Raw genomic sequence first — 144,179 nt, 5'->3', positions numbered from 1 at the left:
TTCTCTTTAACCCTTTGTTCCTCATAAGTGTCTTCTGATCCTCCCAATATTGCTTAAATCTGATGTAACCACCACTTGCTTTCTGATATACGCACCTTCTGATGTAGCCAACTCTTTCTTACAGATAGCATCACAAACTGATATAAATACTCACAACCTCCTGCAAACCATATTGCCAGACTGTGCTGCCTGGGTGTTTATAAGGCTAACATTCCCCTCCTGAGTTGGACATCTGGGCAGGGTCTGTACCTATATTCTCTGATTAACATATGGCTGTGATTGGTTATTCTATCTGTGTGCTCCTGGGTGTGTATTTGGGCTTACAGGACCAAATCCATAACTTACTTGGCTGCCATTTCTGAAGCCAATAATCTGTCTATGTTCCTACCCTGTTTTGTTTGTCGTGTACTGAGAGCCCCTGCTTTCCCGGTGTTATACATCAAACTTCTGCATAGAAAAATCAGGAGGGGGCGTAAGAGAGATAATGTTGTGGCCTTCAAGCCCTCACCAAAGTAAGTATCTTAGACAGTAGAGGTTCCCGATCTCTAGTTGTCTCTTGCAAGGATATGGAAGCCTGGGCTAGAGGGGTGGGAAGCCCGAAGAAGGCAACCTAGGGATGGCCATTACTGTGTCCAACTATTCTGTCATGATTTACATCATACCCTGTATGCCAGAGCCTAACCTCCACCCCAAAGGTGGTCTAAATGTCCACCTGTGACAGTGCTGTACTCGTAGCAAGGCTCTGGAGAAAGTTGGGTCTCTGTGCTTTAGTGAGGGTAAGAGAAACGATTAGCCCTGAACACCTGACAGGCGTATTATTGAATAGCAATGTTGGTGTGGTTCTACCTTCCGGGCAAATCTATTTATCAATGTTTATTACCCTTGTGTGTATGATAAAAATTAGATGCCGTCATCAATATCATCCCTACAGCTTTGTCACTAAACCTTCACGTGTTTGCACTTGCAATTTAGGGGCCGATTCATGGAACAAACGTGCGCCGAAAATCTTCGCGCAAGCATGCGCAAGCGGAAAAAAACAGGTGCATGCGCACGCGTGCGATTCATGGAAGTCCCTGCGCGTGTTCACCGCGGGATGTGCGCCAAACCCATGCATGGCGCACAAGTCACTGCAACATCGCGAAAGGCGTGCGCGACGCGCACAGTGAAAGCGCACAACCTCAGCGCACACACCAGAAAGTGGGCGGGACATGGGGCGTAACGCGCGGAATGGGGAACAACACGGGAAAATAAGCGCGTAACTGGGGATGTACTGCAGGGAAGCAGACGGAACGCCCACACGCACTCGAACCACACGTATTCATGGAATCGAATAGGGCAAAGCCACGCACAGGCAAAGACACGCACAAGCTGAAACACGGCCGCCACACGAAGGCAGGCGGTAGAGTCCCAGCGCATCAAAAAAGTGGCGCGCGGGAAGTCAAATACGCGATTGAGCGGGGTACGTGGATTTCAGGGGTGCGCGAGAAATTCTACACGCGATTGGCCTGGATACGTGTATTACAGGGGTGCGCGAGAAAATCTACACGCGATTGGTCTGGGTACGTGGATTTCAGGGGTGCGTGAGAAATGCTACACGCGAATGGGCTGGGTACGTGGATTTCAGGGGTGCGCGAGAAATCCTACACGTGATTGGGCCTGTGCGAGTGGGGCAGTGTATTACGTGGGTGTGCGGGAAGTTGAAGAGGTGAATTGCCAGTGTGGGTCCTCCCAGGTCTCCCCTCTACCCCCTCCACGACCTCTGCAGGCAGCCCACACCACAGGGGACTAGCCTGCACCCCTGGTCATGTCCCGCAGGCAGCCCATCCACCATGGGCATGCCCCCCAGCCAAGCCACATGTCCCCCTGCACCCCCACCCCCCAGCACTGTGGGGCACCTGCCAGCAGGCCCCCAACCATGTCCCACTCATGTCCCCCTGCACCCCCACCCCCCAGCAGGCCCCCACTCATGTCCCCCTGCACCCCCACCCCCCAGCAGGCCCCCACTCATGTCCCCCTGCACCCCCACCCCCCAGCACTGTGGGGCACCTGCCAGCAGGCCCCCAACCATGTCCCACTCATGTCCCCCTGCACCCCACCCCCCAGCAGGCCCCCAATCATGTCCCCCTGCACCCCCACCCCCCAGCAGGCCCCCACTCATGTCCCCTTGCACCCCACCCCCCAGCACTGTGGGGCACCTGCCAGCAGGCCCCCAACCATGTCCCCTTGCACCCCCACCCCCCAGCAGGCCCCCACTCATGTCCCCCTGCCCCCAGGTCCTGACGAAACGCAATCATGGCAGTAATGGGCAGCATACCCAGCACAAACACCCAGCCAAGGATTGCATCCACCCACATAGTAGATGCAATTACATGATACAACCCCAATGGCAAGTATGTAAATGAACACATGTCCGTCACACACACATACACAATGGGTGCAAGTGAATGTCAAAACCCATATCATGACATGCATGAAACCAATGAGAAAATACCACAAATGTAAGTAATAAATATATGTATTAAAGATGAAAATGAAGTAAAGAAAAAAAACACACAACAATGGGGATGACAAAACTAATGGTCCATGTCCGAGAACTAATAGAAAAAATCAAAAAACAAAGGAATCCAAAAACTAATGTAGTCCAAAGCAAAATAATGGGGGGGGAAAATAAGGAAAAACCATTGCCTCATGGTGAACGGAAATATAAATCCAACAAATGTTTTCCAAACATCAAACTATGTACAAGAAGATCCCAGGGTCCATGAGCCCAACACCATAAATAAAACCTACTACTACTAACTAATGAAAAAAATATATACAGAAAAGTGGCCATTGTCCGAGCAGTCCAAAAAAAACTTAAAAAATAAAGGAAACCTAACACTAACTAACTAAAGAACTATATACAATGGCAGCGGGCAAGTCCTGCGGCTCACTCTGTGATGTTGCCGGCCAGGGCATCATCGAACTCCATGTCGATGTCCCGGAGGCGGGACTCTGTCCTGGCCCCGAGGTCTCGCAGGGACAACCCCGTGTCCACCTCAAACTCCCTGCGAGCTTCCTCGAGGCACTCAGCCCGCCTCAACGCCCGACGCATGGAGAACTCCGCCCTGACCATGGTGAGCCGCTCCTCTTCCGCCCGCTGCCGCTCCGCACCTATCCGCTGGACCAACTGCTCCCACACGGAAGACACTGCCATCCCAGGGTTCACCTGCCCTCCGGCCGATGCCTGCCCCTCTGATCTTGATGGCCCAGAGCCATGATGCCTCCCACGTCGAGCCTGCTGCTGCCTCCGACGCCACTGCCTCTGCCAGCACGACGGCATCCAGGCTGATGGAATCCACCGATGCCGTCGTGCACGTGCCCTGCCAGATGATGCCGGCACATCCTCCATCTGCAGGGGGACAGTTGCTGGTGTGTCCACCCCTGCTGGACCTTCGACTCCCGACTGTGGCAGGGATGGGGTCCCCACCGAGCTGGCTGCGTTGGTCGGGGCAGGTCCACAGGGGGCCCTGGTGGCATCTGGGCCGGAAGACGGCATGGAGCACGACTGGCGCATAGCCCCCACAGAGGAGGAGAGGGTTGCCAGAAGGCCACACACATGTAGGAAACCCCCGACCATGGCGGCTCCCAAATGGTTCACGTACGCACGGTGCTCTTCTTGATGATGTGCATGCTCCTCCGGGAAGCATGCACCTCATCACGAATGCCAGCCGTGCGCAACGCGACACCAATCAGGACCCTCTCCACACGGCCAGGGGTCCCCTCGTCCGCAGGTAGAGGAGTGTCAGATGACATGGACATCTCCCCTACCTGCGGACGGGCCTGGGATGGGGCATCCCTGCTGGTGCATGGTGGTGCAGTCACAGTGTCAGGGACAGTGACATGCACAGGCACCTCCACGGCGACCTGTGCTGCCTCCTGCCCCTGGCCCTGGACTGCACCACTTGCACCAGCGGGGATGCCCCCACCAGGCCCCATGTGTGGCTCAGTAGCGGCCTCCTCCCCCTCTGTGGAAACCACCAACCTGGATGTCTACACGCCGTCTTCCGCCGGTGCAAGCCCCTGTGGGGGCTCACCCACCCCTTCCGCTGCAGCCGTGGCGGCATCCCCGCCGCTCTGCTCCACAGCGCCTTCTCCGCCCTCTTCTTCACTTGCCACTGTGTAGAGGGAGACATAGAACACAAGCATCAGGGTACTGTACAATGGTCCCCTAGACAGGAAGCAACAGCAGATGGGTGGCACTGTCATACATCACTCCCATCATGTCCCCCCACAACACATGGGTCAGTGCAGGCAAAACACATACAGTAACAGGCATGGGGCAGGCCATGGACATTGGCATACATGACCAAGGGACTCATGATTCATACAATGTTGGTTTCAAACTCACATGCATCATGGGTCTTTCCATCACATGCACACACCTCACCGTAGTTCCATCCATCTGGCCTCGTGCACCACAGACGCAGTGGATACAAGGATGACTAGGCTGCATCAGTGAATCTGAACATTGTCACAGACATGTGTCATGCATCCATGGCGGTGACAAGTCACAGACACGCAGGTCAGACACACACACATGGACACCATACGTGTACATGGGACCAGCACCCATCCCTCACCCCCACCCATGTCCAGGAACAGAGACTGCTATGCTTCCATGTGTCCATTCCGCACAGAGCCCCCCATGTTGCAATAGAACACATCACTGTACTCACATGCCTGACCATGATGTCCCTGCACACACACATACGTACATGGCCTATGTCACACATACAGGCAGGTATCAGACAACCAGCACACTGCAACATGCCCTGTCTCACACAGCAATGCTTGGCCACTTACCGGCCAACTCCAGATGGGTCTGCCTCCGAAGGATCTGGCCGTGGAGCGCTGGGTCTACGCGTTCCAGGACCCTCATCTGGATGTCACTCAGGCGTGCCCGGCCCCCCTCCGCGAGGCGCCGGGCCTTATTGAGGGTCCTGGACCTCAAGTCCTCCCAGCGCTTCTTGATGTGCTTGATGTCGCGGGTTGCCACCCCCTCCGCGTTGATGGCAACCACTACATCGTCCCAGATCCTCTCCCGTCCTTCCTTGTTGGCGCGTGGTCTTCCAAAGAGGGCATCATAATGCCCCAGGACATGCTCCACCAGGACACCAACTTCCTTCTCACTGAAGCTGGTGGCCCTCTGCCTCTCTGGCTGGGGGTCACCACTGGTCTCAGATGGTGCTTGCCCCGACATAGCGACCCCCGAGGCAGGCGTGGGTGGGCAACTGGGTCCTGGGGCTGGGCTGTGGAGCGATGGTATCCCAGTCGGGAGTCTACTGTTCCAGCAGGGGTGGACACAGCAACTGGACCCCTGCAGATGGCTGATGTGCAGGCACCAAATGGCAGGGCACGGTGGCAGCAGGCAGGCAGGCAGGCAGGCAGCAGCAGATGGCACGTGGGAGGCTGCTCGGGGCACTGGGGGGGCAGTGATTCGGCCTTCTGGGCAGGAGCGTGGTCTTCCGTGTGTATTCGCGTGGCCAGCTTGATACGGAGTGATTTGGCACGTGAAAAATCTGCACGTCAGCGTGTAATTCGAGGAAAGGCCCTTAGCGCGTAAGCGCGTCTGCACGCATACGCATTTTCATTGGACCAAAGGCCCTCAGCGCGTGAGCGCGTCTGTGACGTGACGTGCGAGGGTGTATCCCTCATTGCACGTGATGACAGAACACACGTGGATTTCAACCAATCGCGTGTGAAAGTTCACGGCACCCCGGAACACACGTACCCAGGCCAATCGCGTGTAGAATTACTCGCGCACCCCTGTAATACACGTACCCAGCCCAATCGCATGTAGAATTTCTCGCGCACCCCTGTAATACACGTACCCAGCCCAATTGCGTGTAGAATTTCTCGCGCACCCCTGAAATACACGTACCCTGCTGAAATCGCGTGTGGAACTTCACGCGCACCCCTGAAATACACGCGCCCAGGCTATTCGCGTGTGGAACTTCACGCGAACCCCTGAAATACACGTAGCACGCTCCCCCAGGCCCGATCGCGTGAAGAAGTTCACGCGAACCCCTGAAATACACGTTGCCCGCTCCCCTAGGCCCGATCGCGTGAAAAAGTTCACGCGAACCCCTGAAATACACGTAGCACGCTCCCCCAGGCCCGATCGCGTGAAAAAGTTCACGCGAACCCCTGAAATACACGCAGCCCGCTCCCCCAGGCCCGATCGCGTGAGTGACTTCACGTGAACCCCTGGAATACACGTAGCCCGCTTGCCGTGCTGGTACAGGGTTAGCGCAGCCCTTTGCGCTGGATTGGGGATTTTGATGGCTTTTCCCTGCGCGGAAGGCGTTCTTGGGGGCGTAACTGGCGCTGCTGCAAGGTCGCTGCGCCACTATGCGCCACGGCTGGTTTTGGTGGCTGGAATCCATGAATACGCTGTGCGCGGAAATGGGTTTTGGCGCACGCGGCTGGCGCAGGGATTCGCACGCGCACACTGTGCGCCAGCGGCGTGCGCCACTTGTGCGCCGAATTCTATGAATTGGCCCCTTAGTGTCCTTTATACTCCTAATTCAAAACACATTAATAATGCTCTCACTCTCTTTTTCTTTTAGTATTTATGCATATTTATTCTCGTGTTGAGATCATGTATGAACATTAAAAATACAAATGTCAAATAATATACAGTTCCTAATAGTACCAATAAAGTGGATAATAGCACTGATAAAGTTAACCAGCATCCTACTGTAATATTCACTTCTAGAATGCTGAATCTATCTCCTACCAATCATCAATGTCTATGCAGCCAAGGTGGCCCAATAAAACTTAAAATGATACTTGCATGTGTTACGCTGTGGATTGGCGAGCCAGGGTACACGTGAGGGTATACAGACCAAACTCCGGATAAAATATTAAGAGGAAAGGTTTAAAAAATCTGTCACAATGTCCATGGCTTCTACGCGCAGTCAGCTAAGAGCAACCTAAAAGTGATCTACAGCCATGCATCAAAAAACATTACAGGTAAACATTTTAACTTCCCCTGCAAAGGTTTCATCTCACCCCTCCTATGTGCTTTGATGGATCCACTTATCCTGGCCAAAGAAATAAGAGGGACAGCACAGGTTATGTATGGACACTGTGTTCAAACTCAGTCCCACTCTACATTATGTCTGTCACCAGCAGAGGGAAGATTGAAAGGCCAGCCTAACAAAAACCATCATGGTGTCTCTTAATGGTCCTCCCATAGAAAAGAAAAATGTATGTTGCAAAAAGGGTAACAATGGCTTGTCTCAGCGACCAAATTATTAGAGTCAAAACATTTGAATTTAGAAAGATTGGCAAAGAGCCAAGTGTTAGCACCATAAGCAGTTTACTGTCTCCGGTGAAGGCATCTGAAACCTGTTTGTAATTTACCTCTGCCTCCAAATTATTGAAGCAAGCATTAACAATTATTAGTACCCGGCGAGGGTCAACCAGAATGCAAAAAGCATTCCGATTGGCCCTCGCCAGGGAATTACTAGGCAGGGAATTCCTTCCACGCATGCACGTGCCTTTTGTTCCCGGCGGGTGGCGTGGCGGCCCCTTAGGAGGCTCAAAACGGGGCAATCCCCGCTCCGAGCCTCCCCATGGCTGGAGGCTGCCTTCGTCCCCTGCCAGGGACTCGGGTACGTTTTTTTTTCTACCCCCACCACCCCTCCAAGCTATCCCCTCCCCACCCTCCCAACCCCACTTGCCGTCTTTTTTCTTATTTTCTCGGGCACGAACCCGCTGGGAAACTTCTGTTCCTAGCATGTCCGCTCCTGATGGCCGTCAAGGAAAGGAAAAACAGACTATGTTTTCCCTTTCCCGGCAGCTATTTTATTTGACTTTTTTATTTCTGTTCCCACACGGGACAGCGTTTTGGAACAGAAAAAATACAATTAGTACCCTGGTCTAACGGGGTACTAGTGGCTATAAGCCCCTCGACAGCGGGACAATATCGCCCACGGTAATGCCCCGGGGCCTCTTTAAGGCCCTCGCTACACTCGTATTGGCCCGCTGTTTCTGTGCTTATTGCCACAGAATTGTGAAGAATTGTCAAAGTACCAATTTTTAGATCCAAAGACTAGAATTACATTCATTTCCTAGTCATCAATGTTTCTATGAACTTCCTTACCCAGGTAGGTCAAGTTCTTGTGGGACAGCAGTGTCCTTCAGGCCCTGCTTCTCTGTGGTTCAGTGTTGCAGCCTTCAGTGAAATTTTAGGGACTCCACCCAAATGTCTGAAACAGCTAGTTTATAAAAGCTATGTCACACCCCTGTTTCCCTGTTAGCAAATCCAATTCTAACAGATAATGATGTCCTTCATGTAATAAATAGAAGCACTAGAACTGCAGATCTTGCTTGTTTGTTTACATATGAAATTAAGCCAATTCTATTGCTATCAGTCACTTATATATGAAATGGCATGTTTGAACAAGATGGACCTTTTGCCAAATTGTGGAAGATGACAAAGTTATTCATAGTTATCAGGCTGCCCTAAGTAACCGTACACATTTGGTTGGGATTGTTTATATTACCTTGAATGTTTGCCTTTCTTGTCTACATAAAATTCTTGGGCTGAAGACCTCTAAAAAAAAAAAAAAAAACAATGATGATATGCAGTCTATTTGCCATGCTTGTTTTGTAGTGGGCAATACATCTTTTCAAAATAATTAATTTGTTTAACAAATGTATGTTTTTTAAATGCTGCGTGCAGTGCTGCTATATTTTAATAACAAATGCCAATAATGTAACATTGCGCTCATTAAACCAAAGCAGAAAGATCATTTGTTTTGAAAAAGAAATTGGAAATGGGGCAAGGTTAAATGATAGGCTTGTTAATTGGTGTAACCTTCACTGTCAGCATTTGAGCTTAGCTCTAGTTGTTGTTGTTGCTAGTGCCCAATGCGAAAGCACTTTTTAAGAGGGTATACACCCCACACCAGATTAACCATAAATATTTATTTGAGGAGGAAGATTGGAAGCATTTTGAATTAGAGAAGTGCCCGCTCACCTTGTTCTTTGGTGTACTTTTTCCGTACATCACATTGGAGTGGAGGCACGCACAAGATGTCGTCTGAAAACATTGAACATTTAACAGATCGGAGATCCACCACACTCGGTTTATGAGCCGATGAGGCTAACTCCATTTTAGGTTTGAGGACAATCAACCAGGAACAGAGATCTCCAGCAAAAGATGAAGCCATTAGAGTACGTAATCAGGAAAGAGGTCAATCGGAAATTGCATGCTGTAACTCTAGGTAGATATTACTGGGCTCAAAGGATCCTTAGGGGTTTATAGATTCCCCTCAGACCCACCCTCTGTAAAGAAAACAAAGATTTTGTAAACAAACGGGAACAGATTCTCAACAAATTTCCCTTGATCTCATCTTGTTGACCATACAAGAACTGTCTATCAACATCAATCATCTTGAGAAAGAGATAGAGGATTTGACGGATGAAATCACCAATTTGACTAGCACAGAAACATTTGCAGTAATTCTAGCTGGCATCCACAACACACTAAAGGCATACAATTCTGAATTAGATTTAAAAAAAAAAAAGAAAGTTCAAGAGGGACACCTTCGACACCTGGTCCGACAAATATCAGTTTCAACCTACAGAAAACGAGGGATCACCTCTTCAGAACTGAGTGCGTCTGAGTCTGAATCAACAACAGACAAACATGCAGTTAATCCAACTGTACAGGAAGCAAGCACTTCAGGAAGCAACACCTTCTTAACAGCGACACAAACAACTGCACAATCACAAGCTTTTTTTATATCACGGCTCAAGAGGAAGAAGACGAGGAAGGGGAGGAGGAAGAAGTCGAGGAATGCAAACCAGGTTTCAGACACAACAAACGTAGTCATAAATCCATCTAACAGGCAGTTAACCACAACCTCAGAAACTACAAAAGGGGCTCAAATACGTTCCGGCATACAGCACAAACTTATTTAACATCAAAGTAGATTTCTTCAAATTCACACAGAATTTGAAATTGAAAACCTTTTTTGCTGAGTTACCGCCCAAAGAAGATTTTTCAGACATGGAAGACGATCAGGGGGAGGAGATCTACACTAAATTTAAACCTAAAAGCACTTCTGTACCCCCCACAGCTGCCCCCTCTATTCAGATTTCCCAGAATATGGTAATGGTGGATTACAAACAATTAAACTTTGGGAATCCCAGGTATTGAAATCTACACACAGACTTCAGCATTATGGGCCCAGCTGACAAAGGTGGGGCACTAGTTATACTCAACACTGTAGACTTTGACAAGTGCAAAATACTACTACAAGAGTTGAGCGTGTATTCACCAGTAGAGTTCGATCCCAAACCAGACATCAGCAAAGGCATTGACAATATTCTACAGACAGATGGGGAGATGTAATGGATTTCCTGCAAAAACAAAAGCATTTCTAACCACATCTAATCCAGTGGTTCTAGTTTTCTATCTACTCCCGAAAATGCATAAAAGACTCATTAACCTCCCATGGAGACCAATATTGGCGGCTGCGGTGGGTGGTTGATTGAACCACAGGGAACTTACATCGACTATTTTCTGCTACCGTTGATACAGTGTGCCCCTACGTATGTGAAGGAAACCATTCACTTTCTGCAGATTCTAGAAACAGTAACTCTCACAGAGAATGATATATTATTCATAGTTGATGTCAGTAGACATTACACTAGCATTCCAAACGATCTAGGACAGGAGGCTGTAGAATGGATATTGCTACTGGCTGAAGCCATAGGGGCTTCCGAGAAGTTCATAATGGTTCTGAAGACTTTATTTCACATAATTCATACTTCAAGTACAAACAACAACATTACCTACAAACATCGGGCGCCTCTATGGGGGCTGCCATGGCCCCTGCATTTGCTAACTGCTTATGCATCGGTTCAAAACAGCACAAATTTTACATAATCCTGTTTGGCATGAATACGGGCAGTCTACCCCATGTGTCTTGAGGTGTGCAGGCCCTGATAGGAGATATCCTTGTGTGTGGTCCTTGAGTGTGGACCCCCGGCAGGCAAGCCTGTTGTGGACTGCCTGTGCTGGGCCCTGACCCCATATCCAGCGGCAATTTGGAGGCTGCATACTGTAAGAGGATTCAATTCAGCACTACAGCCAAGTCAACGCCTAGTCTAGAATACTGAATGAAAACCCTTATTGATATATCTTTATGTCCAGTTCATGCGTTCTGGATGACTACCCCTATATAACACCCCTCTCTCAGAATCCCCCTGACCCGACTGAGCCAAGAAGTAGTTCTGTTTTGCAAGTTAAAAGGTTTATTTGAGAAGTAAAGCAATATATATCTATATCACGCTTTATAATAAATTAATAATTAAATATCACACTTAATCTGATATGCTAAAGATTAACAACGGAGAATCTGACACTAGCACACTTCTTTATAATCACTAAGGAGTTGACATGAAATGGATAAGATAGCACACTAGTAAATAGGGACAGAAGAATAATGTGGAAGAGAATGTTTTATAGGGTTCAAGGAAATGCAAGGTTGAATGAATGAAATGCAGTATAGAAAATACTCAATATGATTTCAACAAAACAATGTAATCACTTTTCTCTGGCAATTCACCCCCCCCCCTTTTATGCAATGCAAGGAAATGGAAGGAAGCACACAGTTCTCAGAAATGCAATTCAAATGTAATTCAGTTCACCCAGCAACTTAGACTACAGAAGTTGAAAACACAGGCAAAATGCTTTTAAATGTGCTGGAAATGAAGAAAGAAATATGCTAAAATGCTTTTAATTCCCTTTAGAGGTTCAGGGTGAGTGAAATCAAGTTAATATTAGCTCAGGCTCACTCTAGCAGTGATGCAGGGATAGTTTTTATGAGGCAAACGATTTTTTTTCAGAGGAAAGCAAAAGCAGCTAACTTTTTGCAAGTGGAGAAATTTTCAAATCGCGGCAAAATTCGCGGATGCGTCTGGCGCGATTACAGAGGAACTACAAGGACTATCACTATCGTTTTGGGGTCCTAGGAAAGCCTAGGATCTCAGCTTCCAGATGAAAGTTACTGCAAGTCTCTAGCACAAACGGTCACAGAGATATGAGCGATTAAATAAAGGTCGTTTTTCAGATTTGAAATTTTAAAGTTCAAAAAGACAAGTGCAGCTTGCAACTAGAAAATGACAGGTAACAGCTATGCAAATGACAGGTGACAGTTAGGAGACAGTTCTACTTAGATTAAGCTAGATTGAATTATATTATTTTAACTAGGAGATTGGTTCTGCACAGTTTTCTAGGTACTCACACTATATTCTTGAGTGAAATGGGCCTCGCCATGGATCTGGTCAGGTTTTAGACGGGACTCTGGTCTCTGCACTTCACAGTGATCTGGGTCTGCTCTCTCTCTGGATTCTGAAGATTGAGGGATTTAAAGTCTGGATCTTTCTGCACAGCTTTCTCTGGAGATTGATGGAGGTAAAGTATGGATTTTCCCGGCAGAGCTTCCAGCTGCAAATGGATTTGAAGGGTCCCTATCTGTCCTGTCTCTCTGCTTTTATGTGTTTTGAAAATGGGTGTGTGTGAGCATCACTGACCCTACCTCTCTCTCAGCTTCTAATTGGTCAAACTTCCATTTCTCACTTGATTGGGGAGCTAAGTTGTGTCAGAGTGATGTCATTTTACAGCCTGCAGAAAGTCCACTCCTCCTGTCAACTTGCACACAAATCTAGATTTGAACCAAATACATATTTGCAGAGGTACATATTGTTTTAAAATTACACGCACCCCTCACATATCACAGGAGGTATCCGCTGTTCAAACTCTGCTCTTCCTGGGAGCTTGCATTCAGAAATGGCAATATTTTGCACTTTTAACTGATTTTGCAATTTCTGACATTAACCCAAATTTACACACATGTGCGCAAGGAGTATGGACATTAGTTGATGAAGTGTCAGATTTTTCACATGCACACATTTTGAGTAATATCCTCTTTTCCGCTAAAACCCCCCTGAACATGCCACCGGTTCTAAAAACCTCTTAAAATGTGGGCAGAAAAATCACAAGAATTATGGTGTCATTTATACAATTTTCACATGTCCGCTCTATGAGTTATTCATCTTTTTCTAAAACCATATTCTGGCTATAGAGGTGTGTCTTTTCATGTCACATGGTACAGAAACCAGTCTTTCCAGTTTCTGGCAAGCTCAGAGACCCTGCCCCTCCCAGCTTCTGCCAAGAGGAAGCTCCATTTACGACTCCCGCCAATAAAACATTTGCCTGAGTCAGGACAGGGCTTTGTTCAATTTCCTGCAGAGCCCAGGTAATTCAATCAGGGAAGTGTCATATCCCTTTTGGTGTGAGCAGCAAAAGGGCAGCTAGGCCTGGGAACACAGCTGTGACTCAAGTTTCACTCCTGATGGGGGTAGTTGCCAGGCAGAATTCAGTTCCTTAAGCCAGGTTTCAGATAAAATGTCACTTTTTGTTTCCCAGTTTAAGTCAAGACAATTTTTACATATGCAGCTAGAATGCAGATTCTAAGTTCAAAACTATGACATTTAAACAATTGCAACCTATGTGACACTCAGAAATAGGTCACTCATTTCTTTTAAACATTTAGATTTTTTTTAGTGTCTTTCAGTCCACATTTACTTAAACTGCTGAAATCCCCAGCTCAGCCAGTCTTGTTATACACCTTCAAGTCACTTCAGAATATAAATTTACATTGGATCCACCTCTCAGTAAGTCTTTCTTTGGCTTGCCTTGGGTTCATTTATTCAGTTTTCTACAAAAAGTAAAATCTGGTGGTTTTAAAACGCCGGCTTTTGGATAGTGGTGAGTACTGGTACTGCACCCCTTTTTGGGATTTTAAGAAAATGAATTCCCAACAGTTATGGGTTTGCTTTTGGCAATCAGCATTGCCATTCCCAATGGTTTCAGACTACTGTGTGGGTAGTCCACTGGTGGTTTTAGGCAGTGTCCTTCTGTGCCCATAACATCAGCAAAAATAAGTGGCAGCCTATTCTTCATGCATTTCCCTGTGCATTTTCTGGGAAGCTCTGGCCATCATGATGTTTTCATGTCAGTACTGCACAGTTTTGAGGTAGTGCTCGGATGCATGGGTAAATACATCCCACAATACATGAGCCCCATTACAGGCTTGGAGTACGACCTCCCTGTCAAGAATGCCGCTACCATTGATTGTCATGCTGGTAGCCCACACCAGCAGAGGCCTTCCTCCCATGATGTTCGTGACCTCTGACCTCCAGGCTACTGACTCCTATTGGACACAGCCCGTTTCATTAGCCACACGGGATGCGAGATGGCAGGCAAAGCGGGGGGTCGACACTCAAGGACCACACACAAGAATATCCACTGTACACCTAGGCCTGCACACCTTAAGACACCTGTTGTGGACTGCCTGTGCTGGGCCCTGACCCCATATGCAGCGGCAATTCGGAGGCTGCATATATGATCCCCATTACAGGTTCAGAGCACAACTCCCTCTTAAGATGGCCACTACCATTGATTGCCATGCTGGTAGCCCACACCAGCAGAGGGCTTCCTCCCATGATGTTCATGACCTCCCTGCAGCATCTCCAGATGCCGACTCGTATTGGACACAGCCTGCTTCATTAGCCACACCGGATGCGAGCTGGCAGGCGAAGCCGGGGGTCCACACTCAAGGACTACACACAAGCATATCCCTTGTCTGGGCCTGTCCGGGACTAAAGGGACCACCCACTTGCTTAACTTCAAGGTCGTGCACCCCTTAATGCTGCCCTACAACATAACCCTCTTCCTGCCACCTCACATCCCGCACCAATCGGCAACTGAACCCTCTGTATTGCTTCCTCCTGCCGTCCCAACTATAGCAACCAGTCACCTCCTCCCCGGGACTGTGATCGATGACTGCTGCGTTCAAAGTATGCCTTCCACCGTGCAATCGCCCTCTTACTTTGCCCTTGCTACGGCAAATATGATCTCAGATCCCAAAACTCACAGCCCCTCCCTATGCCCACTTGGTCTGCAATCACACCTAACAAATGCCTCTTGGCCCACTCCAACATTGTGCCCAGCTACACCAAATGGTGCATTCCAACCCCACACCCAGCTGTTTTCTCCCCTGAGCTCCTAGACTCGAGCTCAACTGCCACTGTGATGGCTCCCACCAGACTCCAGTATCCAGGATCCCGCACCATCCTGCCCTCAGAACACAATGCGTAGCCTCCCCATGGCCCGCCCAGTGTCCGTGCTTTGGCTCCCATGAGACTCCAGCATCTAGGATCCCGCACAATCCTGCCTCCACACAGAGCACCAGCTGACCAAAAACACTATGCTTAGCCTCCCCATGGCCTGCCTCAGTGCCCCTGCCTCGGCGCCCATGAGACTCTAGCATCTAGGAGCCCGCACCATCCTGTTTCCTACAGAGCCTACCATGTCTATAATTACTTGTAATGGACACCACTGCACAAACACTGGGCACAGCACAGCCAAAAGAAATTCTCACACGCCTAACCAAGTCACTTACTCTCTGAACCTACCTGATCTCCATCCATACATTATCAACACCAGTGCACCCTAATGCCTGACCAACAAGTCGCCTACCACATTTACCACCACACCACACTGCACCCATCGGTCCTTCAAGGACTCCCACCTGCTAGCCTCTCCTCTCATCTGCGCTCTAGTCAATGCAAGATCAATGCAAGCCCATCCATTGGATATCCATGACCTCACAGTAGCTAACAACCTAGACTCGTTAGCCATCTGGAAATCCTGGCTGCAAGTCACATCAGGCGCTATCCTATCTATTGCTATCCCGCCCCAATACACCATCCTACATTGTGACAGACCCAATGCTAAAGGCGGTGGAGTCACCATTAGGGCAAAATCCTCACTCACTATCAGAAAACTCAATGCCACCCAGATTGACAATTGTGACCTACTCTCCATTAAATCACCTTTATCCCACATGGACACCATCACCCTGCACCTGATCTACCACCCACCCGAGCCTCTCCTATTCTTTGAGGAGAACATCCTACATGTACCTAGCACCAACATGAAGCTCTCCTCAAAAAGGGTTATCCTAGGAGATTTCATCCTAGGGTTCAATGACCTAGGAGACACCAACGCTAGTTCTGTAGCCAGTGCCATCCAAGCCCTTGGCTTCAAACATTGGGCCTCATTACACGGTAGGTGTTAAGGGTTTACCAGTACCGGTAAGGGCACCGGTACCGGTAAACCCTTACCGCCTTACTACGAGTTCCCTTTGCGGGACCCGACCTTAACGGCTGGTTTTACCAGCCGTTAAAGTAGGGTGCCGCAAAGGGACCTTGGTGCTAATTACGGTACTGCAATTTGCGGTACCGTAATTGGCTCCATCCGCATTCCCATTATGCCCTATGGGGGCAAAAATGGGAATGGGGAAGTGCCTTGGTGAATGGGGAATTACCGCCCCCGCTCACCTTGGAGTAGGGCGGTAATTCCGCCATCCACCAAGGCGGACACAGTAAAATACCGGCGGCAACCGTGGCGCTAATAGCGCCACGGTTACCGCCTACCGTGTAATGAGGCCCATTGTGTCACAGCACCCAACCAGGTAAAAGGTCGAACCCTGAATTGGTTAGCCGATCTCAACTGTCAAGTGACCATCCTATTCAATACTCCATGCCCATGGACGGATCACCATATTCTATCTTTCACAATCCCCCACAAAAGCATGCTATTCCACAAAGCCCTACCGTTGCCACCTACCACAGCACGGAGCTCTCATAGCCTCTTGAAAGACCGTATCTTGCCGCTTCTGAACATTCTCCAACCACAGCATCTCCCTCCTCCCGACCCTGAAGCGCTTGCCAATTTCTACTCCAAAGCTATGTCACATGCAGTAGACACCATTGCTCATCTCGCTCCCCGGAAAAAAAATCTACCATGCACCGTAACTCCTGGTTCACTTCAGACCTCATAGCTCTTCGCACCAAAAAACAGGAAACTGAGACCAAATGGAGAAAGTCTCACTCAAACACTCACAAATCCTCCTTCATATTGGCTGCAAAAACCTATAAGTTAGCAATCCTTCAAGCTAAAGCCACCACATACAACAACAGAATTACCATGGCCAACTCCGATATGCGAGAACTTTTCACAATCTTCATAGAACTTGAGTCACCGTGCCCCCCTACCCTTGACTTCCTTAAAGACAAGTTGTGGTGCACCAGGTCCAAAACGCCCTCCTTGATAGAATTGCTATGCTCCACATGAAAATCCAACTGAAGCAAGCCACCACCAGCTCCAATAGCATCCCACTGCACCAAACCACCACTCCTAGAGCAGTGCGTGCCGTGACTCCCCTCCCTTCAGTTTCACCAAATCTTTCGAGGTCAGTGCCTAACTAAAAAGCATGAAACCTTCCAGATGTAAAGGTGGTGAATGTCCCACCACAATTGTTGCTGCGAGACTGCGAGGATGCCCTAAACGCATTTATCATGACTTTCATTAACTGCTCCTTCTCATCCTGCCACGTCCCCACTACATTCAAAGAAGCCTGGATTCTTCCACTATTAAAATCCAGAAATACCTGGAGTCTAACCACAGCCTGGGCTGTTGGCAATCAGGATTTTGCCCAGGGCATGGCACTGAATCAACTCTGCTTGATCTGAAAAAACAGCTAGATGAGATCAAGGGCACAGAAAAATCTGCCCTCCTGCTCCTTTTCAATCTCTCTGCTGTGTTTGAACATGTAGACCACAAGATCTTGGTAGAACACCTCACCTCTGCCACTAACTTCTCGCCCGAGGCCTCCACATAGATTGCCTTCTTCCCAAAAAACAGATCAATGAAAGTCTTTTCAGACAATGCAGATGCCCCTCCACTCCCCCTGCACCTATCTCCTGCTGCGTCCCACAGCGTCATGTTTCTCTTCATCACTTTATAAAATCTTCACAAACCTCTATTCGACTGTCAGGAATCACCTTCCAGGAGACGAGTGGTCCGGGATGAATATCGGTTTCTAAACCATCAATCAACCCCACACCTCTAGTACACCGGAAGGGATCCTAACAGATTGGAATACAAGTGAATTATAAGACCTCCTAGTCCAATTTTGGTAACGTGGATGGAACAGCAGGCTTATCTGTGCAAGGTCGTGGATTGTTGGTGAGTTGCAACACAGCGAAAATACAATTATTACCCAATGATAAAAGAGACTTTCCAGTCAAGGTTGTATACAAATATCTACTTTATTAATTCTACAACAGACCGTTCTAGCACACTACAATTACAACCCACACTGTAAAGGAACACAGAGGACCGACAGTTTCACAATGGAAAGGGGTGCACTCTGGATACTGACAGGAGGGTAGTTGGTACAGCAATCAGTCGTACTGTTCAAGGTAATTTGGTTTCAACACCAAAGGGGAAAAGGTTTGTAACTGTCTCTAGGGGCATTCAAAGAAGGACCAGGGGTCAGAACCACAATGTACCTGGTGCTAAGGAAGTTCTTGGTGCTCAGCAGGATTGAGCCGGTTCCGGGGGGCTTTGCAGCCCGTGAGACAGAGTTAGTGATGGGAGACAGCTGTGGGTACCAGGCAGCAGGCAGTTCAGGAAGCGAGGCTGGATAGACATCTGCAGGCTGTCCCCGTGGCAGCTTGGGGCCAAGAATCATTGTCTTTGTGCTGGTTGGCGGATCTGAATGCTGTTCGAGGCATCTTGGATGGCTCTGGCTACTGTGGCGTGACAACAGTCAGCGGTGCAGCTGGTTGCGGTTCGAGGACTCGACTGTCTCTAAATTGTCCTTAAAAAGATGGACGCTGGATGACGCTTGTGTGGTATTCCTCCTGGCTTCTTCGCAGGGCTGATGTCCTTTCAAGGTGGACAGCCCAAAGCTCAGGAGGGGGTTAGCTGGCAACGGCTTTGTCCTTTGTCCAGATACTCTCTGGCACTTCCCACCTAGGAAGCTTGCTGTCAGAAACTAGCAGGGCATGCTGTGTGCTGGCTGGGTACTGGTTCTGGACCTGCTGTGTGGGTCTTCTGAGTCCGGTATCTCCCCCTCTGTTCCCTGGGAGATTTATAAAGGAGGGAATTTGCTTCCCTCTTGGGACTCCTGGCCTTCCTTCACTGGTGGAAGATGTTAGGCAGACCTTCAGCTCGGGTCCAAATGAGTCCTTTATTCTTACTCCTTGCAAAGTCTTCAGATGATTTGATCAGTGAGGGGTTCAGCCCTCTTTTAAAGCCAAATAGGGCACAGGGATTGGTGTAGTCCAAGCCTAACTTAAGTGAGTCAATCCTGGGTCTCTACCAACAATCTTTAGTGATACTTCAGGTCAGAACCAGGGTGCTTGGCAACAGACAGTGGAAGGATGTCAACATATACTTCTAAGTCCCACCTTCCTGTCTGCTGTACATCAAAGTGTCTCCCTAATTAACTGAGCCCTATGCTGTACTTGATCACAACATGAGCCTCCTTTGAAGTAGGGGTTTTCAGGCCGACTTTCATCTCCTACAATTCACATACTTCTCTGCTCTTAAACGGAGTAGTTCAAGACAGGACATTCACTGCCCCTGGTACTAACACCCATGGAGGGGTGTTAATACCAAGTTGACACATTGCATTACAAAAAGGTGTTGGCGCCTGGTCTCCATTGTCACTTCCTGCAACCAGGCCTTCCCTGAGGCCTGATAATTAACATTCTTCAGTATTCACCGCCACGAGCAAGGTTTGGCAATGGAGATGCAAATCCATGGGAGAATCTGACACTAGCACACTTCTTTATAATCACTAAGGAGTTGACATGAAATGGATAAGATAGCACACTGGTAAATAGGGACAGAAGAATAATGTGGAAGAGAATGTCTTGAAATTCTAATCAGGCTGCCCATGGACAAAGGCTTTTGATGTACCCACGTCTGTCAGGTGTCAGCTACACATGACAGAGGAGGGTGGCACTGGTAAACTGTGTCCTTCCAGAGTACATGACTATTTTTCTGCTGTGCGGTGATCGTGGAAAATGTGTGTGGGAATGGCCCCATCATTCATTCTTTTAAATAAACAAAAATAGCCAGGTGAGTGCACTCTTACTGTGCGGATGGTCCAATTCCTCACTTCAACCTCCTTGACTCAATCGGAATATCCTACACCAACTATGCCAATGATACACAGATCACCCTCTCGTTATCCGGTAACTACCTTCAAGACTCTGCCAAGGTAAAATCTGTTTACCTTTCCGTCTAAGCTTCGATGGCCCCCAACTCTCTCTGCCTGAACGACTCGATGGCATCCCCTCTGTCCTAAAAAATCTGAATCACCAATACTCACATTTCTCTGTAGATGACATAACCATCCATGTCTCCCAATTAGCGAAGACATTGGATGTCCACCTAGATGCAACCTTATCAGTTACAAGACAAGTCAACGCCATCTCGTCCTCGGCTGTGTGTACCATTAAACTCATCAATGCCTGTGTATCTTTCCTATTCGTTGCCAGTCACCTCACCTTCAGCCGGGCCATCATAGGCTCAAGATTAGCCAACTGCAAAGTTTTATTCACTGGAACTACCACACGCAACATTCACAACTAGAAGTAACCCAGAACAATGCCCTCTGCTCAGCACTGAACATCCCCAAGCACAATCACATCTCATTGGCTAGGAGAAAGACACAATGGCTCCCTATACAACAATGAATTACCTTCAAGGCAATGTCAATCACCGATAAATGCCTCTCAAACACTGCCCCCATAACTCGCTCAAAGATTTACCAGCGCACACTCTTCAAAACCAACAAGGTCTGCCTACTCCAATCGTCTCGTCCAACACAAATTCAGATTCACCGAAGCAGAGGGGGCCAGTTTCCCAATCACTGCAGCAAACCTTGGAATAAGCTCTTCCTGTGCTGAGAGTGCAACAAACATATTGGAAATTCCGGACACATCTTAAATGCTGCTCTTTAAGTAGTATTTGAAGTCTTTGTGTGCACTTACTATGCTGAACTCATATACGTCATTGTCATGCGACCTTGAATGTAACTAGTGCCTTGATAACCCGGGGTTTAGTGCGCAACATGAATGAAAAAATAAATATAGACAATGGGCCTCATTACACGGTAGGCGGTAACCATGGTGCTATTAGCGCCATGGTTGCCGCCGGTATTTTACAGTGTCCGCCTTGGTGAATGGCAGAATTACCGCCCTACTCCAAGGTGAGCGGGGGCGGTAATTCCCCATTCACCAAGGCACTTCCCCATTCCCATTTTGCCCCCATAGGGCTCAATGGGAATGGGGAAGGCGCTAATTAAAACCAGCCGTTAAGGTCGGGTCCCGCAAAGGGACCTCGTAGTAAGGCGGTAAGGGTTTACCGGTACCGGTGCCCTTACCGGTACCGGTAAACCCTTACCGCCTACTGTGTAATGAGGCCCAATATCTTTGCCATATGGCACGGCACACTTGAAACTCTATAGGACCTTCTCACATTTATCAATGCCATTGTTTCAAGTATTCAATTCAGTGCAGACATAGGTACCCCACTTGTCAATTTTTGGGAAAATTCAAGTTATGGTTACCAATTATACAATCTCTACCACACTCTAACCAAGGAAGCTGACTGGAACAATTTTCTACACCGCATGGGTTTCCATCCACCCAACACATTGAAAAAGGTACCTTATGATCAATTGCTGAGAGTTAAAAGGATTGTGAGCGATCCAGAGCAGTGCAGAGTAGAATTCGACAAGCTCGTCAAGAAGTTCAGAGACAGAGGGTAATCCATACAGGATCTTGAGGCAGCTTCAAAACTAGGCCACTGTTGTTACAAACTAAGCCAAAATTGACCTCTCCACCACTAGTATTTGTATCTAAATGTTTGCTACAAAGTAAAAAAAATGGAAAGAGCTCAAAATCAAGAAGTATAATTAAGCATTGGCACATTTTGACGAACAATAAGAGAACTAAAGAGATGTTTCCAGAGCCTCCAGTATTTGCATATCAGAGAAGTGAAAATCTGAGGCATATGTTAGTTTGCACTGGAGATCAGAAAGCAGTCAGATCGCCGATTCGAAGGAAGGGTACATACCTGTGTTTGAGCTGTGGTAATGGTAACAGTGTCACTTAAGGTCCATATGTGTTTCACCCACAAGCTGGGCAAAGGATCATGTTAAAAGACTTTGCAATGTGCTTAACTGAGAATGTTGTATACTGTATCCGATGCCCTTGTGGAATCTACTACATGGGAGAAACTGCAAGAAAAGTAAGGCTCTGGTGGAATGAGCACAAATCATGCATACGCAACGGGAACAGAAACTCATCAGCAGCAAGACATTTCGGCGATCATGGACATTTGACTGCCCAGATGAAATTCCATATAATGGACGTCCTCAATACGAAGGAATTCCGAGGTGACATCGAACAAAGAGGAGCACAGAGGGAGGCGTGTTGGGTGCACAGACTAGGCTCTTCGGTGCCCAATGAGATGAATGAAGAACTGAACCTGCATTGTTTTCTATGAATGAATCTCAGTAAGACTCGATATGATATGATATGATATGGCATTTATAACACGCCTATGCACAAGTGTTTCAAGGCACGACGGGGCATGGGAGGGGCAACAGAGGGAAGACAGACAATGAAATTACTAGGCCCAGTGTCATTCAGATCGCCAAGTGCATAGGAAGGTTGGAAGGGGAAAAGAGCAAGGGGGAAGAGGGAGGGTACAGTTCAGTACATGGGATAAAAGAATAAATAGAGAAATACAAATATGGCCAACCGGGGCAGGTGCAAGGTAAGTGCAGACATAAGTGCTGGTATGGGGGCTGTAGGGATACAGAAACAGTCACCAAGTGTGGTGGTTGCCAGGGAGCCAGTGCAGGTGGGCAACTTGCAGGGCCTGCCCCGAGATCAGAAGGGTGGCCCGGTAACCAGTGCAATCTGAGTTTCAACCAGGAATTCAGCAGGGGGGAGGAGGGGGAGAAAGCAGAAGCAAAGAGGAAGGTTTTAAGGTGCTTCTGGAACCGGAGATGGGTCTCCTCAAGTTTCAGGGAGGCTGGTCCAGAGGGAGGTCCCACCGAAGAGAGAGATCTACCACCAACTCGTTGCTTAGAGAAGCGCCTGATCCTGAGGGAGTTGGAGGTGGATAAGCGAAGAGCTCGAGGAGGAAGATATTTAGAAAGAGACAGTTGAAGCTATTGAGACCTCTGGCCCAAGAAGGTCTTGTGGACAATGCAGAGGTTTTTGAACGTAATCCTTGCAGCCACTGGGAACCAGTGCAGAGATTTCAGTCCTGGAGAGATACGATCCCTGGGCTTGAGGCCAAGGACAAGTCTCGCAGTCCTGTTCTGGATGAGTTGCAGAGGGCGGAGAGTAGAAGCAGGCAGATTTACAAAGATGCTGTTGCAATAGTCCAACCCAGAGAAAACCAGTGCTCTGGAGACATGAGCTTCTGGGGAAAGGAGAGGAAAGGAAGAATACATCTGAGGAGGTGCAGCTGGTAGTGTGACTTCTTAAAGACATCAGAGATGTGTGCAGAGAGGGAGAGTGTGGAATCGAAGATGACCCCAAGGTTTTTAGCCTTGCAGGTGGGGGCAGGAGGAGGGCCAAGAGAGGCCAGCCAGAGAGTGGCAGGAAAGGAGGGAGCGGGTGTGCCGATGAGGAGAATCTCAGTCTTACTGGCATTAAGGCAGACATCATTGGCGGTGCACCACTCCTGGATAGCAGACAGACAGTCAGAGATGAGTGAAGGAGAAGAGGTGGCAGAGGGTAGCCTGAAAATGAGCGTCATCCGCATAGCACTGGAAGTTTGGGCATAGAGCAGTAATGCGGTGGGCAAGGAGTGCCAGGTATTGGTTGAACAGCCAGTGAGAGACGTTAGACCCGTGGGGAACACCACAGGTAGAGATAAAGATAGAGGAGAGGAAGGACCCAAGTTGGACCTGGGAGGGTCGATCAGAGAGTATGGAGGTCAGCCACGCCAGGGCCTGACCAGTGATACCCAGGTTATCACGGAGATGGTTGAGCAGGATGGCATGGTTGACTGTGTCAAAGACAGAAGAGAGATCAAGCAAGATGAGGACACAGGGGGTGTTGGAATCAAGGTTGGAGAGTAGGTCTTCACGGATGTTCAGGAGAGCAGTTTCCATGCTTCTGGCAGCTCTGAAGCCAGACTGATGATCATGAAGACAACAAACAGATTTAGTGTGGAGTTTGAGCTGAGAGATGGCCAGCTTTTCGAGGAGTTTGTCCAGGAAAGGAGTGGTGGAGATTGGGCGATAGTTAGCTGGGCAGGATGGGTCAGCAGAGGGTTTCTTAAGAAGAGGGTGCACAAGTGAGTGCTTAAGGGGGAAGGGAAGACCCCTGTGGCGAAGGAGTGGATGCAGAAGTACACCAGAGGAGGGGCCAAGGTGTCAATATGGTCTGTAGAGGAGACCCCAGATGTGGCCTGCACCCATGCCCCTCGCTTCGAGGTGCCAGTAAAGTACTCGCCAAGGTATGTGACGTACGAGGAGCAGCTGAACCAACAAAGGGCTGCAATGGGCCTCTGCCCTGTGTACATTGGAAGATCAATACCTGTTGAAATGCCCATAACCAGGCAACCCTGGGCAGCACGGATACGGAACGAGGAGGAATGCCTAGGCACTGTCCATGAAAAGACTCCAAAAGCCATAATGGAAGGCCAGTGGAGATGGAACAAGGACCAGAGCAGCGCCAAGAACGAACTGAAGGAGTACTGAAAGCATGCATGCCAGTACTGACAACTGCGAGGATAATTGTAAAGGACAAATGGGAGAGACTCTGTGAAAAACGTATGAGAATGGTGCCATGAGACAAGATGGAAGCAACCGCCTTATTGAACGTGTGTAAATAAGCTTGAAACGCAAGATGCTAAGTAATCGATTCTGCTTGCAATGCTTAGTAGAAGATAGAGCGGCAAGCGCCGACTGTATACATCTACCTCAATACAGCACAATGTACACATGCGACTCCATTTTGTATAAACAGAAGTACTCCCAGGCGGCCAAGGCCTGACTGGCCAAGTTTCATATCCAGGCCCAAGCTGAGGAAAGGAGCGGGATCGAAAAATAACAAAGGATGGCTCATGTCGGGGAAATCGAGGTCAACCAGAGAAGGGGAGGTGAGCATGAGCTCACGAGGCTCCAACTTCAGAGCATGCCAGCCCGCCCGTGAAGGTCAAGATAAGAGAGGCCCATGCAGGTGGCTAAGCGCATACAGAATTAAATGCACAAAAGGTTGGAAACTGAAGCAGATTCACAGTGGACCAACACGTGGCCAGACAAGCGCGAAGATGCACCACCGCCTGATGTCATCCAGAACCAGAGGGTGCCATAACTTTTCCTGATAAGAGATTACAGATCCGAGGCCATACCCAGCCAACTAATTGACACATAGCCCTAAACCACTTATTGATGGAAGGGAGGCACCTGGGTGTCTATTCTGCATGCTGCTAATTAAAATGGAGATTTGTGTTTAGGGGTGTAACTTGCCCAATCACAAGGGACCATGTAATCTAGGGTCCTATAGACATTGTAACCAATGAGACGTCGTACTTGTAGTGACGTCAATCACATGTGGTGTAGAGGGAAGGGCGTAGACACCCACCCGATAAGAGTTATCCAATCCACTTGCATTATTTCCATATACAGTTATAGCACCTATACTTAAGATACCTTTCCCAACCAATTGTATTGCACAATGATTTTTTGTAGAATTAGACGTCAATGATGATGGATTTTGCCTATAAAAGAGGGTGTTGGACTAATGTTCGAGGAAGTCGGTGTGAGGCAGGTGTTTGTGATGCTGCTGATTTCCATAAGCTGATGTATGTATCATTAAATGGATTTCCCTTTGCCAATTTACTGAGTCCTGATTATTGATCCTTGCCGGAGTATGTGAATACTGCACTCTGTCCTCGCATGGTACAGCTATCTAGTATTACTAGTTTTTGAGGGTGAGTGCTGACCAATGGGCCCGTCAGTAATTACCTCTCCTCGTAAACACTTGGTAGCAGAGGATGGTTTTGGCCATCGATTAGTGATAATCGATTGATATAGTTATAACACCTTTTAGACCGAAGGGCCTTCGGTTACATCACGAGTCCTTTCGCCATTCCGGCTGAGTAAACTGAGAAGCTCCACATGGACAATGATAATGTAATTATTCCCAAAAATCTGCAGTGGGTCTGAAGGAACCCGCTTTTACAAGCATAACCCTTCTCATTCCCACAGACAGCAGATCGGATGAAAACCATAAGAACTGGAAGAGGAAGGGGCGGTGATCCTGAAGTTCCAGAGAGAAAAAGAGTCGATTGGTGAGTGAAACAATGAAACTCGTTATCCTGGCAAAGGTCTTATAGGCCTTAGAGTAAGAAGGGAACGGTAACGGTGGGTGGCAGAGAAAAAATAATACAGCTAGAAGCAGAAAAGACTGTATATATATATAGGGGGTAAAAGACCTGGTCACCTGAAGGAACTGGGGTAAGGAATACCGGGGGGGCACCCGAGACTAAAAACTGTAAGGAATACCGGGGGGCACCCGAGACTAAAAACTGTAAAGAATACCGGGGGGGCACCCGAGAGAAAAACGGTAAGGGATACCGGGTGGGCACCCGAGACAAAAACTGTAAGGGATACTGGGAAAAACTGTAAAATTCGTCTTGTTCCTGCTCTTTAAAGAGTGGTCAGAAGGAACTTGAACCCAGAGCCCACAGAGAGGGGGACGCTAGGCTACGATGACGTTTAAAGACGTCATAAAGGGGTAGTTCAAATCCCATTTCGGGGTATTAATTAGAAGGCAGGTATATGTATGACCAGCTGGTGTCTGTCTAGTCTGTCAAGCATCTGTCATATATGTCCTGTGTATGCTGAATGTGGAATAATTGTGTTATCAAATTATTGGCAATGCATTATTGCTTTACGCGATTCTGTAAATGAGAGGGAATCGCCACTGAATTGATGCGTTTGGAATAGAATTGTTGGTATAAAATTGCAGAAATATTGGATTGGAGCTTGTGTATGTGGTGCTCGCTCATAATAGTGTAAAGTTGAAACACTGTGTGATCATTGTTGGTGACAAAATTAAGAATGGAAGAAGTTACCCCACTTGCACACTTGTGCAAGCAATTGCCAAAACATGCAGCAAAGCTGAAGAAATATAGCCAGGAGTGGGTTAAGGGCACCGCAAATAAAATGTTTATGCCGTGGCAACCAGAATGGGTCATTGCCTAAGGCTGTCTTACAGCACATGACCACGTTCCTACATGCCACATATAGTGGGAAAAGCTTGAGAAACGCCTTGTTGTTCTCGAGCTATGGAACATTTTTGAACAGGTAAAGGAAGAAGAACCTCCCGCAGACTGGATATTAAATGTATGTACGGAGGGGGGTGAGACGCCTACCGCGCCACCTGCCCCGCCGGAACCAGTTGTTGAGGGAAGTAAGTCGGAAGGCCTTTACCCACTACGAGAACTTAAGGCAGCCACAGGTTATAGCAACCCAGCATACAAGTCACCTGCGTGTAGCAGTGACAAGACGAAAGAGAAGGAACAGGAAATTGACTCGGCCTCCGCGATCCCGGGGGACAAAGAGAGGTGAGATGAAGAAAGAAAGGGCCAGGCACAAACGAGTGCACCTCTCGATAGAGAGAGAGAGGGAAAGAAGCGGAAAGGAACCGATGAGGTAACATTTGCAAAGGACGAATGGATGGGAGGCCAGCAAATGATGCAGTACCAGGTACAAGCGGGACAATTATTGATGATGACTTCGACACCAGAAGCATTTGATAAAATATATGATGAAATGGGACTGGAACAAATCTCCCAAGAGGGAAGGGAAGATGAGCGCTTAGAGAGCACTCAGTTGTACGATACTGAGGATGTCACCCGAAGTAATGAGAGTAGGGGACGTTCCCTAGATAGGCTAGAAGTTGGGCAGAATGAAGATGATGCGAGAAGCTGTGCGAACTGGGGGTATTCAGAGTCAGACTCTGAAGGGGAAACGGAAGAAACAATGTATGACGAAGGGAGACAGTGTGAAAAGCAGCACCCTGGGAACCAAGAGGTACGATGGTCAGATGCTAGCGGGTCCACAAGTAGGACACTGAAGTCCGCTGGACAGTCCAGCTGACATAAAGAGACACCCCGCGGTCAGAGGGGGGCGTCAGCCCCTGCCTATGCGGACAGGCTAAGAGCATTACCAGCAGGCGGCAAGGCGGAAATGCCACCCTGGCAAAAGACCAGAAAGATAGAGAGGACTGCGCATTCCAATTCCGCTATTAGAGAAAGGGGGAGCAAGACCGCAGTAAATTCCTTGGCCGCACATGGACCGCGAGAATCTTAAAAATAAACTTCCCATGCTGACGTCGGGGGCTGAGAAGTGGATACATGAGTTAGAGAAAATGACAGGGGGTGTCACTCTAGCCATAGGGGACATTAAGGGATTCCTTATTGCTATACTTGGCGAAAGAGCAGATGATGTGTGGAAAAGGGCAGGCTTCCCTGGGGTGACCATAACTAATACCACTCATGATGGAGCGCCATTTAATAACTGTAGGGCAGCAGTGTGGAAAGCGCTGCGCATATTATATCCGGACACATCAGATATGGGAGCTATAATGACTCATAAAATGAAAGAGTCAGATGATCCGTTGCTTTATATCCAAAATTTTGCATGGGTACTCGAAAAGCATGAATCTTGGACGAAATCTATCCCTATATTCTACCATATATTGTGCCAAGGGTTACCAGAACCGGTGCAAAAACAGCTAAAAAAATTGGTAGGAGTAGAAGCTAAACCATGGGCCGAAATCCAGTTGACGATTGCACATTATTGTACATTGTTGCAAGAAAAGAATCGGAAGAAAGAAGTAACACGTAAGGGAGAGGAGGCGAAGCTAGTACAAAGGAAGCTCTCAGAATACACTCTCGAGGGAGCCATGCTAACAAGCCCAGCCGATTCGAGTGAGCAATGTGCCACTAACCCGCCGCAAAACAATCAGGGTAACGCTGGATATTATCCGAGAGGAAGGGGATTTGGAGGAAGAGGATGGCAGGGTAATCAGGGAGGCTTTAGAGGTAACCAAGGAGGTTTTCAAAATGTTCAAGGTGGTATCCAGAGCGCACCAATGGGCAGTCCAGCTATGTCAGATGGACAGATGGCCCGACCACCACCAGTGTGTTGGTAGTGTGGAGTGACAGGACATGTGGCACGCATGTGCAGAAGCCAAGGCATGTGGCAGAACAATCAAGGAATGGGGGCAGGCACGGTGAATCAACCTGCTACCCTACAACAGGGCAATGCCCAAAACTATACCATGCGGCAGCAGGCAGCTGGCTTGCAGCAAGGTGCACAGCAAGTGGTCCAACCACTGAACATGGGGAATGTACCACAGGGACAACCCCAGCACACATTGACGCAAGTGGCTCAGAGCACTAACACTAGTGGGGGAGACCCACGGGTATACAGTGGACCGAATCTATACATGAAATAGGACGGCTCACAGGGATCTCTCATGTGGTCTATCCTATCAGTGACACCAGACCCTAACAGGGAACCTAGGGTAAATGTCACCATAGAGGGGAAAGAATATTCCTTCTTAGTTGACACGGGTGCAACGCGCTCGTGCATACGAGAAGGCAAGTTCTCCTTGTCCGGCGAGGCAATAGACACCCAGAGTTTTACTGGAGCTCATAGCAGAGTTCCCTTTATTGATGCACTCCCAGTCTCAATGGGAGAGTGCAACATGAATGTTCCTTTATTGTATTTGCGTCAGTCCCCGGTGAATATCATGGGTCGGGATTTGATGACGAAGTTGAATATGACCATCTCGTTCACTGAGGATGGCATAGTGTGTCCCACCCCAGGAATGCATTATTCAAACGTATGCAAAATGATCAGAGCATACTCTGGACATGCAGCCATGAGAGCTGTACCATTGGAACCAGAAGTTTTCGCATATGGAGTACGAGTGCTCATTGCAGGATTGCCAGGCCTCGCAGACAAGACTATGAGAACCCCTGATGAGTTTCTATTCAGGCCAAGAATACCTATGCACGAAGAGGAGGGACAGGTGTTTCCCTTAATGATACAATCCGCCGCGGTGCGAGGAAAGGTAGTATTGGTTGAAGGATGTGATGACGAGGGTAGGCCTTGGTGTGCGATTGTCGCCATCGAAGAAGGGTATCGAGTGACTGATGTCACCGATGACGATCTGTTTGAAGAACACCCTGACCTAGAAGAGACATGGGTGCAAGGGAGTCTCATATTTTGGGTCAAAATGATCAGGCGAGAGGTACCACAGAGGATGATGTTAGCATTAATACGCCCAGAGTACTTTGATAACGACATGGCCCTAGTGCAGGCCAAAGTATGGACTACAGGGCCCTATGACGTAGGTCTCCTGAAGGGAGCCAGCGAAGTAAAAATTAAATTGAGACCAGGAGCAATTCTGCCACGGGCACGACAATATCTCATGTCCAGAGAGGTGGATGAAGGGATTGCAAAAACAATCTCCGCCATGATGGAGCAGGGCATTCTAGTGACATCGGAATCACCCTGCAACACGGTGATTTATCCTGTCAAGAAATCAAAGGGAGGGTCCAGGCGTTTAATCCAGGATTTACGAGCCCTAAACGACATAGTCGAAGCCAAGTTCCCTTTAGTCCCGAATCCATCCACAATTTTGTGCAACATACCCACTGAGGCAAAATGCTTCACGGTGATCGATTTGAAAAATGCATTCTTCTCGATTCCATTGCACCGTGACTCACAAGACCTGACGTCATTTACTTTCAGACAAATGCGCCTGAAAAGTACCAGGCTGCCACAGGGGTATTGCGAGTCTCCATCTATTTTCAACAGAGTCCTGCAAATGGACCTAAGCAATATTGCGGTGGACAGTGTTGTTTTGCAGTATGTAGATGACATTCTAATCTGTAGCATCACTGAAGAGCAATGCCGACATGACTCAGTCCAGCTATTAACTATATTGGCTGAGAAGGGATGCAAAGTGGACAAGGACAAGTTGCAGTACTGCCAATGGGAGGTGTTGTACATAGGGCAACTGATCTCACATGAGGGGAAAAAGGTAACCCCAGAAAGGGCCGAGGCTATCATGAACACAGACAAGCTGTGCACAATAAAACAAATGCAAAGCTTCTTAGGCCTGTGCAACCATGTCAGAGCATGGGTCTTCGACTACAGCTCATAAACCAAGCCCTTGTTGCAGGCCCTTAAAAAGGCCCAGGCGACGAGGGAAGAAATTGAATGGAATGAAGATATGGAGAAGGGGTTTACCGAACTCAAGGGGGCAATATGTAAGGCATCAGTTCTCAGGATTCCTAATTATGCTGAGGAATTCTATTTGTTTTCTCATACTGATGGCAACTTTATGACGGCAGTGCTCGCGCAGCGAACCTCATTGGGATATAAACCCCTAGCATATTACAGTGGGAGTTTGGACACGGTAATGAAGGGCCACTTCCCATGCGAACAAAACCTAGCTGCTGCCGCGCTTGCCATTGAGAAGGCGTCATGCATTGTGATGGGGTGCTCCATGACATTATATGTTGAGCACTCGCTATTTGCCATACTGGAAAAGCCAAAGGGCATGCTGACTTCTCAGAGAGCATCAGCCTACGAGGTGATTATCTCTAATCCATCGATCAAAATAGTGCGATGCAAAACTCGGAACCCTGCCATGTTTATATTTGAGCCAGTCACAGAGGGAGAACCTGTGCATGACTGTGCGAACTATGAGGAATTTTATGATGAAATCCCCAGGGTAAAGGAAAATGCCCTGGCAGGTGGGGAGATCGTCTTTATTGACCAGTCTTCTAGAATCGACCAAGAAGATGGACAAAGATATACAGGCGTGGCCGTGATCAAACACATAGCGAGTGGAGAGTTCCGAGTACTTGTCAGTGCACGAATACCATCCCATTATTCGGCACAGGCTGCAGAGCTAGTGGCGCTGATACTCGCCATTGAGAACCATGCTGACCAGGAAGTAACAGTATACAGCGACTCTGCCTATGTGACGTCAACAGTGCACACAGGATTAGCTCGCTGGAAAAGGAGGGGCTACCTCCGAGCAGACGGCACGCCAGTGCAACACGCAGCCTTATTGGACAGGCTGATAAAAGCACTACAGCTCCCAGTGGGCATAGCGGTCGTGAAATGCGCCGCTCATAACAAAGGGACAGATTTTGTGTCACATGGAAATCACGAAGCATACACGGAAGCCAAACGTAAGGCATCCAAAACTGAAACAATCATGGATGTGGAGGTGGCAGGTACCCATGAAAGAATGATGGTAACACGAGCCACACCAGAAGCTTATAGCAATATGGGGCAGTCACAGTTAATGGCGCTCCAGGTGGATACCCCTCAGGAGGAGAAAAATGTATGGAAGCGTCGAGGGAGTTCTTTAAACCCCTCAGACGGATTGCGGAGGAAAGACAGCACTGGTAAACCAGTAATGCCTGTCGCCCTTCTAAAAATAGCTCTAGAACAGCTCCATTACCCAATGCATATGACTAAGTAAAATTTTGCTGCAACACTTGCCGAAGACTGGTTTACACCGAATTTAACAGAGCATGTTGCATTCTTTATGGTAAACTGTATTATCTGCCAGCAATTCACTTCTGGGCACACATTGAAAGTAGTGAGAGGAGTCATCCCCAGACCGAATGGACCTTTCCAGCACCTACATATTGATTATGTCGATATGATCTAGGTGTGTAATGGGTACAGGTATTTACTTGTGGTGGTGTGTCCCTTATCCAGGTGGGTAGAAGCAGGTCCCTGTACACACCCCGAAGCTGCCTGTGCTGCTATATTCCTGGTGAGGGAGTGAGGGAGGTCTTCCCTTGATGGGGGGTGTGTGAGGTTATGAGATCACACAATGGGCCTCATTTCGTAAACACAATGTTCGAACAGATTAGCTTGTTGCTTGGTATAAAGCACAAGTTCTCGTCGGCGTATCACCCAGAGGGAAATGGGATATGTGAACGAATCAACGGCTTGCTTAAGGAAAGGATTGCCAAGTTGAAACTAACATTAAGAAAGGGATGGATGCACTGCCTACCACTGGCATTGTATGCGCTTCAGAACCAACCAGGCTCCGACCATCATCTTACGCCGCACAAAATAGTCACTGGGAGAAGGATGAGGACCCCTCTTACCGCTCCGAGACAGAGCTAGATGTGATGCCCAGTCAACTAGGGAGGTTCTGGGAGATGAGATGAAAGCGTACCTAGACTGTCTCATAGCCAGCACCTCTATCATTTCAGGCCAGCTGCAGCAACGGCGGAAAAGGGGACAGCACAGCGCAAACCACAACAGACAATGCTGATGCAGGCGCAGCTCTCAGCCTTGGTGCACCCCTTGTCTTCCCGGGGGACAGAGTTCTAGTGAAGAACTTTACGAGAAAGAAATGGGACGAACCAAGGTTTAACGGCCCCTTCATCGTAGAAGACTGCACCCTATCCGCTGTCAAGCTTGTGGGCCGAAGAGCCTGGATTTTCATGAACGACATCAAGCTATTCATAGGAAAGGGCAATCCTGCTGCACCCGGAGATGAAGAACCTACAGATAAGGAGGGAGAACCTCAGCGCGTGCAGACAAGATCTATGGCAAGGAAGAAGGACGCATGAGCAGACAAGTAACGAGAATGTTAGGAAAGTGAGACTCGTAAAACAAGACATTTCCTCGAGGCAAGTGAAACGTGTCAAAAGAACAATTACACAAACAAGTCAGTATAGCCAACAAAAGAACTATTGTGAAAATGTTGCCTGCGACTGAACCTTTTTCGTATACACTAAAAGAGACAATAGTAAGCAAGCAAACACTCTGTGCAGCCAAAGGTGCAGGGTAAAGGGAGAAAATCACGTACTCATATCAGCAAAAGCGTTAATCTCATGAACATTTAAAACCGCACAAAGCATTCATAAGCCTAGGACTCTGGTAAGAAACAGAACCGGACATTCCTGAGAACTGAAACTGTTATCCTGAAGGACCCAGCATAAAGACTTTGTTCACAATCACATGGTTCGAACCAGCAGGAGCCTTAAGTGGGATGTGCTCACCTATTTTCAACTAGTTGTGTTGTGCTATCCGTCACTTATAGGCAGAGAAGCCAGCGTTACTGAATTAATTGAAGACCCTGCAAACAAGAAGGTAATCTGGCAACTATTGACTGTCACCACAGAGGTCTTTGCAGAGTTGCCCGAGAACAGTGACTCAAAAACCAATGCTCCCGCCTCAAGTAATCATTGATGAGATCACATATACTTTGTTCTTCCGCATCATCGAAGAATGTCCAGGACTTATCGGGAGAACTACAGATACATTGACATTCATTAGAGATCCAAAAAACTATTACTTCCTCAACCAAGTGTGGTACAAGCTGAACCACGTGGTTGCAGCTCACGCAGCAGGAAAGTGCAAAACTTGTTTGCATCAAAAGAAGGGACTGTGATTAGGACCCAGCAAACGAGGCAAATGTCCCTATCACCTGAGGATACACGGCTGGCACACAACGTTTTATTTCGATTAGTCACAGACTATCCGGAAATGGTGGGGAGACCTGCAGATGTTGACGTCATCACCTTTTTTGGGAATCCGGCCAACGCCCCACACATGGGCGCACTCCTCCAAGGCATCATGCTCCAGGTGGAGCTGTCCAATTTCCAGCGAGAATTCCTGAGGAGATTTCAGTGAGACTAAATAAAAAAAAACAACTGAAAGCACACTGCGATAGAAGGTCTGTGACTCTAGAGCCAAAGAACCAGACAAATGTCATTAACACCGGAACACAGTCGGTATGCTTTTTGCGTTTTCTTTCATCTCATTGAAAACTTTTCAGAACTAGTGGGCAGACCCCGCAACATTGATGTGCCCACTTTTCTTAATGATCCAGCAAAGAATGCCCAACTAAACAGGCTCCTAAGAGCTATTGCATCACAATTAAGAAGCAATTATGGACATCCGCTGCTGAGGCGAGCCTTAGAAAGGAGAGATCCAAGATAAATCCCTTTAGAGTCCCCAGCCTGGGGCAGAGCAAGGAAACAGACACAGTTCTTCATGCTTCCAACGTAGAACGAATCGAAAGGAGATAACAACATCTGGAACTCCTTTTCCTATTTTTCTTATTTTTCCCTATTTTGTGCATTATCATTCCGCAGTGGAGTAAATGGGGAAGAGAGAGACTGTTCCTCAACTCGACCTCGAACGACCAAGTGAAAGGAACAGCGATATGAACTTCACTGCTGTGTTTACCGTTTTCAACCTTTTTCTTATTTTTTCCTACCTCCTCATATGTTCACTTTTATTTTTATTTTTGTTTTTATTTTTCAATGGTTTATCTATGCGTGATGTGTAACAAATCCATTTTTATGGTGTCACTGCGGACAAATTCCTGCATGTCCTCAGGGCCAAGACGAATTGGGAAGGTGCCCTGGGAATGTGTTGTAAACGGTAGTCTAACCTTTTTCCATAGTCTAGCAAAATAATCTTGTTTGTCACCAGTTCTGACCTACACATGATAGAGCATATCTACACTCTGAATTTGGTGAAAGGTTTATTAGAAAGAGGCCTCTTAGTAAGGATCTAACTGGTGAGAAAACTACCAATGGCAGAATGTGGAAAAAGGTGGCATCTAATGACAATGCTGATTGCCAAGGTGAGAGCAAAGGTGAAAAACGTTATCTGTGCAATGAATTTGGCAATAGCTTCTATCTGCCCGGTATACTTAACTGCCGCCAGACGACACATACAGGTGTAAAACCTCATGAGTGCACTGAATGTGGGAAAGGGTTTGCTCAGAAGGGATGTATTACTCTCCACCAGAGAATACATACAGGCGTGCAACCTTATAAGTGCACTGAATGTGGAAAGAGCTTCTATTGTAAGGGAAATCTTACTGTCCACCAGAGAACACATACAGGTGAGAAACCATATCACTGCACCAAATGTGGAAAAGGATTTTCCCAAAAGGGAGACCTTACATACCACCAGAAAACACATACAGGTGAGAAACCTTATCAGTGCACTGAATGTGGGAAAGGGTTTGCTAGAAAAGGCATGCCTACCTGCCACCAGAGAATACATACAGGTGAGAAACCTCATGTCTGCCCTGAATGTAGGAAACGGTTTTCTCAGAAGGGAAGGCTTACTCTCCACCAGAGAACACACACAGGTGAGAAACCTCACGTGTGCACTGAATGTGGGAAAGGATTTGCTGAGAAGGGACATCTTACACTCCACCTGAGAACACATACAGGTGAGAAGCCTCATGTGTGCACTGAATGTGGAAAAGGATTTACTCAGAAAGCTAGAAAGCCAGGCTAACTTACCCTGCCTATAATCATAATGAAAATCACCCGTTACCAACTTTCACACTCTGCCCTGAGCCTCCTTACCATCATGGCACATGCTTCCACGGCCTCATACCCAGCCAAGGATAGAAACATGAGACTGAGGGCAAGACTATCCTGTCTTCATGAACCATCCTCCTACCACAATCACAGGTTACATTGATCCAGCAAATAAACGTTCACAAAATCCCAAATCTACCACTCTACATCCCGCTCCCATAACTACCGACCAGCCACTGTCACAAAGAGATGCCTATACCAAAAATAAACAACCTCCCTTGACTCAACCAAACAGTACCTTATCAATAACTGGATCTCTGATTAATGCAAGATCCATGGTAGCCCATGCTACTGAGATCTCGGACACCCTAACTAATGAAAATTTAGACCTATTAGTCATAACCGAAACCTGGCTCCATGAGGCGGCCGGACCTGCCATCATGCTAGCTATACCTGACGGCTACCAACTACTAAGAGTGGATAGACCCAACTCTAAAGGTGGCGGCCTAGCTATCATTCACAAATCTACCTTACCTTTTAAATTAGCTACTACCCTGATACTCCCATCTTGTGAACTCCTTACTGCCAAAATGCACCTCTCTTGTAACCGGACTCTCACCTTGCATGTCATCTACAGACCACCTGGACCATTAGGAACCTTTGAAGATGACCTAACTAGTATCGTAACTAACAACACTAAAGACCACGCTCAAATACTACTACTTGGAGACTTTAACTTGGGCTTTAATGATGGTAACGACAAACATGCCCTATCTGTCGCCTCACTTCTGAATGACTACGCCCTAACTCAAAAAGTATCCTCCCCTACTCATACCAAAGGTAGAACCCTAGACTGGGTTGCTGATCGGAACTGTAACATTACCATTACTAATATAATACCTCAATTCTGGACTGACCACTACTTAATTGCATTCAACGCCTCACTAGACCTTATCCGACCTAAACCCATACTCATGGCCCCGCCACTCCCTACGAGAAGTTAAAAAGACATCACAGCAGAACTACTCCTACCCCATCTCCTCCCTACTCTCAATAACTTAGACAATATCACAGACCCCTCGTCGCTGGTGGAAGCCTACAACAGTACAATGATCAAGGCACTTGACTTGATTGCCCCCACTAAGCTACGCAAAAGTAAACAACTCTGTCACCTTAATAACTGGTTCACGCCACACCTGAAAGACCTTAGAATCCAAAAAAGAAAGTTGCAGTCTATCTGGCAACACTCACCCACTGAGGAGAACAAAACGAAATTAGCCACCATTACCAAACAGTATAAAAAGGAAATCATAAACACCAAAAGAAACACCTTTAATGACAGAATCTCCAAAGCCAAATCAGACACTAAGGAGCTATTCAACATCCTCCGCGAAATGGAATCACCCATAACCCCACCTGACAACATTCCTAAAAATAAGCCTTGGTGCACCAATATACAAAATGCCCTGGCGGGTAAAATTAGCCTGCTCCAAACTAAAATTGCTAACAAAAAAGCCTCCTTGCCTTCGCAAACAGAGTCTATACTGCAACCTCAGCTCCTCCTTAACCAAGCCAACACCCCTCACCCATTTAGCTTTAGAAAAGTATCCATACTAGAGACAGAAAAAATCATACTATCTCTAAAGCCCTCCAATTGCAAAGGAGACAACTGCCCGGCCCAAATCATAAAAGATGCAGCGCGAGACCTAGCACCCTTCATTTCAAAACTTATTAATGCATCCTTTAAGTCTAACCTAGTACCCAATAACCTCAAACAATCCTGGGTACTTCCCTTGCTAAAAAAACAAACTCTCGACCCTGCAATACCAACTAACTATAGACCCATCACCACTGTCCCATTCCTACTTAAAATCATTGACAGAGTAGCATACCTGCAAATTCAGGACTACCTAGAAACCAACAATTTACTAGGCTCACGGCAATCTGGCTTCCGCCCTCTTCATGGTACTGAAACAGCCCTGATTGACCTCAAGACCCAAATTGACGAGTTGAAGGACAATGGTAAATCAGCTATGCTACTCCTCCTTGAACTATCTGCGGCCTTCGACTTGGTAGATCATGCAGTTTTATGCAATTATCTAAGCTCGGCCGCACATTTCTCAAGTGATGCCATGACCTGGGTACAATCCTTCCTTGCAAACCGGACAATGAGAGTCTTCTCCCCCTTAGCAGCCGCTGATCCCATACAAGTTTCATGCGGTGTTCCTCAAGGATCATGTGTTTCTCCGACGATGTATAACATCTTTACTAAGCCCTTGTTTGACAAGTTGGACAGACTGGGTGTTGTCTACACTAACTATGCAGATGACACTCAGATTCTAATCCCCCTTTCGGGTAACTTCTTGGAAGACACGGCCTCAGTAAATAAGATATATCTCCTCATTCAGGCTTGGATGGCATCTCACGGCCTCTGCCTGAACGACGACAAGACTGAGCTACTGATCCTTGGCTCAGCATTGACCATCAAAAAACTTGACCCCAACTATGCCTCATTCAACATCGACAATAACGTCATTAAAGTGATGCCTGCCGTCAAAACCCTCGGGGTTTATCTTGACTCAGCGCTTACCTTCAAAAAACAAACAAATTCTCTAGCATCTTCCACTGCATATACTTGTAAATTAATCCGAGCATGCAGACCATTTGTAACTGAAACTAGCTGCATTACATTAGCCAATGCCCTCATCATATCCAAGCTAGATTACTGCAATGCCCTCTATGCAGGCTCTAACAAGTATATCCTTGACAAACTACAAACTCTCCAAAATAACGCTATCAGAGTAGCTTTAAATATTCCCAACAGAGTTCATATCTCTGCCATTAGGAAAAATATCCACTGGCTAAAATTCAAAGACAGGATCGCCCTCAAAATACTCTCCCTTACATCCAAATGTCTTAACAACATAGCCCCTCCCTACCTGACAAACAGAATCCACAAGAGAACTTCAAACCGTCCTACCAGATTGACCAACGCCTTCACCTTAGTGATGCCTAGATTCAAAAAGAGTACAGCTGGCGGCTCTAGTTTCCCAGTCATAGCTGCGCAAACCTGGAACAAACTCCCTCTGGATCTTAGAATGGACCAACCTTACTTCGGCTTCAGGCGGAAAGTCCTCACCTGGATTCGCGCCAATGACATTTAGTTTGACCTCCCACCTCCCACCATATAGATACTAGACATCTGTAATGATATCTGTATGACATATGACATCCGTAACCAGATGAATGACATCTGATCAACTAAACTGATCTGCATTTTTTTTTCTGCTCTTTGTATACTTACCTTTGCTCTAATTGTGTACTGTATAAATTGTATGCTTCCTGTAACTAAGTCCTCAAGTAACCTTGTACTGCTTTGCGCCCAGCTACCCTTGCGGGTTGTGTTCCGCGCTATAACAAATAAACAAACAAACAAACAAACAAAAGGATCTGTACTCTAGACATAACTAGGGACTTCCGACATCACTCGCAAGAGGGGGGACATTGAACTGCACCCGTCACTTTAGTGTTTGCTGAACTTTTTAAGTAACGAAATCAAGATAAGAAAAGAAATAAACTATTGACTATGGACCTGTTCGAGATGGGGGCCCAAAACAGTAATTTAGTTGTGCCACCAGTGGATGGGCGCCCCGCTTTCCTGGAAGGAGGTGCTGCAAACTGTCCTTCAAGGCAATTATATGTACATGTATAGTGATTATTGTAGTATTTTTGTCGTTATCAGAACTGCATTTTTTATTGGTGCACGAAGCATCTCAATGTCCATGCATCCACCAGGTAATGAGCGTCTGGGCCCCACAAAGGCACCCAGACCTTATATTGTCATCCCTGTTCCAAGAAAAATTGATGATAAAGCAAATGATTTACAGTTGAATTTAATTAGCAGTGATATGGATGCACCTGAAATTATGAATGACGAGAAAAGCTGGAGACAGGGTCAGCACGGAATGAATGATAACATAGCACTGTCCACGGCACGCACCCATACACTGAGTGGACATGAACAAGGGCAAGTGTTGATGGCTATGAACCCGCAGGCTAAACCAACTGAAAGAGAAAAATCACCTGTGGAACAAGCAGCTCCAGAAGGCAGGGAGCAACGCGAGAAACCAAACCGAAGTGAAATAGCAAAATCACTTGATAGAAAAAAGGAAGCAACAAAAGAACTCACTGAGAAAACACATACATAGAGCAAAGGAGCTACATGAGGAGCTGAGCAAGACAACTACCACAACTATGACAGCGAGCACACCAGCTCCAAAGTTAGAAGCAACTACCGAGCCTACGACACTGCCGCGTGTCAGAGAATGGTAAGCCAGATGTGGTGGGAGGAAATCTACAAAAGAATGCACAAGGGAAGGAAAAGAAACACAAAACCTCCCCCTGTTACTGCAGGGCAGGAAATGAAACCTGCCCCTCCAAGGATAATACCTGAGAAACTACCTGAACGAAGGAGCAGTACAGACGCATTCAGAGGCATAGTGATGGCCAACTACAGAAAAACGTTAAGAATCAAGAGAAGCCCACATGAAACAGACAATGAACTAAACGACTACTTGGACAGCACAGCCCATCTTGGAAACAACATATGGTACCAGCACATGAAGGAAGTTGGACAAAGGCAATCAGAAGGAGAATGTTTCATCTGTGCACTCCTGCCATACAGCATGGGAAAGTCCAAGATCTTTGTGGCTGTAGAAGTAGATGTCCCCACAGCACACTGTATGTTACATGTAGCTATGTGCAACACCAGAGGACAATTCATGGGAAGAGATGCCTCATTGATATGGGCCAACGAAAAGGACTACCCTGATGAAGATGGGTTTGTCCAGGACATCAAAACAAGAAACAGGGCGCACACCAAGAATCACGTTATTAGATATGAACACCCTGATGTCAAAGGGTCAGGAATAAGGTGGGAAATAAACTCAAGACTGAACATCCAAAGAACGGCAGAAGAAGCTCAAATATGGAGGAATCTGTGGATCAGTAGTTTCCCCTAACGGATGGGAGGAAGGAGTCGTAATCTGCCGAGCTTGGATGGTCCTTGGAGCCTGCAAGGAAGCAATAGAAAACTCACAGAGGTTATGTAAACCTCTATGGCTGAGGTTGGTGAAGCTGTTAACATGGGTCGAAGACAGGGTAGGGCCCCTGCAAATAGTACCATTGGAGAACCAGAAACTGTGCTTCAGAAGTAATGGTACAAGGAAAATAGGGGAGAATCAAAACTGTGGACGTATATATGAGGCACCAGGAATGGCACAAGGAACCGCAGTCCTGATGGACCTCTATTGGGCGTGTGGATCCAAGACTGCCAAAAAATTGGGGGGGCATATGTACATTGGTCAATGTCATTGTTCCCGCACTGGTGATTCCAAAAAACGATCTGAATCTGGACAGCTTCCCGAAAGCAGATGCTCATCTGAGAAGGAGGAGATCCGCAGAGCTGATATCCAGAATGAAGAGAGAAAACTACTTTTCTGCCAAATCAGAAGAAGCATTCTATGCGATTCCATACGAACACAGGCTGTTCAGCCTCACTTCAACAGTATTCACCACAATGCTCCTACCACACATCCAAATTGGAGTGAATGCTAAATGGTTGCAGATAACCCGATGGGAGTTACTGCAGACCATCAACACCACAATAAAAGGATTCAATGCGATCAAAGAAGCACTGAGAGCGGTTAGACAGATGACACTCCAGAACAGATATGTGCTCGACATGATCACAGCAATGGATGGAGGTGTTTGTGCAAAAATCGGAGAATTATGTTGCACATTTATACCATCGGATGATGAGGAAAATGGAACCCTCACAGAGGCCATAAGCATGTTGACAACTTTAAAAAACCAGATGACTGATGAAACGGATGAAGTGGATGATGACAGTTGGTTTGGGAACCTATTCTCATGGGTCCCGCAATGGATGGCTGATATATTCAAGTTTCTGGGAGCCTTGCTAGCAATGGTGCTGCTAAGATTCTGTGTTATCAAGATAATCATCACACAGTGCCAGCAAACTGTAAAGAAGGCCATTGGGATCAAAATTATGCTCGATGTCGAACCAGGCTGGAAGCCCAGAGACCTGACAGATGAGGAGATAAAGGACTTCGTGAAGGCCAGTGAATTTGCACCAGTGGAACAAAATTCACTTATCCCAAGAAACAAAGAAGGTATGAAGGCAAATGGATTTACTGCAGTCCAAATGGACAATGCCAATTGATGACCTGACCTAGAAAAAAGATGAGCATGTGAGAACAGCAGGAAGTTTGAAAGGAGTGTTAAAGATATGGACACCCAAATTGCATACATTCACGCTATCTTGTGTAAACCCAGGAGACGATGAGCAAGAAGCTGAGGAATCAAAGAAACTGAATATAAAGCAGGAAGCAGGAGTGGTCGATGAACCGACCAGAGGGGGGAGTGTAGAGGAGACCCCAGACGTGGCCTGCACCCCTGCCCCTCACTTCGAGGTGCCAGTAAAGTACTTGCCAAGGTATGTGACGTATGATGAGCAGCTGAAACAACAAAGGGCTGCAATGGGCCTCTGCCCTGTGTACATTAGAAGATCAATACCTGTTGAAATGCCCATAACCAGGCAACCCTGGGCAGCACGGTACCCAATCAGACAACCATACCAGCCGTTGATACGGAATGAGGAGGAATGCCTACACACGGTCCATGAAGAGACTCCAAAAGCCATAATGGAAGGCCAGTGGAGATGGAACAAGGACCAGAGCAGCTCCAAGAACGAACTGAAGGAGTACTGAAAGCATGCATGCCAGTACTGACAACTTTGAGGATAATTGTAAAGGACAAAGGGGAGAGACACTGTGAAAAACGTATGATAATGGTGCCATGAGACAAGATGGAAGCAACCGCCTTATTGAACGTGTGTAAATAAGCTTGAAACGCTAGATGCTAAGTAATTGATTCTGCTTGCAATGCTTAGTAGAAGTTAGAGCGGCAAGCGCCGACTGTATACATCTACCTCAATACAGAACAATGTACACATGTGACTCCATTTTGTATAAACAGAAGTACTCCCAGGCGGCCAAGACCTGACTGGCCAAGTTTCATATCCAGGCCCAAGCTGAGGAAAGGAGCGGGATCGAAACTTAACAAAGGATGGCTCATGCCGGGGAAATCGAGGTACCAGAGAAGGGGAGGTGAGCATGAGCTCACGAGGCTCCAACTTCAGAGCATGCCAGCCCACCCGTGAAGGTCAAGATAAGAGAGGCCCATGCAGGTGGCTAAGCGCATACAGAATTAAATGCACAAAAGTTTGGAAACTGAAGCAGATTCACGGTGGACCAACACGTGACCAGACAGGCGCGAAGATGTACCACCGCCTGATGTCATCCAGAACCAGAGGGTGCCATAACTTTTCCTGATAAGAGACTACAGATCCGAGGCCATACCCAGCCAACTAATTGACACATAGCCCTAAACCACTGATTGATAGAAGGGAGGCAGGGTGAATCCTTGGGACACTAGGCACCTGGGTGTCTATTCTGCATGCTGCTAATAAAAATGGAGATTTATGTTTAGGGGTGTAACTTGCCCAATCACAAGGGACCATGTAATCTAGTGTCCTATAGACATTGTAACCAATGAGACGTCGTACTTGTAGTGACGTCAATCAAGTGTGGTGTAGAGGGAAGGGCGTAGACGCCCACCCGATAAGAGTTATCCAATCCACTTGCATTATTTCCATATGCAATTTTTTGTAGAATTAGACGTCAATGATGACGGATTTTGCCCATAAAAGAGGCTGTTGGACTAATGTTCGAGGAAGTCGGGGTGAGGCAGGTGTTCGTGATGCTGCTGATTTCCATAAGCTGGTGTATGTATCACTAAACTGACTTCCCTTTGCCAATTTACTGAGTCCTGATTATTGATCCTTGCCGGAGTATGTGAATCCTGCACTCTGTCCTCGCATGGTGCAGCCATCTAGTATTACTAGTTTCGAGGGTGAGTGCTGACCAATGGGCCCGTCAGTAATTACCTCACCTCGTAAACAGGTCCTTGATGGTTTTGGAGGAACAGGGGTGGACCTGTTTTGACGAGGCTTTCATGCATCAGACTTGTCTAGAAACCTCATCTGGGGAGAACAGGGGAAAGGAAGAAAAGGAGGGAGGAGAGGTGGCCGAAGAAGGGCTGGAGGAAGAGTTGACAGTAGAGGGGGCAGGGTAAGAGGAAGAGAGGGAAGACAGTATGTCCTGAGTTTTAGAGATGAAATGAGAAGCCAGGGCCGTGCAGAAGGCCTGGGAGGGGACAGGAGAGGTAGAGACTGCGGCAGGATTGGCCAGTTCCTTGCAGATTTTAAAGAGTTCGGACGAATTGTTAGATGCTGCAGAGACGCGGACTTGGATGTGGGCTCTCTTCTTGGTGCGGACAGAGAGCCGATATTACCTTTGGAGCAGGCGGCAGGACAGTTTGTCAGAGGATGTACCAGAAGCACGCCAGTTTCTCTCAGCCACCCTGCACTTGCGTGTAAGGGTGGCATGGTCTGAGTCATACCAGGAGCTGCACTTTGCTTTGGGCTTCAAGCGGATCCGCATGACAGGGGCAAGGACATCAAGAGTATCAGAGATAGCAGAGTGGAGCATGGAGAGGGCTGTGTCAGCGTTTGAGTCAGCCAAAGGAGGATGGAGGGGGTGAGAAGGTGGCGGCGAAAACCTCAACTGGCACACGCTTCATGGGTCGGATAACCGAGAAGGTAGGTGGCAGTGCTGGAGTTGACTTGACCTGAGGGGCGGAGAGGGTGATCTGGGAGGAAAGGAGAAAGTGATCACACCAGAAGAGAGGGCATGATTTGTGAAAATTCATGAACGATAGGAGAAAAACACTGCTGTCTTAAGGATAGGCACAGTAGTAGAGTCTGTGTTCTACAATAAGAACTGATTAGTGACAGGAAGAGAGTTATAGCTGTCAAGTATGGAGGGCACCATGGGATGGTTCACAAGAAAGACGGAGAAGTGTTATAAACAGGAATGTCACCATTATGCCTTTCCCCTTTCTACCTCATTAATCTGCTCCACTGTTCATTCCTACATTCCAATCTTTTTTTTAATAGATGTGCTTAGTAAGCCTCCCAATGCATTGTTAATTTCCATAAGTGACAATGGTGTGTAGATTTTCGTTACAGTGCACACTTTTGTAATATCTCTTTTTGATATGGCTACGTTTTTCCAATGTCCAATCAAGGTTGCCTTAGTTGTGAGCACAAGATGAGGCTAGCAATATTGTACAGTATGTTGTATAGGAACTTTGTTATGCAATTCTATATTGAACAAACAGCAGCGTGAATTCTCAGTGACAACAATAGCAAGGGGCATTGTCCGGTTGTCTGGTTGTCGCTTGGTATGATTAACCACGAGTTTGCATCACACACAAGACGGACGAGGTCAGTTTGCTTCAGGATCAGAAGTGGCTTTATAACTAATTGCATGGGAATCGTATGGTTTCAATTCAGTAGCTGTAAAAATGATGTATAAGTTGTGAATCACTATATGCTACGGGGATGATACCCTACAGCAGAAGTATTCAAACTGTGGGGCGTGCCCCCCCCCCTAGTAGGGGGTGCGTGGCCGCATTCCTGGAGAGGGCACCAGACCCCAATCAAAACATAGCAAATATGATTTCTTTTTTTTAAAACATTTTTTTAGGGAGGAAAGACAAAGCATGAATGGGGAGCCCTGGGAAGGTGTGGCTGATACATAATAGGCAAGGGGGTGTCAACCCAGTGGCCACCTCACTCATTATGGAGGAGCCTGCCCAGTGAAACACTGAGCGCTCACTCAGCTGTTTTTTTCCAGCTGAGGTAGTGCTCTTGGGCTGGCTGAACTGTCAGAGGGAAACATTGTTTCCTTTTGACAGTTCAGTTCCCCAGCCGCACATGCTCAATGACCCATGTAAGGCTCTGGAGCTTTGGTTAGCCAGCCTCGCATAGCTCATTGGAAATGCTGGCTGGGGAACTGCATGTCTGTATGTGCGAGGGGGAGCTCCTGTGCCTCCTCACACATACATTCTGGGCAGGCTGGAGCAGGGAGTTTAAGCATCCACACTCAGGCCTCTGCACGCATGTTCAGGAACCAGGAAGCTTTTGCTTCCCAATTCCTGTTCATAATGCAGGAGCTGGAGCGCTAGGGAGGAAACTTGGGGACTGGGGCAGAAGGTAAGTTTATGTTCACTTATTTTTTATTTATTTATGTGTATGGATATGTTTATGCTAGTGTTATGGGTGAGTGTATGATGATGGGGTCTCGTGTAAATGATAGAGGGCTTGCTGTGTGAATGTGTGCGTGTTTGTGTTGGTCCGTGGAACAGATTTTGATAAATGTGTGAGGCGGGTGGTACACAAAAGGCATTTTTAAATTGTCTTTGATGCACAATCCCCCTACCCACCTGCCAAATTCAGCTATCCTTCTGAGGCACTATGACGCCCAGAGTGCAGGGATGATATCTTTTTACTGGACATCTATGAGAGATGCCCGGTAAAAAATACCTGTTTGACTTTTTACCCAGTGTTTTTGAAAAGTATGCTCCAAGATGCAACATTTTAATACATTATTTAAAAAAGATTCTAGGGGGTGAACTCCCCCGAAACTCCCTTTATTGACTTGGGGTCCCTCGCTACGCTCGGTTGCTGTGGCATAGCTGGGAGAAATAATTATGCCGCTCCACTTAAAACATTCACCAGCTGCTACTGGTTCTGGTACTGTGCTGGGAACAGGGTGGGGCAAGCCTAGAGACTCTGGTGGGAGCAGGAGGGGGGGGGCATGGCATAGTGGTGGGAGCAGGGTGGGGAGAGCCCAGGGACATTGGTTGGAGAAGGGTGGGGAGAACCCAGGGTCTGTGGTGGTGTGGGAAGAACCCAGGGACTGGGTTAGAAGTGGGATGAGGGAGCCCAGAGACTGTGATGAGAGCAGGTGGGGGGGGGGCACGGCATAGTGGTGGGAGCAGGGTGGGTAGAGCCCAGGGACATTGGTTGGAGAAGGGTGGGGAGAACCCAGGGTCTGTGGTGGGGTGGGAATAACCCAGGGACGGGGTTAGGAGTGGGATGAGGGAGCCCAGAGACTGTGATGGGAGCAGGTGGGGGAGCCCAGGCACTATACTGGGAGTAGGTTGCGGTGACGGCGCACAATAGTTCATAGCCATTTGGACTTACTTTCCTTTTGGCATTTTTGTTGGGGGTGGGGGGTCCAGCCTATTCACATTTTGTTCAGGGGGGCCCATGCCAAAAAGGTTTGAAGACCACTGCCCTAGAGGTTACAGTAGGTGTACTAATTACGGCAACCTTATGATCATGTGAGATCACGTTAACGTGGGTCACGCGCTGCTTGTCACATGACATGTAGATGTGAATGAGGATACAGATAATAACTCGTTCAGGATTGCTCAATAGATTGAAGGAGTGCGGCACCCATGCGTGTGGACTAGTTTGTTTTCAGGAAAATTGAGCAACAACTGAGTGAGCAAGTGGAGTCTGGATATAGTCACCAGTTATACTTAGCGACCCAGTGTTTTTACTTCTTTTAAACAGTTTAAAACTTTGGTACATGCATTGGGCGACCACGTTTTACCTGCAGTAGTCTCTGAGAGCGGTCTAATGCCAAGCTATTCTGTAACAGGTACGGGATTGAGTGGTAATTTCTGTATTGTCCACTGCCGTTCAGAAAGGTCTAATTTTGTGTATTCTTTCTAGTGTCGACCGCAGAAAGAAACCTGTGCAAGTAGTTCCTTATCAGAAGGTAATCATCGTGTTCACCCCAGTAGACATCCAGGTTAGCTTTTTCACCTTCGATTGGCTGATTTTTCAGTTGTGTCTAATATTTAGTGTGTTATCATCTTCGAGTGAGTTTAGTGATTTCTTCAGGAGAACCGTTGTAGGATCAGAATTATTGGGAAGATTTGTGGGTTTTCCATAGAGGTGCTGGCCTTGCTGATTTTTTCACGGTCTGATTAGCGCAGCGCGGAGCCCGGCGGGTCCCAGTGTCTGCATCCAGAGTCTTGGAACATCACACGATAGGGATAATGTTGAGTACTTAATTACCATGACAACTTGCTCACTGCTTTCCCTCTTGTCTTTCTTTCTTCCTTCTTTTTGTTGATTTTTTGTGTTGTACCTTTCCATGTACAACAACCAAGAATCGCGCATTCACACATGCTGCTTGATATGATTTGCACCACTTAACAACCGTGATCTATTCTATTACTTACTGTGTAATCATATCCACATGTTCACATACGTGATTTCATTATAACTATGAACAATGTGCACTCAAATTGCTGGTTTAAGGTGTCCTATTGATGTGTATGCACACCGGATTCCACCACATGCTGATGACTCTTTGCTACCCGTATGAACCACAAACTCATGTCATGTCACACCAACTAAATGTTTTATGCAGCATGCTCCCAATTCTCATGGATCACACTTGCCTGACGGCTGTTCTTGTCTTGCTGTTTGACTCTGGGCTGTGAGCAAAGTTGTTTGAATTTTGCTGGATTAACAGAACAACCTTCCCTGAGGAAGGACCCTATAGTCCAAATTCATTGGCACATTGCCATGGCCTCGAATACCACTTGATTAAATGACACACTTTGGTTCTCTAAACCATTAATGAATTACGTTTGATGTAATGATCTTTTTGTTCAACACAGACAAATAACTACGGAAACACTTTATGAATGTCTTCTAGCCTTTAATGCTAGATCAGGGTTGTCCAACTCCAGGCCTCGAAGGCCAGATCCATGTCTGTTTTTCAGGATACCCGTCATTAATATTCATGAGATAAATTTGCATACAATGATTCTAAATGTATGCACATTTGTCCTCATGAATATTAATGAGGGATATCCAGAAAACCCGGCAGGATTTTAGCCCTTTGGGACAGGAGTTGGACAGCCCTGGGCTAGATAAATGGAGTGCAAACCTCACCACCGGCTTGTGAGACTAGGTCCATTTGTTGTGCATTTGCTAATGCCCAGTGCGGTACCACTTTTAGAAAGGGTATTCACCCACCAAAGATTAACCGTAAATATTGATTTGAGGAGTAAGATTGGAAGCATTTTTAATTAGAGAAGTGCCCGCTCACCTAGTTCTTTGAGGCTTGTTAATTAAGCCATCTCTTATCTTGTGCTTTCAGCATTCAAAGAAATAAATACATTTTTGTAATGCACCATGCCTTTTCAGTTTGCAGTGAATAAGTTAAGCCTATGAAGCATTCTGAATTGTTCAGTGATGGTCTGTATAGGTCCAATTGTGCTTGAAAATAGCAGGCTGTCAAAGTGAATAGTTTTGAAAGTACCGTTTTGAAATGCAACCCTGTCCAATTCAAACAGTAAAGCTGCAGGCCTGTGTGGATTTGCTCTGAGAGACTGCCAGCGCCGCTTTGTAGTGGAGCAGTTGAATGCCTCTGCAGGAAGTCCCGCCCCCATCCTTCCTATATGTTGGAAGCTGGAAATCGCGACATGCACGACACCAGTGATGGTGCCTATTCCACGGAGAGTCTTCGAGAAAAGGTGTCCATTGAGAAGACCCTATATGATGTATCCCCGTAGAGATGACAATCTCTTAGAGGAGATCCCTGAAGGAATATGAAGATGAGAGAAAGAGAAGCTGGTGACGTCACAATAAACGAGCGTGACGCTCTGAGAAGTGTAGTCAAAGAAGAGAATGTATAGACCTTACAGAATCTGATGATGAAGTAAAGAATCGAGTAAACTTTCATATGAAGATTGAAGATTGCACATGTGAAGAGCACTGCAGAAAATGAAAGCCGTTTTATAACTGTACAGATGCAGCAACGCAAGTAGACTAAGTAATCTTAAAGGCTAGCTATGCGTAGTAAATAGACTGCAGGCTATGCTGCCATTCAATAGAAGCTGGACATCGGTGTCACATATTTAGTATGCTTAGACCCACGGAGAAAGAAGGATCGGAAGGTTGTGTCGCAGCATCATGAAGCTAAGAGCATGGAAAGAATCAGAAGAACTGTCTGGCCTGGTGTCCAAGGATGGAGCGGCAAAGAACCGTGAACGTGAGAAGCCAAATCAGCCCTTGTTACGGTGCAAAGAAAGAACACCACGAGTGCCAAGTTTATTATTCAAGGCAATTAAATGCTGCAAAAACATTCGAAATAGGGTCTTCAATCACGTGAGTCAAGGATGGAAATAGGACTTGGGCGTGCAGACCAGAAATGTGATAAGAGTGTGCCTATACTCTCTTATATTCCCAGGAGCAACGACACTGTGCAAGGCCGAGTTCAAAGACAATCTGAATGGCAGAAGGCATTAGCGATGAGAGATGTTGGGCTAACTGGGTGGGGAGACACAGTCAAAGTCCACCCACTGACACCTGGAGTACCAGCTTACGTGCTGCTAGTGAGCCGAATGTTCCAGAAGGGTACAAGTGTGCCAACCAATTGTAGAGGACCATATAATGAAGAGCCTTATAGTTTGAGAGCCAATGATATACTGTGTACTTAATAACTGTTGAAGATGACTTGCACTAGGGGTGGGCATACATTGTCCACCTGACTATAGAGACCCAATCACAACCCGTCCCTATATAGAAAGTATACTTAGATGTTCCCCTTGAGCCAATCATTACCCCATAGGTTTTTCTTGTTTGCCACATAGTACGATGTCACGTATGATACATTTTCATTATAAAAGTGTTTTTTATTAAATGCGTTGAGAGATAATGCTGTGCGATGTCCATTGGTGTACACTGTAACTACCTGTTTTAGACAATTGATAATAAAACAGTCGGGAGAGACTTTTTGTCAACTTCCAAAGTCGGTCTTATTGTTTGGTGTAAGAGTTACCCTGCATCCCATCCATGCATGACTTGTTACTGATTTAAGGACCCCCTGGGTTCAGCTTCATACAATCTGCACGGTTCACTAATTTTCTGTCTATGTTCCGCATATGCTTTAGAAGAGAAAGCAGTCAAAGCCAATAGTTGGAATGCACATTTGTGAAATGTATCCCTGTCGAAGTCATTAAGAAGTGTGCAGCTGCAGGCCTATGTGGCCTGGATTGGAGTTTAGAGCTGTTCAAATCCTAGGTATATAATGCACTTGTGGACAATTCCCACATTTGAACTACCACCCGCTTCAGTTACACATTGTGTAATAAAGATCAGGAAGTTGGCACATTTCCCCAATGATGGATAAGCTGTAATCATGTTGAGAGATGTGTTGTGGGTGATTTGACATTCACCAATTCATCTTTGAAAGGAGCTTGTTGGCCCATCTGCCGAAGTTGCAGTTTTGTAGCGGCTGGATCCAAATAGCACACCGCCACCTCCTTTTTGTCTGCTCAGTACTTGCTCCCTAGAAGGTTGTGATCTGGTGGTATCAAAGCATTAAGGGCCGTCATTAAGTTATCCGTAAATCATGTGTTCACATGCCTTGAGGTATTGATCTCAATGTCTTCTAAAATGGAGGGGTGGGGGTTGTTACCTGCATATTTTATGGCTGAAACACAATTGGGTGGCTACTGCGAGCTTGGCCTGTGTGTTTTTACAAATGTTCTGCTCTGGTATTTGGACCATTTAGGCATTTCCCTAAGCTTTGTGGCAAATTAGCTACCCTGATCGAATATTGATCCTGATTGCTTGGTAGAATCTGTTTGTTGGGTGGGAGTGTCTGCAGTGCTAGAAGTGTACCGAAAAAAGTAGTGGAACTGCGGTCTCGGCAGGGTTTAGGATAGGCGACAGCATAATGCAACATGGGACAAGGTGTTGCAGCCGGGACGTTGCAATAGTCCACGTGAGTAGTAACTAAGGCTCCTATTACACCTTCACACTTGCACAGGACACGAATGGACACACCCTCTATACAGAATGAAGAATATGGTCGTTAAAAGTAGAGGAATGTTATACAGAAAAAAAATAAAAGTAGTGGAAATACCGCTCCCGGCCGTTCCCGCTCACTTCGATCACTGTATGGCAGTGACACCCAGTGACTCCTAGATAGTTCCCATAGAAACCATTAGCATTAGGCTTCCCACTTGGTGTCCCTTTACAAGGTGTGCTGACAAAGCATTAATGAGAGTACACTTCAAATACAACAATTGTGTAACACCCGTTTAGTCACGAGTAACTAATACATACTAGTTTCTAATTATTGCACTCTGCATCGTACACATAATTACTGGTGCACTTCTGTTCAGAATGAAGAATTCTCCTCCGTTCAGCTTCTAAGCTTCGCCGTTTCCTCTCGGTAAGGCGTGAGGGCTCCTGGGTCATAGACTGACCTCCCAAACTCTGGTGATGTAGCCGCTTAGCGTCCTGAGATTGGGCAAGGCAAGTCTCAGGCCTTCTTCTGCCGTTGGCAGACTCTGTCATCACTTGAGCGGTAGGCGCCCTGGGGACAGTGTGCTCATCTAGACTCCCCTGATACTTCTCCGCTGCTCTGCTCATTCCCCCTCAAAACGTTCCTCCTCACAGCCCTGCAATCCTTGGGTCCCTCTACACCTCACGTCTTGGTGTCCAGCCTCTCCTTGCATATTACTCCCTTCGAGCTGGAGAATTTCCTTTATGGGTGCCCTCTCCTTTTCTTTTTTCACCTCCCCCTTAGCTACACTCCAAACCTGATTTTTTGCTACTCTCCCAGTACTCTACCTTTCCTCCTCCTTCTGCTCAAGTAACCTTTCACCAGCCTCCTGCAATCTTCCCTCTTTTCCAACCTCCTCTAGTCTTCCAGTCTCTTGTTTTGCTCCCTCTTGGCTCTATACTCTCTCCAGATCGTTCCAACCTCCTCCTTGTTCCCTTTCTACTTTCGCCCCAACTCTACACCAGCTGCTATGTTCCTCGCCCACCTGCTCTCCAATACTGCTTACACACCACTATTTATTTATTGAGTGCGGACCTGGCTCCGAGAAGCAACAGAGCGCTTTACAGAGTCATACACGAATGCAGATACATAACAGAGTGCTTTACAGAGGTAACAGAACAGATATACAGTGGGGATAGGCTACAGATGTGATAGCCCACTTCCTCTTCCCTCCTCTCCAACTCAATCTACCAACACCCTCAACCAGCATAAGATGCCCGTGAGACTGGCAATTGCCCAACCGCACCCAGATGTGTCTTCCTCTGGTCTGAGTGGGGGGATTGGCTGTCTGGAATCAAATGAGCGTCCGCACCTGTTTCTCATTTGGATTGGAGACTGTGCGCTGGCCCACTAGGTGAGCCTTGATAAGGTTTATCACACTAGTATTAGTCGTGCTACAGGCCAGCCCCGCAGCTCCTGTGAGTTTGCCCACAGCCCCGCAAGTATCCACAAGCATCCAGGTGCCAAGGTCGTGCACAGGTGGCAGGCCGCACAACTGCTGCTTGACGTTGCCTGAGGCAAACCAATGCCGAATGCCACTAATGTACAGTCTGTGGGAACACGTGTTGGTTGTCACCGAGCAACTGCTCCTCTGTCGCAGTCCTCGGCATGTGTTGGTGTATTGGCCTGGGCAGCATTTCTGATTTTGGTTTGGATCACGTGGGACACAGCAACCACAAGTACAGGTAACATTTTTCCAGCTCTATCATCACAAAAGTCACAATGATCATCCCTGTCATGGAACGGGAACACCTGGCCCTCATGACACTTTGAAGTAATGGTCTGATATGGTAATTGCTCTCTGTATGAGGGTCATAATATTTGGCGCTTAACCTATCTTCCTGATGGGCTTTGGGTGTTATCTCAGGGAATAGGCATGGTTATTACCCAAAAGCAAGCCTTTCTTCCCTTTGTCTTTACTATATTGGTTTGACTGACAGAACCCCACGAATCCTCAGTCGTCAATCTTAATTTGAATGAATTTATCCCATGCCAGGTTCTGCCTCGGCCTAACAGGGAATCCTCTCAGGGTTGCTCCTAAGTCTGTAGACGATCTGGGGCTACGCTAATGTTGGTACTGTCAGGACTGGGGGCTAGCTAGCCTTTTTGGTTGTAACCCCTGAGCTTCTATCCGGGGCTACAACCAAAAGACCTGTGGCTATAGACCCCTCAGCACCCCCCTAGCAATGCCACAGTACAGTGGGTAATTCTCCCAGGGATTGGACGAAAAGATCGAATCTCAAATACTAAATGCACGTTTAGTGTGCATTCGGCCTTGCAGATTAGATCGAAGCCCATAAAACCAAACCGGGAAGTGGGGATTGCGGGGGTGTCCCTGATCCCCCAGTTCGGTATTACAGGCTGCAAGAGTTGCGGGGGTGTCAAACGGGCAAAATCACAAAAGATCGAATTACAAAATATGGGCAAGGGGGCTCCGTGATTTTGTAATTCGATATTTGGGGATCCGTTCTTTTAACGTACATCCATTCTCTGAAGGTTGGTGATGGACGGGTAGACTTGGGGATACACCATCTCTACCCTCCAGGCTCTGCCCAGATGGTATGGTTCATCACAAATAGGTAGTGGCACCCATATCATATAGTCATTGCAGTCATATCACCCAGCCTAAAACCTGGGACTTTATCACACTAGCGTACAATCCAACATCACAGAATAGATGATCCTTATCACTGCAACGTACAATCCAACATCACAGAATAGATGATCCTTATCACAGCGACGTACAATCCAACATCACAGAATAGATTATCATTATCACAGCGGCGTACAATCCAACATCACAAAATAGATGATCGTTATCACAGCGACGTACAATCCAACATCACAGAATAGATGATCCTTATCACTGCAACGTACAATCCAACATCACAGAATAGATGATCCTTATCACAGCGACGTACAATCCAACATCACAGAATAGATTATCATTATCACAGCGGCGTACAATCCAACATCACAGAATAGATTATCATTATCACAGCGGCGTACAATCCAACATCACAGAATAGATTATCCTTATCACAGCGACGTACAATCCAACATCACAGAATAGATTATCATTATCACAGCGACGGACAATCCAACATCACAGAATAGATTATCATTATCACAGCGACGGACAATCCAACATCACAGAATAGATAATCATTGCATAATAATCTTCTCGACCCAGCCAAAGATATGTCTAAAGAGGCACTTATATGATTGGCACGGACAAGCAAATAAGCAGGTTCCTATCACAGTAGGGCAATGCCATTTTGGGGCACTGTCGGGCAAAGAACGAATCCATCAACAATACCCTTGGCCAACTGCGTTCCCTGGGCTGACCTGGCTGAGGATGCCCTAGTGAATGGAATGCACTGGGGAGAGAGGGCAGCTGCGAGAGAGATCCTGTGGAGTGGCAGTGGGCTGTGGAGTGATCGGGCCTTGCTGAGGACGATCAGGGCACACAAAGGGTTGCCCTATTAGCATGTGCATGAGCCCCTAACCGCACCGCTGCCCTCTCCCACAGCGATCTTCGTGTATGTGTTTGTGGAGATTCTGACACAATGAAGGGAAGGAGACAGCATCATTTAAAAGTGAGTTTGTTCCATTGAAGACCCCACTGCAAGCCGCTTCCCACTTCTCCCACCAGTTTGTCGCGTCCACTTACGCCAATAACTCCAGCCTTCAAAGAAGGCCTGTCACTTCAAGTTGTACGAGCGACACACGTGGCTGGGACTCGCGGCTCGCCGGCTTTCGGCTCACAGACCAACACCTCACAATCTATCCCACCTTCCCCTCTACACACCGAACTCTGATTACAGGGTGAGGGAAAGCAAAGAAATAAGGGTATGGAATGGGGAAGGAAACAGGGCTGTATTGTTCTCTGAATTGCTTTTATACAATGAGCCCTATATAGCTAATCCAAATATAAATCCTCAATGTAGTACCCCAAAATAACAAAATACTTTGCTGAAACCTATAACAACACAATATAACTGGCTATTGTGTCAGTCACAGTCTCGGAACCTGACTGGAGCCTTTCTGGGCCTATTAGATTTCTTCACGCACTCCTTAGCCAACCCCGCCATATATTCACACCTGGTACTGAGTGAATTGCCATCCCTCTCATTGTTATGTGCTCGATCTCCCTCCCCCTCATTGTGCACTAGGACGTTTTCACTGTTCCCCCCGAGAGCCTTGACTACTTTTCCTGTATTGGAAGATGCATCTGTGAACGCTCTGATCCCTTCATTAGAATGTGTTTGTGGAGTTTCTGGTTCCTTCTTCCCACAATCCACCTCTGTTCCTTCAAAAGGTGGGGATCTTTGTTGTCCACCCCTGATCATTGCACCGCACCCCCCTTTTCTTTTTCTCGAAAGTGACATTGTCAAGTCTAACTGCACCTAAGATCACCCTGTTGATTCTCCTGGGATCTGAAAACTTTGACTCCCGCTTGTTAATTCTTTGACCTTTTCTGACTTTGGCCCAAACTCCAATGTTCAACCTCTTTTGGCAAGCTTATCATCGTTGTTGCTTTTAGAACTCCCCTCTGCTTGATGAATGGGCTCTTTAATTTAGTGACTACTAATATCAATGGATTTGTCTTCCACTACACTATTAACCTACCCGGGGTTAAGGGGTGAGTTAATGTCTCTCCCACACATTATCCGCAGTGCGGAGATACCTGATATCTTATTGGGAGAAGACCTCATTTTCCATAACATCTTTTCCAAAGCTTGTCCATGTTGTTCCTCAATGCTTGTTCTATGGCATCAACTTTTACGCTGCTAAATCGATCCACTAGCCCATTGGTTTCTGAATGGTAGAATGATGTGAATTTCCACTTTATTCCCATATTTCTGGCATAATCGGTCATTTATCTGCCCTTAAAGTGAGGGCCATTGTCACTTATTACCTCTGAGGGATAACCTTCTCTGGCAACGATTTGCTCTACCAATTGTATGATGCCATTCTTCGTGGGATTTCTCAATAACTATAGCTCTGGCCATTTAGAAAAGAAAGATATGACAATAATATAAAATTGGGTGCATGAACCTATGGTGTGGTGGCATGGACCCAGATTGCTATCCCCAACATCACCATGCACCTTCGGGGGGCATACGGGGCACAATTCCTGCTTCTGTACTTTGAAACCCTTATCAGAGTTTTGCACGGCCACCATTCTCATAGCACCCTCTCTACAGTGTTGTCCATTCAGGACCACCGGTACCTCTCCTGTAATTTCCTCTTGGTGCCTGATCCCTGGATGGCCCTCGCAAGCCTTATGTATCAACACTGTGCTAAGCTTTGTGGGTGCAACCAGTTGGCGCCCTCGCCACAATATTTCATTCACCACAGACAACTGTTCATTGATCTCCCAGTATGGGCATGCTTCGTCTTCTACTTTTTTTTCTGGCCAACCCTTATACACTCACTGCATGAAGCTTGTGAGGCCTGGATCATTCTCTATTTTCTCCAGCCATACTTCCTTACTCACAGCCACTCCTGATTGTTGGGCCAGCAACGCTAATGTATTTGTTACAATGTCCTCCTCATCTTTTGTTTTGATAGTCTATTGTAGTGGCAGTCGTGCCAAAAAGGAAAATCCTACTCTATTACTTACTCCTGGAACAAATCCTACTCTTGCAGCCTCAGACTCTTACCCTTACAATCCCTTGGACTGTTAGGACCTCGACCAGTGGCTTATGTTCTGTGTGGATAGAGAAATCCTTGCCCCCTATATGTCCTAAAATATTCGACCCCCAAACACATGCAAGTAATTCCCTTTCTATTACTAAGTGTCTACTCTCAGTGTCCGATATAGACCTCGATGCAGGACCGATGATCTTTTCATTACCGTCAATAGTTTGTGACGAGACGGCTCAAACCCCTTTTAGACTAGCATCGACTGTGACAGTGGTGACTTTCTTTACATCGAACCCTACTAACTTAATGTCTCATAAATTTGCTGTAGTATTCTGCCATTCCGAGGGAAGCTTGAGCTTCATCTTCGTGTGTCAGGTTTAGAGTACTACTAATAGCCTTCACAGTGTCTCTCTGGGCTTGTATCCATCATCACTGAGAACATGTCCTAGGTATTTGACTTCAAATGCTCTGAATTTGCATTTACTAGCTTCTATGGCCAGCCCTTTGTCCCTTTATTTATTCACTACTGCGCACAGTCTAGCGTTGTGTTCCTTTCGTCCATTGTCAAAAATGTACATTATGTCTTGATATACCATGTTCCCGGAATCTCTTTGGGAGCATGACTTAATGTCCTTTGAAATACTGTAACAGCCGAGGCTAGTCTGAATGGCATTCTATGATATTGATAGAGGTCAAAAGAGGTGATATAAGCCATTTACAACTTACTCTCCTCCGTAAGTGCAATCTGATTGTATGTAGCGGAAAGATCTAACCGGTGAACGCCATTGAACATCTCTGCTATGATAAGCATGGGATACGTGTCCACAACAATGTTCCTATTGTGATCTCTTACGTCTCTGTACACTCTAATCTTTCTAAGCTTTACTGCAAACACAATGGGGCTTACTCATTCGGCAGACTCACTGGGTTTTATGGCTGCTCCTTTACTAGCCGATCTATTTCTTTCTTGCATTCTGATCTCACTGGTATGGAAATGGTCCTCACTTTGTGGCTTGTGATTCTGGCATTAGGTTTAAACACTTTTCCGTGGGTGAATCCCCTAACACCTCCAATCTTCTTATTGAACGCTTCTGGGAATGCTTGCTCTTTATTGATTTTCAATGTATAGCACTGTTTTCTCCTGGCTCGGGTTTAGGCAAATACCTGATGCTGCTTCTTCACTCCAATCTAAGACTTGCACTCCCTTCTTCGCAACATACACATTGTCAAACATCATTGTGCCCTTAAATTCAATAAGTGCTTGAAGCATCCCGATAATATTTATACTTGAACTCTCAAACCCACCAGGGTCATTAATGTTTGACTTCTATCTTTCATTTAGACCTCTCTTTTTAAGATCTCCGTCATTTCTTTGGAAAGTTTTGTAGTACAGTCTATAGCTTGCTCTGAGGGGAATATGGTGCATGTGTATGATACAGCTTCAACATTTCAGGTGAACCTTTTCATTAAAAACAATCACTATTTCTTCCGAGCTGCCCTCATCATGGCCACCCACCGTTTTCTTTTTATCAGCATTCAGCTTGGAAGTGGTCTCTCATCCCACAGTTGGATGCCCCCCCCTCCTTCTCTGCCTTTCCCCTTTTCTCTACAGACGAGGTTTTTAGACTAGTCCGATCTATGAAAGTCTCATTGAAACAGGTTCACCGATTTTCCTCCAAAACTATCAAGGACCACATCGACTCCTTGGCTCCTGCCCTGGCTGATTTCTACAATCACTCCTTTGCCACTGGACTCTTCCCAACCCCCCAGAAGCACTCTCTTGTGCACCCTCTTCTTAAGAAACCCTCTTCCGACCCCTCCTTCCCGACTAACTATCGCCCAATATCCGTCACTCCCTTCCTGGGCGAGCTCCTGGAGAAACTGGCCATCTCCCAGCTAAATCTTCACACCGAATCTGTTGGTTGTCTTCATGACCATCAGTCTGGCTTCGGAGCTGCCAAAAGCATGGAAACTGCTCTCCTGAACATCCGTGAAGACCTGCTCTCCAACCTTGACTCCAATACCCCTTGCGTCCTCATCTTACTTGATCTCTCTTCTACCTTTGACACTGTCAACCATGCCGTCCTGCTGAACCGTCTCCGTGATAACCTGGGTATCACTGGTCAGGCTCTGGCGTGGCTGACTTCTTTCCTCTCTGATCGACCCTCCCAGGTCCAGCTTGGGTCCTTCCTCTCCGATATCTTTTTCTCTACCTGTGGTGTCCCACAGGTATCTAACCTCTCTCCCTGACTTTTCAACCAGTACCTGGCGCTCCTTGCCCAACGCATTGCCGCTCTCTGCCCCAACTTTCAGTGTTATGCGGATGATACACAGTTCATTTTCAGGCTACCTTCGGCCTCCTCCTCCCCTTCCCTCATCTCTGACTGTCTTTCTGCTATCCAGGACTGGTGTGCCGCAAATTATCTCTGCCTTAATGCCAGTAAGACTAAGATTCTACTCATCGGCACACCCACTACCTCCTTCCCTGCAGCTCTCTGGCCGGCCTCTCTAGGCCCACTTCCTGCTCCCACCTGCAAGGCTAAAAACCTTGGGGTTATCTTCGAATCCACACTATCCTTCTCACCTCACATCTCTGACGTCACTAAGATGACACACTACCAGCTGCATTTCCTCAGAGGTATTCTTCCTTTCCTCTCCTTCCCCCAGAAGCTCACCGTCTCCAGAGCCCTGGTTCTCTCTAGGCTTGACTATTGTAACAGCCTCTATCTAAACCTACCTGCCTCTACTCTCCGCCCTCTGCAGCTTATCCAGGACTGCGAGACGTGTCCTTGGCCTCAATCCCAGAGATCGTATCTCTCCAAGACTAAAATCTCTGCACTGGCTCCCAGTGGCTGCGAGGATTAAGTTCCAAACCCTCTGCATTGTCCACAAGGCCTACTGGGGCCTGGGGCCAAAATACCTTCAACTCTCTCTTCTCAAATATCTTCCTTCTCAAGCTCTTCGCTCATCCGCCTCCAACTCCCTCACGGTCAGTCACTTTTCTAAGCAACGAGTTGGCGATAGATCTCTCTCTTCTCCCTCTGGAACAGCCTTCCTGCCTCCCTGAAACTTGAGAACCATCTCCGGTTCCGTAAGCACCTCAAGACCTTACTCTTTGCTTCTGCTTTCTCTCCCTCTCTCCCCTGCTGAATTTCTGGCCAAAACTGCACTGGTCAAACATCCTGGCCACCCTGTCTGATTTTGAGCGCAGTCACCGCCAGTTGTGCATCTGCACTGCCTCCCTGGCAACCCTTGCTCCTAGGGACTGTTTCTGTTCTCCCTACAGTCCCCCTATCAGCACTTATGTCTGCCCTTACTTTGCACTTGCCACCATCTGGCTGTTTTATTATCTTATTTATTCTACTACCCCCCTGTACTGCACTTCCCCTTTCCCTTCCCCCCTCGCACTCCTCCCCTCTCTCCTTTCCCAAGCACTTGCGCGATCTGAATGACACCAGGCCTAATAGGATCGTTGTCTGTTCGTCCCTTTGTTCCCCATCCCTTGCCTCTTCGCGTCTTGAAACACTTATGTGTAGGCACGTTGTAAATGCCATATCATATCATAACATCTTTCATTAATTGCAGGACAATAGTACATAGTCCTCCAAGTTCAATCGCTGAAGGCGGATTTTCTTTGTACTTCCGTTGCCCTTCTGGGTCCAAGGCATGTAATAGGAGTGATTTCTTGTCTGCTTCCATGCCATATTCCTCAACGGAATTCAGATGGTTTGGCCAATATTTTTTACATTTCAACCATCACTGGTTACCAAGGGGTGGCTGTGGAGGATGTAATGTAATTGGCATTATGCCGTGAAAATAACTGTAGTGGTATTCAATGTGCAGTAATTGCCTCTCCCGTGTTTTGTTTAAATGCTATTTATTTGCAGCTTCCCCATTGCAACTACACCTTCTAATTGCCTCTTTAAGTCCACCATGCAGTACATATTAGAATCATCAGGGGGTTCATACAATTATGTCTCCCCATTCATCGTTTGCCTCAGGGCATGAGGTACTTTCCTCAAATGGCATAACACGCTGTAAGGTCATTTACTCTAATGTTTCTTGTAGAGCAGAGGGCAGTAACCTTTGGCTCCACAGAGGTTTTGGACGCTAACTCCAATGGGCCCTAGTCAGCATACTCAGTGGTGAAGGCCTCTCTTTGTAGGGCTGCACGTGTTCCTCTGTTCTATATTTTATGAGGCTTTTTATTACCCCCCCCATCTGCGCCTCAACACCTTGCAGCCAGCTCTCACCTTCTCTCTGTGTGGTTAATGCTGTGGCTGATAGGTTCACACACCTTGCTCCACAAGGTCTGGGCGTAAGGGCGTGGCCAAGTCCTAAATCTCGAAATTGTGTGGAGACCTCAGACCCCCACACAATGGGCGGAAATAGCATCATTTAAAGGTGAGTTTTTTCAATTGAATACCATGCTGCAGGCATCTTCCAGTTCATCTCCCAGTTCGTCTCTCTGCTTCTGCTGCTCACTTCAAAGAATGCCCGTCACTGAAAGCAGAGGCGTTACCAGGACTGTCTAACAAGTGGGGCCTGAAGCTCATGTAGTTGGACCCACCTAAGTGGCATTAACACCTGTAAATGCCCACACAGCGATGCTCAGGCTCTACCCTGTCTACCACGAGGCTGAGGCTCGTGGCTCACAGGCTTGCGGTTCACAGATCCACAACTCGCAATGCAACAGTGTCCATTGGTGCTGCATACTGTCTCTTGCTCACCATTTCAGGTAGAGCAACATCAGGGTGTGCGGATTGCAGCTGAGCTATGGGAAAGTTACACAACTTCCCCAGTGTATCATGACACTTTACTGGGTCTCGATGGAGATCCTTGAGAATGGAGGCTGCCCGCTCTGTCGGCTTTGGAGCAATTGGACCGGTCTCAGAACGATCAGGCTACACAGAAGCTCGCCATGTTGAACAGTCCATGTTCGCCCCTTAACACACCTCCAAAGCTGCTGCGTTCTCTCAGGGCAACCTTTGAATGCATGGTCATTGGTGCGGCATCATTTTCATGTGCCTAATTGCTGGTATGGGGAGCATGGGCACTATAGCATGAAGCTAGGCAAAGGGCAAATGACAACGCTCAAAAAATGTACCGCCAGGCTTGGACCAGTCACAGGAAGATCCTGGTAAATGTGAGCTGGCTGCTGAGGGAGCATGTGTTGGATGGGCTCCGGACAGAGAGGATGCAGAGGGGCCGGTCCGGGCTGATAGCAATCAGCCCGCATAAAGGTCGCCATGTTGAAAAGTGGAAGATTTGCATGAGCCCCTGAGCCCACCTCCCGCGCCAGTGCATTCACCATAGGAGATCTTTGCCTAGATCAGGGGTGCACAACACTGAGTTTGCCAGAGGGCGAATGCACCTTACTTGCTGCATATAGTGGCCTGAAAAGTAAATGTCAGTGGGGCGGTAGGCGGGGAGGCAAGCAAGGACATAACAGGAGGCTTTTTCAACCCCCATTTTGTTCGAAACACATGGTAAAAGAATACCTTTTTGAGGGGTACCAGTCTTTATTTTGTATTTCAAACTTAAATATTGTACTACAAATTTTCCATTTCACCATTTGTTTATATCCTATGGACATATTGGCAATAGTGGACAAAGTAGGCAAACCGTTCAGGAGGCAAATACTGCGCTCAAACATTTCACACATTCAGTGAGAAACACTGCAGCGTTTCTCAGATGTCATTTCCTCGATCTCAGGCTCCAGCGAGGTTGTGCCTACTCTCAGGATGGTTCCATGGCATTTCATCGCAGGATATTTTTTCACATGGTTTTTTACCGCTAATTTTTCAACAAAAACCCATCGATATAATTTTTTGTTTTTTTGTTTGTTTTTTTAAAAATAATTTTTTGGGGGGCTCTCCCCTAAACCCCCAATCTATTTAATGATTTATATATGCCCAAACACCCACATCCCACATATATAATTTTCTAATCCCCCCTAAAAAATGTGTTGGTTTTGTTTCATTAAAAAATTCACAGTAAAAAAACCCTGTGAAAAAACATCCCACAATGAAAACACGTTGTACCCTCAGGGTTAGGATGGCATGCAGACATGGACACCATCTTTAATGCTTCCCGGGACAGATTGGTAAATTGAGCAGTGTGCAGAGACTGGTAAAAGGCTAATAAAGGCATCTCTCTGTGCTTATTTTTGAGGGCACTATGGCACTGACGTTCAATCATTTCCAATTGAGGTTCAGGTGGCACATTTTCAACATCAGCAGAGTTAAGTTCTCCAAAAGTTTAAAATGGGCATGCTCGGACTTAAATTGTGTGAAACGAGTCCCAAAAACAACTTGCAATTCAGTCAAGACCTTCACATGCCGATGCCATTCTACATACTTCTCATGGGGCAAAGCCTCTGCACATGCGGGGAAGTGTACCAACATCCCTTTCTCCATTTGGGCTGTCAGAAGTCTCAACTTTATTTCAAAAGCACAAACTGCCTCAAACAGATCAGAGATTAGATCCTGGCCTCCTTGCAGCTTTAAATTTAAGTCATTGAAATGGCCTGTCAGGTCAGTCAGAAAAGCAAAGTCAGCTACCCAGTCAATGGGCCTCATTCCGAGATTGGAGGTAGCCATGGCGCTATTTGCGCCATGGCTGCCTCCAATACCGGGTCCGGCAACGGTCAGGTTGAATGGGGACTTACTGGGTCATTCCGACCCTGGAGGACCCAGTAAGTCCTCATTCACCAAACCATTCCCCATTCCCATTTGAGCCCCCATAGGGCTCAATAGGAATGGGGAAAGCACTAATAACGGGCCCTCGAATAGCAGGCCCGTTATTAGCGCCCTGGTCCCTTAGCAGGACCCGGAAAGGACGTGTGGTCAGACCACACTTCCTTTATGGTTCCCGCTAAGGGACCTTGGAATTGGGCGGTAAGGGATTACCGGCACCGGTCTCCTTACCGGTGCCCGGTATCCCTTACCGCCCACCTCGAAATGAGGCCCAATGTCTTGCATGAAAGAAGTGTCCATTCCCTTTTCATCATGGAATGCTTTTATTTCCTGTCGTAAAGCAAATAATCGATTCAGAACATTGCCACGACTAAGCCAGCGAACATCAGTGTTATACAGGACATCACTATAATCGGCCTTTGTCTCTTTTAAAAACGCCTGACACAATCTGTGGTTCAAAGAGTGTGCACAGAATAAATTAACTGTTTTCACAATGAAGTCCATGGCTCCTGTGAATTGCAAATGTTTTGCACATAATGCCTCCTGGTGCATAATGCAATGATAACCTTTTTTAACGGACAGCCTTCTCAACCAAGTATCTTTTCAAGCAGCCTATAAAACCATTTTGCTCTCCAATCCTAGCTGGGTGCCGATCAGTATTCACGCCTTACAGATTATCCCATGGCAAATTTAAATCATCCATGACTTTTTGAAAAGGATTACAAATGTCAACACCAGTAGTTCTACCATGCAAAGAAACCAGGGAAGCCAGTTCCTGAAATACTTTATTTTTTTATTTTTATTTTTATTTTTATTTGAACATTTATAAGCGCACAAAGCCCAGAGGCATCTAGGTGCTATTTCTTAAGAGATTGGTTACAGATTTGTTACAGTTTTTCATATATGTTCACACGTATACATTACACATTCATACATAAAAAGTTGGTTACAAATGTACATATAGATTCACAGAGATGCATAACACGATCATGATTATATGCTAGCTTAGGGACAGCTGTTAATAGTAGATAACAAGGCTAGATGCTTGTTATGCATAGTGTTAGTCTTAGCTCCCTGGTGGACACCACTACTGCTGCTGAGTGCTAGGTGGCACAGGGTCTATTGTGAAAGGTCTATCTTAAAAAGTAAGGTTTTGAGGTTTTTTCTAAATGGCCAGAGGGATGTATCATTTCTTAGTTGTGTTCTCGCTGCTATTACCTGAAAGCTTGAGTTATTGACCCCCATGAATGAACATTAGGAGCTGGGCTATGTCACTTGCATCTGTGGCTCTCATCAAGGGCAGCTGAAAATAATGCACCTGCAATCCGCACAGCCTGAGGTTCCTCTACCTGAAATGGTGAGCAAGAGATGGTATGCAGCACCAATGAACACTGTAGGATTGCGAGTTGTGGATTTGTGAGCCGCAAACCTGTGAGCCACGAGCCTCAGTCTCATGGTAGACAGGATAGGGCCTGAGCAGGCATCCTAAGAGTCTGTGCAGAACAAATTCTGTGACTCAGCCTCTTCCGGCCTACTTCCCACTTAAGCAACCAACCACATGTGGGAATTGTGCACAGATAAATGGTTAGTGCCAATAAGACCGGAACTGGCCTTAGGCTGCTAGGACAGGGCATAAAGATCACTACCCCCTTGCCAGTGGGGCAGAACGGGAGCAGTGTCCCGCTCCCAAATTTCACGGTCTGGCTAGTAGAGCCACTGGGGGGGAGCTGGCCTGCCACTTCGCCCACCCGCCCGCATGAATGAATGAACAAATCAATAAGTGTACTTACCGGAGTGGTCGAGTGGACAAGCTGCAGGCTGGCAAGGTGGAGTGGTGGCGAGGTGGCTGTCGACATGGCTAGCGGAATCTCCTTCCGGCATCAAGCCTTCTTGGCCACTACAGCCGCATTGCTGGCCCTCTATTGGTGCAGCACCCGTGCACTATGTGACTTGTAAGAGCTATGTAGTGCGGGTACACTGAGCCAATGTGGATCAGTGCTTTCTCCGGCCCTGCAAGGGAAACAATTTCCTAATGGAGGGTGGCCATTGCTGCTTGCGGGCCGCCCTCCATTAGGAAAGTTTTTAACCCTCTCGGGTCAGATCACACTGCATGCCGGACTGCTCTTGGCCCACGAGCCGGATGTTGTGCAACCCTGCCCTAGATGATCGTCGATGCTGTATCCTTTCACTTCTGTATCATTGCAGGTATGGGGAGTGGAAGTTGTGTGGATTGTCATTGGGCCAGGGGTAAGCAAAACAGCTTCTGCAATACAACCCATGTCTCAGCCTGGTCAACAGGGAGATCTTTGCGAATCGGGGCTGCCCACATGAGAATTGTCTAATGGGTAGAGCACAGGCTGTGAGCTGCTGGGCCAGGCTTATGCCAATCATGCCACACAAATGGTTACCATGTTCATCAGGATCAGACCCTTTACCTCAACTCCCATGCCGCCTACCGTCTCAAAGGGTGGTGTTGGTACTGCATAATTCTTCTTGCTCATCTTTGCAGGTATGGGGAGCAATGGCCTTGTGGCACTGATTACCATCTCACGTGACTGCTGGTGTGTGGTTTGGGTGCCATGGTATAGATATTTAGGGTAGGTGATGTGAAAGGTCCTCGCAGGGGAAGAATGTTCAAGTACCTTTAGGCTTTCGATGTCACCGAGGTGATGTATTTGTGTCTGTGCTGCTTTTCTTAAGGACTGTCAGATGAGGGATAGGCTAAGTATAGGCCATCGCCAACTCCTACCTGTGGGGACCTACTTGTGAATGTCAGTAACATCAGTAATCCTGTAAGGGTGGGTTTGTGTAGCTGTAGTCCTGCCCCCTCATCTATCGTCTCCAGATTTGTTGAGGTGATGTACCTGTACCTATAGGCCTCGGGAGAATAGCTCAAGGGCAAGGTGCTCGCCTTGGAAGCAAGACGACACAGAGCAACACAGGTTCAATCCCCTGGTCCGTGCTTAGAAACCTCTGGGTATTAAGCGCATTATAAATAAACAAGTGCCGAGACAAAGTCACTTAAGGGAAGATAGGAAACTGGTACCTGGAGACCCTAGGGCCGAGGAAGACCACCCATACCAGATGCAAGCAACAGAAGTTGTATACAGGGGATAGATACTTTAACGTCTCCCCCCCATCCCTAGACTTGTGCGTTTCCCCCACATAGCCATCAGGCACCTTCTCTCTGGTCCGCGAGCATAAGATTTAGTATGTACTTATAGGACAGAGAAATGTCTGGCCTAAGAAATCTGGCTAAGCTTCTGCTCCTGAGATCTGAAAACTACATATTGCATCCAACAAAAAACACATACTGGTGATTGATAGGTGTGAAAACAGTTCATGGAACACAATGTGAGACATACTTCTTCTAGTAAAGAGGAAGGCTGTGGTCTGAACAGTACAACAGGGAAACACAGACAATGAATAGCAGCACCGGTACAACCCAGTGACACCATCATGGAGTTGAGCTGCCACGTAAATGAAACTGACTGACTCCAAGGTGGCAGAGCTCCCTTTTAAGGCCTTTCTGAGCAAAGCTGCGGCACAGTCCACATTCCAAGCAGGTTCACATGAGGAGTTGGTAGTCCAATCACAGGCCAGCCAATCAGAGGGCCCACTGAAGACTGTCACAAGCAGTGTCCCTGCTCGAAAGCCCAATTACAGGTCAGGGAGGAATATAATTAAGGTAGTGCCGGAGTTACGAGTTGGAAAGCGAGCACAGACAGAGGTAAAAGAGAAATATGGAGGAAAGAGGATGGAGTGAAGCGAGGGGGAGAGGCCAAGCAGGAGACGAGGAGGAACATCAAGACAGAGTGGGGCGAGGGGAGGATGAAAGATGGATACACAGAGAGAGAAAAGAGGGGAGAAGGAACACCAAAAGAGAAATATGAGCTACATTGGCTCTCAACTCAACATCGTATTAGGTTCAAGGTAGCCTGTATTATCTTTAAATGTGTAAATGGTATCCCCCCTCTCTATTTGAGAGAGCTAATTCAGCCATATCAACCTGTGAGACAATTGCGCTCTAGTGATGGTCACCTTTTGGCTGTCCCCCATTCATTATACAAATCATGGGGCGATAGAAGATTTTCTTTTTTTGGGCCAAAGTTGTGAACTCCCTACCACTAGAAATAAGGGCCCTGAGTTCACTTCTTCAGTTTTGTCGAGCATTAAAGACCTTTTTGTTCAGATAGAGCAGTCTTACACCTAAGGGGTCCTGTATGGACTTAGCTGTGTTCTCCATCAATCGCTGTTATCATCTGCGCTGCTATATGGTTTATTCTGTTCTGTGCGCGTTATAAATACCAAAAAATCAAAACATTTAAAAATTGAGACAGAGGAGGAAGAGCAAGAGAAAGAGGAGATGGAGGAGGAACATGGATAAAGGGAGAGAAAGGGAATGGAGGAAGAAGAGAGGGCGGGGAGTCTGATTTCTGACCGCCATTAGATGACCCAAGGTTCCCAGGGTGTTGACTCCCAGGGGCAGAGAATCCAGGAGGTCAAACAAGATGAATCCTGTGCCAGCCAAGAAAAACATGAAGAGACTGATTTGCTGATAGATCTATACAGCCCTAACTTATAAAGGGAGGGACATTCAGTCCCAAAGCAAGTGAACTCATTAGTATGCCCTCACTTGTTATTTGACTCCTAACCCTGCCGACTTTTTCTAGTAGTAACGCTTTTAATAGACTGTGCCACAGGGCTCCCTCCCAGGCAATACTGCCCCATCATAACCTCTTAAATGTCAAATAAAAGGTCCAAGAGGATACAGTATTGGTTTTGAGGTGTCTGTTGATCCCTCGGCCATCGCCTACAAGAATAATCAAAGGTGTGACCCTTCATTTATCCAACAGAAGGCATCTGGTTACCTGGCCACCCTCTGATCGCGAGCCCAGATCCTTCACCCACCAGTTGCAAACCGGCACTGCCTCCCTGGCAACGACCGCGCTTGGGGACTGTTTTCTGTATCCCTACAGTCCCCTACCAGCACTGCACTTACCCTTGCACTTGCCACCAGCTGGCCGCACTTTTATTTATTGTTTTTATTTGTCTATTTATCCCATGTACTGCACTGTCACCTCCCTCTTCCCCCTGCAATTTCCCCCTTCCCCTTCCCCTGCATGTGCGCGATCTGAATGACACCTGGCCTAGTAAGATCGTTGTCTCTGTCTTCCCTCTGTTCCCCCTCCCTGCCTCGTTGCGCCTTGAAACACTTGTGTATAGGCGCGTTATAAATGCCATATCATATCATATCTCATCTTCGTGACTTAGCCGGAGGCGTAGAAAGGGGAGCACCTGAGCGGACAAGGCCCACCCACATTCTGTAACTGCCCAGTCAGCAGCACTGAGTATTTGCAGATGTCAATGCCACTGCGGTGGGCCCCGCTACATTCGTTTCAATCCCACTTGTTAAACAATCCTGGCTACGCCTCTGGACATTGCTGCCAGCATGCCATTTATGTGGGCGGCAGCATGTGAAATAGGACCGACCGAGCTCCAAGTGTCAGCGAACCACTTTACAAGAGCAATTATTTTAACCGGAGCGCTCGGACATGATGTGCCGTACGCAGGATTGTAGGGTATGTGGCGTCCAGTTGAGGCTGCTTTACAAAAATCATTATGTGAGGGAAGGGGGCGAGGAGAGAACATTGTCATTGTGAAAGTACTAGACTGCTCTCTACGCGGCGTGGTGTTTTCTACTTTTTTAAATTGCTCACACAAATGAGACTTAATTGCTGACACAAATTTTATTTAATTGCTTGTGACCTCAGTTCACATCCACCACTAAATCCCTCGGCTTCATCATCGGCAGCAACCTGGTTAAAGCTCTGTCTCTTGGAAAATCCGCACCCACTCCCGACTACAGAACCGTCTTCCAGGTTCTGGTCCTCACCAGAACCTCTGTCCTGGCCCTACTGAAAGCTGTCTAGCACGCCACAGCCCACCACATCACACCAAACCATAGAGAAATACAGTGGTTACCTCTCCCAGCCTCCATTATGTACCAGGGAAGGCATCGTGCCATTCTACCCGGCATGAAAAGTGCATCAGCATCTCTCGACACCTCCCTTGCAGCAGAAGTCCCAAATTTGCAAAGCTAGAATCTGAAGTGTGTCTGAAGGAAAGGACCAGAAAACAGGCCTTCCCCTGATATGAACCGCACTCTGGAATAGCCAACGGACTCCAATCAGATTGGCCCCATCACTCCTGTGGTTCACGAAATGACTGCACGGGTATATGGGCGAGCAGTTACTAAATCACCAGCCCTCACACTTCTCCAAACAACCGTAATCCCAATCATAAAGGTGAAACAGGCACAGTTAAGAGGTAAGCCTCCTTTGCCTTTTGTGGTAACGCGGACGATCAGGGGAAGGCTATACTCTGAGGAGGGGTATGAATGTGGTTCAATAGCAACCAAAACAGCAAAGCAAAACAGTCCAAAATAAAGGGAATGTCCAATTAAGTTTCAATAAAAACATTTATCATCTGCGAGAAAACGAAATAGAAAAATATTGGGCTTCATTCTGAGGTTGGCAGTAACATGCTAGTGCCACCGGCGGGTTGCCGCTGACCTGGAAACACTGAAACGGCCGCCTGAATTCCCGGTGCCACGGGATATTACAAATCCTGGCAGCGTGGGAAGTCAGGCAGCAGTTTCGGTAACTCCCCATTCCTGTGGAATCCCATAGGACTCCATAGGAGTGGGTAGACGCAGCACCAGCACTGTTGCTAACAGTGCTGCTGCTTCTGTGAAAAGTCTGCCTGCAGGGGCCATGGCGCTGAGCAGGTCTGACCCTGCAGGGCGCAACGGTCCCTGCAGGCAGACTCGTAGTGTGGCGGTCCAGAAACAGGGGTGCCGGTAAGCTTACCGACACCCTTGTTTCCGGACCGCCACATTCAGAATGAGGCCCATTGTAAAAAAAAACACTGCTATGGAATTAACACAGAATATACAAGAAGTGAAGATGCAGCACTCTGGGCAATGAAGCAGGGGGTGGCAATAATTGACCACAATCATTGTTAAAGGATATTTACTGGAGCAAAAAAGGGATCAATGGTGATCTAGCCAGTCTCTTGGCCTACAAATAAACCAGGGGGTCATTTGGTAGTCAATAGAATATTTCACTGGTCTTTGCAGTTCAGCAACAGCGAACCAGGCTTCTGGGTGCTGTTTGTGCTGTTTGAAGCAACTCAAGTGTGGCAGTCATGTTGTTCTAGATGGGAAGCGATGTTAAGCAGGGGTCAAACTGAAGTTAATTGCGGTTCAATACAGTGCTTTGAAGAAGGCTGGATCGTGATGGCCAACAGGGTCGGTTCGACCGTGAAGATGCTGGTGACTGGATGTTCTAGGCAATCGGTTCGATGAGGCACTAGAGGAAGTGTGGATCATGAGGGCCACCAGGGTCAGTTTGATGGCTGGTTCGATGGTGAAGATGCTGTTGACTGGATGCAGAGTTCAAATAGGACGGTCCCATGCAGCTTGCAGTGGTCACAGTTCAATAGACCACCAGGGTTGGTTCAACTGGCGATGAAGATCAGCAGAGAAGATGTTTACATCTCGAACAGTGGTTTGAAAGTGGCAGATGCAATGTTGAGCTTTGAGTTTGAGCTGAAGTAACAATGCGCTTCGCTACAATTGTGCATCAGTGAAAAGGGTTGAACATGTGAAAATCGGGTGGGTGACAAAGGCAGCTCCAAAGGATCCTGCTGGTCTAATATGGTTGAGTGAGCTTGTATCACAGCTCACAGTGGTCCGACAGTGGGAAAGGCAGGAATCCTGGCTGCCTTGGCTCTCAGGTGCTGTGAGTGCCTCCCAGGGGACACAGGGACAACTGTAGCCCTTGTTCTTTGGCTCCAATCTCAAGGTGGCTGGTGCACACTGTCAGGAATCCTTCACCACAATGAGGTCATGACAGTGTGCCATAGGAATGGGTACGGAACATAGCGTGCATCTGCCTTGGACACTCAGTCTTCGCCTCTGCTGGTGGAGGGCTTTGGAAAGTCAAATCTCCCAACAGAGGTCCAACAAAAATCTTCCATAGGTGTTTGTTCCAAAGTGAATCTGATAAGGAGTGGGATACCCTCTCCTTTAAAGGTAAAAGTCCCCAGGTGCTTTAGGTGTTCCACCCGTTATCCATGGAACTAGTGGACTTTGTCTTCTGACATCACACCCAAAGTGCATTGTGCTAGAGGGTGTGGAGGGGACAGGAAGGAGAGATAAAGGCAGAGAGAACGAAGATGGTGGAACCTTTCCCCAGCTGTGTGGAGCCCCCTTCTGTCTACATTAACCCTGCACCCTTGCCTTGTCAGTAGCATAAAATGCCATTTTGGTATGCAGAACCCTGGTGTGAGGCTAGTACATTTGGCAAGGATGTGATCTTCGATTCCTGTTCCCAAGGCAGCTTTGTGTGCAGTGCTGTCTCACGGGAGAGGGTGTTACCTGCACTCACAAAGGATCAAAGAGAGGTTACCCCCATGGCTAAAATCAGTCTTGCTGGGAGCAGCAGGGACAGCCTGGCTAGGATAAATACACATAGCCCTTCCACAGCTGAGCCTGGCTCACAGAGCTGACACATGTGTGATATCAAATTAAGGTGGCTTGGAGAACTACAAGAGATATCACCCACCATACCCTAGCTCAGGTATGGCTTACATTTAATGTTTAACATGCCACCAGGACAGTAACACTCATAATTATGGGGTTTTGGAATAGAGGTGCATATCTTAAATGCAGCCCCTGTGTTGCAGTGACTTGGCTATCACTGCAGCTGTCAAGAGAGCGCATGTGACCTCTGAACCTGCTCTGTGAGACGGGAGAGCTGAGGCTGCATATCAGGTTACTGATTCAGCCAGGCATAGGTGTACATTATGCTTTTGGCATAGAGTTTGAGTAGAGGTTGGTCTGGTCAACAGACCACCCTGTCTGAGAAATAATTAACTATATAATTTTATATGGAATAAAAATAAAAATAAACTGAGCATCAACACCCATGCCAGATGGAAATCCTTCCCGAGAAAGGAACAGAAGACCCTGCTGTACAAGGACCCTCAGGGGACCTGCTAACAGTATTCCACCCCCTCCCCTTGTGTATCCTTGCTCCACCTGACCTTTTCTCTTGATAGTCCCACATGTCTATTTAGCTGTCTGTTGCTTGCAAGCTAGGTATGCACAAAAAATTAGAAGTGAGGGTATCTTTGCCTATCGCAAGTGAGGTACTGCTGGTAGTGCTGTCACCTCACAACCCCCTGTAAGATCCAAGAGAAATCCACCCCCCACCACAGCTCCATAAGGCTCAGCAAAGGCTGCAAAGTATACTACTTAATACCCTCTTTGTTAAGGCAGATCATTTTAATTGGGAAGCTATTTATAAGTGATGCTTCATTTTTTATTGGTGGTAACAGAATCACTGCCATTTTTATTGCACCTCTGAATTCCGTGTTTGAACTTCAAGTCAAAGATTTACCCCTAGTATCATGCTGGAGGTAAATCCTCCACTTTAAGGCCAAATATCGCCGAAATTACCATGGTGGAATTACGCCAAAATCCTCATAGAGTCCTAATGACTCCAGAAATGGGGACATAGACCACCTTTCCACCAATTGTAATCCCCTGGTAAATCCATGGAACCGAGTGGAGGTAACAGCAGTTGAGTTTGGCAGTAATACAGCATATTTTTGCCAAACTCGTAAAAAAGTCCATTACCTTTTGTCATAAGTTTTTAAGTCTCGACAGTGCATTTACTGTGGCACCGGTGGGTTACCGCCGACCTCAGAATGAGGGCCAAGGTTTTTCTATTTAATTTCATTAGTAACCGTCAATGACTATATTCTTATCAATCGGGTTACCATCCTCAACATAAGACTGCCACTGCCGCCCTTTAGGTCGAAAATTACATACTCTGATCTGTTGAGGATGGTGTTTCTGTCTTGCTCATGCTTCTCGACCTCTCTGCGGCCTATGATACGGTGGACCATGGGGAGGTCCTAGCTATTCTATCTGCTCGAATGGGCCTGGCAGGTCAAGTTGCTTCAAATCCTTTCTCTTTCGTAGATCCCAAGCTGTTCAGATGAGATCTTTCCACTCCCCCCTACCCGCCACCATTGCCCCTACAATATGGTGTACCCCACGGGTCCATCTTGCACTTATTTCTTATTAATTATTATTTGGAGCCCCTGTGGGGTCTTGTGGCCGAGCCTGGGACAGCCATTCAACAATATGCAGATGATATCAAGTTGTATTTAGAGATCTCCGCTTCTTAGGAAGTTACCGGCCTGAAGAGAAGCTGGGACCTGATTGAATCATGGATGCTGCCACCCAGTTTAAAATCCACTTTTGCTTGGTTGTACAGTCGCTGGTGCTCTTGCATATTGGTGGAGGATATGCATTCCTGCTGGATCTCCCAACAAATCTTCTTCGGCCCTTAAATTTCACATTTCACAGCAGCTCGACATATTGGCGACAAAGAAAATTTGATTATATTTTCCCCATTTTAAAATCACATCATTGGATAATTTTTGAAGGCAGGTTTCAATGTAGGGTTTCCAGTATTGCTTAGAAAGGCAAGTAAAGACAAGGAAAGTATCCTTCAGACCTGTATCGGAAACAGATGTATTGCTAGCAGACAACGTACAGCTAGAAGTAACGTTCTGTTCTGCCTGGAAGATCCACATGCTAACCTCACCAGCCCTACAAAGCAAGCCTTCTCCACGGCCATGGGATGCTTTGCTGGATCCTCTTCACACCATCTCTTTCCTGCTCTGTAAACATTTGAACATCTTTGTTTCTGCCTTGCCCACTTTTTCATAAAGTGCTTTTTTTTCTCTTTAATAATTGGTTATGCAATACATGAAACTTTTTTTTGTATTGAGTTACCTTTTTTAATTGTACAAGGCTCTGAATGCCTTTGGCATGGATCGCATTTTATCAAAAGCCTTAAATGAAAATGCTAATTACATGTCAATTGATTACTCGTGATGATGCCAAATTTGAATAATAAAAACTTTTTTGAAAAAAATGAATAAGTGATGATTGACCAGATCCAGGGATGCGGGCGGAGAGGTTGCCTGCCTGGAGAATGAAGATGTTTCCCTGTTCCCGGCCTTTTGCTGATTTTGTTAAGAATTAAAGACCTGCAGAGGTCTGTACTCTCACTGCCTGATGGCCTCACTTGGAAATAGGCGTTGCACCAATCACACAATCAGGCAATCCTGCTGGAGCAGCATTCTGCTCTGTCTGCCCCAAGCCCAATCGCGGGCCATTAGGTCCTCGGAAGCTGCAGTCATAGCAGGAGCCATTCTTTAGGTGTGTAGCTTACCCCATGATCTAAAAGTAAAAAGGAAATGCTTGGACATTCACTAATTTTGATTGCCAGAAAGGTCCTCATCTCTAGCTTCTTAATTAAAAGCATATTGCTAGACCAACATATACACCATAACAATAACAGCAATCATGCAGCCACTGCAAAACCAGTTTGCTCCAGTTAGCAAAACACAACCAGAATGTGTTTGCACTGCCTTGCAAAGGACCTGGCGCAAAACAACATTTCTACCAACTAGAGCTGGGAGGATGTGTTCAAGTGCTTGAGTTGCATTCTGGTCTCCACTCCCGGCTTTGCCACTTAACCAAAGTGTTGGCTCCCCACTAAATCATTTGATCTCACTGTGCCTTATCTGCCAAAACTAAAGGTCTCTACAAGGGATCCATCTCATACAGACCACTACCAAAAAAGGCAGTTCATGATAATGCCCCTGTATGATAAGAATTACCAGTCATATATTCAACTCCACAAAATGATCTCGTGGCTTCCTCCTGGGACAAGTTTTAATCTAACTTCCCATGAACCCACCCCACCCCCCACCCCCGTGTATCAAAGACTCAATTCTCTGATGTCATTGATGTCACTATATACGCAACTGAGAAGTCTCCCTACATCTTTTTATGCCCAGGGACCCAGAAATCCTAAGGCCGGTCCTGCAGGCACACTCCAGCCCTGATCCTTTCCCCTTCATCCTCCGCTCATCCAAAGCTTGGCTCCGGGAAGAGACTATGCCACTGGACTGGAGAGGACCACCCCAATAAAATAAAAAATAATAATTCAGTATTTTTTCGTTGTAAAGGTTTCGTTATAAAATACCTCTCTGTTTTATTTCGTTATAACCACATAGACCCCCTGCAGAAGCCCTACGTCCTATGATGCCTCACCAGGGGTAGAAGTGCACAGTACCAACACTAATTTGCATAACTCCCTGTGTATTTCTAGGCGATGGGAATCTCCTTTTATTCCGGGCTGCAAGACTTTTTAATGTAGGAATTTCTACTATACATTTCATTAATGAATGCTTTTTTGGTGGGAATGTACTCGCTGGACTGAGGCATTGCTATCAAAAGGTTTCAGTGTGGTGGGAGCTGGGCTTGAAATGAGTCAGTGCTGCTGAGGTCGAGACTGTGGTTAAGGGCTACTTATCTGTGGGAAATTGACTATGCAATGCAGGGGGTTAGAATTAGACAGTCCTGCTTCAGAGGTAACTGACATGATTAAGATCACTGAACTTAAGGACAAAGGCAAAGGTGTGAGAAGGAAAGTGCTAACAGGTGGCTTCCAGCACCCCTCCAACTGTTTCTTTTTTGCTCTGCTGATTCCGTTATGTTATGTTATGTTATGTTATGTTATGTTATGTTATGTATACTTGTAAAGCACGCACAGCCAGAGGCAACTTGGCGTTTAGATACCAACAGAACGACAACTCAAAAACAGAAGTCACTAAAACAAGTATGTTAACAGAGGTCGAAACTGACGATGATTTTGCGTGGCCCATTGGGTAGGTGGTAAAGAGTTCCATAGCCTGGAAACAGAGACAGAAAAGGATCGGCCACCAAACCTGGCGAGTCGAAACCAGGGGACCAGTATCAACCGGGAGTTCTGAGTTCCGAGAACGAGCGGGCAGTATGCTGGTCCAAGTTTATGTGCCTTCCTGCACTAATAAAGTCATCATTATAAATGGTGTCATGCACTCCCATTCCCCCAGACAAGAACACTTCCCTGTCTGGGTGTAGGCAAGTGCCTGGTGGGGTGCAGCATTACCAGCCATAACTGTACCCAAGAACAATGCACACTGGGCACCTCTCTCAGAATCCAGGTGCCTCTAGCAGCTGGGCATTGCTTCTTGCAAAATGCTGTGGCAATAAATGGCCTTCGCGCTGCCCCTCCATGTTTGGGTGTCAATATCCTCCCACCCCGAAATTCAGGGCCAGAGCTCACAGTCCCTCACTCCTCTCCAGAGCTGTCATGTGAGAAACGACGGTGCTGCTGATTCTGATTAACAGTGGCCCTAACACCGCTGACCCAACAGAGTGACTTACGAAGGGCCTGGTAACTGACAGATGTTTTCTTTTTGTAAGGGTATTTTAAATCATCTTTTTCTTATGACCAACATTTAAAAGGAGCATCTCTCTGTTTGGTGGCAGAAACAACAGTAAGTGGACAATGGGAGGCTGGAGTGGACCCCCCCCTTGTTTATGACATGTATGCGTAATACATGTGCAGGAAGGAAGACGACACGGAGCAACACTTTTCGATCCCCGGGTCCGCGCTTAGAAATCTCTGGGTATTTAGCGCGTTATAAATAACCTATCATATATCATTATTAAAAGATTGTAGCTCCGATGGAGGCCATTTTTACTTGAACTGACACAAATCTCTGCCGTTATCTACCACATCTGTGCATTCTTCATTTAACATAATTCAAACAATAACGCTTTTTTTAAATTGTCAAGTTTACATAAATGATGTGCTATAGTTTGACACATCAAAACATGTTTTCCTTTTTGTGGAAAATAGAGTTTTCTTATCTACATATACAATAACGAGCTACAAGTCTGCTGCCAAATCAGGACTATATGAAGTTGACCTTATTTAAATAATAAACGTACAGTGGTAAGATACAGAGGGGCTTTTCAGGCACACCTTTGATTGTTGAAACTAGAGTTCATTCAAGATGAGGAAAATAAAGCTATAGTCCTACTCCTTTTGCTTACAGTGTTTCCATGAGGTTGTGTATGTGTTCGAGTCCATTTATCATGTGATGTTTGATCTTTGCAAGCAATCTATGTAAAATAATTCCGTTGGGTAGCTCTATAAAACCAAAACTGTACAAATATGTGTAACAAGGGCGCTGAAGATATTTAGTGAAGTGCTTCAACTACAGAGTAGTCTCAAATCCCAGCTTCACCACTTAACCAAATTGTAATCCTGGGCAAATCAGGTAATCGTATGGTGCCTTATCAGTAATACAATTTGGTGTCCATAGAAGTGATTAGGTTCACAGTGTAACCTACTTGGCAAAACCTCACCCATGTTCAGTAGATTGCCTCACATATAAGTGACAATTCTTATACAATACATCACACACTTTTATGCCTCTTAGCTTATTGATAGCACCTCTCCTTAAAACCATCTGCCGACCCCTTCTGCCAGGTTAAATATCGCCCAATCTCCATCACTCCCTTCCTGGGCAGACTCCTAGAAAAACTGGCCATCTCCCAGCTTAATCTCCACACTGAATCTGTTGGTTGTCTTCATGACATCTGCACACTACCTAAGGCTAAAGAAAGCCAAGCAATATAAGAATAAATCTTATATGTCTCAAAGATATCTCAATGACAGTATCATGAAAACAGTCCTCAGATGACATGCTATTCAGGATAATGCACTTTTAGTTTAAATGACATTAGTTAAAATGACATTAGTTAAACTTGACAACAAGTTTTCAATTTTTCACAAATTATTTATTGTGCCATACTGATTTGCCCAACGCGTTTCGAGATAGATTCTCTTCTTCAGGGGCTGTCGATTCATTCAAACTGCAAATCTATATAAATGAATTAGACATTCATGTCAATTAAATTCTGTCCTCTTAGATATTGATCATATCAGGTGTGCAAAAACAACAATATTCATCTGTAAATACAATAGGAATTCTGGATAATAAATTAGATCCATAAATTGCAGTAATTCCAATAAACACAATGTGTAGTCTTTGAATAATTCCAAACAAGTTATGGATTAGCTAGCAATTTGTTAGATAGGAAAAGAGGTCCAGTCTTGGCTTAATCATAAGTGGCTCTTTTGTGACATTCTGTGTGCTCATGATCTTATTAATGGCTTGTCAATAATTGAAAAGATAGAATCCATAATGTAGAGCCAGTCAATTAAAAAGTGTTTTAACATTGGAGGTAGTAACTTGCTGAGACAATGAAGAAAGTAGCAAACCGTGTCCACTACTCTTTGGAAGTTCCACTAAGGTAAGTATGGTGCTTGAACGTGCAATCCATAGATCATGGGGGTAATATCTAATCTGTGTTCTCTAATGGTGACAAGAGATGTACATATATAGAGTTTGCTGCATGAGACATGATTTAGTATAAGTTAGGGGAAGAAATGCCAAAGGCACTTATTTTCTTGTAAAAAAGTGAAGGAAGATGATGAATGTCCACTTTGTAGAGAAATTCGGAGAGAAATGCCCCAAAACATAAGTCAATCTGGTCATCCGAGTGCAGTCAAAATAACGGCAGCCTTAGGAACAGGAAACACACAGTATATTAATTACCTAAACTTCAACAAGTCAAAAAGAGTAGTAAAAGGATTTCTAAACCCTAAATTGTACTTACTGAGTGAAGCTGTGGCGTTGTGAAGTCTAGTTAAAATGGTCGTATATATACGTGATGGCTATGATGCCATTACATTGTGAACGTGACGACAATGATGTCATCACGTTATGAACGTGAATGAAATCATGGTTCTAAACACAAGGATTTCACTGATATATTTATATTACATTTTATTTGTGCTATAAACATATAGCGTAAAATGAAAAATAGGAAGCTGGGTCTTAATATTCAGAACCCTATGGTCTGGCTATGAAAAATACATCTAACTGTAAGAGATGTTAGTCCCGTTGTGACGTGGAGGACATGGATGTCCCGCTGTACGTAATCAAAGGAAACCCGCATTTCTAATTGACATACTCGCTTGGTCTTTTAGAAGATAACAAAAGTTAATTTAATATATTCAAGTGTATTTTGTGAATAAACGCAATTATGTATCTCGTCATCTTCCTACTACGCTGATCCCACAGTCAAGGAGTGATTCAAGTAACGTCATAATAGCCATACGGACAAATAATCCTTTTCTTCTGTACCTCTGGGTTGTACTCAGGTTGTCAATTATTTAATGTAAAATGCTATAGACGAAAAAGGTTGTTAACGTCATCAGGTGAATCACAACTGTAATTACATGTAACGTAATCTACCAAAAACGGTGATCCCACGGTTAAAAAATGATAGTTTCTAAAGAGGTAAGCTGAGAAATTATGTTATGGATGAAAATCCAATATGCAGGCTATGTCCCTTTGAAGGAGAATATTGCATAGTGAAACAGGTACAGTACGCTTGATTAACTAAGAATAAATGAGAAGTCATTAATGAGAGATCTACATCGTCTAGAAGTAAATGTTGCAGACATGAGGATACTTTTTTCTAAATGGGTCATTAAAGAGACTAGACTGTAATAATAATACTAGGTGTTTATCTACTCTATTAGTGTGGAGTACAATATCCCGATACGGATTAACACCAATGGATTGTATCTAGTGTTAAAAAAGACATTTTACTGTTAAGCGGATCACATTGGTTAGTACAACATCCTGACCCATGGTATTGACTGTCTCAAAAAAATAGTGAGTTCACAATCTGTGCATACCGTAATAACAATATCAGCAATATATTCAAGATAGAGTAATTACATAGAAGTTAATAGTCACAAACAAATTGGTTAACATAGCTGTCTCATAACCTTGAGTGCACAATCTTAGACGTTGATGCCTATGTCACTATTTTATAGGTAATCGAGAGGTTGGAAATGGTTGTGTTTCTTTAGAGGAATAGACCTGAGTAAAAATCCTCATTCAGACCACGAGGGTTAACTGCATTTAATTTATGTATCCAAAAATGTTCTCTCTGAGTTAGTCTTTTAGCAAAGTACCCTCCTCTGGGTAGTGAATGGACTACTTCTAAGATGACCCATCTCAATCGGGTAATGTTATGGCCATTTTCCTTAAAGTGTCTGTACACTGGAGATTTATCATTGCATGTTCTGATGTTTGATTTGTGTTCCGTCCAGCGTTCCTTAGCTTTGCTGATAGTTTTGCCGACATAATATTTGCCACAAGGGCATCAGAGTGCGTACACTACATTCTTGCTGTCACATGTTGCAAAATCTGAGAGAAATATCTTCTTGCCATTGCTGGGATGGCGAATGTGGTCTCCTTTGATGATGTTAGTACAATGTTGATAATGGAGGCATGGGTGAGTCCCAAGTATTGTTTTTGCAAGGTGGTTTGATTCAATTTATGTGTTGTTTTTTCAGCTTTGATCAGGCTATCTTTGAAGTTTGTACCTCTTTTATATGCCAGCATTGGTGTCTCAGGGAATAACTTGTGCAAGTTTGGGTCTGATTTTATGAGATGCCTATTTTTGTTAATGATCCTCTTAATTTGATAACTTTGACTAGAAAATATTAAGGTGTGAATTAATCTCGTAGACACCTTTTTAGATTTTTCATCCAGCAGTTTGGTACGTGTGAGGGTTTCTGTACGTGTGACTGCTTTCTCCAAAATTTCATCAGGGAATCCTCTCTTCTTGAACCTTTGTTTCATGTCATTGTATTCATCTTGTAGTCATGTAGCATCTGATGGGATTTTTTTCAGTCGTAACATCTGGCTGAAAGGTAGATTATCCTTGAGATGAGATGTGCTGTTGCAATCCGTGGGCTTTCTGTAAATACTAGTGAATAGGTCTATTCCTACTTTTTTGATGTTGACGTCCAAAAAAGGAATATTGGGTTGACCTATTTCTAAAGTGAAAGTGATCCTTTCATGGCAGCTGTTCAGGTATTGGAGGAACAGATTAAGTTCTTCTGTGGTGCCTTTCATATCCCAAAAATATCATTGATGAATCATTTCCAAAAGACAATCTTGCTTTTCCAGGGGTCCTTGTTGAGTACGTAGGTTTGCTCAAAGTGAAACATAAAAATATTAGCGTATGATGGTGCTAATGGTGAGCCCATTGATGTTCCAGCTATTTGTAAATAGTATTTGCCCTCAAAGCGGAAATAGTTATTAAAAAGAATGATGTTGATCAATTCTATTGCAAATACCTTCTGAATCAGAGTTTCCCTATGCTTTAAAAGAAACCATTCAAGAGATTTGATCCCTTGTTCGTGTGGGATCGATGTATATAGATGATTTACATCAAGTGAAAATAGAATCACTGAAGGAACATCAAGTTGTATGTCATTAAGCAGTCGCAGGAAGTTTGCCATATCCTTTAAGTAAGTGGATGTCTGTTGAACAAGAGGTTGTAGAGCTCGGTCTAGGTAGATCGCTAACGGATGAAATACACTTTCTGTTCCAGCCACAATAGGCCTAAAGGGTGGATTAGAACTGTTTCTGTGTATTTTAGGAAGTGCAAAAACAGGGCTAACCAGAAATTTCTTTATTAGAAAGTCACTTGTGTGATCCGTTATCCAGTCCATGTCGGAGGCTTTGTCTACTACTTTCTTAATGATATCTTTAATTGAGGAAATGGTATCTGAGTCCAAAGTTAAATAAGTCCCTTGATCATTTAGCAAGTGTCATGATGCCTACCTCCAAGGAGCCAGGTCCGACCCAGCGACCCCAGAGGCAGGCATCATTTCCCCCAGGGGAGTGCCAGCGGGCCCAAGCTGGGGCCCTTTGGACGCAGTCCTGGCGCCTTTAGCGCCAGGCTCATGTTGGACCCCTGTCCTGGCGCCTTAGGCGCCAGGCTCATAAAGCTAGACATGTGTTCAAGTGTTTTAATGTGCACTTACCTGATGCAGACCATGCTGCCACATCCAGGCCCTCTTGAGGCCTGAATGGAACTACTTTACCTGTGGGACTACTTTCCACCCGGGTGTGGTCGGGGAAGGATACATACCTGATCGGAGGAAGGATACACACTTGGGACTTCTTCCAAAGCTATTTAAACCACACCCGATCAGCAACTCACGCTTCGCGTTGTTCTGCTCCTCGCAGCTGGACGCTCACCGTGTCAGCTCCTGCATCTGGACTTCAGCCACGCCTGTCAGCATCCTGAGTCACCTGCAAAGGGAGATAAGAGACCTTACCAGCTAAATCTGCACCACGGAGACATCACCGACGATCCTGAAAGGGAAGACATTATTTTTAAAAGCATTTCGTTACGATCGCTGCAGCGCTGCATTTCACTCACCTTTCCTGGGTTCCTCCATCTTCAGCAGCGATCATCCGGATACACAGCCACTTCCCAGAGCCTAGAGAAAAAGACAAGAATAAGAGGTGAGAGAAGGAAGGGAATAAGACTTACCTGTTGGGTCATTCCCATTTCATTTCGGGTCTTGCCGCTTCCAGGCATTTTCCGGACCCCGGCCCCTATGGGGAAAAATGAGCGTATGCAAAGACAGTTCCCGAGCGCTCATCCAGAACTAACCTGCCGTTTACTGGAACTGGAACTGCACGTTTCACTTCGGGTCGGTGCCATATCTCCGGCATTCCGAACCCCGGCCCCTAAGGGGAAAAAGACATAAGCATTAGCGCTTGCTGCAAAAAGACAATGAACATTATTATTAAGCTTGGACTTTTGAACTTGCAACAGAACTTTTACAGAGCCTTACCTGAATAGTCAAGCTTACCTGAACTCCCATCAATCCTCAATCCAGTGAAGTAACTGGGTTTCAACGCGCCCCTGCATCAGAAGCAGGATGGAGAGCTCATCCTTCCTGACCCTAAGGTGAGACTTCACGGGGAATCGTGGAAGGGTATCGTGGAGGGTTGGAAGAGAGTGGGAGGCTTGAGCATAACTCAGTCAGTAGGTAATACTCCCTTTTCAAGCACAGGGGAATATTCCTGCGGGCCGGAGAATCCAGAGTAGAGGGCCCTTCCTGTCCATCTTCAGAGTCCTGCGCTTCACCATAGAAGAAGCATCAGCACTCGAAGCCAGACCTGCGCCTCCGTGGGAATCAGGTGAGCGTTACAGAACGCGAAGCCTACCCACAATTTCCCACCCGGGCGCTATGGAGACTTCCAAGACTGACCAGCTGGCCCAGCTTTTGGGGGAATTACGGGCAGAGGTGCACTCAGCCCGCCAGGAGACTAACGCTCTCAGAAGATAACTGATCTTATCCAAGGAAAGAACAGATGACCTAGCCAAAAGGTTATTACAGGCCCAGGCAGGGCACACTCCTTTACCTAATTCCGGAGACATTTCCACATCAATGGGTTTGAGTAACCCGGTACAAATTAATCTACCTGGACACATGCCTTTGGCCCCGCCTGAACGTTTTGCGGGGGATCCCAAGAAATATGCCGTCTTTATGAACCAATGTCGTTTACACTTTCTATGCAGACCCGGAGCCTTCCCTAACGACCAGACCAAGGTAGCCTTTATACTATCTTACCTCAGTGGCAGTGCTGCCGATTGGTCTATTCCATTCGTAAATCAGGATGATCCCATTCTCCAGAATTTTCAGGGCTTCCAGGCCAGCATGGAAAGATTGTTCGCTCGACACTCTCAAGGACAGGCCCTTGATAACGAACTGCTATCCTTACGACAAGGTAATCAGGATCTTCTGTCCTACATAGCCACCTTTAACAGACTGGTTGTGGAAACTGGATGGCCAGAAAGCAAAAGGATCACATTGTTTCATCGAGGCCTGCGCGGAGAGCTTAAGGATGTTCTAGCTCAGATAGTAAACCCACCCCAGGCCTGCGCAGACTACATTGACTTGGTGGTTCAACTTGATCACAGACTTCAAAATAGAAAAGCAGATCGGTTCAAGTATGAAATCCGAGCACGGATCAAAACCCACGCTAACTCCAAGAGTACCGACGTATCTGAACCTATGCAAATCGGTGGTGTTAAAGGACCATTAACGCAGAAAGAACGAGAGAGAAGGCGGCAAATGCAACTTTGTCTGTATTGCGGGACTTCCGGTCACTTTCTTCGAAATTGTCCAGTTAAACCACTTAAGAAGGTGGTTGGAGCTACTGATAACGAATTAGTGACACCTGATTCGGGAAACGACCTAGCCCGGCAAGCGTAGGGGTCCCCCTGCCGAGCTTGAAAACTAACTCTTTAACCTCGCATTTTGTCATGCCAATGGTGCTCGTGGACCCAAAACAGCCTCAGCAGTTGCATGCTATAAAAGCATACATCGACAGTGGAGCTATTGGAAATTACATAGACCGTGAATTGGCTTCCAGGATTAAGCTTCCTCTCCGCCCGAAAGTAACCCAAGATGTCATTACTACAGTAGATGGAACCGAAATAGCCTCAGGGCCTGTAACGCATTCCACTGTCGAAGTGACACTGGTGGGTCAGGATGGACATCGGGAAGCAATCGTGTTTGATGTGATCAAGGCCCCACAATTTCAAGTAATTCTTGGAATTCCTTGGTTAGAAACACATAATCCCAGAATTGACTGGTGAGCAAAGAAGATACGTTTTCCTGATTGTGAACCAACTTGTTATCCAAGAAATCCAGCTATGGGTCTAGCCTCAGCAACTTCCACCCCTGTACAGCTACCGTCAGAATACCAAGAATTCCAAGACGTTTTTCAGAAACAACAGGCTAACACGTTACCTCCCCATCGGTCTTATGATTGCCAAATCGATCTGGTACCCAATGCTCAACTACCTTGTAGTAGGATTTATGCTCTTACGGAACCTGAGAACCTGCATTTGCGTCAGTATTTAGATCAGTACCTAGCCAATGGTTTTATTCGCCCGTCCAAGTCTCCTGTCTCTTCAGCTCTGTTCTTCGTGCCAAAAAAAGAAGGCGACCTTAGAACGTGTATAGACTATCGCGCCCTAAATCAAATAACGATTAAGAATCGTTATCCTCTGCCCTTGATCCCTGAGCTTATCGACCAGGTGAAAGACGCTTGTGTGTACACCAAGTTAGATCTCCGAGGAGCTTATCACCTGGTGCGCATAAAATAAGGCGACGAATGGAAGACTGCATTCCGCACCAGGTTTGGGCTCTTCGAATATCAGGTGATGCCCTTCGGTTTGTACAATGCACCTGCCGCCTTTCAGTACTTTATGAACAATGTTCTTCGGGAACTTATCGATGTCTGTGTCATTGTTTACATTGACGACATCCTGGTGTACTCTTCTTCAGAATCTGATCACAGAAAACATGTTAGGGCAGTTCTTGAGAAACTGCGCCAGCACAAATTATTTGCAAAACTCGAAAAATGCGTTTTTCATACCACAGAAGTTGAGTTTCTCGGATTCATCCTGACACCTCAAGGAGTCCGAATGGACTCGCGAAAGGTGGACGCCATCCTCAAATGGCCATCTCCAAGCTCGGTGAAGGGAGTTCAGAGCATGCTCGGCTTTGCCAATTTCTATCGAAGATTCATCCCGAAATTTTCCCGAACAGTCCAACCCATCACCGCTCTCCTACAGAAAAACAAACGCTTCGAATGGACTCTTGAGGCCGAACAAGCCTTCCAGGACCTGAAAACCAAATTCACCTCTGCACCTGTACTGAAGCACCCGCACCCAGATCTCCCGTACATAGTGGAAACCGATGCATCCAGTTCAGCCATGGGAGCTGTCCTGTCGCAAAGAGACCCAAAAACTAACCAACTACACCCAGTGGCCTTTTGGTCCAGAAAGTTTTCTCCTCCTGAAATCAACTACGCAATTACCGATAAAGAGTTACTGGCCATCAAATCTGCTTTCAAGGCTTGGCGTCACTACCTTCTCGGGGCAAGACACACCATCACCGTAATTACGGACCACAGAAACTTACAGTATTTAAAAACGGCCAAAGCTCAATCTTCACGACAACTCCGATGGGCTCTATTCTTTGCGGAATTTGATTTTGTAATTACCTATCGCCCTGGCTGCAAGAATGGAAAAGCGGACGACTTATCCCGGATTGGCATGGAAGAACCTAATTCGAGCTTAGAACCTGTGCCCATCATACCTGAGCAAAGAATCTTAGGCTTAACTTCATTGCAAACTATTGAGGATATCCAAACGCAAGTAAAACAACTTCTAGACTCTTCAACCTTACTGGGATGGAGTCAAAAGGGTCCTCATTACACCATTAAGGATGACTTACCCTACTTCCAGGAGCGGTTGTTTCTGCCAAGTAAAGAATTGCAAGAACTTGTTATTGCCCATCATCATGAATCTTTAATGGAAGGACACCCTGGTATCGCTAAAACGGAGGAAAAAATCAAACGCCACTTCTGGTGGCCTTCTTGGAGAAAAGACATAAAGTCTTTTGTACTGTCTTGTGGAATTTGTGCCCAAAACAAGGCTCAAAAGAAAAGGCCAGCCGGCCTACTTCAACCCTTGGATATTCCACCGGCGTCATGGCACACCTTGTCAATGGACTTTATAACAGATCTGCCTCCTTGTGCTGGTTACAACACAATCCTTGTAATTGTGGACCTATTCTCCAAAATGGCCCACTTTATCCCTTTAAAGGGTTTGCCTTCAGCTTCCACCTTGGCCAAGGAATTCCTGGAGAATATAGTTCGCATACATGGTTTCCCCTCCATATTAGTCTCAGATCGTGGAAGTCAATTTATCTCACATTTTTGGAAGAAGTGTTGCCAACTAGCACAAATAGATGTGCGGTTATCCACCAGCCACCACCCCCAGACCGACGGACAAACCAAGAGAACCAATCAGACTCTCGAGCAATATCTTCGGTGCATGTTACACCAATCCGAGTTAAATTGGAAAGACATCCTTTGGATCGCAGAATATGCATACAACAATTCAGTGCATTCTGGAACCGGACAAACCCCCTTTTATACTTTGTATGGTCACCATCCTCGGACCTCTGACCTAGATCCACCTCTGACCCTGGAAATGCCCGCAGTAAATCATCTGCATTCCACAATAACCCGAGCCTTCAAAGAAGCTGCAACTCATTTACAGCAAGCCAAGAAAAAGTATAAAGAAAACGCTGATTTGCACCGAAGTAAAACTCCTCCTTACCAAGTAGGAGACCAGGTATGGCTAGCAACTAAACATTTACCCCTCAAGGGCCCGCGAACCTTCAATCCCAGATTCATAGGACCTTATCCCATCAAAGCTATAATCAACCCAGTGGCCTTTAAACTGGATCTACCGTCCAACATGCGTATTCATCCAGTTTTTCATGCATCACTTTTGAAGCCAGTACAACCAGGAACCCGATTGTCCAAGCCTCCAGATCCAGTTCAAATTGAAGGGGAATTAGAATTCGAAGTTAAAGACATTTTAGACTCCAAGGTGGTAAAGTCGAAACTCTTCTATCTTGTTGACTGGAAGGGATATGGACCTTAGGAGAGATCGTGGGAGCCTAGTAACCATGTCCACGCACCTCGATTAGTACAAAGGTTTCACCTGAGATTTCCGAACAAGCCCAAACCCCCGGAGGGAAGAACCTTGGGAGGGGCCTTGAGGGGGGGTACTGTCATGATGCCTACCTCCAAGGAGCCAGGTCCGACCCAGCGACCCCAGAGGCAGGCATCATTTCCCCCAGGGGAGTGCCAGCGGGCCCAAGCTGGGGCCCTTTGGACGCAGTCCTGGCGCCTTAGGCGCCAGGCTAATGTTGGACCTCTGCCTGGCGCCTTAGGCGCCAGGCTCATAAAGCTAGACATGTGTTCAAGTGTTTTAATGTGCACTTACCTGATGCAGACCATGCTGCCACATCCAGGCCCTCTTGAGGCCTGAATGGAACTACTTTACCTGTGGGACTACTTTCCACCCGGGTGTGGTCGGGGAAGGATACATACCTGATCGGAGGAAGGATACACACTTGGGACTTCTTCCAAAGCTATTTAAACCACACCCGATCAGCAACTCACGCTTCGCGTTGTTCTGCTCCTCGCAGCTGGACGCTCACCGTGTCAGCTCCTGCATCTGGACTTCAGCCACGCCTGTCAGCATCCTGGGTCACCTGCAAAGGGAGATAAGAGACCTTACCAGCTAAATCTGCACCACGGAGACATCACCGACGATCCTGAAAGGGAAGACATTATTTTTAAAAGCATTTCGTTACGATCGCTGCAGCGCTGCATTTCACTCACCTTTCCTGGGTTCCTCCATATTCAGCAACGATCATCCGGATACGCAGCCACTTCCCAGAGCCTAGAGAAAAGACAAGAATAAGAGGTGAGAGAAGGAAGGGAATAAGACTTACCTGTTGGGTCATTCCCATTTCATTTCGGGTCTTGCCGCTTCCAGGCATTTTCCGGACCCCGGCCCCTATGGGGAAAAATGAGCGTATGCAAAGACAGTTCCCGAGCGCTCATCCAGAACTAACCTGCCGTTTACTGGAACTGGAACTGCACGTTGCACTTCGGTTCGGTGCCATATCTCTGGCATTCCGAACCCCGGCCCCTAAAGGGAAAAAAGACATAAGCATTAGCGCTTGCTGCAAAAAGACAATGAACATTATTATTAAGCTTGGACTTTTGAACTTGCAACAGAACTTTTACAGAGCCTTACCTGAATAGTCAAGCTTACCTGAACTCCCATCAATCCTCAATCCAGTGAAGTAACTGGGTTTCAATGCGCCCCTGCATCAGAAGCAGGATGGAGAGCTCATCCTTCCTGACCCTAAGGTGAGACTTCACGGGGAATCGTGGAAGGGTATCGTGGAGGGTTGGAAGAGAGTGGGAGGCTTGAGCATAACTCAGTCAGTAGGTAATACTCCCTTTTCACGCACAGGGGAATATTCCTGCGAGCCGGAGAAGCCAGAGTAGAGGGCCCTTCCTGTCCATCTTCAGAGTCCTGCGCTTCACCATAGAAGAAGCATCAGCACTCGAAGCCAGACCTGCGCCTCCGTGGGAATCAGGTGAGCGTTACAGCAAGTTCAGGCAACCTGTGTTGTAAAAATCAGTGTCCATTAGTACCAACGCTCCACCCTTGTCGGCTGGTTTCAGAGTGATGGAAGAGTCCTCTGCTAACTCCTTTATTAATTTGAGTTGATGTTTTCTGATGTTTGCTTTGTTAGGGGAGGTGTCTTTAAGACGTCTCAATTCCTTAGATGTTTTAAGGTTAAATAAGTTGATCACAGGATGGTTTATCTGCAGGTGGAATTAACTTTTGTTTTTCAATTCAAGATTGTCATGTTTCTTTCGTTGATCAGTAGTTTCTGGAAGTGAGTCAAAAAATACCTTGAGCTTCATTTTACGAATATGTTTAAACAAATTAACTTCTTCCTTAAAATATGTGGTGTTGTTGGTTGGAATGAATGATAATCCTAAATTAAGGGTATCTATTTGAGTTTTTGTAAGTTGTTTGGATGAGATATTTAGGATGATTGATTCAGTTGTTTTTTTGTCGTGGTTTTCTATTGCCCTCTCCGGATCTTCCTCCACCTAAAAAAGCAGGTTTTGGTATTGCTGTGGCTGATGTGTTTGGATGTACCAGTATTTCTACATCCTCTGGAGGAGTATGTGTCTGTGATGTAGACGGAGTCTGGCTTGGGGTTTCGTGTTCACCACTGGTCATGTCACTGCTGTCACTGTTAGTTGTAGGTCCTGGTGGTTTGGGTGGTCTTGCGGGTCTTGGCCATGAGTTGTTATAGAAGTCTTGCCATGTGTAAACTATGTCTCGTGCATAATGCAAAGTATCTCCTTGAAATGTCCTGATCTTGCGCTGCTCGATGTCCCTTTTGGATCCATCCAATTTTCTATTGGCGTCTTCTAGAATAGATTTTAGATCAGCAGCTGATTTCTGTTTGGAAAGTTGCTGTGTTAAATTCTCAATTTCTTGATTGATGGATGATAAAGAACCGGCCAATTCTTCGATAGTCAAGAGAATAAGGTTCAGTGAGCATTTATTTAAGGTTTGTTCCCAGTGTTTCACAAATGATTGGTTGTCTTTGCACAAAGTGGGGCAGAGATACACTCACAAGCCCCTAGTGATGCCTTTGCTTTTATAGTATTGTGCATGAGTCGTGGCATGCAGTTTTTGTGAAATTTCTCTCCTAATTAGTTTCTCTAATTTGAAAATAAGTCTTTCTGGGTTGTCATCACCCGATGACTCTGTGTCTGTGTGTGTGGGTCCTTAATGAGGCGTAAAATACTGTTGGCCTCTTCTTCACTGAACGCAAAGGTAGTTGCCCCTTTATCAGTCAATGCATTTATTTCTGAAAATGACATAATTCAGAAAAATGGGTGCAGGTGTGTTTATATATGCCACCCCTGTGAAGGGAAAAGTATATAACCAATGGAATTTGAACACTTGCCACTCCTTTTGTACGTGGAAATGTTTTGAAGAGGTTTTAGTATTAAGACAAATGTTTATGAAATTCCAGGTGCAGGGAAGAAGAAGAACAACCATGGCAAATGGGTTGTGGATACAGTAGAAGCAAAATAAGTTCCCTATTTGTGAACTCCCATCCCCTGCACAGTACCTAAGGCTAAAGAAAGCCTTATTTTGCTTCTACTGTATCCACAACACATATGGCAGGGTTGTTCTTCTCCCCGCACCTGGAATTTCATAAATATTTGTCTTAATACTAAAACCTCTTCAAAACCTTTCCAAGTACAAAAGGAGTGCCAGGTGTTCAAATTCCATTGGTTGTCTTCATGACCATCAGTCTGGCTTCAGAGCTGCCAGAAGCATGGAAACTGCTCTCCTGAGCATCTGCAAAGACCTGCTCTCCAACCTTGATTCTAACACCCCCTGTGTCCGCATCTTGCTTGATCTCTCTTCTGCCTTTGACATGGTCAACCATGCCATCCTGCTCAAATGTCTCTGTGATAACCTGGGTATCACCGGTCAGGCCCTGGCGTGTTTGACTTCTTTCCTCACTGACCGACCCTCCCAGGTCCAACTTGGGTCCTTCCTCTCTGCTATCTTTTACGCTACCTGTGGATTCCCCCAGGGGTCTAACCTCTCTCCCTGGCTGTTCAACATATCCCTGGCATTTCTTGCCCACCGCATTGCCGCTCCTTGCCCCAACTTTCAGTGCTATGTGGACGACACTCAGCTCATTTTCAGGCTACCTTCGGCCCCTTCTCCATCTCTCATCTCTGACTGATCTGCTATCCAGGAGTGGTGTGGCTCCAATGACCTCTGCCTTAATGCCAGTAAGACTGAGATTCTCCTTATAGGCACACCCGCTAAATCCTTTCCTGATGCTCTCTGGCCAGCTGCCATTGGCCCCCCTCCTGCTCCTATCTGCGAGGGAAAAAACCTTGGGATCATCTTCTACTCCACACACTCCTTCTCTCCTCACATCTCTGACATCTCTAAGAAGTCACACTACCAGCTGCACCTCCTCAGAGGTATTCTACCTTTCCTCTCCTTCCCCCAGAAGCTCACTGTCTCCAGAGCTCTGGTTCTCTCTAGGCTCGACTACGGCAACAGCCTCTTCCTAAATCTGCCTGCCTCCACTCTCCGCCCACTGCAACTCATCCAGAACAGGACTGCAAGACTTGTTCTTGGTCTCAATCCCAGGAACTGTATCTATCCAGGACTGAATTCTCTGCACTCGCTCCCAGTGGCTGTGAGAATCAAGTTCAAAACACTCTGCATTGTCCACAAGGCCTTCTGGGGCCTGGGGCCTCAATACCTTCAACTCTCTCTTCCTAAATATCTTCCCTCTCAAGCTCTTTGCTCATCCGCCTCCAACTCCCTTAGGGCCAGTCGCTTCTCCAAGCAACAAGTGGGTGGTAGATCTCTTTCTTCTGCTGCGGCCTCCCTCTGCAACAGCCTCCCTGCCTCCCTGAAACTTGAAGAGAGCCATCTCCGGTTCCGGAAGCACCTCAAAACCTTTCTCTTTGCTTCTACCTTTTCTCCTCCTCTCCCATGCGACCTCCTGGCTAAACTGAATCTTCACTGGTCACCTGGCCACCCTCTGTTCTCGGGCCTGGGTCCCTCCCCCGTCAGTTCACACACACCAGCACTGCCTGCCTGGCAACCCCTGCACTTGGGGACTGTTTCTGTATCACTACAGTACCACTACCAGCTCTTAAAACCAGACATCTGCACTTACCTTTGCACTTGCCACCTGTTGGCCATTACTTTTTTACTTATTGTTATTATTCCATGCCCATCTACTGCACTTTTATTTTTATTTTTATTTATTTATTTATTTATAACGCGCCGAAGCTCGCAAGCAGCAGGGTGCGACAAAGACACGAGGACAGAAAGTTCACAGGACGACACAAATAGTAGAAGAGAAAGAGGAGCAGAAAGAGTGTAGTCTAATGTTGATATGGTGACTTTGTGGTTATTTAAAGAGAGTTGTCTTCAGCTCTTCCTGAAGGATTGGATGTTTCTTTCCAATCTGATACTGCCGGGCAGTTTATTCCAGTGAGAAATTGCCAGGCTCGGAAAAACTCGACCTAGGCCTGTGGATTTACCAGGAAGACTGGAATTGAGTAATCCTTGTTTTGCGGATCTCAAGCTACGGCTTGGCTCATACCAGATTAATTCTTTCCTTAGGTATGCTGGGGCCGTGCCGTGAAGACCACGGTGAACCAGGGTAAGTGATTTAAAAATAATACGTTCCTTCACTGCCAACAAGTGAAGGTCGTTTCTGTCCTTGGTGATATGCTCCCGTTTAGATTTTCCTGCAATGGACCTAACTGCATTATTTTGAATGATCTGGCATTGTTTCAGGCAGCTGCTACTGGTGCCAAGCATTAATGCATTGCCATAATCTAATCGAGACAGAATGGTGGCTCTCGCAATTATGGCACTATTTTTAGTGTTTAGAAATGGTCTAATACGGCAGAGGAGCCTCTGATAGTAATGACAGTTTCGCTTCAAGTATGCGGCTTGGGCTTCTGATCCTAGTGAAGATTGTAAATAGATACCAAGGGTTTTGACCTTGTTTGATACTGTAATAGAGGAGTCTTTTATAGAAAATGAGGAGTAGTCCGAGTCGAGGTTGTTTAATGCTTTTGTGGTGCCAAAGGTCATAAGCTCCGTTTGGAGCTAATAAGGCACATCCAATGTGATATCATCCAGTTTTCAATGGTATTATAGATGACAGATAGCTTTTCGTTGTCTATGGAGTGGTTTCCACTTAGCTCTAAAATGAGCTGAGTGCCGTCTGCGAAGTTGGTAAAAAAGATCCCAAGCAGCGATAGAAGGGTGCAGAGACAGTTGATATATAAGTTGAAGAGTAGGGGGGAAAAACTAGCTCCCTGAGGGACGCCACAATCCACAGGTTTGGGCAAGGTGGAGTGCTCTCCCCAAGTGATTTTTGAGTTCCTATCTTCCAAGAATGATGATACCCAATCAATGGCGTCTTGGGAACAATTTCCGGCTGAACCTAGTGCCTCTCGGAGATTTCCATGATCAAGAAAACCGAAAGCAGCCGAGAGGTCCAAAAGGATTAACAGTCCTGCTTTACCTCTGTCTAAGATACTCAGCATTTTTGTCTGCAAGTCTAGCAGGGCTGACTTGGTGCTATGTGCACTTCTGAAACCCGATTGTTGAGGGTGTAATAAGCTATGTTGATCAACATATTCTTGTAGTTGTTTAGTAGCACTTTTATCGAGTACTTTCAACAAAAAATTGCAATTCGTAATAGGTCTGAGGTTTGAAGGATCTTGTTTGTCTAGTCCAGGTTTTTCCACCAGAGGGGTGACTGTGACTGTTTTGATTCCTATAGGGACTTTCCGGTTCCTGAAAAAAGCATTTGTCATGCGACAAAGGAAGGGGGAGAAGATTTCTGTGTTGTCTAAGATGAATTTCGGGGGTAAGATGTTTTCAACGCAAGTAGTGCAGTTCATTGATGAGAGAGTATCATGCATGTCTTTAATTGAGACTGGTAAGAATGTAAATTTAGGGATGTTTAACTCTGGGTCAGTAGCCTTAAGTTGAGAAGGTGGTAATAGATCTAATACCTTACAGTTTATGATGGAATCTCTAGCTTTTTTTATTTTATTCGAGAAGGCGATTTGGACTGCCTCCCAGTCAGTCAAAGTTGGTTGAAAAGGCGAGGAGAGGGTAGGTGGTTTTTTGAAGGATTTTAGAATTTGGAACAATTTCCCAGTGGAGTTGGAGGCCCTGATAATTTGATTGTTGTACAATTCTTTTTTAACTTCTGCCAATTTAGTTCTGTACAAGAGATCACATTTTTTCCAATTATCTTTGCTTTCCTCGGTAGGGGTTTTGAGCCATGTCCTCTCTAATTTCCTTTTAGTTATCTTGAGGGTACTCAATTCAGGCGTGTACCAGTTTTGATGATTAGGGTTGGGACGGACCTGTTTATTTTTGAGTGGAGCGTGTTTGTCAAGTAACTCCTGAAAATGGTTACTGAATTTAAGGGTAATGATATCACAAGAATCATTATCTGTGGTGTTGTTCATGACGTGTGTGAGTCCTTCTTTCAAGATATCTGGTGTAATTTTCTTGAGATTCCTACTTAGGACAGGTTTGGGAGAATTATCAAAATAGTCAGATTTAAATGTTAGCGAAAGAGTAGCTTCAATTTTGTAATGGTCTGTCCAGATGCATGGTAGAGTGTTTGTTACTGTCAGTTGAATGTTGTTAGTGATAATCCAGTCAAGTTGGTTTCCAGAGTGACTAGTGGTGCCCTTGTTGTGGTAGTTGATGTTTTCAAGACTATTTTCTAGGCTTATAGCCTCTTTGTCACTGGAGTTTCCTCGCCACCTATTAAGGTCGCACAAGGCTGCTGGAATATGTAGTTTGAGTCCTGTTATAGAGGACTTAGATCAACTAATATTCATGCAAAGATATGAATAATGTTATTTTAGGTCGCGCTTAGGTTTTAGTCAGTAAATACAGTATTCTGCACAAATTCACGTAGTAAATTGAAATTCGGCTGCACACGGCTAAGTAACTTCAATCAGCTCAAGTAATCAGTCAAAAGACAGCAAAACAATTGTGCGTCATTTTTAGAGTTTGCTTTGTTAGGCGGCAACTTCAAGCACTCAACATTGCATACAATCCAAGCAATCAAATAGCAATGCTATATAACTAGTGGCGTGGTCAGCCAAGCGTTCTAACTAACCTGAACAGAGGACTTTCAAAGGAGCTAAATAGTTAACGCCAGGACCGGCGTACACTGGCTTCGTCCCCGAAGCGCTGGCTGAAGCACCTGACGTATCCTTAACAGTAGCACAAGGCTGCTGGGATATGTAGTTCGAGTCCATCTCGGCGTTGCAGGTGAGCGCGGCACTCCAGGTAAGGCTGGGCATGGGCTGCCTCCATTTTGGCCAGCAGAGGCCCCGGCAAGCCCACGCCATGCCCCGAAGCGTCCCTCTCCTGCGGCTCCCCTTTCCTCCCTCCTCCCGCCTCCCTGCCCGCCCCCGTCTATTGATTGGCCAGGCTGAGTTCCTATGTTTAATATGGAGTTGCCAGCGATCCCTGCACGCCTGATTCTATCTCAGCGTTGCAGGTGAGCGCGGCACTCCAGGTAAGGCTGGGCATGGGCTGCCTCCATTTTGGCCAGCAGTGGCCCCGGCAAGCCCACGCCATGCCCCGAAGCGTCCCTCTCCTGCGGCTCCCCTTCCCTCCCTCCTCCCGCCTTCCTGCCCGCCCCCGTCCAGTGATTGGCCAGGCTGAGGCCTATGTTTAATATGGAGTTGCCAGCGCTCCCTGCACGTCTGATTCCATCTCGGTGTTGCAGGTGAGCGCGACACTCCAGGTAAGGCTGGGCATGGGCTGCCTCCATTTTGGCCAGCAGTGGCTCCGGCAAGCCCACGCCATGCCCCGAAGCGTCCCTCTCCTGCGGCTCCCCTTCCCTTCCTCCTCCTGCCTCCCTGCCCGCCCCCATCCAGTGATTGGCCAGGCTGAGGCCTATGTTTAATATGGAGTTGCCAGCGCTCCCTGCACGCCTGATTCCATCTTGGCGTTGCAGGTGAGCGTAGCACTCCAGGTAAGGCTGGGCATGGGCGGCCTCCATTTTGGCCAGCAGTGGCCCCGGCAAGCCCACGCCATGCCCCGAAGCGTCCCTCTCCTGCGGCTCCCCTTCCCTCCCTCCTCCTGGCTCCCTACCCGCCCCCGTCCAGTGATTGGCCAGGCTGAGGCCTATGTTTAATATGGAGTTGCCAGCGCTCCCTGCACGCCTAATTCCATCTCGGCGTTGCAGGTGAGCATGGCACTCCAGCTAAGGCTGGGCATGGGCTGCCTCCATTTTGGCCAGCAGTGGCCCCAGCAAGCTCACGCCATGCCCCGAAGCGTCCCTCTCCTGCGGCTCTCCTTCCCTCCCTCCTCCCGCCTCCCTGCCCGCCCCCTCACCCCTATTGGTCCATTAAGGCTCTTAAGCCACCCTCCCAGTGCAGCCCCTGCCCGGCAGCCCCTACAGCTAAGGACCCTGAGGCAAAGGACGGATACACGAAATGTCTGCAGGTGTCAGCAGGGGAAGCCAAGGAAGCCAGCAGACACCAACAAAACTGTGAGTGTGGCAGGGGTGGGGTGTAGAGCAATCACTCTACTCCAGAAAGCCCCTGTCACTCTACCTTACCTCCCATAGCGTAGACTGCCATAGACTTTAATAATATATACTTATGAAGACTTGTGACCAATGTAAATGGAATGTAAATGTTGCCATGAGATGAATATGCTAGTGCCACACATGTATGGAACTGAACCATAGCTTGCGTCGCATCTAGATAGAAGTGTGTTTGCTAGCATTTGCCACACTCGTATGGAATTCTGAACTTGGCTTCCATCGCTTCTGGATGGAAGTGTGAGAGTCGGCATGGGCTGCACCTAGATGGAATCCCATAATTGCAATATTAGCATATGCCACACTTAGATGGAATTTCTCAAGTTTAGTCTGCGCCAGATCGAGATAGAAATGTGATTATTAGCATATATGATTCTCAGCATGCGCCACACTTAGAATTCTTAACCTAGCCTGCGTCGCATCTAGACAGAAATATGATTGTTAGCATATGCCACACTTAGATGGAATTTCTCAAGTTTAGCCTGCGTCGCATCTAGACAGAAATGTGATTGTTAGCATATGCCACACTTAGATGGAATTTCTCAAGTTTAGCCTGCGTCGCATCTAGACAGAAATGTGATTGTTAGCATATGCCACACTTAGATGGAATTTCTCAAGTTTAGCCTGCGTCGCATCTAGACAGAAATGTGATTGTTAGCATATGCCACACTTAGATGGAATTTCTCAAGTTTAGCCTGCGTCGCATCTAGACAGAAATGTGATTGTTAGCATATGCCACACTTAGATGGAATTTCTCAAGTTTAGCCTGCGTCGCATCTAGACAGAAATGTGATTGTTAGCATATGCCACACTTAGATGGAATTTCTCAAGTTTAGCCTGCGTCGCATCTAGACAGAAATGTGATTGTTAGCATATGCCACACTTAGATGGAATTTCTCAAGTTTAGCCTGCGTCGCATCTAGACAGAAATGTGATTGTTAGCATATGCCACACTTAGATGGAATTTCTCAAGTTTAGCCTGCGTCGCATCTAGACAGAAATGTGATTGTTAGCATATGCCACACTTAGATGGAATTTCTCAAGTTTAGCCTGCGTCGCATCTAGACAGAAATGTGATTGTTAGCATATGCCACACTTAGATGGAATTTCTCAAGTTTAGCCTGCGTCGCATCTAGACAGAAATGTGATTGTTAGCATATGCCACACTTAGATGGAATTTCTCAAGTTTAGCCTGCGTCGCATCTAGACAGAAATGTGATTGTTAGCATATGCCACACTTAGATGGAATTTCTCAAGTTTAGTCTGCGTCGCATCTAGACAGAAATGTGATTGTTAGCATATGCCACACTTAGATGGAATTTCTGAAGTGTCGTCTGCGCCAGATCTAGACAGAAATGTGATTGTTAGCATATGCCACACTTAGATGGAATTTCGCAAGTTTAGCCTGCGTCGCATCTAGACAGAAATGTGATTGTTAGCATATGCCACACTTAGATGGAATTTCTCAAGTTTAGCCTGCGTCGCATCTAGACAGAAATGTGATTGTTAGCATATGCCACACTTAGATGGAATTTCTCAAGTTTAGCCTGCGTCGCATCTAGACAGAAATGTGATTGTTAGCATATGCCACCCTAGTCTGCGCCAGATCTAGACAGAAATGTGATTGTTAGCATATGCCACACTTAGATGGAATTTCTCAAGCCTAGTCTGCGCCAGATCTAGACAGAGATGTGATTGTTAGCATATGCCACACTCATATGGAATTTCAGAAATGTGATCATTAGCATGTATGATTCTCAGCATGCACAATTCTGAACCTAGCTTGCGTCACATCTAGATAGAAATGTGACTGTTAGCATGTGCCACACTTAGAATTATTAACCTAGCTCGCGTCAAATCTAGATAGAAATATGGCTGTCAGCATGTGCCGCACCTAGATGGAATCCCACAATTGCAAGGACAGCAATGCCAACTAACCAACCAACAATTCCATCCCTCTGCATACACCTCTCAAACTATAACCAAACACAACCACAAACCTAAAACGCAGCAACCCGCACAAACAAACTACACATAGGCCCTCATTACAACCCAGGCTTAAGGGGTTAACAGCGCCGTAAAAGGTGGCGGCGCCGTTAAACCCTTAACGCCTGATTACGAGGTCCCTTTGCGGGTGGCACTTTAACGCCTGCTTTTAGCAGGCATTAAAAAACCAACCCGCAAAGGGACCTTGGTGCTAAGTACGGTGCCGCAATTTGCGGCACCGTACTTAGCGCCTTCCCCATTCCCATTGAGCCCTATGGGGCAAAAATGGGAATGGGAAGGGCCATGGCGGCATGGGGAATTACCGCCCCGCCAACCTCGGAATGGGGCGGTAATTCCCCATTCCGCCATGGCGGAGTCGGTAAGTTACCGGCATGGACCATGGTGCTATTAGCACCATGGTCCAACGCCTGGGTCGTAATGAGGGCCATAGACTTGCACAACAGCACACAATGACTATGGACCACAAAACACCCCAAGCCCAGCCAACGGACCCACCGGGCTGAGGCTGTCAACAGCACATCACTGCTCTCTTGCACTTTTCCAGCTTATTCCCACTAACCCACCCCCTCACCTCCCCTTTTTCAGAGCCGCCAGAGCGCTGGGGGACCACTTCGGTGGTGATAGTGCGCGGTACAAATGTCCTTTAACATTAACATAGAGGACTTAAATCACCTAATATTCATGCAAAGATCTGAATAATGTTATTTCAGGTCGCGCTTAGGTTTAGTCAGTAAATACAGTATTCTGCACAAATTCACGTAGTAAGTTGAAATTCGACCGCACACGGCTAAGTAACTTCAATCAGCTCAAGTAATCAGGCAAAAGACAGCAAAACAGTTGTGCGTCGTTTTTAGAGTTTGCTTTGTTAGGCGGCAACTTCAAGCACTCAACAATGCATACAATCCAAGCAATCAAATAGCAATGCTATATAACTAGTGGCGTGGTCAGCCAAGCGTTCTAACTAACCTCCACTGTCCCTTCCTCTGCACTTTCCCCGTTCCCATGCACTTGGGTGATCTGAATGATATCTGGCCCAGTAGGATCATTGGCTGTCCTCGCTTTGTTCACCTCCCTTGCCTCATCGCGCCTTGAAACACTTGTGTATAGGCGCGTTATAAATGCCATATCGTATCATAGCATAACCTGGGCCCTCTTTTGGTTGAAAAGTGAAATATTCAATATATCACTGCCTAGGGGAGCTTTCACTTTTGATGTATGCATTCGCACAAATGAAATAAACACATAATTTGGCAATAATTCCTTCTGTAAAGGACCCTAACGCATCTTCACAGACCATTCTGTGATGTTCCTTTCTATGATTCAACTTCTTATAATATGTCACTTACCTTCGTGCCCTTAAGTATCACAGGCTAACACCAGCCCTAACAAAATACCCTCCGGGCTTGTTCCTGTTTTACACTGCCTACATTCTTGGATTCACCCACCTGCCCAGTAGAGGTGCTGTGAAATCGGAAGTGTCTGAAACCTTTGTAGATTTAGGGCTGCATGCAGAGGCGTTGCAATGGGTAGGATTGGGGGCTATAGCCCCGGGTCTTTTGGTTGTAGCTCCGGATAGAATCTCAGGGTCTACAACCAAAGGTCTAGCTAGCCCCGAGTCCCGACAATCCCGACATGAGTGTAGCCCTGGATCTTTTCCAGACCTAGGAACACCCCTGGCTGCATGAGTCAGAGAGAAAATCTGCTTCTTTTGATTAGGCTTTCTGGATTTAGGATTAAACCAAGAAAATTTGGTAAAATCCCATTGAGATGAAATGTCTGTAACAACACCATTTTCAGGCCTATTGGCATTTGCTGCAATTGCTACTGAGGAAGCCCTGGAGCGGCAGGGATCACACCAGGATTCATCGGTCTGATGAACTCAGCTAATTTTGAGTTTGTCGGGCTCACGGATCAGCTTATCTGTAGGAAAGTGTTCCTCTAAAGGTTGCTTGTGCCTTTACCTGCTTCAAGCTCCAAACTTCACATACCCCCCAGGCGCCAGTGTCTTTCCAATGCTCTGGTAAGATATATTAAGTGATGTTAGGCTGTTGTAGGATGTTAGACATTGTATATCAGGTAACACTACATCAGGGCACAATTAATGGTCCCAAGTAGTCACTCCCCCTACAACTGCCTTCAGACGTCCATTGACACCTCAAAGGCACTTCAGCCCCAGCACCATTCAGCTTTTTGCAGGAATATGATACAAAGATGCTGGAAATGCACCAAGAACAGACAACTGACAAAGCCAACAGCACACCAAATTGCAGACATGATACCGGCACGCTGACAGGTACCCCAAAAAATGTTCCCCCTGTCTTCAAATCCTACAATATTATGGGTAATGCCGCTAGCTGCCAATGTGCTTTAAAGTTCAACATTACGTCTACCCCTGCTTTCCATAACATTTGTATCCTATCACTAGGCGATGCTCTTCTGAAAATATGGCATCCTGTCTCTACCCCTGCACTTCAAAAAATAACATAAGAGTTTTTTCTATAGGCCTGTTTTCAGACAAAAATATGTCCTTATCCCCAGGTCTGTATTTTCTAAAAAGGTGCATATGTTCTCTAGGCTGTTTGCTGAAAAAATGCACCTGATCATTGCGTCTGCTTTTACATCTGACCCATAGGAATATTTGTGTGAAAATGTATCTCGTATCTAGCCCTTAGCCATAAAAACATTTATTTTCGCTATGCTTGTACAACTACAATCGCATCCTGCCTCTAGGCCTGTACGTCATATATCTTTCGCTGCTCATTAGGCCTGTAATGGGCTGCAGCATATTCTTACAGAGATGCAGTTTATTTCTAAGCCCTGAATCTAGAGCTTCCCTTCTGCTGTGGGCCTAATCCCATTACTCTCCTTATATCATCTGGCACCAGCCCATGTCCCCTCTTCCACCTGACTCCCACCGTGCCCTCACCCACGGGGGTAAACATTTCAAGTTGCAAGCTACTAGGCGAGCATGAAAAGTCACTCGCCCCCTCAGTCCTCCACATAACCACCCCACAGCATTTCATACTCACCAAAACTCAATTATCACTCGGCAACGGCTATTGGCGAGTGCATATTTTTAATCCAAAATATTTGCTGCCTGCTTTGTCAGTATAAGCACAAAATGCAACAAAAGAAAGGAAAAAAGGCAAGTTCTGCAGGAAAATCCACTCCCATAGACGGATAAATGCTGCGGGTTCCCATTGACTGAAGTGCTGGCCAGAATACTATTTTTCCCCAAAAGCGAAGCCCTGCACAGTCTCTATGAGTGCCAAGCCCATAGATTTCCAAAAGTAAGTAGATTGTCCAACAACACTTCAGTGTGGGGTTCTATTTAATTAACCTGTTTCTTTTCATTAGTGGGTGGGGGTGAATTGTGTAGCATATTTTACTGTATATTCATTTAATTAACTCCCAAATAGATTTACGGAGGGGGGGAGCTTGGAAGAGTTTGAAACTTCCATCCTCTCTCCTAGCTGGAATAATGTTATAGTCACATAAAGTAATTGGGGTGTCGTGGCCACAAAAACAAACTTTGTAATTGTCACCATTGCCAAATCTTGCCTTGAAACCAGAAAGGTCCTGGCCCCTAAAACGATATTCCTAACTGATACCACTTCCCAAAACCCGTCTTTCAATGAAAGGTGTCCTTGCCACCAAAACGAAATTGAGAATTGTCACCATTCCCAAACCTTGTTTTAAAACACAAAGGAGTGTGTTCTATTCCCAACCCTTCCCTTTAAAACACAAAGGTGTTTGTTCCATTCCCAAACCTTGTCTTTAAGACCAAAAAGGGTTGTGCCACAAAATGAAAATCCTAATTGTCACAACTCCTTAAACACTGTATTTAAACAAAGGGGAGCCCTGGCCCCAAACGAAATTCCCAAACTGTCCCCACTCCCTATACTTGGCCTTTAAACGGAGGGGTGCTGAATACCACTGAGGCTTGGATTGTTGGTGCTGGGGAGAGAAGTGCTTTGCCAAAGGGAAACCTCATGTCTCCTGCATGGCATTGTATAATGTGTAATTTGTTTTAAAATCAAACCTGTGCTTGTTTGCATTCTAAATCTTCTTAAGTAATATTTGCCTGCTTATTACGAAAAACAAAGTCACTGGGCCTCATTATAACTCAGGCGGTCCGGAAATAACGGTGGCGGTAAACCCGCCGCCACCGTTGTTTCCGGACCGCCTGAGCCCGACTCCTGCAGGCGGGAGGTGATGTTCCCGCCAGGTCTGACCTGCCGGGTTTAACACCGCCCGCCTGCAGGCGGACGAGGAGACACCGGCAGCATTACGAGATGCTGCCGGTGTTTCCATGATCCCCATTCCCATCGAGTCCCACAGGACTCGATGGGAATGGGGATTAACACCATTCCGCCTCCGTGATTCCCGGAAAACCGGGGTTGTAATGCCTCGGTAATTCCCGGAATCACGGAGGCGGAATGGTAAGACGAGTCTGGCGGTAACAAGGCGGTTTTACCACCTCGGTTACCGCCGGACTCGTAATGAGGCCCACTGTGTGTGACGCTGACGTGTGTCACATTAAAAAAACACCTAATTGAAGATAAACTATAAGGATATATATTATGCCTATACCCCTGCCTGGTTCTTGGCTCATTGTTGGCACAGGGAGAGGGATCAACAGGGCTCTATATGAGTCATAGGTATGGCGCATTTGGATCCTAAACTAAGGGTATATTGTGGGCTCTCTTAAGTGGGAAGAAGGAACTCCCTATGTTGAATGCGGTCTTCATATATATCGTTACAATACAGCCCACAGAACCATTGCATGAACCAGCCTGTCATGAACTGGAAGATTGTGGCTCCATCATCTTGGCACCAAAATGCTGTGCCAGCTATGAAAAATGTTGTCAATATTCACCTCTCGATTGAAGACCACCAAATCAACCAACTAACCTTCGCTTAAACATTTTTCAAGGGTAACTTTACCCATAGCCTTTGCATGCTACTGTTAGACACCTATAGCTATCACTAATAAATGGTAAAACATAATTGAAGGCAGAGTAGCCCTAATCTCCACAGATAGATATTCTGTTTCCATCTTAGCTACCACGCAAAATGCATCCTATAAAGCATTACCTGGCAACAATTTTATTGGCATACGCACATCCATAATGCGCATAGTGGCCTATGGCTGTCCTGGATATAGTTCAGGCTGCACCCAGATTTGGTCCACTCTCATTAGTAAAGTGTTGGCTGGATCTGAAAAAGTCCTGAGTCTAAGTGACACAAATCTCTAGCTTGACTCCTCCGACAAACAGGCTAACTAGTTCAAGAATACTAAAGGGTTTGGCCCCTGTGTTAAGGCAACCACTTAAAGAGACATGCCCTTCATGTCATCTAATATCCCTGTAGAGATAGCATCCCACATTATGGTCCCATGGTCAGCCCGCCAACTGATCCATAGCAAGTGGCACCACCCACATAAGGCGACACAACAAATCGACTCGCACCCTACCTTTGCCCCTTTCAGACGACTGAGGAAAATAGGGAGCTAGAATCCCAAGAAATCTTTATCTTTCCAGCCTCTTGTGATTCTGGTAAGACCGCAATCCCCTACTAGATGCTTTGTACCAAGCGATCACCTGATCACTAGCCATCCAAGTACCATTCATCCATAAATAAATCGAACCCCCAAAGAAAAGAACAAACGATTGCTTTGACAAAGATCTCATGGTAAACAGGAGCGCCAGATTCCTTGAACGGACATAACCAGATCCCAGAGCTTGGTTCAGTGTTGAACACTCGTGGCCCAAAATATATGTGCCCACCCACAGTTCAAAACATGTAAAAAAAATTGCCAGCGGGGATGCGCCACTGCAACATGAATTGTCACATTTCGGTACCAATCTAGACATTTTTATGTGGTGACCAGTAGACCCTGAAATGTACCTTTTGCTGGAGCAGACCAGAAACCAGTGTTTTTTTTAACTCTTTTTACTGGATTGTTCAACATGCAAGATGACAACAACAATTACTGGTGTAAAGTGATAAACAGTTATAACAAATATAATCATAGCGTTACAGCATATCGCTCAATCGCCAATTTTCAAGCAAGCATTTATCAACTGGGTATTGACTTGGTAGCATTAATACAGTTATCAGAATACCTTTAGGTGCCTACAGGGCTATGCTGAAGCTTTATGGAGGTATGCAGTCAGTGCTGACCAAATGTACATGGGTCTGGAGTTAGGGTATGCCATATCCGCATAGGTGCGCACACAGTAGTTGATGCAGAACCAGTCTAATTGAAGGGATTTGGGTATTCCTAGTTCCATATCCAAAAATGGTGCTTATTCTTATTGTGACCAATTACATTTTCATATTGATCTTAATTTAAAAAAAGCATAAGCATAATTAATGGCTATGTAATAGGAAAAAACAACACAATTCTAACCCAAGACATCCTTTACAGAGCTGTGTGCAACCATGGAGCCCTGTATCACAGAGGTAGGTTCCATGGCTCATGTCATACATCTCCAGACATCTTCACCATTGCAATTTACAACTAAACTCCAACAAACAGGAAATATTAGACTGCACACTCAGAGCCGCAAAAGGACAAAAATCATTATAACACTATAACAATGGGTAGAACAGTATAAGCCACAAAGTCTAGTACAACCCAAATATCAAGAACCTATGCACAAACTAGCTCAGAACTACTTGGGAATGGTAAGGATGAGGGGAACCTCGTAGATTCCACCAGGTAGGCAGGTACCATATATTGTGCTACATTCATGAGTAATCTCATTTTTCTTAGATGTCTTTCCATCTCATGAGATCTAAACTTGACTCCATTGTCCTATACATTGCTAGTTGGGTATCCCTCTCTCTGAAAGGCCTCGTCTAAGCAATTGGTGCTAATGACGGCCTTCTTCAAACCCTTCAAGACAGCATCTTCTTGCATGCTGTCTCCCATCTATCCTGTGAGATGCCACACACTTCTATTTGCACTACCTGAGTATTGCCCTCCCCTTGAAAAACAGCCTGCAGGCTTATTCCTGACCCCCAGGGGGATGGTAAACTCTCACTTATGCTTCTGACGACCTGGCACCCACTTCCTGGCTGATACTTTATCCAGATCCTTCATGGACAGTATCGCCAGTACTGGTTCATGATATGTCCGTGCTTCGAACGTGATGCTCAATATTAATACAAGGTACTTCTGAGGTGCCTACTTAGCCAGCATTTCCTTGTTGTACAAGGCATATGACAATTCTCCTCCTCTAAGCAGTCTTGATGCCTGAGTGTGGAGGATAAGGACATCAGCGTTTATTTGGTGCTGAGATCCTTGTGGCATTTAAAAACCCTACTCTACAAGAAGCATTACAATTTTTGGGGGGTAATTGGTAAAACCAGCAGAAATAAGTGTGTGAAATATGTGAAAGAAAAACTCATCTCTAATAGATAGAGGGAAAAAAGGAGCATGTCGCCACAGGAAGGGTAGCGTGCAAGCAGTGTCAGGTGCCCAGGGTGGTGATGCAGCATATGCCATGAGAGTTGTCAGTTCCAAGTTCCAAGTCTGACTTTAGGGTGCCTTGCTGTCAGTATGGTATTGCAGGCCACATAGCTTGTGAAAATGATTGTCCTGCTGTGAGGGTATGGTGCCAACGGTGCAACCGGAAGAGGTACTAGGCACGTGTGTCACTCCCAACAGCTGGGCGCATCTGTCCCTCAGGTAAACCAGGTGTCTTGTGAGAGCAGGGAGCAGATGCTCTCCAATGTGGGGGCACATATTTATAAAGTGGTGAGTCAGGAGTAAGATGGCGAGTTGTAAGGACCAACTGTTGTTGATGTGGTGATAAACAGGAAGGAGAGTAGGATGATATCTTATCCCTTGTTGTCAGATGCCCTCATATGGTGGAGGAAAACACACTTGAATGGGGAGACGTGTTGTACATTGACGGTTCGTCAACAATTAATCAAACTGATAGGGTCAGACATACTGGGACTGCAGTGGTAAATCTGAAAGAGGATGGGGCAAATGAGGTGGCTGTGAGTGCACAGCTACCACCCCATTACTCAGCAAAGGCAGCAGAACTAGTAGCTCTCATATTAGCACTACAACACAGCGTAGAGAAGTATGTGACAATTTATTCTGACTGAGCTTACTTAACATCAACAGTGCATTCATGACTGGTGCGATGGCTAAGGAGAGAGTTCAGGAGAGCAGATGGGACCCCGGTGCAGCATGCATGACTATTAGGCAAATTAATTGAGGTGATTGCATATCCAAAACAGGTGGCACTAGTGCTGTGCCAGGCACACACAAAAGGGGAAGACTCTATCTCAAGGGGGAACGAAGCAGCAGATTATGAGGCAAAATGTGCAGCATATTTTGGACAACTATGGGAACTTTAGGAGAGACAAAAGACCCAGTTAGGAGTAAGGAACATGGTAATGAGGGAAGGTTACAATACCATCCACAGACAGATTATGGAACTGCAGGGAGCTGAAAGGCAAGAGGGGATGGAGCTATAGATAAAGAGAGGATGCTCCATGCCTCCAACAGACGCCTTATAGTGACAGAACAACACAGGGAAAGTGGTCTGGCCAATGGCATTGCTGAAAACAGCATTATCACAATTGCATTATCCAACACACAAAGGGAAGGAGGTAATTGCTACACACTTTGGAGAAATGTGGTTTTGCCTGAATTTGAATGAACATGTAGCTGATTTCATTAGCAATTGCATGACCTGTCAACAGTTTATAGCAGGGCATACATTGAGGGTTGTGAAAGGAGCCATACCAAGACATGTAGGCCCATTTTTGCATCTCCACGTGGACTACGTGGATATGATCCAGGTTTTTCAAGGATACCACTACATGACAGTGGATGTCTGCCCATTCTCCAGATGGATTGAGTCTGGGCCATGTTCCCACCCTAATGCCCTCAGGGCAGCTACATTTCTGGCCAAGGAGGTTTTCCCGAGATTGGCCGTGTGTGAGGTCCTGCAGTCTGTCAACGGCCCTCAGTTCCCCTATGAACTGTTTCAGCACAATACAACCTTGCTAGGCATCAAGCACAAATTTGCCTGAGTCTACCACCCGGAATCAAATCGGATGTGTGAATGCCTGTATGGACTCCTAAAGGAGTGCATAGCCAAAACTCAGCAGAGCACCAAGAAAAACCAGCTTCATTGGCCTTTTTCGAATTGTGCAAGAGGCCAGGCTCCGACCACCATTTTACGCCCTATGAGGTGGTGACAGGATGGCGCATGCATCTTCCCTGGCTCCTCCCACAAGGGCACTGAAGGATTGTGAGAACAGTGCAGATGTGTTAGGACAGGAAATGTTTGAGTATGTTACTTCTCTGGTTTCTAGCGCTTCTTTTATCTCTCGCCAGATACAGCGGATCCAGGGACGGCCTGAAGACAACGAAGAGATTGACTGCGATAACACAGCATCAAACAGTCAACAAACACATTTAGTGAACGTGGGAGACATTGTCCTCCTAAAAAACTTGATTCAGTGCTGGAATGCGCCTTGGTTCACCGGCCCTCACGTGGTTGAGGCCGTAGTGGACAAAGCCGTCAAGCTGTCAGGGAAATCCGTTTGGAATCATCTTCAGGACGTCAAGTCCTACAAAGCAGTGGCCTCACCTGGCAACAAAGTTTTTGTGACCGTTAGTGCCAACGATCTGAATCTAGACGAACTACAAGTGCATGCTGAGCTCTCCGAACTAGGGAGACAAGGCCACCCCATGGTCCAACAATCCCAAGCAGCAGAGGAGCCCCTGAGACACTTGCACACATTGATGAATGAAACACGTATGTTTGTTAGTTTTCCTTTCACACATGCAGGTTGACGCAAAAGTTGTAAGAATTGTATAGGTTGTTATCTTGATGTTACCTCCCACTCATCACCCTGAAGCGTTTTCTAACCAGTTGCACTATATAAGGAGACCCAGACGATTTAGAGCCCGATCCCCTGCAGTATACTATCTTGTCTTTGAAAAATATTTGGAACAAACATAACACACAACTTGAAAACTGTGAATTCCCAGTGTTGGCCACATTGAGAGACCCCTCAGTAAGTCTGGGAGGAGGTCTTTGCCTTTGCTATTAGAGACTATTTAGTTTGCTGGGCTTGAGGGTACTGACAAATGCTAACAAGGTAACGCCTTTCTTTGTGAATTTCAGGCGTGCAACTTTAACACCAGGCTGTGAGGATCAAGCAGGGTAAGTGTATAAGAAAGAAAAAATAAAGAACATTATTATCCTGGTGTGTTTATTCATTCCCAGTGGCTTAATGGGAATTGTATTTTGGCAATTGTATGTGGCTGTTAGCAATACAGCTGTACCCTCCACTAACATTTCCCCGACAATAGCAGGAGGGACGACCATGTCCGGTAGAAGAGAAGACACTTCTGATAAGGTAAGGAGAGGTAAGCACAGTGTTCACACAGACATGAATGGAGTTGACATGTATCTTACTGACACAGCACGAGTATCTAACAACATGTGGTACTAACATATGACCAAATTAGGTAAGGCAACCACCGGGGAGAGCTGTTATGTCTGCTCTTTAATTGCCTATGCAATTAGTGCTTCTAGAACGGCATAGCAACTGAAATACTCGCAGCAAGAGCACAGTGCCTGATGTACCGGGCGATGGTGCAAATGCGAGAGAGATTCCAAGGGAGAACAGCAACATTGAGACGGATATCCAAAGTGACCTTCCCATATGAGGATATTTACGTAAAAACATTAGACATGATGAACAATTACTGGCAGCTAGATGAAGGATTGCAGTACATAACTGACAGACCATAGAAAGGAGAGACAAATACTATCACACTGAAGGATTTGCCATGTCCTTAGACAAGACAGGAGATGAGGGAAAAGCCACAGATATTAGTGTATGGACGGGTGTACACTAACAATAGATGGGAAGATTGAGTGGTGGGAAGCAAGACACTGACATTAGCACAATCAGCAGTGAACAAGCTGCAAGAAGAACACAACAAGTGCCTGAAAGAATGGGATACGAGCTCAAAATTGCTGATATGGGTGGAGAACGAAGCTGGACCAATGCCAATAATTCCGCTGAAAACAACAGCCCTGTGGTATCAGAAAAATGGTGATGTTGAAGTTGGTGAAAACATAGGATGCAAGACGATTGAAAATCTTGCAGCAATGAGTGCAGGAACAGCAGTACTGATGGATCACTACTGGGCATGCGGATCAAAAAGGCGTATGAGAAACTGCCACCTGAGTAGGGAGGAGTATGCTCCCTGGTACACATCAACATGCCTTTGTTGGTGGTACCCAAGAAAGATGTGAAGCTCAATGCGTTCCCGAAGATGGACAACAACAGATGAAGGAAGAGGTTGATCGAGATAGCACCAACAGCCCAGGCAGAGAAGGCAGAGAGCAAACAGTATTGAGCAGAATGAAAAACGGGGGGAATTACTTTTCAGAGGTATCAGATACGTCAATGGATGAGATCCCAGCAGAACACAGGCTGTTTAACAGAACACAAATGTTCTTTGCATCAATAATACCAGGAATACAAATGTACACAAATGCCAAATGGTTACAGATCACTTGTTGGGAGCTGATGGTAACAATCAACTCTACAGTGAATTGGTTCAACGCCATAAAAGAAGAGATTAGTGCAATAAGGTTGGTGGTGCTCCAGACGGGTATGTTCTGGATCTCCTCACTGCTATGAAAGGAGGAGTTTGCCCAAAGATAGGGAGTTCATGTTGCACGTTCATTCCAGCTAACGACGAAGATAACAGGACTCTCTCAGATGCAGTTGCACAGTTGGCACAGATGCATGCAAAGATGGAGGATGAAGCACGAGGGACAGGAAAGGACCAAAGCTGGCTAGCATATATATGGTCATGGATGCCATCATGGCTGTCAGACGGACTGAAGGTGATAGCTGGAGCCTTCGTGCTGGGAGCAGCATCCATATGTGGGATCAAGATATGCATAGGGAGGTGCAAGGAAACAGTAGAAGAAGCCAATGGAATGCAGATCCTGATGGATGTAAACATAGGCTGTACAAGGTGATAATTGCAGAACGAGACAAGCTAAGAACAAAGATTATGCACTGTGAACTATTTCCAGCAGGGACTGTAAAGCTGGACAATCCCCATAATCCAAGGTTCTATGAAGGGAAGTGGCTTTGGTGCAACCCCGATGGAGTATGCTGTTACATGCACTGGTTATTTGATGATCACAATAACTATTATGGACACCTCAGAGGGATAACGAAGATCTGGCAGCCCAGAGCAAAAGGGTGGTCATATAAGAAAGTGGTTGACAAGTCGACCAGAGGGTGGCCTGAAGAGGGATGGGCCAATTCACATCCTCCCCCTATAAGGTACATAACACGGAAGAAGACCAGGAAAAACTGTGATCGCCCATACTATTTCGGACCGATAGCCAGTACTCCAATGAACGATCAATATGTTGAAAAAAGTACCCACTCAGCCAGCCCAAAAAACTGGGAGCAGTACAAACAGAGAGGACGAAGAGCCTCAGGCTGCAACTAAGGAGACTTCAATTGACAGTATTGATTAAAGCACCAAGAAGCCACGTTACTGATGTCATTAGAGACAACACGACATAGCAGCGTTAGACAGGAAGCACTCGTGCCATCCACACATTATTACACAAACACACACCTGAATACACGAAGAACACGAGCGTACAGTTCTATAAGTCAGAGGACAGATAACATATACATACTATCATTACATTTATTGTTTTGTCATTAGCTTAGCCGCAGCAATACAGAAACCACAAGGAGCAAGAGCACCTGAGTAAAGCTTGCAGATGCTTATATGCAAATAACCGTATGGAACTGAAGGAGCATCTATGGGACCTGACAGAACCACGTGTGACTAACATTTGGAGAATATAGACTAGCACAAACATCTAGAGGCCATGTAAAGGCTTAGGAAACTCACAGTAGGCCGCAATCCACTCAGTAGGAGCTAAGCTGAATACAGGCTGAACAAGAGAGCAAACATGTGGGACAGGGCCCGCTGCCAAGGCCACCAGATACAAGTGACATTCCATTCCCTGAACGGCAGTAACACCAGCTGCAGAAAAAGCAAATAATTCCTCATAATTCAGAGTAATTCAGAGCTGCAAAGCTCCAAATCACGTTCTCCGAACACGTGACCTGGCTGACTCAGAAAATAAATCGAAGCCAGAAGCTGGGAACTAGAGTCGATATCACACCAACAGACAGAATATGCAACAAAGATGTTATAACGTGAGACAAGTGTTGCACAATGTGAACAGGCACTCTCATAGACTATGGTGGTACAAACAAGTTACAATGCAGACACACAGTAGTTCATATTGCCCTGAGAAGTTACACCGAGAGCTGAGAATCATTTTGGGTCCCAGGCCTGGGGACGGCAGCTCTAGCCAACCACAGTTCAGTATCCTAGGGGTGGGTAGGAAAGGGCAAGACCAATGGTAAAACCCTCACACTGCAACATTGTTTAGAGATAGTCATTTGGGCAGGACCAGCCCAGCCACCTGACATGCGAGGGCCAGTAGAGTAATTCATATATGGGACTACATGGGTTATTAGGCTCCTGACGGCCAATCCCAGATGATGATAGGTTTTCTGGAGTAGGACCCAGGTTGTGATGTCACTATCACATAACTAAGATAAAAAACTGCCCTACGAACCAGGATACGTTGAGATGTCTGTGGACTTCTTCGATCCTTGTACTGATCACTGTTGGTTTTGGCTGTAATAAACCGCAGTTTGAACTTGCTATCTGGCTACGTCTACGTTCCTTTTGGGGGAAGGAGTTGGGCCTGCTGCGAATTAGCGAACTCCTAGTAGAAAAAAGTTTAGAAAGTCCTTAGGTGCGCTTTTTCTCCAATAAACACAGTGCAAATCTTTAGAGTTACAATGTTTTAATAATTTTCAAGGAAAGACAAAATGGGCCTCATTACGAGTACGGCGGTAGGGGGTTAACGGCACCGGTAAGGATGCTGGTCCCGTTAACCCCCTACCACTGCATTCCAAGGTCCCTTAGCGAGTCCCACTAGGGCCGGCTGGTTTTACCAGCCACCCTTAGCGGGACCTGTTAAGGGACCAGGGAGCTAATAACGGGCCCGCTATTTGCGGACCCGTTATTAGCTCCTTCCCCATTCCCATTGAGCCCTATGGGGGCTCGAATGGGAATGGGGAATGGTTTTCAGAATGGGAACTTACCGGGTCCTCCAAGGTTGGAATGACCCGGTAAGTCCCCATTCCGACTACCCAGACCCGGACGCGGGTTTGGAGGCAGCCATGGTGCAAAAAGCAGGCATTAAATTCCCCAACCGGCAAAGGGACCTCGTAGTAAGGCGGTAAGGATTTACCGGTACTGGTATGCAGAAATAGTCAATTGGAGAAGTATATCATTAGTGCAAATGCAGAATGCTATTCTTACCTGATAAAAGGGATCGGCTTGCCAGAGATGCTTTCCGATGGTGCGATTGCCATGATTAGGTTTCTAAAGGTGGCCGCAACACAAGAAAATATTGAGAATAGTGAATTTAAAATTGGATAAGATTTGCACTGTGTTTATTAGAGAAAAAGCGCAACCTAAGGACTTTATAAACTTTGTTCTGCATGTTAACAAAGCCCAGGCCAGCCTCTGAGCAAGAAGAGGTTGCAGCACTTTTCTGTCTCATCATACACCATACCCTTTGAAAAACATTATTGGAGGGCGCCTTCACTGTTTAAAAGGCTGTCACTTTTTCTACAAGCAAACTCCTAGTAGCCCTCGAACCTACCTGGGAGTTTGTCCCCAACAAGTCTGGAACAGTCAAGTTTGCTAAGGTCATATAAACCGCAATCTTTTCGGTTACGGTCAAACAACCCAAATTCGTGAACTGCACCATGAGTCTGTAGGATAGAGTATGAAAGTATACATTTGGTAGGAATGCCTCGATTCCAACTTGTTGAGAACCAGCTGTAGTCTCTGTCGCCATTTTAGTGTAAATGTGAGAATGCCAGTTGGGGCTCAGACCACCCAGAGCTAAGTGTCTCACTCTAGCCCCCATAGGGCTCAATGGGAATGGGGAGGGCGCAAATAACGGGCCGGCGTATGCCAAGCCCGTTATTTGTGCCCAGGTCCCTTAACGAGTCCCGTCTTTAACACCTGGTCAGACCAGGCGTTAAGGAAGGGACCGGCTAAGGGACCTCGTAGTAGGGAGGTAAGGGATTACCGGCACCGGTCTCCTTACCGGTGCCCGGTACCCCTTACCGCCCTACTCAGAATGAGGGCCCATGTATATACTCATAACAGTTATTTGTCTCTTGGCGCCCTCATAACTTTTTGACATCTCATAAGGCTATGTAGTATAAAAGACTGAGTTTACTCCTAGTGATGCAATTTTCTGGAATGCCACCTATAGCATTGTCAGAGCATATGCAAATTATATGGCGTGGACATCTTATGCTGCATATGGCAATGAGGCAGGCATAGGTTTTGTGTTCTGGTTTACATTCATATACTTAAAGGCACAGTGTAAATGAATCCTTTTGGTAAAGATATATTGATTTTGCGAGTCATTGAAACCTGCGTGCAGCTTGATGATGTAATTAAAAAAAGAAAATAATGGAACAGACATCATGTGCTCAGCCGTTTTAACTAGTTATTCAGCATAATTGTTTTTTTTTTCTGGAAAAGCTGGCACTATAATTGTTAATTTGTGACGTTTTGGCATTCAGTGGCTACATTTCCCATTTCAATCTTTGCACAACTAACTGTCCCTGCCTGTCTTTTTCTATTTACTGCATGGCAAAAGCAAAGACATGGCAAGGCTGCCAACCCTGCCCCTACTGTGCCTGAAGCTCCAGACGCCTTTGCAGGCCTTTGAAGGTGTTCAGGGAGCTTGACAACCAGCATTTCGAAGACTCTATTAGGGCCAAGCTGCAGCAGTCAGCTTTGTTGCCATGGCCACGCTGATTGGTAGGACTAGGTGAGAAGGGTCCGGTGGGACTCACAGTTTCATGACCACTGTAGCGGATCTATTGCTTGAGAAGGCTGCTGTCCTGTCTGCCACTGTTTGTTGGCTGCTGCTGCCGCCGCGGTCATGGGTTAAGAAAATGGACAGGCTCTTGCCGTTGGAGTCATGGTCTGGATATTTCATGAGAGTGATCCCTTCTGCCTCAAAGTGGGTGGGACTTCAGCCCCGCAGAGACGAAGCCTGGTGCCGACCATGCATTCAAGGCAACTGGGCTGTTACTTTACTTGCTTCACTCGTTGGTCGAAGTGAGCGGGAGCGGTTGGGAGCACTGCTCCTCTACTTTTCAAAATTAAGTTTTACTGTTCCTATACTTTTATTTGAAAAATAAACCGTTTCAGAATGGTTTCATTATAAAAAGAAGTGTAGGAAGAAGTTGATACTTGCCATTTCAGTGCAGTACACTGAACGTTCCCTTAAAAAGCAGGTGCATGTGTTTTGGGGTTTGGAAAGTGCTTGGGAGGGGGCGTGGTGATGGGGTTTGTGTGGAGTGGCTGCAGGCCAGCAGCGAACATGGTTCCACTACTTCTTTTAGTACACTTCAACCACTGGTTGCACTGCAGGACGATGCAGAAGATTCGGGCACTTTGGTACTGGAATGTGGATTGTTCAGTAAGACTATTGCAAAGGGGCAAGGGCTGTGATGATATCAACTGACAGACAACCGAGGGCACTGAAGCTCTGCACTTGATAGTGGGAAACTACATCTTTGGGTTGCACACTGGTCATGCTGTGGTTCGAAGAAGTGACAGGCATGATGGCAAAGGAGTCACTGAAGACTCTAAACCTTGGGTAAGGTGTCCTGCTGCCAGGACAAGGTGCCAAGGAGCTCTGTGAGCTAATGTGAGCCATTATCCACTGATGGGAGGCCGGGAGGGGGCTATTAGCAGGGACCTTTGTCCCTTTAGAAATGCGCATGGTAGGGAGTGATCAGCAGTGGGGAGGGTGCATAATGCTGCAGGCTTTATGAAATAATGACTATGGCTTTACCCAAGGGGGATTTCTTAGGCTAACATTAATCTGCATGATTCTATTGTGACTCTGCATGCAGGATAGGGAGAATAAAACTAAAGCCATCCTCGTATTGCTCAATATATTTCTATAATGATGAATATAGTGTAAGAATTTGAAGCACTCCACCTGTCTCTAAGTGCTGTATAAATAAATAATTACAATTAAAGTTAATTATGAATGGTAGTGTCTTATATGATGTGCTTTGTTTCCAAAGAATTGTTTTAAATACATTATTATTTAAGCACATGAAATGCAAAGGGAAACCTTAATAAACATCTATATCAACTAAACCTGTGAAGATGTGCTCAGTTGCTTAAATTGTCCACATCCCGGTTTCACCATTTAACCAAAGTGTTTGATCCTGGGCAGATCATTTAATCACACTGGGGGTCATTACAACCCAGGCGCTAATTGCGCCAACTTTACCACCATGGTGTAAACTACGTTTACACCATGGTAGATGGCGGATTTACGGCCCCATTCCAAGGTAAGTGGGGCGGTAAATCCCCATTTCACATTTTCCCTTCCCCATTCCCATTTTTGCCCCATAGGGCATAATGGGAGTGGGGAAGGCGCTAATTACGCCACCGTAAATTACGGTGGCGTAATTAGCATCATGGCAGGTTAGCGCCATGGATTTTAACGGCTGCTAAAAGCAGCCGTTAAAATCGGAATAGGCGTTAAGGGTTAATGACGGCGTTAACCCTTAACGCCTGGGTCGTAATGAGGCCCACTGTGTCTTATCTCCAGCTCTGTGATTCACTTCACAGCTTATGTTAATATATCATGCTGTTATTTAAAAAAAAAAGCCTAATGACTATAGAGTTGCTGCATAAATAACAATGGTGCAATTTAGGTATTTTTCACCACACAATTATTTGCCGTTTGGCTTACTTATAGCAACTTATTTTAAAGTCGCTTCCATGGTGCCTCCAAGTATCAAAGACTGCTGATGCTCCTTGCGAAGTCCTTTTCTGTGAAGCCACTTTTGTTGGTGCAACCCATATGCAAATTAGGAGATTTGTATGTATTTTGCCCCAGAGCGCCTGGACAGAGCTCTAATGGATGAGTTTCCTGCATCTGTAATGATTCTGCAGTTCTCTTTATGTTTTTTTATGTGTTAAAATGCCATCTTCCACTAATGTTACCAAAAAAGTAGATTGGGTCACAGGGGGCGGCTTGTAAGCACGAACGAGACCATATGGAATTGCGTGCACTGCATTTGGGGGAAAAGTAGCAGGACTTGTTTTCATGACTGACACCATCCCAACCCCCACTCTTGCAATGCTGGATACTCCCCAGCCCATTTCAGAGATGTCAGTTCAGTCCTATTTTAATTTAATTTTATTTGAATTCTGTGACACTTAGAATCCTGGATTTATAATGGGGAAATCCATGGCAACAAATACCACAATGCAAAGTAAAACATTCACTTTTGCATGTATGTTCTACTTCTAGGCTGTACTTGACCATCGCAAGGTCTTGTCATCAAGCAGCCGACACAGAGAGCGAAAAATCCATCCCTTTGCGACGGCGTCGGTGCCGCACCCTAAACCTTGCTTGGTGTAATGGGAATTGAAGGTCCCGCCCACTTCCACCCTTCGCAGCTCAGCATACCCTCCCCAACCCTTGTACCATGCACAGCTCCACGAGACACGGTTGTATCCGCCCTGCCTTCGTTTCATTGGTAGCTCAAGTAAATGTCCGCCACGCCCTTTCCTTCTATTGGTCAGACTGGGGGGAGTCTCTCGGCACGAGGCTGCAGAAGCACCAGGCTGGCGGTGCGAGCTTGTTTACATTTTAATCGTGTCTCTGCAGAATGGGCTTCGGCTAAAATGAAGAGGCGGAGCTATGAAGGAACAAAGAGGAACGAACCACATGGGAATGGAGAGGGTGAAACACAGGGACAAACCATCAGGCAAAAGAACGTGGCAATAAGGCAGCGTGGTTTCCGACATAAACCCTTATAAAAATGTAATTGCCTTTTATTTTACATATGCCTTCCCATTTCTCTTTCAGCTCTCCATAGTACTGCGCATGCAAAATATCTTCATTAATATTGGTGAAAAGCAAATATAGCCACCCAAAAATGAGATGCGCTACTGACATTCGTGAAGTTCATTCAAACGTCATTGTCCTTAATAACGCAAAAACAGAATGTTGGCCTCATCTGGGAAATGCCAAGGTCGGAAATTAATTTTTCTGAAAGATTATTTACATCACATTGATGTAACAAACATCAGATGTTGGACCCAGTAACCCCACTATCACACTGCAACTCCCTTCACTACTCACAAAAATGGAGTTAAAAAAAGAATAATTTGATGTGTTTGTCATGTTTTATTTAAGTTTGGACCGTTTGTCCAGTGCTAAGGGCTTTACCATACATGCCAACCCTCCCGATTTAGGCAGGAGACTCACGATTTTTCCGTGAAAAATATTGCTATTTTACACATTCTCCCACCTAAAATAATTCTTTCCCAAAAGCATTCATATAGCAACATTTTTGTCTCCCGATTTCTCGGACGAAATCTCCCTCCCAGGTGCGTCGTAATGTTGGCATGTATGCTTTAATGAACATTATATCCAATGGCATTCTAATCAGTGGATAAACTGTTGTGAATCCAGACCTAAATTTAAACTTGAACAAATGGTGTGATCCTGGGCGTCTCATTTTTGTGGAAAATGTTGCCTGAGATATGGCTCTCAACTTACACGCTTTGGGGGGGGGTGGCACCCGCAATGGAAATGGTTAAATTCCCCACGAAAACTCTTACCCACGTGTGATGGTGTCCGTGAGCGCGATAGCAGCGTTCACCATCGTGCTTGTGTATTAAAACAGTGGGAGTACCCGAGCTTGCTAGTGTGCGCTGGGAACCCGAAGAGTCAAGACATGTGTCCTGCGTCTCCTTCCAGGTACGGGGGGCAAGGCCTGACCACGGGGGCCCTGTGGGCAAACCTCGAACATCACACTGGCGACGAGGGCGGCTCTGGGCAGGGTGCTCACAATCCGACGGTTGATGGTGCATCAGCATTGTTCTCCAACGCCTGCAAGGCACGTTCAACATCGCGGGGACGATTCCACCACCATTTTGGGTGATCTATGGTCGCGGCTCCACACATGTAGTGCTTGTGTGCTATAGGATCAATTTTCAGACCCCACAAGGGCTTACACTTTCCTGCTAAGGCCACAGGGGCCACAGAAGGGGGCCAGTGGGGACCCCCTTTTCTCTCAATCTCCAAGAGAGAGGGTACCTCCTCCCATGGGACAGCTATCATCTTCCTGAGGTGGGAGCCCAGAACAGGTCCACACCGGCGAGCTACTTTTAGAGGTGCACACTGTGGCCCTTGTGAGGGTGCCTGTGCGGTGGTGACGCCACAGAAGTCAATCAAAAGAAGCAGATTTGCAGCGTCAACCAGAGTGAGAGGTGTGTTTGCGATCTGCTGACATTAGCAACGCTGATGGTGCCGCCCAAGGTGCTGATGGAGCCCCGCAAGGTAGGAGAGCGCCCAGGCAGCAAAGCACACTGGCCCTGATGCCAGAGTTCGACACATCAGGTGCCCCCTCAACGTTGGTGCCAAAGTGGCTACTGTGGGTTAAAAAACTCGAAATGTACTTTAAAGCAACAGGTGAGACCGACCATGAAGCAAAGGTGGCAACTCTCATCTACGCAGCACGGTCTGAAGTGCATCGCATTTTTGAATCGCTTGCTCCCACCGACAACTCATACCAGGCAGTGAAGAACGCCCTCAAGGAGCGCTTCATGCCGCTGGTGAATCAAGATTTCGAAAGATTCGTAATGTGCACCGAGAAGCAGCGGGAAGAGGAGTCACTCGACCAGTTTTATGGGAGGCTCCGTCAATTAGCAAGCATGTGCCAATGGGAAAATGAAGAGGACATGGTCTGCAACCAAATACTGCAGGGGTGCAGTTCAGGAAAACTATGAAGACAAGTTCTCTGCAAGCCGGGGCTCACACTAGTCCGCATTCTCGAGATCGGGAGGTCTCTATGAACTTTCAGATAGCCGCAATGCCAAGATGGACGCCGCAGTCAAGACTCTAAAAGGAGAAGAAGTATGTGTAATTGGGCGACCATCGAGCTCCGGCCTGTCAAGACCCAGATGGCCCCCAAGGAAAGCCGAGCCATCACAGCCATGCCCCAAATGTGACTACAATCTCCCTCATGCAGGTGACTATCCGGCAAAGGGGAGAGTGTGTGGGCACTGTGGGGCTGCAGGACACTTTGCAAGAATGTGCCGTGCCGCTGCTCGAGTCACCATTTCCAGGGGGCCCAGCAGAATGGTCAGCGACATGCCGCGGCATCAAAAACAGGTGGCTGCAGTTGAACAGGTGATGCAGAGCCTGGAAATAGATGAAGAAGAGGAGGAGGAGGAAGAGGTGTTCTTTATATCAAGCATTGACACTGTGAAAAAGAAAAGGAAGCAACCCACGTGCACAATGGCGGTATGTGGCGCATTGACTCTGGTGCTGGTGGACACAGGGGCATCCGTATGTGTACTAGCGGCCGCCACTATGAGGGCCTCCGGTGCTAAGAAAGGCATGTGTGCAAATATTTTCCCTCGGAGGGACTCAACCACTACCCCTCCGAGGCGCGTTCATAGCTCAAGTTACCCATGCAGACAAGGCCATCCGAGCGAGATTCTTCGTGATAGGCATTAGTCCACACTCACTCTTAAGCTGTGCAGCATCAGAGGCGCTGGGTATCATACATTTTGCACTCATGGTGCATGCAGAAGACATTAACAACATGTTGGAGAGGTTCACTGAACTGGTTCAAGGGGTCGGGAAGCTCAAGGGTGAGCCCATCAAGCTACATATTGATGAGACTGTGCTCCCAACAGCTCTAAAACATTGGCGCATAACATTCCACCTGAGGGAACAAGTGGAGACAGAGCTACAGAACCTGGTTGACTTAGATATAATTGGAAAGATGGAAGGCCCCACCCCGTGGGTGTCCCCCATCGTGGTAGCAGCCTAACCGAAGCAGCCAGGGTCTGTCCGCATCTGTGTGGATATGAGGCTACCCAACCTCACCATCAAACGTGAGAGACATATCACTGCAACACTGGATGGTGTGGTGGGGCAACTACAAGGGGCGAAGGTGTTCTCCAAACTTGATCTGTGGTCCGGGATCCACCAGTTAGAACTACACCCAGACTTGTGTTATATAACGACCTTCACAACCCATCATGGATTGTATCAATATAAGCGCCTAAGCTTCGGAGCCTCCTCGGTGGCCAAAGTTTTTCAAAATGTTATCATGGGTGCCCTTGCTAGTCTGGAGGGTGTGATTAATTTGAGTGATGACATCTTGGTATATGGGACATCAGAGATCGAACACATGACTCGCCTGGAGAAGACACTGGAGAGGATCAGAAAGCTAGGATTGACATTGCACCGTGATAAGTGCAAGTTCCGCAAAGACAGTATAGAATTCTTTGGCTGCGTTTTTCATGCCAAGGGAATTTCCCCAGATCCACAGAAGGTCGGAGACATTCAAGAGGCGAAACCTCCAGAAAACATCTCGGAGGTCAGGAGATTCCTCGGAATGGTGACCTACTGCGAGAGACTCATTCCGAACCTGGCAACCCTCTCAGAGCCTCTCCGGATCCTGACCAGGAAGGACAATGCCTCGGCGTGGGCGGAAGCTGAACAAAAGGTGTTTGACACCATAAAGGAAGCGATCACGGGTGATGAAATAATGGCATTTCTTGAGCCGGGAAAGGAATCCGAAATAATTGTGGACGCCAGCCCGCTCAGGCTAGGGGCAGTACCCATCCAGCCAGACACCCAGGGGCAAATGAAACCCTATGCCAGCAAGGCGCGCATGGCAACAGAACAAAGCTACTCGCAGATTGAGAGGGAGGCGCTGGCAGTCTTGTGGGGCTGTTGACACTTCCGTATTTACATTCTGAATGAGCACGTATCTGTGACCACTGTTCACAAGCCATTGATTCCCATCCTGGCAGGCTTCTCATCAAAACCATCCCCCAGGATAGAGCAGTGGATGCTAGCTCTTATGGAATATGGAGTCAGACTGAACTACAGACCAGGAACCCACAACCCTGTGGATTATTTGTCACATCATCCCGGGGGTGGCGATTATTTGTATTTGTCACATCATCCCGGGGGTGGCAGGGATCGAGAGGCGACTGCGACTGTGGACTGTGAGAAGCACGTCCGCCTGGTGGTACACGCAGCTAAGCTCGATGCCCTGACACTTGAAGAGGTAGCGGGTGCCTCGAGGGAGGACAAATCTTTCCAGCTAATTCAAAGGCCATCGTGGGCAGCGATTGGAGATCAGTGCTGTCGAACACCACTCGCAGAGACAAGGAAACTCAACGTGAACTGGAACAGCTGTGGCGAGTCCGACACTCACTCTCAGTGACTGAGGAAGGACTGCTACTACGGCGCCGCCAGATAGTAGTTCCGAGAACACTGGTAGGGAGAGTGGTAGAACTAGCCCACTGTGGCCACCAGGGCATAGGGTAGACAAAGGCAAAACTACGCCACAAGGATGGTTTCCAGGGCTGGACGAGTATGTCGGCAGGTGCATCTGGTGCCAAGTGGCTGCCCCTGTAAACAAGGAGCCCAGCATTGAGTTTATGGTGAGAAGCAACGACCCCTGGGACACAGTGCATGTGGACTTTGTGTCGACAGGGAGAGGAATGTACTTTCTGGTAATGATCGACCAGTGGTCAAGGTACCCGGAGGTAGAGCTGGGAGAGTTCACGTCCTGCAAATATATTATCCAAGTGATGGAAAAGGTGTTCGCCACCCATGGGTTCCCACGAGTAATCTGCTTCGACAATGGGCTGCCATTTCAGGAAGGGAATTTCGCAGAATTCATGGCAGACGGGGGCATTAGGCACAGAAAACTGATGCCTGGATGGCTGAGGGATAACGGTGAGGCTGAGTGTTTCAAGCAAACGCTCAATAAGATATTCTGCATAGCCCAAGAACAGGGAGGGGAACTGAAGAGAACCCTGTACCAGTTCCTCAGGGAATAGCGGCCCACCCACTCCAATCCGCCGGGGTACCCGGAGCGGAAGCCCTTTTCAACAGGTGCCCGAGAGGGCTCATTCCAGAGATAGAAGGCTGATCGCCAGGCATCATCAACGACCAGACGACATCAGAGGACCGGTGAGCGCCCAACGAGAGGGAGAATCCCAGATGCCAGGTAAAACCACCAGACATTGAGGTGGGTAACACGGTCCTGGTGAGGAACCGCCGTCCAGAGGGAAAGCTGTCCCTCAATTATGAACATATGCCCATGGGAGTAACCCAAGTAAAAGGATCCATAGTGACCGCTGCTGATCAGAGAGGGGCGGTGACAAGAAATGGGTGTTTCTTTTCGGAAGATTGGAGGGGGGGAGAAGCAGATAGACCCACGAAGAGAAGCATCCCCGGCCCAGACTGTGGGCAGGGAACAGCCCCAGAAGAGGATACTGGGGACCCAGGACTTGCACAAGCTGACCTGGCAAGAGGGGGAGGAGAGACTGCGATGCAGGGGCATTACCCCCACCGAGAAGGCCGTCAGTGTCCTGTGCGGTTCAAGGGCTACCTCATGGACCTGAGTTGAGACCAACCAGCGTAGCCCTGTATTGCTCACATTGGGCACACTGTATGCTGATGTGTTGTTACATATGTGTCTGTCATGTTGACAGCAAGTGATGCCGAACGGCTGTGTTGGTTTTTGTTATGGAAAAGGAGGAATGTGATGGTGTCACGTGAGCGCAACGGCAGCGTTTGCCGTTGCGCATGTGTATTAAATAAAGTGGGTGTATCCGAGTTCGCTAGTGCGCGCCGGGAACTCGAAGAGTCAAGACCTGTGTCTCGCGTCTCCTTCCAGGTACGGGGTGGCAAGGCCTGACCATGGGAGTCCTGGGGGCAAACCTTGAATATCACACAACCCCCATAATTCAACAGTCTCCCACCTGCTCAAAACAAATTCTTCTGCTTTCACCCGTCCAGGGGCCCTAAAAGGTTGAGCGGTATGTATGAGATACATCAACATGAATCTTTGTTTTTGCTGTATTTTGACAAAAAGTCTTATGTAAAGGACATAGTAATTATTTTCAGGCTTTTTCCCATCATTTGTTTATCAACATGACACCTCTTTTAAAGTTTGTCCCTCCCACATATGAAAGTCACCCTCGTTTTGAGCATCTAGCACACATTTTAGCCTCAGTTGTAAAATAAGAAAAGAAGGGTTATGCACTCGAAGTAGCTCTCAGGCATTGAGGAACATTTGCTCTGCATACTTTTAACTTCTGTATTTCATGTCTTTGGAAAGGTCACCACCCACACCCCCTTTGAGAGATTGGGACACTTTTACTTGCACATTTTACTGTTGTTTAATAAATGTATTAAACCAGGATGTAATCTCCCAATACTGTCCAGATACTGATTCTTTTAGTATTGTCGTCAGAATGTGACCTGCTCTCACAAGGCCCTTCTCTACTTCCCACCCCCCTCATTTATTTCAAAGTGGAACAGAAACATGTTTTCGGCTAGTTTCTTGGCTGAGGGGTTGCTTCTTTCTTTCCTGCTTGTGGAGAGTAGCGGGCAAGGAGGAAATTACAGAAGGGTACCATCAGGCGGGAAGGAAAATCACATTTCTCAGAGGCTATTCGGGATTCCATTGGGGCTACAGATTGGGCCTTATTTCATTGTGTGTGACCCTCTGTGACGAAACAACTTGTGGGCCACCAGTGCTCCAGGGATGAATATTGGTTTCTAAACCATCAATTAGCCCCACACCTCTATTACACCAGAAGGGATCCGAACAGATTGGAAACACGAGTCAATTATAAACCTCCTTGTCCAATTTTGGTAACGTGGACGGAACGGAAGGCCGTGGCTCGTTGGTTAGATGCAACACAGCAAAAATACCATTATTACCCAATGATAAAAGGGACTGTCAAGTCAAGGTTGTATAAAAATATCTACTTTATTATTTCTTTAACAGACAATTGTAGAACACTACAAAATACAACCCACCCTGTAAAGGAACACAGAGGACAGATAGTGTCACGAAGGAAATGGATGCACTCTGGATACTGAACTCTGGATACTGAGAGGAGGGTATTCGGTAAAGTAATCAGTCTTAACAGTTGAAGGTTATTTGGTTTCAGCACCAAGGGAGCAGGGGGTCGTAAATGTCACTAGTGGCTTTCGGAGAAGGACCAGGGGGACAGAACCTGGTGCTTGAGATTTTCTTGATGCTCGACAGCATCGAGTCTGTTCCAGGGCGCTTTGCAGCTCCTGCAACAGAGTTTGAGATGGGAGACAGCTGTGAGTATCAGACGGCAGTCAGTTCCGCAAGCAAGTCTGGATGGATGGTTGAAGGCTGGCCCACACGGCGGCTCAGGGTCAAAAATCCTTGTCTCTTTGCTGGTTGGTGGATCTGGAATGCTGGTTGAGGCGTCTTGGACGGCTTTAGTGACTGCAGCGTGACAAAGGTCAGTGGTGCAGCCGGTCGCAGTTCAAGGTCTCGACTGCCTCAAAAAGGTCCTTAAAAGATGAACACTGGTTGATTCTTGTTGTGAAACTCATCCTAGCTTCTTTGCAGGGCTTGTGTCGTCCTTTAATGCGGAAGGTCCAAAGCTAAGGAGAGTGTTTGCAGGCAACTGCCTTATCCTTTGTTCAGAGACTCTCTGGCACTTCCCACCTAGGAAGCATTCTGGCAGAACCTACCAGGGCACGCTGTGTGCTGGCTGGGTACCGGTTCTGGAGCTGCAGGATGGGTTTTCTGAGTCTGGTATCTCCCTCTGTTCCCTGGGAGATGTTTAGGGCTGGGATCTTGTTTCCCTCTTGGATATCCGGGCCTTCCTTCACTGGCAGAAGATGTAAGGCAGACTGTACTGACCATGGGGCCTTAATTTAGGTAGCTTTTTATGCAGGTGGATGGGAAACAGAATAACTCTGTATTCCAATATTCAGACCAACTCAGGAAGAAGGCAAGGTCTTTTTACTCTTTTATTATCAATTATCTAAAACAGAGAGTTACACCGGACGTTCGCGTAAGCTCTCTGTGAAATTCACATAAAAACACATTTATATGCTAAAACCTCGTCATACGTGACATCATAATACGTGGCAAATAAGGAAAATCTATTGGGTTTGTGGTTGGCCTAAGGGGAACATCTAAGTATACTTTCTATAAGGGGGCGCGTTGTGGTTGGGTCTCTAAAGTCAGGTGGACAACTCATGCCCACCCCTGGTGCAAGTCATCTTCAACAGTTGTTAGAAACATAGTACTCTATTGGCTCTCAAACTATAAGGCCCTTCATTATATGCCCCCATACAATTGGTTGGCACATGTGTGCTCTTTTGGAACATTCAATTCACTTAGTAGCATGTGAGCTCAGACCCAGGTGCCATGGAGTAGACTGTACTGTTGCTCCCCACCCAATTAGCCCATCATCTCTCATCACCCTTGCCTTCTGCCATACAGATCGTCCTTGAACTTGGCCTTGCAATGTATTATCCTCTCTGGGAATATAAGGAAGTACGGGCACATGCTTATCAAAATTCTGGACTGCGTGCTCACTCTATTCCCATCCTCAGCTCACGTGACAGGAGACCACAAATCGGCCCATTTCATAGCATTTAATTGTCTTGAACTAATAAACTTGGCACTCATAGTGTTCTTGTCACGATGCCTGCCCCCAGACATCAGGAGCAGACCAGTCTGTCCAGAGTATTAGCACCCATGGGACCTGTAAGGCCCCAAGGGATTGTTTAAGGGCTTCTTGGACTCAGTCCTGGCGCTGTTGGCGCCAGGTTCATATTGTCTCATTCAGGCAAACCAGGTCATCTTGTGGAGAAAACATGTACAGGCCACCATGAGGCCTTTTTGAAGGGATTACTTTATTCAAGGGACTATTTCTTTGGGTGTGGTAATGGGACTACTTTACCTGGGGACTACTTCTGAGTGGCTATTTAAACCACGCCTGGAGAACAGAACACGCTTCGCGTTATTCTGCACTCCTGCAGCGTAACGCTCACCATGCTTGCAGCTCCAGTATCCAGTCCTCAACCACGCCCGTCTTGTTCTTCGCGATCCGAACCTGCAAAGGGGAAAAGGAAAGCAGATTAGAACAGGTGCCTTATCATTTGTCATTGCAAGCGTCCGGCAGTCACCGCACCTGCAAGAAAAGGAATACCAGTTACCGCGCTGTACAGCCAGCATCAGTGCCACGGGATATTCACCGATGCTCCATTCCGGCGAGTTTCCATTATACGTCCTTCGCTCCAAGGGAACGCCGCACCTGCAGAATAAAGAGACGACAATTGATTAATCACATTAATGAACAACAACGCATACTAAGTCTGTTTGCTTATTGCACATACCGAATCTTAACTTGGCACTACCACGTTTCTTTCGAAGAAGAGACACCTGTCTTGGGAAATTCTACAAGAGGAAGAAACATAAAGAAAAGGCACAAGAGTGAACTATAAGACAACTTGAACTCTAAAGCATTGCATGCTACCTTGGATTAGGAACTCTGCCATAAAATTACAGGATCAGTGAAGTTAACTGGATCTCCAAGTTCAGCGCACCCCGGCATTCTGACGCAGGATGGAGAGTCCATGCTTTTTAACAATAAGGTGAGACATATAAGGGGGAACACAAGGTGGTTGCGGAAGCAGAAGTCAAAACCTCCTTCTAGCGATCAGCTAACTTGACATTTTTACCACTCTAGGAAAATCCTCCTACGTGCCAGACAGACGAGACTAAGTGGGCAAGCGCAATCACTCATCACTACAATACGAGTCGCATTGGTGGAGACCGTTGCAGTCCAGCTTCGCTCGGTGCCCCTGTGGAACCCAGGTGAGCGTAACAGTTCTTTCTTTGCACCTTAATGAGGGATAATTCAGCTTCTCACATTTACTGTTCTTTGAGGATAGATAACCAGTTATTGTCTGCCTTCAGTCATGACACCAGACCAGGCAACCCTTCTCATTCCTTCCATGCGCCCAGATAATTTTTTGCTGCGACACAGTTTTCAGTCCGTCTCTTTATGGTCTGAGCTTACTAAAATTGTGACACCGATGTCCAGCTTCTATATAATAGCAGTGCGCCTGCAGTCTATTTACTACTTAAAGAATCGAGTAAATGTTCATGTGTGAAACGAAGATTGAGCGTGTGAAAAGCACTGAAGAAAATACAAGCCAGTTAATAAATGTACAGCTGCAGCAAAGCAAGTAGACTACGCAATTATACTTGCTTTGCTGCATCTGTACAATGATTAAACAGTGTTTCAGTGCTTTTCACATGCGCAATCTTTGTTTCGAACACATGAAAGTTTACTCGATTCTTTACTACGCCATCAGCTTCTATAAGGTCCATACATTCTCTTCTTCATCCAGTCTTCTCAGTGCATCATGCTCATTTCGTGTGACATCACCAACTTCTCTTTCTCTTTTTTTCCTATTCCTTTGGGGATCTCCTCTAAAGGAATATGATACATCTGATAGGGATACATCTGATAGGGTTTTCCTAGTGGATACCTTTTCTCGAAGACTAGGCGTGGATTAGTAACAACTGCTCGTGTCAAATATGGCACAATTTTAGGCTTCCAACATATAGGCAGTAGGGGCCGGGACTTTCTGCAGAGGCAGATGGCTGCTCCTCTACAGTACCTTCAGCCAGGGTCCAAATGTGTCCTTCTTACTCTTTTCAAAGTTTTCAGATGATCTGCTAGGTGAGGGGCTCAGACCTCTTTTAGAGCCAAATGTGTCCCAGTGATTGGTGCAGACAAACCTACCTTAAGGAACCAATCTGGGGTCACCACCAACAATCTTCTGTGATGCGTGAGGTCAGGACCAGAGTGCTTTGCAACAGGAAAGGTAAGAGGTGACAACATGTACTCCTAAATCCCACCTATCTTCATGTCTGTTCTAGATCAAAGTGTCTCTCTGGTTAACTGAGCCCTCTGTGGCTCTTGATCAAAGCGCAGGTCTCCCTTGAAGTTTGTGGTGAGAACAGACTTCTGTCTCCCTCAAATCACATACGTTGTTCTTCTGAAAGGGAGTTTGGCTACAGTAAAAAGTTGTCCCAGACATGACATTCACTGCTCTTCGTACAGAGGGGTGGGAGCTACCTTCAAGATGACATATTGCATATCAAAGATGTGTTTATTTTCCTGCCCATTGTTAAGTTCTGTGGCCAGTCCTATTCACAGGCCTGCTTCAATTAACTCTCATCAGTATGCACCGCCACCACACAGAACCTAGACAATAGAACAGGGCGGACCCATGGAGCCTTTGATATTTAATTAGGTTGGCCATGGAGGGAGGAATGCGTTGCTCCTCTCCACTGGATGGTTTTGTGCACCCCTCACTGTCACCTGTCAAATAAATGTGACAGGGAGGACTGTGCCTGTAGGCTTTGTCCTCCAGAGTACACTGGATTATGAGCCTCATTGCTAGTATGCCAGTCTGGAAATAGCAGTGCCAGTTGCTCCGTACCGGCACCATTTTCTGGATCAGCATCCCTCTGAGTCGCGATACCGCAAACTCTGTCACTGCAAGTGACTTACCGTATCTGGCAGCACCGTGAACGGAATTTGCTGAATGACACGTTGGCCGTTCCTGACACACAAGCATGGCGCTAGCATGTGCACATATCGAGTACCAACGTCATGGAAACACTGGCCTAAAAGTGGTTTTGGCACCATGATGACTGCGCCGGAAAAACTGGTGTCTTGGACCAGGCTTTAAAGAGTGTCACGTGTGCAGGAATAGGCCACAGGTGGTCAAAATCGGCCTAGGTGCCTACCATGAGCACTGGATAAGCACAAAAGCACCACTCCCACACCACTTCCAAAACAACCATGCTTGCAGTAGCAGTAGCAGTACTGGTGCTGGAGGCCCTGCATGCAGGGATACAACTGGAAGAGACAGAGAGGCAGAAGAGGAGGTGGAGGCACAGGAGGGGAAGGAGGATCAACATGGCCATGCAAAATAACAATGGTCAGCAGGTTGCACCCCGCAGACAGTCACCCATACTATGCATACGGGCCACACCCTTCAGCCTCAGCCAAACACAGATCCACACACTGTACGAGCTAGACAGGGGCACCATCACCTCCATAGTGGACCTGATCCAGAATGACCTCGTCAGCCTCGTCCAGGTCCATATTGCCATCCCCCCTTTCTCAAGGTAGCATCTGTGCTACATTTCATTTCCACCAGCTCCTACCAACACACTGTAGGTGGAATACATTGGCTATCCTAGCCCTGTTTTTCGAGGGTCCTCTTCCAGGTTCTGGATGCCCTCCTGCAGCATGTGTCTGATCCCATAGCCCTACCAAGAAAACTTGACCAGGTTAATGTCACCAAAGTCGCATTCCATGCCATGGCCGGCATGCCCAATGTGGTTGGTGCATTGGACTGCACACATGTGGCTCTGGTGGCCAGGCATGCCATTGAGGCAGTCTATAGGAACCATCAACATTACCACTCCCTCAATGTGCAGATGGTGTGTGATGCACACCACCTCATCACCCATTGCTGTGCAAGATTTCCGGGAGGAACACATGATTCTATGGTGCTGAGGAACGCCACGCTGCCAGGGTACATAGCACATCACAGCTGACAGCAAACCTGGCTGTGGGGTGAATTTAATTACCAAAGCATTTGCACTGTGGAATTGGAGGGTGCGGGGGGCATAACACATACAAGTGGATCTGGCTGTTGGTTGAGTGTAATTCTGTTGGTTGAGTGTAATAACCAAAGCATGTGCACTGTGAAATTGTGGAATTGGGGGGCGGGAGGAGACGACAACTGTCTCCAGTGCATGTGTGCAATGCAATTTCAGACACACAAATGCATGCATGAGTTTGAGGGCATGATCTGCATGTATGAAATGGTCAGATGGAGCATGCACATGCATAATAACAGCAAAGCTGGACTTGCACTTAACAATGCACTACAGATACCAGACTGCATCACACCAATGGCACAAACCCCTGCAATAACACACTGAGCACAACCCATACTGTCTGCAGCACAGACAAATCATTCCAATGCAGCCCACCTCCCCACCTCCGGACCACTAGAATACCCCACAGCAGGTAGCCAGTTTACCTGCCTGTTACAAGTGCACATACCCATATGTATGTGACATGAACGGCAACAAAATAGTTTGACACATGAATGGGTGTGTGATATGACCATCATACGACATGCAAATTGAACCCAAATTGGAACACATATTTGTCAAAGTTGTTGGTGGCGTAGGCATTGGGTCATAGGGCAAGGTGGGTGTAATTGGGCAATGGGAATATGACAGCAAACCACCCATCCACCAAGCATAGGGACCAAGCATTTTGGCTGCAAGGCAATCATTAACCTACCATCGCCTTCTCAATCAAATCAAATCCTTTAATGCTACCTTTCTGTGTACACATTCACATTGATCATTTTTCCTGATTCATAGATGCTGTTCAACCACTCCCATGCAGCATACCATGAAATCAAAATGCAAGTATGTCTTCACGCATATAGGCATTCCCTAAATGAGAGCAATTGCAATTTGTGCACGTAAACAAACGTTAGCTCCGGTGACAGGTCTGCCTACCAGGGCTGCAGCGCCCGGCTGGGTCAGATCTGTCGAGCACAGCGCCTGTTACAGGCAGATTTGTATTTTGCCAGCCCAGAAACAACCCACCTGGTAAGGCCACCAGCACACTTTGACCCGGACAAGTAAAATTACCGGTTTGACCGTTTAATTCCATTGATATTGATGAATACAGACAGAAAGCAGTCGGATCACAGATTTTACGCCTAACTATCGGTACAATGCAGACACAGCAATTTCCATTGACAATGCGCTCGGTACCAGGGTAATCTCTGACATATGCTACGTCTTCTGCAAATCGCATGCACTAACTTGCATTTGTAAATGAACAATATACAGACTGTACCAACATGCTACTGTCCTCACAAAGATTCCACCCACCTGATGCAGAGGATGAGAATGACAGTGATGAGGAACTGCTATTGGCACATCGCGGGGATACCATGGATGGCCGCGATGCATGCATTGCACGGATTAACCACTATTTCTGAGCACATCACACAAGCACATGGCCTAGGCCAGCTAACACACACACTCAGCACTGTAAAGGAAATTAAACACTCACACTCAAAGGAATGTCCAGTCACGATTTCTATGCAACACCAAGTGTAATGTAATTAAATTCAAAACAAATATGGAACTACACCCACCACTCAAACTATCCCTCTCCATAATCTCTCCCCAAATATCCCTCCCCGTTCCCCTGCCCCAACTAGCCCTCTCCACTCACCCTCCCCAACTATACCTCCCCACTCACCCTCACCAACTATCCCTCGCCACTTACCCTCCCCAACTATCCCGCAACAATTCGTGTCACGTCGTCCATGTAGTCCCTGCCAAAGATACATCCAGGGCAACTGTTTGTTGTCAGCCTATTTGCGTGCCCGGTTGCAATCTGGCAATTGTGGGTGTGAAGCTTGTGGATGGCGTGTGTGCATGCTCAGTAAGCCGTCTCTCAAGTAGCACCTGAAGGCACATTTCCATTGTCTCAGCAATGGGGGACATTATACTATGCCCTCGCGTACAGTGGTGACTGTGGAAGTTGTGCCAGTGGGCACTGTGGAGTCCTGGGTGGTGGTGGTCCGTGCTGTCCGGCTGCGCTGGTGCCCCTTGAGGTGCTGGCATGGGCCACTTCACTGTCAGATGTTGTGCCTGAGGGAGTCAGAAAGGCATATTGTCAGTGAGCAGTGTGGATTCATGAAGTACAGATATATGCATTATGTTGGTTGTGGCCATCCTGGGTCGGGGACATGGCATGGTACATGGCATGGTGCACACATGCTTCTTATGTTATGCATACTGAGCTGCAGGATGTGTGATGTTTGCAAATGGTAGAGTACTGCACTGGGAACACTGTTGTGGGGTACTGCCACTTGCTGGCTATCGTGTTGGGGGAGCATTTCTGCTGTGGGATGTTGGGGTGGGGAGAGGTGTAGTATGGATGGGGCAAGCATGAGCTTGCTGCCTGGATCAGTCACAGGGAAGTTATGTGCATTTGTGCTCAGGGGTGGGGCTGGCTGGGATGAGGGGGACACATGTTGACTTTGTGTGCACCGGTGGTCATGTATGGGTGGAGATGGGGCTCAGCACTGCTGTGATTTGGTGCCAGTGGAGGCACAGCAGGCACACATGCAGTACGCTGTGGCAGGGTGATGTGTGTTTGTGTGGGGGCAGATGCATGGACAGTCGGCAGTACAGGGTGCCGGTGCAGAGTTCACTAAGTATTTCAGGCATGGGTCATTGTTAGTTGGCCAGGGTGTATGTCCATGTATGTACGCTGGATATTGTTTCTTGGGGGGGGGGGCGTGCATGCGGGGTGTTTCTGGAGTCGTAAACGCTGCATTTCCCATTTCTGTGATATGTTGGTACAGTGGTGGGAGCAGGGTGGCCAGGGATGTTGATTATTACATCGGGATTACATGTACTCACCAGCCTCCTCGGGAGTTCCAGGTCCGGCCTCCGCAGCACCAACCGCTTCGATTGACTCCAGGTGCAGCACACTGCTGCACCTTTCCTCCCAGAGCATCAGATGTATTGATGATGCGCTCCTGCCACCTGTGGCCAAGGCCTGTCTCCGCTGAGCTGAGAGCAGGTTCCGTACCCTCAGGTGCAGGTCATCCCAGTGCTTGTGGTAATCTTGCACTGTGCGTGGTGTTGTCCTGACTGCCGACACCTTCTGGGCCACCTCCTCCCAAATGCTATTCTTGTGCAGCTGTGTTTGCCTGCATGTTGGTCAATGGTGTCTGCAAGCATGTTGAGCTTGGGCTCCGAAAAGCGTGGCTTCCACTTGCGGGTCTCACACACTCGATATGACATGCTACTGGTGTAATCTGTCTGGTCAGGAGCGGTGGATGTCACCTGTGCTTTGAACATTGCAATGGATTGTGTTTTTGTAATGGCCGCCGGCCAGTTTCCTGTTCCAGCAATCTCTTTGTTTCCGGTCATCGTATGTGCGGTACCGCAGTTTCTGGTGCCGCTGGGTCCAGCATCACAATGCCGGATTCGGGGGCACCGGCACCAAGGATGATGGTGTTGTCAATTTTTGGGAGTTTGGATGGTGTTTCCATGATGCCGGTACCGGCGTTTCCGGCATGCCAGAATGTGCATGCCTGACAACCCGTGATCATCCGATTATCCCGGAATCACGGGTTGCCGGAAACGGTGGCACCAGCATGACGGTAATTAGAAAACCTTACCAGAAATCTCATAATAAAGCCCTATGTGGTTTGTTTGTTTGTTTTTGTTTGTTTATTTATTTGTATAGTGCTCCAGGGTATGTGGGCGCTCAAGGATATGGTTACAGGCATAGGTAAAATACATTAGGTGATTTGTGCAGCATTTATGCAATTTACAGAAGTACAGTTCAATCAGACAATATAATAGGTTGTGAAGGATATGAGTAGCAAGTACCCATAGATACGGAGGCTGAAGAAGCTAGTAACGGCAGAAGCAGGGTGGTGGTGAGTGAGTGCTAGTGTGGGAGTGAGGTATCCCGAAGGACCTGCGGACGTGTTGGTCATTTATTTAGTAGCCAGGTGATGACCTTGGTTCTGAATGGTTGAAAAGTGGGGATGGATTTGATGTACAGTGGAATAGTGTTCCAGAGTTGGGCGGCTAGAACCGGGAAACTGGTTCCGCCGGCTCTTTTGAGGGTGTATTTAGGCACCGTCAGGAGTAGTGTGTTGGAGGATCTGGTGATTCTGGTATCAGGTTTCAGAGTGAATTTATTGGTTAGATAGGGCAGGGCAAGATGATTGAGGGCTTTGTAGGTAAGGCAGATCGTTTTTAGATCGATTTTTTGTTGGATGGAAAGCCATTTACATGATATTCTAGTAGCCGAGATATGTTCTCTCCTAGGGATGTTGAGAGCAGCTCGGAGTGCATTATTTTGGAGGACCTGCAGTTTGTTGATTACAAAGTTTGCCCCTACGTATAAACCATTGCAGTAGTCCAATTTGGACTATATAAGTGCTCTAGCTAATGTAAGTCAGCTGGTGGTGGATAGCAGGGGTCTACAGCTTACCTGTGTAAGCAGTGGCTGAGGCGGTCATGCTAATTTGTTTGGAGAGGTTAGTGTTGGTTTCTAGGTAGAAACCAAGGGTTTTTACACTTTTCGCGATAGGAATAGTGTTTCCATCAATAATGAAGCTGGAATAATTGGGGCTAAGCTTTAGGATGGTGTTGGGGGATCCGACAAGGAGCAATTCAGTCTTGTCATCATTCAGGCAGAGGCCATGTGTGGCCATCCATGCCTGAATGATAGCGAAGACTTCATTGATCCGGCTGACGTCCGAGTTATAGTTACAGGACAGGGTTAGGAGTATCTGGGTGTCATCTGCGTAGTTGGTGTAGGTGACACCCAGATGGATCAGCTTGTCGAATAGGGGCTTTGTAAATATATTATACAAAGTGGGCGATACACAAGAGCCTTGTGGGACACCACAGGTGATGGGAATCGGGTCGGCTGCTGCTAGCGGTGAGAAGACGTGCATGGTCCTATTATCGAGGAAGGATTGGATCCAAGTGACGAGAGTGGGAGAAATGTGCTGCCGATGACAGGTGGTTGCAAAGGATTTTATGGTCAACCAGGTCAAAGGCAGCAGAGAGGTCTAGGAGGAGAAGGATGGCAGCCCTGCCTTTATCTTTGAGATCATCCATCTGGCTTTTGAGATCAACAAGGGCTGTTTCTGTCCCGTGTTGAGGGCGAAAGCCAGACTGGCGGATTCCCAATAGTTGGTTTGTCTCAAGGTAGTCTTGAATTTGTTTGTAGGCCACTCGATCAAGGATTTTTAGCAAGAACGGTACGGTGGTGATAGGTCTATAATTGGTAGGTATAGACAGGTTGAGTGTTTGTTTTTTTTACAATGGTAGAACCCATGATTGTTTCAGATTGCTTGGGACTGCGTTGTTAGTGAATGACAGGTTTATTAGTTTGGTAATGAAGGGGGATAGATCCCTAGCTGCGTCTTTTATGATTTGAGTGGGGCATCTGTCCCCCTTACAGTTCGAAGGTTTCAAGGAGGCTATCATTTTTTGTACTTCTGGTATAGTTACCTTTTTGAATGTGAAGCCTGAGCTGATGGCAATGGGTGAAGGTAAGGTTGGACTAGAGGTTGAACCATGGGTGAGTTGTTGTTGTTTGTTTTCAATTTTGGTTTGGAGCCCCGTAATTCTGTTGGCAAGGGCATTCTGGATATCTGTGCACCAGGGTTTGTCCTTAGTACAGGTATCTGTGGGAGGATTAGGGTTTTCTAGTTCCCTTAAGATGTTAAATAGCTCTTTCCTGCTGGATCCTACCTGAGTTATCCTAGTATTGAATGAATCTCTTTTGGCACGTATGATCTCATTTTTGTAAAGGGTGGTGATATTAGTGAGGTTAGTTCTGTTTTCTGGTGAGGGTACTATTTTCCACAGTGTTTCGAGTTTACTTTTCTGTTGTCTGAGTATTTTGAGTTCAGGGGTGTACCAAGAGTTTAGGTGAGCTTTCGGTTTCCCTTTGCGCATTTTTAGTGGGGCAATGATGTTGATAGCTTTAGACATGGATTCGTTGTAAGTATTGACCAGCAGGTTCAAGTCAGCTGTGGCTGGTAGTGTGTTTAGAGTGGGGACTTCCAAAGGTATTAAGGCGTCAGCTGTGATGTTACTCTTGTTCCTCGTTGGGCAGGCCGGTGCAATAAAAGGCTTTTTAGGCACTAAGTTGCTGATATTAATATCTAATGAGAGGAGGTGGTGATCTGTCCAGACAAGAGGTAGGGGGTTCTTAAGGGTAATGTTGCAGTTAAGAGCAGCTGCCCAGTCGAGGGTCCTACCTTTCGAGTGAGTGGGTTGGTAAAAGAGTTGTAGGAGGCCATGTTCCGCTAGTGCGGTAGCCAGGGAGATGGCTGGGGTGTCAAGAGGGTCATTAAACCCAAGATTAAAGTCCCCAAGTATGATCATTTGGGCTGAGGATTTGGAACTTTCTGCTACTAAGGAAGTAATATCTTCCTCAAATGAGCCAGGTGGGCCAGGGGGCCTGTATATTATATGCATCGTAATTGTGCTCTTAGGGGATGTTTGCAGTTTGACTGTAAGATGCTCACACGATTTAAGTGGGAAGGAGGTGGCTAGTCTAATGTCAAGCGAGGATTTAAAGATGATCGCTACACCACCTCCTCGAGCGTTAGGTCGATCTGCTCTGAGGATAGCATAGTTATTAGGGATGGCTAGCGTGAGAGAGGGTCCCGCAGCGTCATGCAGCCAGGTTTCAGTCACAGCAAGGAAGTCCAGGTTGTTAGTCTGAATGATATCGGCAGTCTCTGTGGAGTGGGCGACTAAACATTTAACGTTTAGAAGTGCTCCTTTTGGCTGGAGAGGGTTGGAATTGTTAGGTAGTTTAGCTAGTTGGTTGCTATTCTTATGGGGGATTCAGGCGTTTGGCGAGCATTAGAAAATGTGTCCGTATTAGCACCACACATTTTCGTAAGGTTGACCTCCCATCATTCCATTTCCCAAAAAATCAAAAAAGGCCAGGACAGTGGACACTCCCCATGCAGACGGTCAAATCCCTCACACCCTCACTGCACAGTGATATGATCTAAAGGTTTCTTCTTCTTTGGGCTTCTCTGAAGCAAGGAGAAAGGACTGAAGTAGAGCTTCCGGCTCTGGTAGAATACAAAGATGATCCTGGTTATTTACCAGCTCAGTTGACCCTCCTTGTCATTTTCTTCAGTCTGTCCTCTTGATGGGTTGGATCTTATCACTCAGGCCCTGTGATCCCACTATTAACAGCATTTATCATAGAAAAAATCAACAAATAACCTTAGACTCATATATTTAGAAAAAAAAAGATTTTATTCAATTAAAACACAGGAGTTTAAAGAATTTAGAGTAGCACTAGGAAAAGCAGCGCACTCACATGGCATCCCGTACGCCTCCTCTTTCTCTCTCCCTTGCTAACTTCCCTCCTTCTCTCTCCTGTTTCCCTCCTTCGCATCCCCAACCTGTTCAGTCAGCTGACTGGTCACCTGGAGCACCTTCAGAGCTTCACAGGTCACAGGCTCCCCTACCAGTCCTGCATTTGCCTCCAGGCCTTTGCACTCTGCCTTGCACTACTGCACTCGGAATAACTTCCGTGAGAGTGGCACCCACTCTGCACTTAATCCTGGTTCCTGCTGGACTGGGCGCACTTGTCTCCCCTTCCCTCACACTTCTGTCTGCGCACTGCACGACCTTGAATGTACTGGGCTTAGCATGTCTGTCTTTCATGTCCTCCTCTACCTCCCCTCCCTAGCTTGCTGTGCCTGCATGCATAGGCGCATTGTTAACCAACCTTTTTGTCTTGTATGTTCCTCCCCCCACCCCTATGCTATTTATTGCTGTTAGATCATTCAGAATCTTCATGGCAAAAGAATGACGACGATATCCCCTTGTTCCGTTCCCGCCTTGAAGCGCGTTGAAGCACTTCACTTGTGTATAAGCGCTTTACAAATAAACAATTACAATCACAATTACTCTGGGCAGACATTACAATTAAGCATTAATTGTAGCACAGTGAAATGAGGGTTCACTATGGGCTATGGTCAAACATGTGCACACTGTACACAAGCTTTTAGGCACAAGGATTTTGTCAAGTGACCGAGGACACCGAGATGGAATGTCTTGTGATGATCGTAAAAGAGACAATGGCAGTAAAAAAACAGGCTATAACTGCAACTTGTGAAAAGAAAAATACATAGTCCGAAATGGATGCGTATTCTAATCTAAATGCTTTTTGGAGGTTTTTGTCTGAATTGAGAATCTGAGGTGTTTAAGAACAGACTAAATCAGTGACTCAACCGCTGAAATGCGCCTGAAATAAACCTTTAATGAGTCTAGCAATTATTGTTAAGAATTCCTGAAAGACAAATGATTTACTATTCCTATTCTTCCTTATTTAGGATCACTGTAACATTTGTGGAGCCCCCTGTTTTTTTAAGTGGCTTGAACAAGAAAGCCAGCCACTCCAGAAGCAGAGAGCCACATGGTGCTGGCCACAGAATCGGGAGCTTCGGTTTGTAAAAAAAAAAAAAAAAGTGTATTAAAATGTGTTTTTTCCTTTTTTTTTAGGGGTTGCAAAGGAGACCACCACAGGGGTAGCAAGGGAGAGGACAGAGGTCACAGTTGCAAACCATAGCAACCCCCAAATGACGTCCCTGCAGTCAGTATGGAAATGTATGAGCACAGCCAGTGTGAAAATGTTATATACTGGCACATATTGTGGGAAAAGGCATCATGAAAATGTGCTGGAGATATGCTCCTCTGTCCTGTTGGTGACTTGCATCTATTGGATTTTATTCATGTGTTACCCTACAACACCAAATTCAAAATGTTTGGCTTTTTACCCAATTTGTATAAAATTGTCGCCTAAAATTAGAGTGACCAGACGTCCGGGTTTTCCCGGGACAGTCCGGGGAAATCACCCTCTGTCCCGGGGTCCCGCTTTTTTTTTCATTTTGCAAACCCTGTCTGGGGTTTACAAACGGTGGGTGCCTACGACCCCAGTTTTTGCCGGGACCCGATTTCAAAATCCCGAAATCGGGTCCGGTGCAACAATTAACAGCATGAATTGGGGCGTGACGAGCAATTCACACCCCCATTTTCTCCCCCTGACCCTCCCCGGCTACTCTCCTCCAATGAGAGGAGTGTGCTTGGGAGCACACCCACTCCCCACCCCCCCTCGCAAAAGGCCAAAGACATGGAAGTAGGACTAACGTAATTACAGTTCTATTTATATTTACATTAGTCCTACTTTTATGTTTATGGCCTGCCCTGGGTTTAATTTTTTTTAATCTGGTCACCCTACCTAAAATGCACCATTTTCACCCATTATTTAAACAAATTCAGGGGGAGAACCCCCCCTCCTCACCCTCAATTAACCCTTCCTAAATACTCAGAGTTCCCTCGCTACACTCAGTCGCTAGGGCAAATTAGGGACACATTTTTACCCCCCTTCAGTTAAAAAATTCACCAGCCACCACTGACACAGTGGCTCCCAAAAAGACAGCAGCCTGTGCCGCGTGCAGACTTTGTAGAACGGTAATTGCGTGGTTTACTTTTACATGAGGACAACGCGGCTTTGTAGAGCGGCGGCCGGCTCTTGTCTGCAGGCCCACGCTGGTCCCTGTCCCTGGGCGCCGCTCTCACCCCCTCTGGCGCGGCAGAAGCTCTGAGCTGTGGCATGCCCTCTCCCGCGTGCGCATGGACACGGGGCCAATGCCGTCAGAGTGACGCTGCCGCTCACCTGGCCCAGCATGCGGCCGCAAGTTAAACCGGTGGTGGCGCATGCGCACAAGAGAACAGCGAGCGCAGATGCGCAGCTGCAGACCAGGGTGTTTTACGGCCATATGTCTAGGAATGTTTCCTCTCCAGTCGCCCTCTCTTTGCTCCATGCAGTCTTCCTCCACAGCCTTTTTCTTCTCTCCCGTCATTCGTTTCCACACTTCCATATCTCCCTCGTACTTTCTGACCTTACCCTGGAGTCAGTTTACCCTATATTTTCCTCTCAACTTTCTATACTTAACTCCGGCCTTGCACCTTCTTTTTCTATGTACTTTGTTCGCCTTCTCTACCATATTTTCTCCCAGGTGTCACTCTATACGCCTCCTCTGTACAGTCCCCCCTTTTCACTCCCTCTCTCCCAATGAAAGTGTGCTTCTTCCTTCCTCTCTTCATGATTTGTCGACTCTGTGCCCACTGTCTCTGCTTTATCTCTCTACTGTAACCAGCTGCCCCTTTTACTGTTTCCCATCACTGCCATCGCGTGGTTAGCACTCAGTATCACTCTAATCCCCCTCTGTGCTATCTTTTCTCGAGCTTTGCAGTCCCTTTACTCTCTCTCTATGCTCCCTATACCCTGCCCCCCCTGTTCTATCTGAACTCCTTTTGGCAATCACTGTACTGTGTCTGCAATACCTCTGGCCTCTGCACTCTCTGTGCAATCTCTCCATTCTCTCTGTTCTTTTTCCAGGCTCACGTACTCGCTGGACTCGCTGCACTCCTTCTTTCCGCTCGTCTCTTTTCCTCTCTACTCACTGACCACTTTCTTCACAATTGCTAAACCGCCACCTGCCCCTTTTCTCTGTACTTTCTGACTGCGTCAGGGACGGTGGTGTCACTGTCAGGACCTTTCAAGTTTTTTATTTCAAATAGGCCTGGGCCTGTGGTTGGGCGATAGGGGGTGCAGCAGCCCTGTGTTGGCAGACTTATGACACTGCAACATAAACCTTTCATTGAGGACATCACATGTACACTTTATGGCACACATGTTACAGGCTGCCTTTGCAGCCCGTTGCCTACCAGGGACGTCATTTAGGGGTCGCTAGAGATCGCAACTGCGACCTCTGAGGTCTCCCTTGCGACTTCTAAAAAAAAGTCTACTTTTGTTTTTTGTAATGCAAGTTCCTGGGCTGTGGCCAGCACCATGTGGCTCTTTACTTCTGGAGTGGCTGGCTTTCTTGATCAGGCACCTTAAAAAAAATAAGAAAAATAATAACAGGAGTGCCACAAGTCTAACACTTTCAGCACTGACCCTAAATAAGAAAGAATAGGATACCAAATAATGTGTCTTTCTGGAATTCTATACAGTAATTGCTAGACTCCTTAAAGGTTTATTTCAGACACACTTCAGGGGGCGAGTCACTGATTTAGTCTGTTCTTAAACGCCTCAACTCAGCCTTTCATCCTTCTGAGGTCGATAAATGAGTACCAGCACAGGTTGGGCGGTTGGGTGATATTGGGTGTATATTTTTTCTATATAAAGGCGCTTAAGCGTAAGTGCTATATAACAACACATCATTATCATTTGGCCATGGGTGTCTGCTTGCATTCACAGTAATTTGGTAATATGGGCCTATACACACTGATCTTAACGATACATATGGCGATACATTCTTGTATGAAATGTACATCACATTATAGTGATATCGTAACCATATTTTTCGTAGTGTACAATGCTATGTGATGCCACTTCCTTCTTTTGTCAGCGGGTGAAAAGTTGTGTTCCATCGCTTTCCGCGATATCACTTTGGGGTGGGGTCAAATGACATCACTTCCTGTGAAGTCATTAGGGGTCAAGGGCCGTGTGATGTCACTTCCGCTACCCATGGCATTTTGGTGAAATGGCGTCCCTGTTGCCTACCTGGGCTTTTCAGCATCCAGCAAGGTTCCTTTCACCACAATGGCCTTTTCTTCATGTTTCCTCTACATTAGTCATGTGTGCTTTACAGAGCACACGTTGCCTTTGCGGGCACCTGTTTTGGTGCTTCTCAGTAATCACGCAGCGTTCTTCTCATCCTTTTTACTCAGCTTTCATCATTTCGTCTATTTCATTCCTTGGTGAGACAGAGCAATTCAGCGGACATTTAGTCTTTCAGCTCCCGGCTAGCCGCCTGTCCCGTGACAATCTGTAACCCCACTGCATTCTTTTATAATTGAATTGTAATGTAAGCACTGCGTGTGTGCCTCAGGCTGTTTTTCCCAGCTGTAGCCAAGGGAAGCACCCCTGACATATCTTTAGCTGTACCTGGCCTGCAGTCTCCCCTCTGTATACTGTCACTGTACACTCACTTTGTACATCCTCTGTATTTACTTTGTGGAAATGTGGGTTATATAGCTTTCAAGAACACTCTTTTATAGAGATGACTTGAAATGTGAACACATCATGATAAACCACCCAGACAAATATATACATCCTTAAACAACTAGCTTAAGACAAAAACAGGCTATGGTAGTAGTTTTCTTTTCCCCATCTTCAATGGAAGCCTAGAAGTGCTAGAATGCAAACAACTGTGGTGCTAAAAATGTCCTCTGAAGTTTGCCACTGTATCTTCAAGACTTAGAAAAACAAAAAAGATACATTGTGTTAGTGTCACCTGCTTGTAGTCATTGTTTG

This window comes from Ambystoma mexicanum, chromosome 1p, assembly GCF_040938575.1.
Source record: "Ambystoma mexicanum isolate Mex_15411 chromosome 1p, UKY_AmexF1_1, whole genome shotgun sequence".
Classification (NCBI taxonomy): domain Eukaryota; kingdom Metazoa; phylum Chordata; class Amphibia; order Caudata; family Ambystomatidae; genus Ambystoma; species Ambystoma mexicanum.
The sequence above is the reverse complement of the archived record's forward strand: the minus strand, read 5'-3'. Positions refer to the sequence as shown.